Consider the following 135,820-nt stretch of genomic DNA (forward strand, 5'->3'; position numbering starts at 1 on the left):
AGCTAGTTAGGTGGATTTGAAATTAGCTTGGAGGTAGGAAGCAGAGGGAAGTGGTTGAAGTTTGTTTCTCAGAATGGATGCCGGTGACTAGTGGTGTGCCACAGGGGCTGGTGTTGGGACCCTTGTTATTCGTTATTTATAAAAATGATTTGGATGCGAATGCACAAGGCTTGATCAGTAAATTTGCAGAAGACACGATATTAGGAGGTGTTGTTGATAATGAAGAAGATTATCATAGATTACGGGGGATCTTGATCAATTAGGGAAGTGGGCCAAGGATTGGCAAGTGGATTTCAATATAGATAAATGTGAGGTGGTGCATTTTGGAAAGTCGAACCAGCGTAGGACTTATACTATGAATATTAGGGCACTAGGGAGTGTAATGGAACAGAGGAACCTTGGAGTACAAGAACATAGTTCATTGAAAGCGGCATCACAGGTAGACAGGGTGGTAAAAAGGGCATTTAGCATGCTGGCCTTCATCAGTTAGGGCACTGAGTATAGGAGTTGAGACATTATGCTGCAGTTGTATAAGTCGTTGGTGAGGCCGCACTTGGAGTACTGTGTACAGTTTTGGTCACCCTGTTATAGGAAAGACGTGGTTAAACTGGAAAGAGTGCAGAAAAGATTTACGAGGATGTTGTCAGTACTACAGCGCCTGAGTTGTAGGGAGAGGTTGGCCAGGCTAGGTCTTTATTCCTTGGAGCATAGGAGAATGAGGGGTGATCTTACAGAGGTTTATAAAATCGTAAGGGGCATAGATAAGGTGGATGGTAACAGTCTTTTCCCCAGGGTAGGGGAGTCTAAAACAAGGGGGCATAGATTTAGAGTGAGTGGGGAAAGATTTAAAAGGGACATGAGGGGTAACTTTTTCATGCAGAGGGTGGTATGTATATGGAATGATATGCCAGAGGAAGTGGTTGAGAAAGGTACAAGAGTATCATTTAAGAAGCACTTGGATAGATACATGCTGGGCGGGGCTTGGAGGGATTTGGGCCGAACACAGAAAATTGGGACTGGATGGGTGGGCACCGTGTTCGGCATAGACCTGTTGGGCCAAAAGGCCTGTATCCATGCTGTATTGCTCTATGACTCTAATTGCCTTTATTAAAAATTTAGGACACTAATTTCAGACCCAAATTCCTCATCCTCAAACCACATGTGAAATTACACCATGCTCTCTTTCCTAATGATGTCCTGGCTCATTATACAACACTAGATCTAACATAGCCTGCACCCTAGTTGGCTCCTCAAGATATTGCTTTAATAAACCATATCAAATGCACTATGAATTTCTCTCCAAGGCTATTCTTGCTAATTTGATTTGCTTAATCCATATGATAATTAATATTGACCATGATTATTGCAGTATCTTTCTTACAAGACCCCATTATTTATTGATTTACTCTCTGTCCTACAATACAGATATTGCTGGGAGGACATATGCTACTCCCACCAGCATCTGCTTATCCTTATTAGTTCTGATCTCCACCAAAGTGATTCTATATCCTGAGCTTCTGAGCCAATAACTTGAGAAACAAAGGGCTGCAGATGTTGGAATCTAGATGAATGGGACGGTCAAACTTTCAGGGTGAGACCCTGCATTAGGACTGAGTGTGTAGAGGAGAGATAGGACCTATAAAGAGGTGAGGGGGAGGGTTGAGGTAGGGGCTGGCAGGGGATGAGAAGCATTTCCATCAGCTGCAACAGAATCCCACAACCAGTCACATTTTCCCCTCCCCAACCCTTTCTACTTTCTACAGGGACACTCTCTGGTTTGCTCACCCCCACCTCCCCCCCCCCCCACCTACCCCTCCCCATCCCTGGCACTTTCTTCTGCAACCGCAGGAGATGTAACAGTTGTCCCTGCACCTCCTCCTCCCTCATCACCATCCAGGACATAAACAGCCCTTCCAGGTCGGGCAAAGATTCATGTGCACTATCTCCAGTTTTGTCTGCTGCATTTTGTGTTTTTAATGTGGCTTCCTCAATATCAGCAAGATCAAGTGTAGACCAGACGACTACTTTGTGGAATATCTGTGGTCTGTCCTGATTGGCTATCTTGAGCTCCTGGTTGCATGCCATTTCAACTCCCCTTCCCATTCCCACACTGACCTGTCTGCCCTTGGCCTTCTCCACTGTCAGGGTGAGGCCAAATGCAAAATAGAAGAACAACACCTTAAATTTCATCTGGGCAATCTACAACCCAATGGTATGAACACTGAATTTTCCAATTTCAGGTAACCACACCCCCTGTGTTCCTTTCTCCGTCCTTCTGATCCACCCAGGTTCTCTCACTCCTCCTTTTCCCAAACCCTTCTCCCTGCGCCACCCCGTTTCACCCATCCATCATCCTCCCTCACCTGGTTCCACCAGTCCCTGCCTCATTCCCCTCTCCTTCACCTCTTTATACTGGCTATCTCCCCTCTTTGCCCTCAAGTCCTGATGCAGGGTCTTGACCCAAAATGCCAACCATCCCTCCACCGCCACAGGAGCTGCCTGGCCTGCTGAGTTTGTTGTTTGCTCAAGATAACAGCATCTGCAGTCTTGTGTTTCTAGCAGGACAATCCCATCAATCCCATGTCCCTTCTCTCTCACATGCCCATTTGACTCATTAGCCATTTACCTATACTACAGAGTCGCCAATTAACTTAAAAGCACATCTTTATGTTAAATCAGAAAACAATATCTATATGTTTATATGTTGTGTATTTACATGTGATTTTAATACCTTGAATCAAATTCTGACAATATATAATAAAAAAATAAGGCGGAAAAGTACCTTGTTGTTATGCAACTTTGCCTGGGTCCAGACACGAAGCATTGTGTTGCATTGCCACCTTCTGGTAGACACTTGAAAGCCAGACAGAGTCATTGCAAAATGATGCGTTCCATCTTTCATCTTAAGTTATGTCATTTTATAAGGCAATAATTCCAGTCTGTTAACAGCAGTTTTTAGTTAAATTGCAAGAAACTTCAAACCAAATAGAGCTGTGTTTACACAATGATTTGAAACTAATATGCACATTTGATTTTTTTCTGTTAGATTTGCATATTGAAAATGTAGATCTTATATTTAACACATGCACCTTTTATTATAATTTATGATTGTTTGAGCAACTAATTAATTTACTGCAATCTCCCAAAACAATAAAAGTACAATATGAAAAGATCCCGAAGAAATGAGTCAGTTAGTTGAGACTTCAACCTGTTCCCACATTATCCAGAACATACCTGAATAGATTATAATCTTTTGAAATAATTATCATTGTCAACAAATCAGCCTCATAAGCATTAAGAAAAAGGTGGTAGGAGTTAAAGCAGAGAGCCCTCAAACAGATTACTCAAATTATGTGATGAACACTCACCCATAATTTCAATACAAACAGCACAAATAGGTGCTGGCATAAAAATAGAAAATGCTGGAGATATTCACCTGGTTAGGCAGCATCCATGGAGAGAGAAGCAGAGGTAATCTGACAAAAGGTCATTGACCCAAAATATTAACTCTGCTTCTCTTTCCACAGATGCTGTCTGACCTGCCAAGCATATCCTGCAATTCTTTTTATTTCAGATTTCCACATACCATAGCGTTTTGTCTTTCTAACTTCACGCCAGCCACCAATACAGATTCATTCATTACATGTGGCCAACACTGACCAGGTTTCTCACCGACTTATTGCTTCCGTGGAGAATCTGGTTCATGAATACATATAAATTAGGAGGAGAGCTCTATCCCTGTCTACATTCCAGATGCAGGTGTTGGCAGGCATTCTGGAACGTCCTGACATTGAAGAATGACAGAACAATGTTTTTGGATCTACACGGGTAGTAGAAATGGCGTAAAGTGATGTTAGGGGTTATCAGGAATGTAGGCCCAGAGTGCATTCACTGACTTTGACCACTCCTGTGAGTCTGTTTCACGGGATTTGAATACTGCAGGTATCTGCACCTACTCCTGCATAGTTTGTGTCTAGAAGGTCTCTGTGTTTAGTAGTATTGAATTCAGATGAATGATCCATGTAGAGCCTGGCCAAAAAGGAGCCATATAGGTTGTCTCCTGCTCTTTGCTTCTCCTCCTGCCCCTCTTCCTCTTGTTCTGTAGCTCTTCGCCAAGATGTTGGTGGCAACAGATGAGTGCTTCTGACAGAAAGTTGCTGTAGCGGACAGCAGGCCACAGTGATCCTTGGGACACAATATTGTAGGGCTCCTCCAGAGATGTCCATGCAGCAGAGTCATTGCATCATCATTGCCAATACTCTGGACTAACACATTTCATGAGGGATCATTCATTCTGTACACTTTGCTCACAAGTGAATGTGAGCAAGTCTGTCACCAGCAGACAGCCTTTGTAGCCCATTAGCCATCCTTTACTTTGCAATAGTGGCAATAGCAGCAGATAGCACAACAGAAAGCCAGAGAATTGAAGGCATAATGACTACTACCAGGAATTCGGACTTTGATGTAGGTGATGCGCTACCTATTGCCATACACTAATTAAAAGTTGAATGGACATAATCCATATTGGTTACTGTATATTTCAGAGATGGAACATTTAAGACAATGTGTGAGGTCAATTGCATTCTGCACCACAAAGAAACCTGCAATCTTTTCAAAACTGCAGACTCGCTCCACCTCCTGCTCGCTGGCAAAAAAAGGAATGAAACATAGCTCTCTTTATGGCACCTGAATTACCTTTTTTGTGCAACAGGAGAAATTTACAATTATCGTCAGCTTTATCCTGGAAGGATTGCAACATCTAAAATTCAATGACCACGATCATCATAATGATCTTACCAATGAAATCCTTGCCCTCCTCTGTGGTTGACATTATGAATATAGCGAGTAGCAATGTTCAATGAGGAAGTCTTTACTGAAGTGCAGGTGCCTCCTGGACACCACAGGTGGATCTGACCTCCTGTTGAGATTCTCTCTTTCCTCATCTTCTGTTTTCCTCACTCTCAGTTATACCAGTCACCAAGGATTATGCCACTAATGTAATCCTGTCTAGGAATAATTCTGCAGAAGATTCATCCAAGTGAAAGACCTTCAGCACCTGATACACCACTTCCTGTAGAATGTAAAGATTTTAAACGATACCAACTCATAGCAACATCCTGTAGAAATCAACCAGCAACTATTCTGAATGTAGGGGATGATAATGGGGGAAGACAGGGGTGGCGATTTGGACATGATGGCCCTTCACACCAATAAATATGCAAGGTTAAGAGTGGGCATTAACTGGAACACCGAACTTCACAATGCCAATCCTGTCATCAGCTCAAACCTTTACACAAATTTACCTCACGATCAGGCTACTTTGCATATTTCGGCATTCATTAATTGCAGATGCACTAATGCCTTGATCAATGTTGCAGCTGGTACCTGACATGCTGCAAATGTGCATGTACTTCAGATGCTGGCTGGGGAGGGCAATTCACCATCAGTAACACAGGGCCAAATATTGTTGCCTGCACATAGCTGCTTGTATGAATATAAAGGTGGATTAGTCAATACAGTGGGTCAGCAGGTGCTCTTTTATTTTGAGAAAATCTGTTTCATTTCTATATAATAGCTAAATTCAGCCAGCATTAAATCAGTAAATCATTAAGCATATCTTTGCAGTTTGATATAGATTAACAGATCAACATCTTGAACATATTTTGCTAAGTAGCAATCTTGCTCTTTTAATCTTTCAAACTGAAAGATATGTGGGCTCTCCAAAATCTCCTGGTAATTATGTTCTTCCCTTCACTGCCTAGGCAGTAAACTGATGGAGCAAATCATTGAAATGAAAGTCAGAAACATTCTATAATGGGTGCCAAATTGCTTCCAAAATTAATATGCTCTGTCAAATAGTGATGATGAAAATCTGCTCTGGAAAATGTATCCAGTAAATAGTTGAGCTAATATAAGTTCAAGAATCAGAAAGACTGCAGAAATAATGAAAAATTGTTTTAGAGACAAAGAAGTTAAAGAACTATACAAAGATAACTACCAAATGAAAAATGATATTACTTCCTTTTTAATTATCTCAACATGGGAAACTATTGTGTTGACCACCTCAAAATTGAAGCAGATTGTATTTGAATTCTGCTGCAGCAACAATCCATTTTATGTATTAAACTTAAGAAATAACTCACAGAAGCCTCATATTTTTAAATAGGCGTGGATTCAAATTACAGCATGGGCCACTTCTGTGACAAGAAATACATTCATGTGGATTTACAATAGAAGCAAGGAATACCTGGATATTAACTGCATTTGGTTCTGTAACAAGCTTCTCCTTCCTGGAATCAACCCAAATTCCACCTACGACATTTTTCCTTCCAATTACCATATACACCCATTCCATGTGAATAAACTAGGGTAAGTAATAGATGCAGCTGGAGAAGTCCTACTGCGAGTTAGTTGGGCAGTTTACAGGAGGTGGGCAGACTAAAGGGATACAGTAGAGTTCACCTGCTGCATTTCAAAAGAGCCCTCGGAAGAAAGTGTATATAAAAATACAGACAATAAGAAAAGCAGGAGACAATTTGGCCATCAGTCCACCATGCAACAAGATCATGGCTGATATTCCACCTTTCCCATCCCTTCCCCATATCTATCAATTCTGGTGGTATCCAAAAGTTTCTCAGTCTCAGTCTTGAACACACACAGCAACTGAGCATTCAAATTCTTCTGGGATAGAGAATTCCAAAGATTCACAACACTTTGCGTGAAGACACTTCCCCTCATCTCAGTCCTGAATGCTTGAACCTTGCTGTGAAACTGCAGCTCTTTGTTCTCAACTCTCCAGCTAGGGAGAACATCCTCCTGGCATCCAAGGTTATGGTCTCAGCAAGACTGTGTAATTGCAGTAGGAATTGTTTATTCATTCTCTAAAATCCTTTGGGGGAAAAAAAAGCAAACATATCATTTGCCTTTCTATTGTTTGTATCCTCCTCATAGCTTTCTCTCCAGGTTTAATGTTATCAGCAAATCTGGGTCTATTGTACTAATCCCCTTATTTACAATCTTCAAGGAAAATGATCTGTTCACTCTTTGCTTTTTATCCTTTAATTCTCAATCTAGACTAATATAGTACTTCCAATTCCATGAATGCTTTAGTTTATGTAACAAGCTCAATGGGAAATTTTAGTGGATACTTTCAGAAAATCCAATTACACTACATCCACCTACTTTCCATTGATCTACTCTGCTAGTTACAATCCCAACAAACAATATTACATTTGTCAAATGTGATTGCCCTTACAAAAATCTGTGCTAACTCTGTCCTATTGTATTTTTAGTTTTTAACTGCCTTTTAAGAAGACCTTAATAACACATTGTAGCATTTTCCCCACCACTGATGTTCAACTCACTGGTCTATAATTGCCTATCCCCTTTCTCCTCCTTTCTTAAACAGCAATGTTAATTCTGCTGCCATTCAATCTGCTGGAATTATTTTACCTTTCAAGTAATTCTGCAACATCAAAACTATACCAGTATTGGATGGCACAGCTAGTAGAGCCACTGGCTCATAGGTCCAGTGGCCCAGATTCAATCCCGACCTCCAATGCTATCTGTGTGGAGTTTGCGTGTTCTTCCTGTTACTGTGTGGGTTTCCTCCAGGTGCTCTAGTATCCTCCTATACTCTAAAAACATGAGGGTTCCCAGGTTAATTGGTGACCATAAATTACCCCTAGTGTGTAGGTCTGTAGTAGAATCTGTGGGGAGCTTAGGGAATGTGGCGAGAATAAAATGGAATTCATGTAGGATTAGTGTAAATAGGTGTTTGGTGGTTGGCACAGACTCAGTGGGTTGAATGTACTGTTTCCATGCTGTATGACTCGAGGATTCTTATCTCCACAATAAAATATTTTAAAAGCCTAGGATGTAGGTCATTGTGTCCAGAAGGTTTAGACCCATTAATTTCTCAAGTACTTGTTCTTTATCGATATTAATTACTTTAAATTCCTCACCCTCATCAGACCCACGATTCTTCATCAGTCCTGGTATTCATTTTAATGTCTTTTATTATGAAGCAGGTACAAAATATTTTCTTATTAAAATTTACCATGTCTATACCCATAAAGTGCCTGTTACTTTCATTAGTCCCTTCTTTTTAATATCTGGATAGAATATTTTACCATCTATTTTCAAGTGTTTTGCTAGTTTACTCTTAAGTTCTATTTTCAACCCTTGACTAAAAACAGAAAGCCTGATAATCTGTATCCCAGTGTGCCCAAGGATATGTCTCTGTAGAGAGTGGATGCATGGAAACCTTCCAAAATTTAGATTCTGGAGCAGTTCCTACAGATATTAGGGTGGCAAATATAACACAGCTGTTAAAAAAAAGAAAACAGGGAACTACAGATCATTAAGCTAACAATAGTGGGAAAATACTAAAATTGATTATAAAATATGCAATGACAGAATACTTGGAAAGTATTATCAAAATTGGACAAAATCAGCAGGGGTTTATGAAAGGAAAATCATGTGTAACAAATCTACTGGAGTCTTTTTGAAGATGTAGCTAGTGGAATAAATACAGGAGAACTTTAATATATTTGTACTTTCAGAAGGCTTTGGATAAGGTCCTATGTAAGAAGTTATTAAAACAAATGAGATTGGAGGTAAATGGACTGAGAATTGGTTGACAGACCCGAATAGAAAAAAATAGCATATTTTCTGGATGGCAGGCAGTGACTATGGGATACTTCAGGGACCAGTGCTTGGGCCTCCTATATTCGCAATATACATCAACGATTGAGGTGAGGAACTGAAGGCAAATCTCCATGTTGGCAGATGACACAAAACTGAGTAGGGGGGCTGGGGAGGTGAGCTGTGAGGACAATACAAAGAGGCTCCAAGTGATTCAGGTAAGTTTGTGAGTGTATTAAACTGAATGCAAATCTCCACGTTGGCAGATGACACAAAACGGGGTAGAGGCAAATGCAAGACAGATTCAGTTTAGTGTGGGGAAATATGAGGTTCTCCACCTCAGAACTAAAAACAGAAAGACATTATTATCTACATGGTTACAGATTAGGAAAAGGGAAGATGCAACGGGATCTGGGTGTTCCTTGTGCAGCAGGAACTGTAATTAAGCATTCAGGTACAGCAAGCAGTTAGGAAGCCAAATGAGATATTGGCCTTCATTGAAAGAAGATCTGAGTACAAAAACTTGGTGTGACCTCAAATGGAGTTTCGTGTGCAGTTTTGGTCTCCTTATCTGAGGAAGGATGTTCTTGGCATGGAAGGGGTACAACAAGGTTTACTGGACTGATTTTGAGGATGGACTTATGAGGATGGATTGGGCCAATTGGGGCTATATTTACTGGAGGTTAGAAGAATGAGAGGGGATCTCACAGAAGGGTATAAAATTCTAGCAGGACTAGACAAACAGGATACAATGAGGATCCTGATAGCTGGAGAGTCTAAAACCAGGGATCAGGGATATGAGCTATGATGTTTAGAACAAAGATCAAGAGAAATTTCTTCACCCAGAAGTCAGTGAACTTGTGGAATAAAAACAGAAAAAATACTGGTTCTTCCTAAACCGTGGCTTCCCCTCTACCTTTGACCACATCTCATCCATTTCCTGTGCCTCCAGTTCTGTGTTCATAATTTGGTTTCCTCTACATTGGAGAGACCAAACACAGACTGGGTGATCACTTTGCAGATCACCTGTGTTCAGTCCACAGGAGCAACACAGGGCTTCCAGTCACCTGCCACTTTCATTCTCTATCCCATTCCCACCTCTGACCTATCGGTCTGTGGCCTCCTGCACTGTTATAATGATGCCCAACACAAACTTAAAGAGAAGCAGCTCATCTCCAGTCTGGGCATGTTGCAGCCTTCTGGACTTAATATTGAAGTCTACAACTTCAGGTAACTTGATTTCTCTGTCTGTAGCAATTGTCCGTCTGTGATATTAGTTCAGCTTATTTGTTCCCCCCCACCCCACTCCCAGCCACCCCCCCATCCCCCGTCTCATTCTCTCTCTCCCTCTCTCTCACACACGTGCGCGCACACACACACACACACACACACACACACACACACACACACACACACACACACACACACACACACAGACAAACTCTTGGAAGGAGTACAACAAAGTTTACTAGACTGATTTTGAGAATGGACTTATGAGGAGGGATTGGGCCAATTGGGGCTTTATTTATTGGAGGTTAGAAGAATGAGAGGGGATCTCACAGAAGTCTATAAAATTCTAGCAGTACTAGACAAACAGGATACAATGAGGATCCCGATGGCTGGAGATTCTTTATTTTTCTTTCCTCTGGGAACGGAGGACATGCCCAGCCTGACCAGCTGGGCATGTTTTCCTGCTCTGCATTTTGAAACACTCTCATTCATTTGTCTCTGCTCTTGTGTCTATGTTCTTACTTTCTAACTGCTCTAACCAACTCATTGACCAGATGTCTGGCATTATCCTGTCAGGGACGTACCCACACCACCAGCCCCCCCCGCCACCCTCCCACCCTCCCTGTAGTTTAACAAGCTTCTTTTGATCCTTTCCAATTCCAATGAAGGCTCTTCGACCTGAAACATTGGTTCTGTATCTCTCCCAACAAATGCAGTCTGACCTGTTGAGTGTTTCCTGCATTTTGCATTTTTATTTCCGATTTCCAACATCTGCCGTGCTTTTGATGTTCACACACGGTGAACCTGTGGAATTCTCTACCACAGTAGGCAGTGACGGCCAAGTTATTAAGTACATTTAAGAAGGAGATGAATATACAGTATTTCTTAATGCTAAAGGGATCAAGGGATATAGGGAGAAGCTGGGAACTGGGCACTGAAGTGAAAGATCATGCTCCTATTTTCTTTGTCAATTTCTTGATCAATTTCTAACATTCTTCCAATCCTCAGCCTTTCTACGCTTTTGATATTATATCATCTTTAATTCCTCACATTAGCCATGATGACCACTTTTCTCACATGGCTTTTCACTCTTTAAGAACACAAGAAAATAGGAGCAGGGTAGGCCACCACCATTCAATATGATCACGGCTAATCTGCCCCAGCTCTCAACTCCTTCTCTGTGTCAGATCCCCACTGCCCTCAATACCCCAATCCTTCAAAAATGTATCTACCTCCACATAAAGTACTTCTAATGAGCAGAGATTCCCCACCTGCTGTGAGAAAACGGATTGTATATTTATGTAGCAACTTCATGAAGAGCAGCGTGGATGCTAGATGTCCACAATAAAGTACCACTGCATATATGTCTGCTAAACATGACACATGATGCCTAACACTTCTTTTGTCTGACTGTCTTTCTCTTCTCTCTCTATCACTGTCACTGTCCTGTTTCTGGATCTGTCTTTAACTGTGCCTCTGCCTATGTAAATGTTCAAAATCAAAATACATTATGAAGCAATGATTGTCATTTTTGCCGGTAATATTAAAAGCTGCTTTGGGGCTTATCCCATGTGTCACCTTCTGTAGCAGTCAGTGTTTTCTATGTCACTGAACATTTTGTTCTACCCTTTTCTCATCCCTCAGATACACTCAGTTTCAAGCAATAGCTTTTACGTGAGTGGCTGGATAAATGAGCTCTGAACAGCTGTGTGACTTCTAGCACTAGTGGATGAGCTACTGTTTAAACAGCTGATGGAAACAATATATTGGCAGGCCAGAGAAGCTACTGTATTAAAGTTTTCTGTTATTTAGTCATGGGATGTGAAAATAACTGACAATTTATTGTTCTTCCCTAATTATACCCTGAATTGTATGGCCTGCTAGATCACTTCAGATGAAGTTAAGAATCAACCACTTCAGTGGATTCAGAGTTAGATAAATATTGAGCCAGTTAAAAAGTGGTCTATTTCATTCCCTGAAGGACATCTGATGTTTTTTGATTGTTGTAATCCATAGTTTTATAGTTACCATTACTGATTTGTATTCCATATTTTACTCATGTTCCAAGTTCGTGCTTCTGGATCAATAATCCTCTAAATTCTGGTCTAGTAACTCATCATTACGCTACCATACTCCTTGAAAATCAGGCAGGGCAGGTTAGGCACCTCTCTGATATCCCACCTGCAGGTTCACTTGAAGAATTGGTATGTTGATGGTTAGCTCAATATTCAGCACACTGTCTTAGAACATGTCTTGGAAATATTCTGCTCCCACAGACCAAACAGCAGATCCAGTAGAGGCCATCCCTGCGCAATGAACAGGTTCTATTTTTACAGACGTCCATTAGTCGATTTTGTCTATAAGTCAGAAAAACATAAAAATCATTCAATATGATAACCATACCTGCATAGTATTGTAATGACTGGTATCGAAAGCACATAAGACTGATTAAAAAGAACAATTACTAAAAGTGGAGAGAGAGAGAGAAAACTAGTTCTGCTACTTGTAGGAACAAATGTATGTATGTACTTTGGACTTTTGTATTTAATAATATTATGGGAGGGGGGGTGTCCGTAAGTTGAGCATTCTTAACCCAGGGACAGCCTGCATGTCGTGAGAAATTACATCATGGAATACACAATATATATCAATGATTTGGATGGGGGATCCAACTATAACATTACCAGGTTTGCAGGTTACACAAAGCTGGGGGGAAAAGTGAGCTGGGAGGAAGATGCAAAAGAGGCTCCAATATGATTTAGATACATTGGGTGAGTGGGCATATGCACAGCAGACACAATATAGTATGGGTAAATGTGAGGCTGTACACTTTGGTTCAAAAAACAGAAAGACAAGTTACTATCTGAATGGTGATAGCTTGGGAAAAGGGAAGATGCAATCAGACCTGGGTATCATCATACATCTGTTGACGAAAGTGAGGAGTTAGAAATGTAATTGTATGTTGGCCTTCACTGCCGGAAGATTTGAACACAGGAGCAAGGATGGCTTGATGCAGCTGTACAGGGCCTTGGTGAGATCTCCATCTGGAGTTCTGTGCCCAGTTTGGGTCTCTTTATCTGAGGATGGATACTCTTACTATGGAGAGAGTGCAACAAAGATTCACTAGACTGATTCCTGGGATGGCAGGATTGGCCTATGGGGAGAGGCTGTGACAACTTGGTCTCTTTTCATTGGAGTTCAGTAAAATGAGAGGTGATCTCATAGCAACCTATCAAGCTCCAACAGGACTAGATAAAGAGAGGATGTTCCCTATGGCTGGAAAGTCCAGACCCAAGGGTCACACATTCAGAGCACAGGAATACATTTTCTATGTTCCTATGAATTATAACATTCTTCATTCAAATAATTCAGAAAATATTGAGTCCTACAAGTTGGTTAAATCCAGAACATGGAGGGATTCAAAAACGGGTGAGATTCAAAAATGGGGAAAAAGAAAACCTCATTTGTAGATAACTTGTCACATTATAACTGTAAATAATTATAATGTTAGAAAGTCCTTTGCAGGTTCTGATATTAAAAATAATGAATTTGGAGAAGGCACGTTACTACATATTATGTAATTTACTTAATATTTGTGCTAATGAATTCAGTAAACCAAATGACAATCATGAAACACTTGGAATAATAGAGCCTTTTTATGATTCCAGTATTGACTAAAAAAAAACAAATGTTACATTAATTTTAGCTTGATGGTGCTTCACTAAACTCACAACATGCTAAATCAATAAACTACTTAACTTTTTGATCCTTTAAATTTCAGTTAAGTTAAAAGAGTTAATGTTGATATGCAGGCAATTGGAATTACAAGAGGAGACAAGTAGGATGGGAGGCAGGGAAGGAGAGTATTCACGATAGGTTTGATTCAACATAGTAAAGGCTCAGCTGTTATCAGAGACCATGATACTGCTAAAAGAAGGGGGTTTAAAGTGGATGAAGATGGCTGGGTTGTCTTGACCTTTGTCTAAAGGAGAAATTGACCTTGGAGAGGGAATAAGAGAGGTAATTTGAAGTGGAAGGTAACAAAGCCACAGATGTTCAAATCACAATGTCATTCTGTGTACCCATCTTCTGATCTCTAGACTGCAAAATAAGTAGGCTTCTTAATATGGTTGGAGAATATGAAGATGCTGTCACCATAAGAAAAGCACGATAAAACAGCCAGTGAGAGGTCTGAGTTTAAATCAAAACTACTTAACTGGAAATAAACTGAATATTAAATAAAGTCTGAAAAATCCCTTGCAGTACTCCCATTTCATTAGTTTACTTGACATTGCTTTGCTGGATCCAGTTTACCACTGCTGGGAAAGTAACATCAGCAGAGTGTGTGCAGTCTTTAGAGATATATCACCAAAGTAGAAAGGTAACGTAAAAGAGACTAAAGTGTACACGATGAGTGAGAACTGGAAAAGAAATGATACAGAAGTGGTTTGTGAAAACAAACAACAGCTTGTATTTATACATCACTTTTAACAAAGCATAAATGATCCAAAACATTTAATTGTAGTGTTATCAAGCAATATTTAACACTAAGACACATAAAGAGTTTTTGGCTCAGCATTTCTTGGGACCAGAAATTCTCCAAACTCACCAATCACCTAACTGCTAATTCCCCCACCAAACACTTCTTTACAAAGCTGTCCTGATTCTCACTGGGCAAGACCCTGCACTCCAGCTGTAAGGCCCATCAAGGCACCAGCACAACATCGAGCCACAGAAATGCTGCAAAATACATTGACAGCCAGTAAACCATGTCATCCCTCCCCCCAAATGTTGCACTGACTTAGCTAACTGTCCAAAATGCCAGGCATTCATAAACATTCTAACTCAATTTACAAACTTCTTACAGAGCTTGCTGTGAAGTATTGAACTGAGGTCACAATTTCTGAATCGGCGGGAGACCACTTCGAACTGAAATAAAAGCATATTTTTTCATTCACAGGGTAATGAACCTTTGGAATTCTCCATTCCAAAGGACTGTGGATGTTCAATCATTGAGTTCATTCAAAATAGAGTTTGATATTAAAGGAATCAAGGGATTTGAAACTGAAGAAAATGGAGGTGATTTGGGAGCTCATCCATGATCTTGATGTGTGGCAGATCAGGCTTGAAGAGCATGATGGCTCAATTCTTGCTCATAATTCTTATTTTCTTGTGCAATGTTTGCAGGAATCAGTCTTGGATTCTCCGCTAGTGGAAGCATTTTCTCCATGTCTATCCTATCTAAACCAGCTGAAAACTTGGACCCCTATCAGGTGATGCGGAGGCAAAAACTTACAATGAATTTCAATAAGTTCTGAGTGAGCACTTGATGAACTGTAGCACATGGTTCAAATAGTTTGTCTGACTCTATTCAGTCTTTACAAATAACTTCACCTTAATTCTGATCTTAGTTCTGATATCATCCTTGTAAATCCTTTTTTTACACCACCTCCAGTTCTTTTTACCATATATGTCCCACACACTATATGTGAACTGACCAAGTTCCTCTCCATATTAACAATAACTTCATTATTGGAATAAAATGAATTGCAGAAGTTGGAAATGCAAAAGAGGTGTTGATCGAGTGAACAGTCAGAGACCTTTTCCCAGGGTGAAAATGACTAACACGAGGGGGCATAATTTTAAAGTGATTGGAGGAAGGTATAAGGGGGATGTAAAAGGCAAGTTTTTTACACAGAGTGGTGGGTGTGTGGAACGCACCGCCAGCAGAGTTTGTGGGGGCAGGTACATAGAGACATTTAAGACACTCTTAGGTAGACACATGAATGATAGAAAAATGGAAGGCTATGTGGGAGGGAAGGGTTAGATAGATATTAGAGTAGGATAAAATGTTGCCATAACGTCATGGGCTGAAGGGCCTGTACTGTTCTGTAATGTTCTATGTTCTATGTAAAAGCAGAAAATGCTGGAAATGCTTAGCAGATCAGGCAGCATCTGTAGAGAAAGAAAAAGTGTTAATATTTCAGGTAGATGACCTTTCATTAGAACTCATAACAGGACATCAAGCTCTTTATTTCCCTTTACAGATACTACTTGGCCTGTTGAATATTTCCAACGTGTTCTGTTTTGATTTTAGGAAGAGGAGATTCTGTGCTGTGTTGTTTTGTGTGCCAGAGGAAACTGATCTCTAAATGTGGAAAGAGTAACCTGTTTATTTTTAACCCGAGTGATTCTGAGCATTGTTGTTACAATGTGTTGACCTGAAGTAAAACAAAATTGTGGTAATTACATTGAGACCAGTCTGATTTATGACAAAGTAGCACTCCCTGAAGAGCTGATCATCTAATCAGTTTCTTCTCATATTCCACAGTTGAATCAATACATTTTTTTAATATATTAGTTTCCATTTTCAGCGCTACAGTCCATCATCCACTGTGGAAGTCAAGAAAATCTGCTTCAAGATTTCTCAGGTCTCTCCTCATGCTTCTTTGTAGACCAAGCAGGCAAACCGGATTATTCAGGATGGGTGAAGCCTCTGGCTCTCTGTACTGTTCCTCAATTCCCCTTCCCACTTTCCTACTGACATGGCAGTACGTGTACTGCGAAATGTATAAATATACTCTATTAGCTTTAATAGAATGAGTGTATGATTCACCTGGTAGTAAGCAATGCGAAGAATGATTAATACAATGGTCAGCTGCACAGAATCAAACATTTTAATTCCCTTAAGTGTAGCTAGTGTTATTATAGTGAACACCATAACAGCAATATCATTTAGCTTTTTTGACAGCTGAATCCCATAGCGATCTACCACTAACTGTTGATCAACCCTGAGAAAAGATGCTTCTTTTTAGAGTTATCTTTTTCCTCGTTGATCACAACAGGAATGCAGCCATTTTTAAATTCACCTCTTTCAGGATGGCCACAAAGAACTAATCTCTAGTGGCCACACTGCTCCCTATATCTGCCAACTAAGCTGCTGAGGCTATTCTGAGAGCCAGAGCAAGCAGTGACTTGGCTACAAGCAGCAGAAACCAAGACCCTGTTCAGAGACAGTCCTGATGAGCAGAGGCATTTAGAAATAGTTGAAAAATATTTAAAGCACACAAGAAGGCCAAAAGTTTAAAAAAATAATTAAAAAGTAAATTTACAAAACACATGACATTTAAGTAAATTTATTAAAACACTATTCTCAATGAATATGAAAGGAAAAAGAACACATTCTTCATTTACCTTTCCCATCCATTTGAATGAATGGAACTGCACCAGTTATGGTGAGCTTAAAGCTGAGTACATAAATACAAAGTGTATCTGGCCTCTCAGCTCAGTCTGTTAGAAGAGCAACCCGTGGAATATGTGCTGAGATCAGGGAAGGAGAGAGGGGTCAGATATCTGATCTCCAGCAAGATTCATTCCTTAACACCACAGTGTGGATGTCTTGAATGCACTGATATGCTCACTCACCTATTCCACATTTCTCCGTGGATCCACCTGCCCAATATCTACCTACATTAACTGTCACCTTCCAGGGGTTCAGGTTTGTTGCCTGACATCAGTAGCAGGGAAAATGCTAGAAACGTTTATTAAAGAAATAATTAAATAGCTGTTAACATAGAAACATAGAAAAACTACAGCACAATTCAGGCCCTTCGACCCACAAAGCTGTGCCGAATATGTCCCTACACTAGAAATTACTAGGCTTACCTATAGCCCTCTATTTTACTCAGCTCCATGTACCTACCTAACAGTCTCTTGAAAGACCCTATCATTATATGTTAAGTAATAATAGAATTGAGGAAAACCAACATGGACTTATGAAAGGAAAGTCATGTTCGAAAATCTATTAGAATTTTTTGAGTTTGTAGCTAACAGAGTAAATAAGCAGGAACCAGTGGATATACTGTATTTAGACTTTCACAAGGTCTTTGATAAGATACCACAAATGAGGTTATTAAATAAAATTTGAGCACATGGGATTGACAGTAATGCATTGGTGTGGATTCAGAATTGGTTAGTGGACAGAAAATAACTGCAGTTTTTTTGGGTCGGGAGACTGTGACAAGAGGGGTGCTGCAGGAATTGATGCTAGTGACCGAGTTGTTCATCATCTATAGCGATTATTTGGATGAGGAGATCAAATGCAATGTGTCAGGTTTGCTGCTGATACAAAGCTAGGTGGCAGTGTGACTTGTGAGAAGGAAACAGAGAAGTTTCAGGGGGATATAGATAGGCCAAGTAAATGGGCAAGTACTTGGTAGATGGAACGTAATGGAGAAAAATGTGAGGACATCCACTTTAGGAAAAAAAAGGTGATATATTTTTTAAGTACAGAAGGATTGAGAGACCTAGGTATACTTGTACACAAATAACTACAACTTGTTGCGCAAGTAGAGCAAGAAATTAGAAATATAAATAATATATTGGCCTTTATTGCAAGAAAAGTTGAATACCAGAGTAAAGATGTCTTCCTACTCTTAGTGCAATTGCATAGGGCCTTGAAATATTGTGAGATTATGTGGTCTCCTTAAGAAAGGACACACTTGTGATAGAGGGAGTACAATGAAAACTCACCCGCTTGATTCCTGGGATGGAAGATTTATCATTTGAGGAGAGGTTAAGCATTAACTATGACCACTCACATCTGGACCTTTGTTCTCTTAAATTTAAAAGATTGATAGATCTCATTGAAATATACAGAATTCTTACGGGGCTTGACAGGGTAGATGTAAAGCTACAGCTCTCCTGGAAATGAGGGTTTGAAAAGTCTGAAAATAAGAGGTCTACTATCCTGGTTTGAGATGAAATTTTTATTTCCTGATGGTACTGAATCCGCTACCCAAGAAGGCTATGGAGGCTGTTGCAGAATGTAATCAAGACAAAGGTCAATAGATTTTTAGATAATAAGGCTATCAAGGGATATTTAGACAGTGATGGGTGGTGGTGCTGGGTGAAAAGATCAAATGTGATCTTATTGAAGGGTGGACCAGATACAAGAGGCAGAGTGGCCTGCTCCTGCTTCTATTTCTTACTTTCTTATGCTCTTATGTTCATTGCCCCAGGACATCCACATCTTACTACAGCCTTTCTTTTCTCATGCAGATTCAAGCATCACCACTAATGCTTGTATAATCTTTAAGATTATTGTCATTCAGAACATTTAGATGATGAAAAGATAAAGTCCTCACAAATGATTGCAGGGGAATACCATTAGTAGTCAGACTCCATGGGAAACGATGTCCACTCACATTTCTTCTCTCAGTGATATTACAACCAAATCTAAACTTGGATGCAGTATATGCCATCTATAAAATGCACCTCTTAATTACTTTGGCTATTGCATGTTCTCCTTCAACTCCACACCATCCTGACTTAGAAAAATATTGCTGTTCCTTCATCATTGCTGGTTCTAAATCCAGGAACTTTCTACCCAACAGTACAGTGGGAGTACTTCCACTTCAAGGAATGGAGCAGCTCAAGATGGTTCAAAGCTATTCTCTCAAGGACAATTTGAGATGGACAATATGTCCTAGTCTTCCTAACAATTTGCAGGTTCAAAAATACTAGTTAAAAACACCCTCTAATCCCATAGGGAAATTAAAATATTCTTTTTAAAGTATAAAGGAAATAAATGCCACATGTATGAACATGCAGTTGCAATTATTCATTTTGTGATTCACTTCTCTAATGCCCAGCTAACTAAGTAACTTCTGGTTCAGCGTAATTTGAATTGCAAGGTAGGGATTGGTAAACTTGATTAAGAAGAATTAGGGTTTGTAACATCTCACGACCATTGGAAAAATATGAATAATTGATCCAGATAAAGCCCACATCAAATGAATCCCTTAACTGTTAATGAGTTTTTGCAACACCAAAGAAGTAGTATCAGAGTAAATATCTAAACAGGGGTATTTTAGATGCATAAGGTGTAAGAAGGAGGCAAGAATGGGCATTGGATGCTGGAAAATGACACTGGAGTAGTAGCAATGGGGAACAAAGAAGTGGGAGAGGAACTGAATAGGCATTTTGCATCAATCTTCACAGTAGAAGACACAAATAACATGCCAGAAATTCAAGAGAGTCAGGGGGCAGAGGTGAGTGTAGTGGCCATTATTAAGGAGAAGGTGCTGGGGAAGTTGAAGGTGGATAAGTCATCTGGACCAGATGGACTGCACTCCAGAGAATTTGAAAGAGGTAGCTGAAAAGATTGTGCAGGCATTTCCCAGAGGACTGGAAAATCGCAAATATAACACCCTTGTTTAAGAAATGAGGGAGGCAAAAGATGGGAAATTATAGACCGTTTAGCCTGACCTCAGTGGTTGGTAAGATTTTAGAGTCCATTATTAAGGACGAAATTACAGAGTACTTGGAAGTACATGATAAAAGAGGGTGAAGTCAGCATGGTTTCGTTAAGGGGAGATTTTGCCTGACAAATCTGTTGGAATTCTTTGAGGAGGTAATAAGCAGATTAGACAAAGGAGTGTCGGTGGACATTATTTACTTGGATTTTCAGAAGGCCTTTCACAAGGTGCCACGCATGAGGCTGCTAAACAAGATAAGTGCCCATGGTGTTAGAGGCAAGGTACTAGCATTGATAGAAGATAGGCTGACTGGCAGAAGGCAGCAATGGGGATAAAGGGGTCCTTTTCAGGATGGCTGCCTGTGACTAGTGGAGATCCACAGGCATCAGTGTTGGGACCACAACTTTTCACTTGATACGTTAATGATCTGGTTTGAGGAACCGATGGCATTGTGGCCAAGTTTGCAGACAATACCAAAATAGGAGGGAGGACAGGTAGTATTGTGGAGGCAGGGGGTATGCAGGAGTTAGACAGGTTAGGAGAGTGGGCAAAGAAGTGGCAGATGCAATGCAGTGTAGGGAAGTATGGGGTTATGCATTTTGGTAGGAAGAATAAAGGTGTAGACTATTTTCTAAATGGGGAGAGAATTCAGAAATCAAAGGTGCAGAGGGACTTGGGAGTCCTAGTTCAGGATTCTCTTAAGGTTAACTTGCAGGTTGAGTTGGAGTAAGGAAGGCAAATGCAATGCTAGCATTCATTTCAAGAGGACTAGAATATAAAAGCAATGATGTACTGCTGAGGCTTTATAAGGCATTGGTCAGACTACATTTGGAATATTTTGAGCAGATTTGGGCCCTGTACCTAAGGAAAGATGTGCTGGCCGTGGAGATGGTTCAGAGGACATTCACAAGAATGATCCTGGGAATGAAAGGCTTAACGTATGAGGAGCATTTGATGGCTCTAGGCCTGTACTCGATGGAGTTTAGAAAGATGAGGGGGATCTCACTGAAACCTACCAAATACTGAAAGCCCTGGATAGAGTGGACATGGAGATGATGTTTCCATTAGTAGGAGAGTCTAGGATCTGAGGGCACAGCCTTAGAATAAAGGGACATCCCTTTAGAACTGAGATGAGGAGGAATTTCTTCAGCCAGAGGAGGGGTAAATCTGTGGAATTCATTGCCACAGAGGGCTGTGGAGGCCAAGTCATTGGGTGTATTTAATGCAGAGATTGATAGGTTCTGGATTGGTAAAAGGGGTTAAAGGTTGGTATTGGTATTAGTATTGATATTGATGTTGGTTTATTATTGTCACTTGTACCGAGGTACAGTGAAAAACTTGTCTTGCATACCGAGAGTACAGGTCAATTCATTACACAGGTTATGAGGAGAAGATGGGAGAATGGGGTTGAGAATAAAAGAATCAGCCATGATTGAATGGCAGAGCAGACTTATGGCCTTTTTGCTCATTTTTAACTTTCAGATACCAACTGAACAGTATGAATGGCTTGATCATCCAGTGGCAATAGAAAAAAATGGTGAATAATTTTAATTGCTGCTTGCCTCCTTTCTGTCCAAAAAGGTATGGTTCATTTGGAGCTGGCTGACAGGCTGTTAAATTCAGATGGCAGTAAGTCATTGACAGAACCTAGAGGAATACTTCCTGGCACTATGCTCCTTTAGCAAATAGTAGCATAAAAAAATATATATCTTGATGAAAGATCTTCATCCCAAAAATTTAGTTCTCTCTTTCCATAGATGCTACCTAACTTGCTGAGTACTTCTAACATTTTTGGTTTTAGTTCAGATTTCCAGCATCTGCAGGATTTTTCCTTTGAGAAATTATGATGTCACTGGGCAGCTACAGTACACACACAGGCCAATAAATGGACACAGGTTAGGCACTATTTCATCCAACAGGGAAGGGAGGGATGAAAGAGTTAATATTGACCCTAAACTGTTGAGTCTGAGAAATTTACAGAACAACATAGAACAAAGCAATTTTAGTTTATTCTGAAGTTCTTTTCATAAATGGTGCTGCACATAAATCAGTCAAATGTTAAGAATGTATAATTTATTAAAAATTATAAATGCTTAATATTTGACTGCTTTATTTGACTGCATTTGACTGGGTATCGATTATTAATTGCATTATTCTGATAGCCCAGACATTACTTTTCAGTGTGGGAAATATCAGTTCATAAGTAGTCATTCATAATCCATGCCCTCAAAAGAGGAACATTGCCAGCAGCAATATTACTATATCTGGCTCAAACTGTAAATACAAATCTGTCTATGTAATAGGCCTCAGGCAACTACAATGGTTCTTTTTGCTGTGCAGTTCATTTCTTTTGTATGGAAAAAAAAACATGTCCAGAGGCAGTATTGACTCAAAATTTTGTTTTTTGAGAAAGAAATATAAGATGGTGTCCATGTTACTAGCTAGTCTCATTTGTTTCTTGATTGCTAGTTGAGTTTCAATTCCCCCCACTGTATCATAATTCTTAGCGGCAGATTTTGATTTCCATCAAATTGGTATCACTTATTGCATTCTTGAACACACATCAATGTAAACTAAGAATCTGATAGTGGAATGGTCTAACCCTACTTGCACTCTGGATGACAATCAGCTTGTGTCACCATCAGTGAGAATATTACAAAGAGGCAAAACAATCATCACACCTTTCAAATGTAAGGAGAAAGTATACAGTTAATGGCAGGACCCTTATGAGCATTGATGTACAGAGGGACCTTGGGGTTCAACTGCAGAGCTCCCGGAAAGTGGCAACACAAAGATAGGGTGGTGAAGAAGACTTATGGCATGTTTGCCTTCATTGGTCAGGGCATTGAGTATAAGATTCAGGAAGCCATGTTGCAGCTGTATAAAGCTTTGGTTAGGCCACATTTGGAGTATTGTGTGCAGTTCTGGTTGCCCCATTACAGGAAGGATGTGGATGCTTTGGAGAGGGTGCAGAAGAGGTTCACCAAGACGCTGCCTGGATTAGAGAGCACTTGCTATAAGAAGAAGTTGGACAAGCTTGAATTATTTTCTCTGCAGCATCAGAGGCTGAGGGGAGACCTGATAGGGGTTTAGAAAAGTTCAAGAGACATAGACATGGTAGATGGTCAGTCTTTTTCCCAGGGTAGATATGTCAAATACTTGAGGATATAGCTTTAAGGTGAAAGGGATACAGTTTAAAGGAGATGTGTGGAGTATTTTTTTTACACAGAGATTGGTAGGTGCCTGGAACACCCTGACAAGTGGCTTTTAAGAGACATTTGGACAGGCTTATGTACATGCAGAGAATAGAGGGATATGAATGTATATAAATGCCCTGGATGAAATGTACATGGATGGATTAGTAAATTTGCAGATGATACGAAGATTGGTGGTGTTGTGGATAGCATAGAAGACTGGCAAAGTATACAGTGAGGTATAGATCAGTTGCAGAAATGGCAGATGGAGTTCAACCCAGCAAAATGTGAAGTGTTGCACCTTGGAAGATCAAATGTAAAGAGACAGGACACTGTTAATGGCAAGACCCTTAACAGAGTTGATGAGCAGAGGGAGCTTGGGGTCCAAGTTCATAGCTCCCTGAAAGTGGCTACACAGGTTGATAGAGTGGTAAAGAAGGTACATGGCATGCTTGCCTTAATTAGTCGAGGCATTGGATTCAAGAGTCAGGAAGTTATGCTGCAGCTTTATAAAACTTTAGTGAGGCTGCATCTGGAGTGTTGCATTCAGTTCTGGTCGCCCCATTATAGGAAGGTCGAGGCTTTGGAGAGGGTGCAGAAGAGGTTTGCCAAGATGCTGCCTGGATTAGAGGGCATGTGCTATGAGGATAGGTTGGACAAACTTGGGTTGTTCTCTCTGGAGTGGCAGAAACTGAGGGGAGATCTGATAGAGGTTTATAAGATTATGAGAGGCACAGACAGAGTAGACAGCCAGTACCTTTTCCCCAGGGTTGAAACGTCTAATACCAGAGGACATGCATTTAAGGTGATAGGGGATAAGTTCAAAGGAGATGTGCAGGGCGATTTTTTTATACAGAGTTGTGGGTGCCTGGAATGCGCTGCCTGGGGTGGTGGTGGAGGCAAATATGATAGGGGCATTCAAGAAGCTCTTAGATTGGCACACGAATGTGAGGGAAATGGTAGGATATGGACATTGTGTAGGCAGAAGGGATTAGTTTCATTGGGCATTTTATTACCAATGTAATTGTTTTGGCACAACATTGTGGGCCGAAGGGCCTGTTCCTGTGTTGTACTGTTCTATGTTTTCTATGTTCTATGGATCACTTGCAGGCTGATAGGTTTAGTTTAATTTGTCATCATGGTGGGCACAGACATCATGAGGTGAAGGGTCTGTTCCTGTGTTGTACTGTTTTATGTTCTATGTTCTTTCCTGATTTCAGTATGCTCTCACTGGCAATTAAAGTAAGACACAGAGGATTATCCTCCAAATACCTGGCAAGTTGTCAGCCATTGAATTTCTTTTACAGCCAATGGTGAAGAATGGTTGGAAATCAAGGGTTGATTTAGTAGACACCTGGGTCAAAGAGGTAAACCAAAAATAAGTGGAAGTCAGGGGTTGGAGAGCACATGCTAATTGGAGCTTTCAGAGACTACAATGTCCGTCAAGGAATGGGGAGCATACTCTCCATTTCTAGTGGTGAAAGTAGGACTATACTTTGGAAGCAGTAAGCTCTATCATCCTAGAATTAGAAAAAGATTTAACACTTTGAGTGGGAGATTGTAAATAACAAGTTCCACTTCATCAACACTCATTAATGAACCACTTTATCACAAATCCAGAACCACAAAGAGTTGAGTTTCATCTTTGTATTTTGCATCTAACTGAAGAGGTCAGTTTTGACTTTTTTCTACATCTAATTGTCCAAATGTTGATTCTACTAATGCAAGCTTGTAGAACTTAATTGTCATCAGTAGCAATAGGGCAGAGAACAAACTGCTTTAAAAGGACAGAGAGCAGAAAAAACTGCAGATACTGGAAATGTGAAAATGGAACACAAAGTGTCAGGAATACCTAACAGGTCAGGCAGCATGTGTGTGGACAGAGAGAGAGAGAGAGAGAGCGAGAGAGAGAGAGAGAGAGAGAGAGAGAGAGAGCGAGAGAGAGAGAGAGAGAGAGAGAGAGAGAGAGAGAGAGAGAGAGAGAGAGAGAGAGAGAGAGAGAGAGAGAGTTAATATTTCAGATCAATGACTCTTTGTCAGAACTACTGCATTATGTAAGGTTATACAACGTGCCAATATGATGGAGACGCAAGAGATTCTGCAGATACTGGAATCTGTCATTGCTCCCCCTCTGTGATCGCTGATGCTTGTGTATATTGCCAATATGATGGGTCTTTTTAACACCACAATACCTAATTGATGTAAATAGATCCTGAAAACAAATTGTTTCTTTGTACAGCTAACAATCTGTGGCTCCTGTCGAAAATCAGGAAATCTAAGTTGGGAAACTTATGAGAGCTGCATATGCTCAATTTGTGTGGTTATTTTGATGTGTAAAAAAAAGTGTGTTAGACACTGTCACCTATGAATGAGTAGATGCAAAACACATCTCAACAAATAATTTTCATGGAAAGTAAAATTGCCTGGGGTGTGAAACGTGCTGCCAATTTATTATCACCAGTTTTATATCATCATCCCGAGACAAATTTCCTTCCTATATAGAAAACTACAAATCACATACCTGATGTTGGAAGTGCCTATCAGAAACCTGAATCAACAATTTTACACTTACTTAATTAAAGAAGGCAATAATAAGTGGTTTGCAATTGGCATATAGATGTTTTGTTCTGCAGCTATGTTAGAGCTAAGTGAAGTATTAAATTCATTAGTAAACATGATGGAACATGCAATGTTAAATGCATTGAATGAAGACTTTGTATTCTTTATAAATGATGATAATGGGAAAATTTTATCTCAGAAATCTGCAGCTATTACTTGAAGAAGTTTACAGAAAAATTAGAAACAATGTTAAACAACAAGTAAGACAAGTGTTTATTGCATGTTGTGCAGATTGAGACACAGTCTGCTTAGCAATATGTTTTGATTTATTCATTCTTGCGTTGTAGGCTTCTCTGGCAAAACCAGTATTTACTGCATTTCCCTAATCCCCTTGGGAAGATGACAGTGAATCACTTCTTGAATCATGACAGTCTGTGAGTTTAAAGAACATCCACAATCCTGTCAGGAAACGAGATAAAGAATTTTGATCTCCAAGCGATGAAGGAGGGGAAATTTGATTCTGAGCCAGGACAACATGATTTTTTTTGTGGGGAAGTTGCAGATGTTTCCACATGCCTGATGATTACGTCCTTCTAGGCAGTGGAGATTTCAGGTTTACTGGATGCAACAAGGAACAGTTGCTACAGTGCATTTTGTAAATAGTACACAATGCAGTCACAATTCACCACTGGCAGCAACTGAATGTTTAAGGTGGTGAAAGGGGACCCAATCAAGCAGTCTCCTTCACCCTGTACTTTGCTGTGACAGTTTAAAACAACTGGGCAGTTAATTGTCAACCATATTGCTGGTATCTAGATTCACACATTGATCATCTAGGTAGAGAAAGAACATTTCTTTCCTCAAAAGGCATCAATGAATTAACTTAATTTTCCAACAATCTTGTACTTTCATGATTACCATTAGTTACAGAAGCTTTTTTTTCCCCAAATCTATTTAATCAACTAAATTAAACACCCCAGTTGCAGAGGGGAAATTTGAGATCTTGCTCAGGTATTTTGATTATGTCCATTAGTGTATCTATTGTAGTGTTGTTCACAATATCTTCCCATAATCGTCTCACACTAAAATATTTTCTGTCAGTGATTCACTCAACTAAACAAAGTTCAATGCAGAAAATGAAGTTACTACAGATGAAGATAAAGATAAAGATGAAGTTAATAAGGACAATCACTACATTTTCAGAAAGAGGGTTACTTTTGCTAATTTACTGCTGTAATATTTCTGAACAATTCTGCTTAGAATAGAAACATGTAACTTGTTTAAATATCACTGTAATTTTACCAAGGTGTTTGATACAATGGCGTTTGACAGGGTCCCACATAGGAGACTGGTCCAAAAGGTTAGAGGCCATGGGATTCAAGGCAGGTTGGCAAATTGGTTCCAAAATTGGCTTGGTAATAGGATGCAAAAGATGAAATTAGATTTTTTTTAATGATTGAAAACCTGTGAGCATTGGGCTTGGTGTTGGGACCCTTCCTGTTTGTTTATAGATATTATATATAAAAGATCTGGATATAAATGTGGGAGTTATGATTAGTATTTGTAAGAAGGGCAGATCAATGACAGTTTGAATTTAATCCTGAAAGGAGTTAGGTGAAGCATTTTGGTAGGACATACATGACGAATGGTAGGGCCTTAGGGAGTATTAAGGAACAGAGGATCCCTGAAGGTGGAAGTACAGGTAGACAAGGTGGTAAAGAATGCAGATAGGATACTTGCCTTCATTCGTCAGGGCATGGAACATAAGAGCAGGGAGGTTATGATACAACTATATAAAACATTGGTTAGGCCCCAGCTGGAGAAATGTGTACATTTTTGGTCACCGCTCTATAGGAGAGATGTGATTGCACTGGAGAGAGTGCAAAGAATATTGCCTGGGATAGAGCACTTCAGTTATGAGGAGAGACGGCATAGACTCGATTTGTTTTCTTTGGAGCAGAGGCCACTGAGGCACTAGTTAACAGGGTTATTATGAGGAGCATAGATAGGGCTGATGGTATGAAACATTTCTCCACAGTAGATTTGTCTAAAACTAGAGAGCATAGGTTTAGGGTAATGAGTAAGAGGTAAGGGCTTTAGAAGGGATCTAAGGAAGAAAATTTTCACCCAGATAGTGGCTGCAATCTGAATGCACTGCCCGAGCAGCTGGTGGAGGAAGATACCCTCACATCATTTAAAAATATTTAGATGAGCTCTTGAATTGCCAAGGTTTGGAAGGCTGCAGACCAAGTCTTGGTAAATGGGATTAGTGTAAATAGGTACTTGATGGTCACTGTGGACATGGTGGGCCAAAGGGTCTGCTTCCAGATTGTGTGACTCTATGAGATTATGATTCCATAATATTTTTGATAAATTCTATTTAGAATAGAAAGATGTAGCTTTTTTAAGTTTCATTCTTACTTTAACAAGGTGTATGATATAATGGAATTGATTAAGGCCTACTGGCACAACTTCTGAAATATTTGAATACAGATGAGATGCACCATAATCTTTTCATAGGTTTAGATATGCACTCCCAGGAACTACATCCTTCTGGTGCTTGTCATCATCTTGTTACTGGGATCCCAGTACATTGCTTGGGACCCCCAAACATTATTTCCATTGATTGATTCCATCCCAGAAAAATGTTCTCTTTGAGTGACAGAGTGTCTGCTGTTCCTCATAATTATTAAATCAAGAAGTAACCATGGGAATAAATGGTTTTGAAACTTGTGATTTCTGAGATATAATTTTCTTTTAAGTGCTCTAATTATTATGAAGAGAAATAGGTGTTTTTTTGTTAAAGTTGAAGTTTCACATCAATGAAGTAATAATCAATTATCTTTCAGTGCAATGTCAGAAACTGGAATGACTCACCATGTAATCACTAGTTCTTGTCAGTGGATAGACTCTTCATGAAATTATTAAGAGCCATGATAAAGTTCAATTAAAAACATAATATGATGGGATACACTGCTCCACAGTAAAATCCATCTACAAAATCTTGCTTTGCTTGTAGGAAAGGTTTTATTTTCCTTCACCCCACTCAGATATTTGCAAACCAGAAGTGAAAATTGGAAATTTCGTGACAAAGATCCTCAGAGATTTTATACATTTTAATATTAATTGATTAATAATCCAGTAGAGCTCTGTGACCATTGGGTTCAATTTCTTGATATCTGATCATGATTTTCAAAGACCAAACAACACAAGCCTTGAAATTCTACTACTTAGTATGCAATCGAATTTTATGAAAAACCCACCTGCAAGGGCACTTCTAAATATTTATTGCAGGTCCTTCATGTGCATGTCTCACATACACACAAAGGTAATTATCAAGCGCAATGATGTCAAATGGATGTTTTGACACAAAATACTTCCACACATGAGGTTAATGAGCAGTGCAGCCCCTACACATTGAATCAAGCTTTGAGAGAAAACCTAGGAGCTCCTTAAGAATTACTTAAAGGGACCCAATCGTACCTGGTCTTCTGCTAGATAGTGCAGGGCATTCATTATCTTCCAGGTAGGTCCTCTTTTAAGTGATCTTCTTTGTGTTTGTTTCTTCTGCACCTCTTTGCCAGTGATCTCAGAGACCCCCAGTAGCCCAACTCTTGGCCTGATCACCTTTGTACTCTAGAACAGCAATAGTTGTAAGAATTCAACCTCTGGAGTATTTGAGTTCTGATGAAGGGTCTTCAAGTTACAGTGTTAACTCTGTTTCTCTTTCACGGATGCTGCTTGACATTGAATATATCCTATATTTTCCTTTTTTATTTCACCTTTTTACGTGACTCCCAATCATCTCTCTCCCTGACTCTTGATAGTCTCTTCATTTGACTTCAACCCAATGGCTGATTCTCTGGCCATATCTGGCTTGAATATCTGTCAGACTGAGCATGCAACCACCCACTCCTGACTTCAGCCCAAATGGTCCTCTATCCCTTGTCATCTCGTGGCAGAGATAGTGGATAAAAAGCCTATTCCATCACAATACATTAGGACTCATGCAACCAGTAAGGTGCTCGCACAAAAGTAGTACCATTTTAACCTGACTTTTTGAGTACTTTTCAAATGCCAACCCTTGAACCTTCCATTTCAGGTAAGTTCCAACCTATAAGATCATGCACACTTGCAGGCCAAGGTTTTTGAGGCAGCATTAAGCAGCTGCCTGCTTTCATGAGTTCTGACTGCTAAAGAACATTGCCAGGTTACGTCTTTGTAATAAATGAGGCAAACACTTGAGCTTTATTAGGCACATGTCTTGTCTAGAAATTTAAAAGCAAGGCAGCAGTTACATTCTTAGGTTTTTTTCTGGCCACAACATGGTAGGTTTTTTTTCTATCAGTGCTTAAGCTCTAATACCTGGACCAAAATTTTAAGTCCCATCTCCCTGTAACAGTTTCTTCATGAGGCTTAATACCTTTCTTCAAACAGTGAGGATGGTAATGTTAATACTGGTTGAAACCCTCTAGTCCAGCACATTTGGAACCTAACCAGTGCCAGACCACAGAAAATGGTGGACCACAGAAATTGCCCCCAATCCTCTTCCTCTAAGCAGGAGAACTGTTCTTTTTAAGTGTCAACACTCCCCAGATCGAGTAAGGGTTCCAACAACAATCCATAACTCGGAGTTTCCACAAATTGGCAGAGATTGCAAAAGTTGCACTGGTAGGTTAATTAGCTACAGATTAGTGCAGATCTTAGTTGATTTTAGATCTTAGTTAGATCTTATTTAGAATTAGTTAATTAGTACAGATCTGTACTACAGATTCAAAACAACCACAGGAGTTGCTGGTCCACATAAATCTGGACCAGAGAGATTCAATCTATTTTGTTAATAGCAGCTAAATGCTGTCAACATAAACATTGGTAAAACAGTGTTCAACATTAACATATCCATTAAGGTAGGGAATCTTCGCTGCTAATTATCAGGAAGTTTTCTTGGTCTTGCTTGAGCTGAAGACATAAGATTTTTTACAATTTGGAATCAATGTTAATAACAGCCAGCACTACACCTGCACCTGCAAACATTATTGTAGTTCCATCGTCCTATTGGGACTGAACATAAATAGGGCTAATGATAGAGAAGTCAAAATGTTTTTGCAATTAAATGGTTTACTTGGCTATTTCAAAAAATGATAAGCCATACCCAGAGACTTAAATGGGGCAGAATCCATCTACTTACAAAAAAGTTGGGGGAGGTGAGGTGGTCAACCAATCATCAGACAGCTCTGATAATAATTTTTCATAATATTGGCCAATGAGTTATAAGACATACTGAATTTCATTTGACAATTCAACATGGTAGGATTTGACTGTAATGGTCATACTTAAAAGAGCAGATATAGGTAATTCAAGTAATTATAGGGCCAGATGGCTTAATTTCTGTAACTTACCACAAATTCAAATAAAGAGATCGTATTGTGGCCAGTATGGATTTCAAAAGAAGCAATCATGATTGACAAATCCAATAGAATTCTTTGAAGAGATTACAGGTATGATAGACGAAGGAAATTATGCCAATGAAGTGTACATGGATTTAGGGAAAACACATGAGAGATTACTTCAGAGGGCTATTAGGTGGTAAAATTAGAGGAACAATTGTGATGTGGATTAAAAGTAAAGGGAGAATAGGAAGGATTTGTATCTAGAGTAGACGTAAGTGCATAGCATGGTCTCAGGTGGTCACCTCATTGCACAGAGCTTATCAATGATCTTGAGATTGACTTGGAGGGAACGATAGATTCATCTTCAGTCATGCCAAATAAGACAGAATGTAGTTGTCAATAGATAATGATACTGTGGGGTGGCAAAAGTTGCCAGGGAATTATGGTGGTATAATTTGGTACAAAAAGATATCAGTGATAGATAAACATTTAAAAGGAAGTAAACTTGACATTGTAAAAGGACTGAGGAAATTGTGGGTTCAGGTTCACAGGACTTTGGGTTAAAATAACTTGGATAAAACTAATGAAAGTCTAGGTTTTATCTCAAAAGATATAACAGAGAAAAAAAACACAAGAGTTATGGTGAGCTTATATCAAACTTTAATAAGAACCCAATTTGAGAATTGTGTGCTGTTTTCAGGTCCACACTTGGAAGAATACTGAAGCTTTCAAGAGAATACAATGTTATAATGGTACCTGAAAAAAATGAAATACAGATTTAATGAATTGAACAATGTATTTTTTATTAAACAGGCAACAGAAATTGCATGGTTTTATAATAGAAAAATTTAAAATTATGAAAGATGGGATACTGTAGACAGAAGCAAACTTTACAGTTGTTGAGGCATCAAGAACAAGGGGCCATTGATACAATTCTAATGTGTAGGATCTTTAGAAACGAGGGAGAAAGAATCATTTTATACAGTTTTTAGTTTATTAAATTCACTTCAAGGGTTTGTAATGGAACCAAACACTAATGCTGTAAGTTTCCAAGAACGCTGACACTCTAATGTTGGAACTTTGCATGTAGTGTGAAATCTCCACCAGTTATGCACAAATTCCATATGCAATTCTGACAACAATATGGGAGAAACTTGAAGGATATTCCCAAATTTTGTCAACATTCAAGATTAGATTGGATAGGTAGATATAGGAAAAGGGGAAATTTTGGCATTCCATTTGACCTTAACTGGAGCTTCTGACCACACACCTACTGCATCACCAAGTCCCGGCTATTTCCATCTCTGTTACATCTGTTAGATGCCCCTCCTCACCCAACTTCAGCTGCTATTCAACCTCTTATCCATGTGTTCGCTCCTTGTGCTTCAGGCACTGGCCATCTCTCAGTAGACCACTTCTGTACTTCCCATTCTTTAAGGGATTATATAAAAATTATATAAAAATACATAGTTGATCAATTTTTTTGATCACCATTCCTAATTTTGAGCACTAAATTTGTATGAGGAAACTGTAATCCTAATGCTTCCTCTCATGAATTGTGGTGAATAACTAAACAATTAATAGCCAAAGGACACACCATCAGCAGTTCCACCAGCCCACTCTCAATAATAGTTGAGCCCAGCACATGGTGGGTGGGCTGGTGGCACAATTAGTAGGGCTGCTGCCTAAGCACTCCTGCAATCCAGGTTCAATTCTGACCTCCGGTGCTGTCTGTGTAGAATTTGCATATTTTCCCTGTGACCACTTGGGTTTCCTCCGGATGCTTTGATGTCCTCACATGTCCCAATGACTTTTGGTTTGGTAGGTTAATTATCCCTGATGTGTAGGTAAGTGGTAGAATTTGGGGGGAAGCTGATGGGAATGTGGGGGGAATAAGTTACAGGGAAAATTAGCGTTGGAATAGGACTTCTCTGTGAACCAGCATGGACTCAACGGCCTAAATGGCCTCCTTCTATGTCATAAGGAAATATGGAAATATCTGAAGGATTAGCAGCTATCTTCAGCCAGATATGAAGAGTGGCTGATCCACCTTGGCCTCATGTTGTGAATATGAATGGACCACATGGAAACTGGAGCTGTAGATATAAAAGGTCTTCATTCAGCATTACAAGCAGGCACGCTGGAGGATCCATCTCTCTTGGAGACACCCTGAAGAAAATCTCTTAACTTAAAAGTACATTAAGGTTTTCTACTCTTTAAGCACAAAGGTGAGTAAATACAGTTTCAATAGTTATAATTACAGTTTACTTCAATATTCTGGATGGAAACTTATGGCTCCATAGAATTACATATTTATAATGGGAACACATCTCGACTGACAAGAAAACGTCTGCATTTTCAAGCACCTTTGTTGGGAATCCAGACTCCCAAAACAGCTTTTACCACTCCATTGAGAGATAGCTCTGAAGACAATGATGTGTATTCGTGCAGCTATCCTTGTCTTAGATTGAAGACTGGTTCTCGTTTGTATTAACTGGCTGCTACCACCCCATCCATAACTCTTCAAAAATGTCCCATGTCTAACAATCCCTAACATCCACTATCGTAGATGCCAGTCCTCAGTCAAATCAATTACTTCTTCACATTATTAATATTCAGTTGAGTTCAGTAAATGTAAGCAAATGCAATGAGATAGGATCCAAATGGAATGTTGAAGACTTGTTTTCCAGAAATAGCCCTCAGCCTTTAATCTCAAGCCAAGATGTTTCACTGCAACTGCAGCACTGACATTTATCTGAATAGATGGAAAATTGCCCAGTTATATCCAGTTCATATAAGGTTGAACATACCCAACCCAGACAGTTATTGGTTCATTTCAGTCATCAATAAAGTAATGCATGGTGTCACAAACAATGCTATCAAGCAATACCTACTTGTTCATAACTTGCTCTCTGATGTTCCATTTGAGTTTTGTCTTGGTCATTGGACTCCATTCCTCAGTACTGGTTGAAACATGAACAAAGTCTAGAGGTGAGGTGTGAGTGACTGCCCTTGACAACAAAGCACCATTTGATTGAGCAGGGCAACAAGGAGCCCTTGTAAGGCTGGGCTCAATGAAAGTCAATGGAAAACTCACCAGATGGAATCATACCAAGCACAAAGGAAAGTGATTGGAGATAATCATCACAGCCCCTAGCTCATTGCTGCAGGATTGCATCAGGACAATGGCCAAGGACCAACCATCTTCAAGTACTTTATTCACAAATTCTCTTTAACATCAGCTCGGATGGGAATCTTGGTCGGCATGGACCAGCTGGGCCAAAAGGCCTGTTTCCGCACTATGACTCCATGACTCTATTAGATCAGAAGTGGAAAATTCCCTGATGATTGGACAGTGTTCACTTCCATTTCCATCACCTTCAATGTGATTCCGCCACCAGACATATCTTCCCCTCTTCCCACATATCAGCATTCTGAAGGGACCATTGCTTTTGTTACTCTGCAGTCTCAGGCTGTTAGAAAGTTTGTTTGAAAGGTCTCATTTGGGCCCTTTCTTTCTCAGTTACTTCTCTAAAGGTGTAAATGAAGTAATTACCAGCTTTGAGGGACACCCAGTGCTGTAAAGAAGTTGTATATGATAACTTCCCAGCTACATTGTGCCACTAAATTTCACATGATGGATCAGGAGATTGCTTAGATTCCCCTGCACTTAAGCTGGAGACTCTCTTTGATTCTGAACCATTCGTTTGAAAGTTGATTATACAGCTGTGGGGAAGAGAGGTAGAGATAACCTAAGTTACTTTTAATTAATTATTTGTTTTAATAATTTTAATTATTTGAAGGTATAATTAATTGCTGTAGTTGAATTAGTTGATAATTTTAAACTTTTAATAACCTTTACAATTGTTTAACTCTTCATTGCATTTTCAACAGTTATTAAGCATTTATAGGTGGCAGGAACATTCAGAAATATTGAAATATCTTGACAGCTTTGACAGTCGGGTTTTCCCAGCTGTCAAAGGTCACCAAATTTCCATGGACAGGACAGTTTCTGGCCTGCCCAATTCACTGCTGCCACTCAGGGTTTATCACTCAGCTCTAAGTCAGTAAAGCTATGCAAGGCTCACCTTATGGATCCAAAACAAATATGTCCAGAACAGGGGGGAGTGCAAACAGTGAGTGCGGGCAGCAACCTCGCTCAGGACAATCTGAGCCATTAAGTTCCAGGGGATGAACACTATCTAGTATAATCTTCCTTACTGCAAGATACAGTACAATTCTTCATATTCTTTATGTGGATAATCATATATTCTAGCAAACCAAGTCTCCAGCTATAAACTTATTAAACAAATTATTGAATAGCAAAGCAGGTAAATAGAGAGTAGTGTTGCATGTGCACTGGTGACAATCTTTACTATTTTCTTTAAAATTATATGATAGTCATAATTCCCCAGTTCTACCATACAGTAAATGGCAGGACCCTTAGGGTCATTAATATACAGAGGATCTTGGGGTGTTCCCTGGAAGTGGCAACACTAGGGGATAGAGCAGTAAAGAGGACGTACAGCATGCTTGCCTCCATCAGTCAGGGTATTGAGTATAAAAGTTGGAAAGTCATGTTACAGCTGTATAAAACTTTAGTTAGGCCACATTTGGAATATTGTGTGTAATTCTGGTCACCACATTACAGGAAGGATGTGAAGACTTTGGAGATGGTGCAGAAGAGCTTCAGCAGGATGTTGTATAGATTGGAGTGTATTACCTATGAGGAGATATTGGACAAACTTGGATTGTTTTCTCTGAGCAATAGATGGTGAGGGGATGACCTGATACAAATATATAAAATTATGAGAGGCATAGATAGGGTTGGTTGTCAGAGTCTTTTTCCCAGGGTAGGAAGGTCAAATACTAGAGGGCATAGATCGAAGGTGAGAGGGGGGAAATTTAAAGGAGATGTACGAGGCAGAATTTTTACACAGAGGGTGGTATGTGCTTGGAACATGCTTCCAGGGGAGGTGGTAGAAACAGGACAATAGCAATGTTTAAGTAGCTTTTTGAAAAATACATGAACAGACAGGGAATAGAGGGATACAGACCATGTGCAGACAGATGGGATTAGTTTATATTGGCATCATGGTTAGAGCAGACATGGTGGGCTGAAGGACCTGTTCCTGCACTGTGCTATTCCATGGTATATGTACCTTGCAACATAAAAGGTATGTTTTACACTGTTGCTTGGTTTTTCCCTGTCTTGTTCAGGATCTCCTGTATGACTGTCTTGTTCAGGATCTCCAATAGCTTCAGATCAACTCCTGATTGGGAGCTATAAATATATAGTCCAAAATTATTTGAAAGTAAGCTGAAATGAAGTTACTTTTTCATCTGCTTCGAAGGTAAAAGTTATAATTATTTAGAATGTTTAATCAACTGGAAAAGCTTGTTCCATTGATTTGTGTAATTAGCTCAACTGACCTGGGTCCCTATCTACTTTTCTCTCTTTTAGGATATGGGTACTACGGGCAAGATTACCATTTTAATGTTCATTATTAATTGTCCTTTTACAATCCATTGGTGAACGATTGCAATTCTTGTGATGAATATACTTCCACAATGGTGATGAATAAGAAATTATGATGTTTGGTTAAAATGAGTGGCTTGTGACACCACTTTGTAAGGCAGATAGAAGTAAACCTCACTGCTTTGTGTGGACAACATTGGTGGTACTTCTCCAGGGTTTTCAAGTATCTACTGTAGGTTGTCCATTTCTCTCAAGCATATAGAAGGGCGGGAATCACTACTGGTCAGTAGACCATAAGCTTAGTAATGGGTTTGAGGTCTTGGCCTTCAAACACTCTTTTACTCAGTCAGTCAAACACAAATTCCTCCAAGTGCAATGGCAGGAACCAAGGTTACTGTCCCTTCTCAGGCTAACTTGCCCATTGCACAACCAGGTTTGGTGATGGGTCATTTCATTCATACCCCTGACATCAGACTCCTAACACTTCCACACTACTTCTATCCTGGCAAGAGATTGCTATAAAGACAGAGAAGATAAGATATCTTTATTAGTCAAATGTACATTGAAACACACAGTGAAATGCATCTTTTGCATAGAGTGTTCTGGGGGCAGAATGCAAGTGTCGCCACACTTCCGGCACCAACATAGCTTCGCAGATGTTTTCAACATCTCATTGAAAAATGGAATATCTTCACTGGCTCATGGGAATCCCTGGTCTGTGGCTGCACAAAATGGAGAAAGAGCATGCAAGAAGATGTTGAGCACATCTAGTTTCCACAATGAGGGGAGACAAAGAATATGAAGGTGTTCATATCCTCCCAAACAATCCATCCACCTGCCCCGATTGTCCTGATGCAGCTTCTCGACCCAAAACATTGGCCACCCGTTTGCCTCTACAGATGCTCCTTGACCCACCAAGATCTTCCAGCAATTCATTTTTTGCTCCAGATTCCAGCATCTACAGTCATTTGTGTCACCACTTGCATCTCACTCTGGCAGCCTGTGAATCCCGCAGAGGACTTTCCAGCTCACAGAATTAGAGCAAAAATAAAGTCGTCCTGGACCCTACGGAACTACCTAAGAAGAAGGAGAAGACATTGCATTTGGTTTCACATATAAAGGCAGATTAGGCAAGAATGACAGATTTCCTTCCCTGAAGATTATCAATGAAAAAGATGAGTTACTACCACAATCTGGTATTTTAACATTCAGCGTTACTAATATTAGCTTTAAAAGAAAATCCACGTCATTAATTGAGGTTTATTCCTCGACTATCAGGTCATAATGGATTTGAATTCAGGTATCTGGATCTGTAATCCAGGTCTGTGGATTAATAGTCCAGTAACAGTAAATACATTAATAGCAACAAACCAAGCAAACGGTGACCTTTCCAAACCATTCACGTTTCCATCTTGCAAAAATCACCCTGATTTTTTTTGTGTGTTCTCCCTAGCCCACCTGTCTAAAACTTCCACCTTTTCAGTCATCTTGGAGAATGACAGCCATTATTTAAAAGATGCAGTTTGCAAAAATCTCAACAAAGCAGAAATGCTTATCTAAAAGGACACGTTTCAAAGTGAAATTGCTTGTGGGACCTTTTAGCCATTACTCAGGATAAACTTCAGGTATTGCAAAAACAAAATCTGCTGCTCTGCTCAAGGAATTTCCTATATTCTGCATTATCTCTCGAAGGACATTCTCTTTGAAGGTAATCCACTCAATGGATTTCCCAATTGTGACCATACTGAGGAAGATGAATATCAAAGATCAGTAAATGAATCCAGACTCGTCAGGATTGTTCCGATCAGGCCAGATCATTCCAATGCTGTCCAAAAAGCTGAATAGATCCTGATGAACATTAGAGCTTTCCCATGAGATGTGCATTGAACTACACCTCAGGAGGCAGTGCTTCAGTGCAGTGTCTGCCGTGCCTCAGTGATACCCTATTCCCATCTGAGTCTAGGAGTTGGGTTCAAGTCCAACTACAATGTCTTAAGCAAAGCAATCTCAGATGAACACTTGCGTGCAGTATTGAGGGAGCACTGTGGTGTTGGAGATACTATCCTTTAGATGAGATCTTAAAACAAAACCCATGTAAATATAATAAGTTCCACGCATTGTTTCGAAGAAGTGCCCATCTGATGTTGTGGCTAATACTTATTGCTGTTTTCTGTGCTTTCCTCTGTAAGGCAAAGTATAAATGGCCCTCTTTTCAACCCAATTTATTTTATTTGACAGCAACTTCACAGAGGTGACTGAGAGGTCTATCAAACTTTCAGATTTTCCACATTTCTTGGGTTGTTGAGAGTATTGACTGTAGCACTGTGATATTGTCAGCCCTAAATATACACAGCCATATTTATATGAAACACAAAGACTCATGTTCCTTGCAGCCAAAATTAGATTTTCTTAAGTTCCTTGTTACCCAATATGAGACAGCACTACCACATCTACATCCTCTGGTTGTTTTGTATTCTGTGACTCACTGCATAGTAATGCCTCATCCACTCACTCTGTACCTCCTCAAGTGGGAATCACTTGGCTATTAAGCACAAGGAAAAGTGTAACTGGGTGGTCAGCATTATTTCCAGAGGTAACAAGATACTGTATTTCAGTAATCATGTCCATATTATCCTTGCTAATAGTCACTGGAGGGATAACAATGCTCCTCCATTTGATCTATTGAAAAATATTCTAGTTCCATCCACTTCTTAATGGATTTCTTAAGAGACAAGTGGCATCAGAAAGAAGTAATTAAAGTTACATGGAAATGCCAAATAAGAAAAGCTAAACATACTCATGAAGGCAAATTTGAATATCTCAACACACAACTACAAGGCCAGAGTTAAAGTCATTTATTGAAAATGTAACCTTTTTATATGCTGTTAAATGACAAATCTGAACACATAATCCTCCAATGGCCTGAATTTAACTAATTTGTCTTCACTCACAGTAAAAATGCACAGCTTTAACTCACTGGGGTAGTCTCCAGAGTCTGCAGTCCTGGTCAATTAAACATTATGGAATGGATAGAAGTTGTAAATGTGAGGGGGCAAGGACCCAGATTGTAAGACACTAATGTCCCTGTATAAATAGAAGATGTAAAGTATTTGACTTATCTACTACCAGGTAAATTTGCTCCTGAACCAGGGAACACGACATTATGTGATATCCTAGAGTGCAATATGAGACAATTATTTTAATTGTCTTATTTGGCTGTTGTTGTCTTTATATCGTGCATTTACAGTCAGTCAGGATTGAAGAATAGAAGGCTCGGTATGGTGAGATAAAGTCCTAACAAAGCTTAGTTCAAGGGAAAATTTCCCCAGCAGCTCGAGTCATATTCAAAACAATGGAAGATTACAATGGTTGTTAGGGGTCCTTTCATTTCAACCGTAGGACATCAGTGCAGAGATTCCTTGGAGAGTGCACTCTGTCCAATCATTTTGATCTGCACTGATTATTTTCCCTCTATCATAAAAAGGAGTAGAACTGTTTGCTTACAGATCCACAACGGTCAGTTACATTCACAACCCCTTTCATAAAGAAGCAAACTATGTCAGCCTACAGCAGAATTGGGACAATATCCAAGTTTAGGCTGACAAGTGGTGGGTAACATTTGAGCCATAAGTTCCAATAGCAGCTATTTCCATCAAAAATATCCTGCAGCTTTCCATCGATCTTCCATGGCACAATAATTGGTGTTCCACATCATCAACGTCTTGCAGATTACTATTAACCAGAAGCTGACTTGGACTAGTCAAATTAACAACATGAATAAGAACGGTTTAGAGGCGATATCCTCCATGGCAAGTGATTAAACTTCTTGACCTCTCAATGCTTCTCCATCTACAAGACTATGTTCAAAACTTATTGGCATACTCACCACCTGCTTATATGGATATTGCCACGAGAAAACTTAAGAACTGCAGTGCCATCCAAAACAGAACTGTCCATTTGACTGGTAATCTTGCTACTGGACATAGTTTCTAATCCCCCATTGACAGCACACTACAGCTTCAGAACATAGTAATGGAGTGCAACAACATGGAGACTTGTCAAGTTTATTTAAGCAACAGCTCCCAAACTCATGACTCTCACTGCCAAGGACTACAAAAACAAGATTGTCAAGAAGACATTGCCTTGAAATTCCTCTATTAATCACATAGCATTTTCTCTCGACATATGATAATTTCTCAATTGGCTAAAATCCTGGAATTTGATTTGGAATAGGGTTTGGAAGTGCAATCAACATAAGAGTTAAATGGTTCGAGGAGAATGCTCATCACCTCTTTTTCAGAGGACAATTGAAATATAACTTTATCAGTGTTGCCTCATGCCGAGAACATGGTGTTTAACTTGCTCATTGGCGCTTTAAACAATTTCCCTAAAACATTCCTTTGATTACAGAGACCACCAGATCTCACATCTATGCAATATCTCTTCATCTTATGGTTGACTCTAAACAGGCCCTATTGTCAAATGACTTGATCTTAAAAATCATAGAGAATTACCCAAAGATAGTTCTGATTTATCTTTGTGTTCACGTATGTTTCCTTTTGAGAAGAAATTTCTTTAGCCAGAGGGTAGTGAATTTATAGAGTTTGTTGCCACATACAGCTGTGGAGGCCCGATCATTGGGGGTGTTTAAGGAGGAGATTGATAGGTATCTAATTAGTCAAGGTATCAAGGGATATGAGGAAAAGGCTGGGAATTGGGGCTAAATGGAAATAGTTTAGCTCATGGTGAGGTAGCGGAGTAGACTCGATGGGCCGAATGGCCTACTTCTGCTCCTTTGTCTTGTGATCTTGTGACCTTTTGTTCTTTATTCCCTCCCCACTTTATAAGTATGTCAGAGCCTATTTAATCCATTTTTATTTCAGTTCTGCTGAAGGTCGTTGGCTTGAAAATATGGGCTAAATTCTGTTTAGCTGCAGTTGATGATTCCATGGTGAACTGCTGGCATTCAGCCATTTCCATGCCCAGTATGTGTCAGACTTCCAAGTGTGGTGTTGAAGTGCAATGCCCTATATGTCTAGTGCACCTAGGCTACCTCTGTGCATTAGAGACCCAGTTCAATGCTGACTGCGGGAGGTCTCTGTGTGGAGTTTGCTCGTTCTCCCTCTTACCATGTGGGTTTCCTCCAGGTGCCTTGGCTTCCTCCTGCATCCTGACTGGTAGGTTAATTGGCCACTGTAAGTTTTCCCTAATTTGTAGGTAAGTGGCAGAATCTGAAGGGAGTTGATGAGATTGTAGGGAAAATAAAACAAATGAGATTAATGCAGGATTAGTATAACATGGATGATTTATGGTCGGTGCAGATTCAATGGGCTGAAAGGCCTGTTTCTGTGCTGTGTCTCTCTATGGCCTCATGGCTCCATGACACCTGAACTTCTGCTCTGCTGTTGGACTCACTATTGAGCCCAACTGGGGAACAGTGATATGCTGAAGAACGCAGTTGGCTGCGTTTCCAATCCCACCTTCAGCTTTACACTAGGTTGGGCTACTAGTCAAATCATACCTCCCTTCATTTGAAGGGGGGCCGTCAATCCTGTAGGAAAGGGTGAGAGCAGGTGAGTGCAAAGCAGGTAACTGAAGATGATGTAAAACTGAAATAAAAGGAGAAAATGTAGTGACACTCAATAGGTCAGGTCACATCTGTGGAAGAGCAACAGAACTAATGTTTCCGGCTGCTGATCTTTCATCAGAAAACTTTCATCAGCTCTTTGAGTTCTTTGAAGATGTGATTGGTAGAATAGATAAGAGGGGACTGGTGGATACGGTGTATTTGGATTTTCAGAAGGCCTTCAATAAGGTCCCATGCAGAAGGATAGAGAACAAGGTTAGAGCACACAGAATTGGGGAAAATATACTGAGATGACTGGGAGTTGTTTATCAGACAGAAAGCAAAGAGTGGGAATAAATAGATCATTCCCAGGTTGGCAGGCTGTGACCAGTGGAATACCGCTGAGATCAGCTACTCGTGACCATATTTACAACTTTGCTGATGATACAAAAGTTGCTGGGATTGTGAGCAGTGAAAAGGAGGTAAAGAGGGATGTGGACAGGGTGAGTGAGTGGTGAAGAACTTGGCAGATGCAATATGACACGAAAAAATGTGAAGTTATACACATTGATGCACGAAACAGAATGGTGGAGTTTTTTTTAATGGTAGAGATTGGGTGGTATTGTTCTAAGGGTTCTAGGTGTCCTTGAACATATGCCACTGAAAGCCAACATGCAGGTACAAATGACAAGGAAGGCAAATAGCATGTGAGCCTTTATTTGGATATAGAATTAGGAAGCCTTACTGCAATTGCATGGTGAGATGGTGCCTGGAGTATCAAGTACAGTTTTGGACTTCTTATTTTAAAAAGGATGGAATTGCCATAAAGGGAATACTGTGAAGATAGGCTAGTTCCAGGGATGGCAAGTTTCTGTGTGAGGAGAGGTTGCATAGACTATGCCTGGATTGTTTAGAATTTAGAAGAATAAAAGGAGAGCTGCAGCTCTCAGTGTAACTTACAAAATACTTACTGGGCTCAACAGGTTGATACATAGAAGATGATTCCCCTGGTCGAAAGGTCCCAGAATAAAGGATAAGCCATTTAGGACTGAGATGAGGAGAAATTTATTCACTTAGAAGGTGATGAATCTTTGGAATTGTGTACCCCAGAGAGCTGCGGAAGCTCAGTCATCGAGTTCATCCAAAGTAGAGATCGATAGGTTTCTGGATATTAAAAGAATAAAGGGATAATGGGGATAGTGCAGGAAAATGGCACAGAGTTCAGGCATGATATTGATGAATAGCAGACAAGCACCTATTTCTTATGTCATCGAGTGTTTCTCTCATCACTGATGCTGCTTGGCTGACCAATATTGCCAGCATTTTCTGCTTTAACTTAAGAACGGATGTTTTTGTGTTTTTAATTATTTGAGGTTTTAATGAGTTTTTTTTATTAAATGTCATTTTTTTCATAATCTATTCTTTTAATTATTTAAATCTATTTGAACTTTAAAAAAAAATCTCCATTAGAGTAGTTAAGAGATCGTTCAAAGGCTTTTGACAGGGGTGGGGCCTCAGAAATTGCTGCCAGGAGTCATACACCACTGGGAGGATGCCTCTTGTGTGTGGAAGGCCATGTCTCCCACAAATGATCATTTCAAGAGCACGGAGACGGCACTGCCTGAGAACTCAATGTTTTTCTCTACACAGATGCTGTCTGACCTGCAGAGTAAAAACTGGTCCCTGACCCATACCCCATGAGTTGGACTAGGGTAAACACTGCAACATTCAGATTTGGGTCTGGTCACCTCCCCATGCCCCAATACCTCTCCGATCCCTTCAGCCCAGATGGCTCCCTATCTGTGTCAGGAGGACACATTCAGCATCATTGGACATGTGGAACACACTTGGGAGTGCTACCTTTGTGGCAATAGTCAGGACAGGACAGGTATTCATCCAACAGAGGAGAGGGAGGAATTCTTGTCCTCCAATGGAATCCAATGGCCTTCAGTACCTTGAAAGAGAAATGGTCACTCAAAATGATCTGTGCAACTGAAGACACACCTGCCAGCAGCTTGGGAACATAAGGGAACTCTGCTGTAATGATGCTGGAACCAATCTCTTGACTTGCTGAGTATAAGCAAATAATGATGGATAATTTCATAATGAGTGCATTGTGACTGTTGTAGAGGAATCTAGTATTTACCTGCAGTTTCCAGAGTGTGAGGTTAACACACAAGATGAAGGCAGAGGGAATAAAAGTATTTGTTCTTGTACAGAGCATTCTTATCACAAGGCCAATAGGATGGCATGAACATTAGTGTTGCAGTCACAGAATTGTTTCGGCATGCAAGGAGGCCATTTGGCTCATTGTGTCTGTACCAGCTCTACATGAGACTAAGCCAGCTGCTCCCTTTCCTCTGCCCTTTCCCATAGACCTGAATATTCTTTCCTTTCAGTCCCCCTTTAAAATGCTCCCATTGAATCTGCTTTCACCACCACCCTAGCCATGCATTCCACATACCAACACCTCACAGATTTTCCTCTTGTCACTTTTGGTCCTCTGGCCAGCCACTTTCATTCCGTGCCCTGTGCATCTTGATCCTTTTGCCATTGGGAATAACGTCTATTTGTCTATACCTATCCCGACTTTAAATAGCTCTGTCAGACCCTCTCACAACCTTTCCATTCCAAGGAAAGCAGTCCCAGCCTCTCCAATCTATTTACATGACTAGAATAATTCAGTGAATCTCTTCTGCACCGTCTCCATGATCTTCACATCTTTCCTAAAGATTGGCGTCCAGAAATGGAAGCAGTATTCCAGTTGTAACTAAACCATTAGTTTTACAGAGGTTCATCAAGGTTTTGCTGCTTTTGTACTCTGTGCCATTATGTATAAGGTCCAGCATCCTTTTTGTTGCTTTCACAAGCTGCCCTGCCAATGTCAACAAACTATGTACATATATCCACAGATCTTTCTTTCTTGCATCCCTTTTAGAATTGTGCTCTTCAGTTTATGTTAGACTGAACTTCAGGTAATAAATAATTTTCCAGAAAAAGTCATTTTATGCTTTGCCTGATATTCCACAAGTTTAGAATGCAAAATGTGCCACAGTGCTTGCATCTAGCATGGTATTTTAAACTGAACAGAGCTGATCTGCTGATTCTCTTTGCCGATTGCAGGGCAGGGTAAAAGTACAGATTCTTCCAATTGAACCCAAAGATCTGGTTAGAGAGGGAATGTTTGGGTTATCAATCTTTGCTTTGAATTCCTCATTCCACTACTGTAAACCTCTGCAGCTCTGCATATCTTGGGTATGGAGAGTTGCATTCTCACAATTCCCATGACCTGGGTTCCATCCTGATCTCCAGTGCTGTCCATGTGGAGTTTGACCCTGTGGGTTTCCCACAGGTGTTCAGTTTTCTTCCACTTCCCAAAGGATTCTGGGTTAATGGGTTTATTGGCCACTGTAAATTGCCCTTAGTGTAAGTAGGTGAGTGATTGAATCTGGGGGAATTGATGGCAATTTAGAGAGAATAAAGTAGGATTAATACTTGATGGTCAGTGTAGACTCTGCTGGCTGAGAGGCCTGTCTCTTTGCTGTAAAACCCCATGATCTTATGTGTGACCATGGCCTAAAGTATACCAACACCAAGGAGCAGACTGCTTCTGATGGAGAGCCTCGCCCTCCTAGAAGGCAGATAAAAAATCATTAGGGTGCATTCCCCAGAATTTTGGTGAATTAATTTCCCTGCGTGCTCTTCAGCGACTCTAGCTTTCTATTACGCGTTGATTTCACAACTTTTTTACCGTTCCAAGACGTACAGTTAGAAGAATAGCGAGAAGAAGGAAGGTATGTATACTCCAGTTTAGAGTCAGTAAGAAAATAGGACAAAACAGAAACAAGATAGGCAGAAAGAGAGAACGTATAGTAAAGATAATCTTAATTGTAGATAAGATCCTAAAATTATCCAAGAAATTAATGACTGGATAAGCTTTGCTTATTGATGCATTAAGACGAGGAAGAATTGGTGCCAGTAATATGTAGTGATTCTGCAATGCACTATGATTGGTAGATGTTGATTTGCATCTGATTTGTACAGGATGAGAAATGAATTGTGAAGTCCATCTGTGGAGAAAGAATCGGTTCATTGTAACGCTGTTTCTCATTCCACGGATGCTACCCGATCTACTGAGTACAGAATGTGGCGTTTTCTTTCAGATTTCCAGTTTCTGTACTTTTGTTTTGGATAAGAAAAAGGTTACCTGGCGATGGTGAAAGAGGAAAAAGGAAAGGCGTACATACACCTGTTGGGCTTTATTGCACGTTTGTGTACATTTCAAATTTTGACGCCTGGTAGAAAAGCCCTATGTACAGCGCACGTTCTAATCAAATAATAAACCCTGAAAATCTACAGTAATAGTTTGATGATTTGAATGGTTGCGGTGTTTTGCAGAGAACAGCCCGTGATGTCGGTGAGACAGCTATTTTTTCTACCCAATACTACAGGTTCCATTCAGCATTAATAACGACCAAGGATCAAATGGCGCTGCCAGGCAACCGGTCGTCAGCACCTAGTCCCCCTATTTTTTGATGTGAGATTTGAGTCCAAACAAATAGCGATTCCTCTGCTGGAGGCGCTGGCCATTGGTCACTGAGAACTTCAATCCGATCAGCCCCCCAGTTTAACTGATTTAAAATAAAAATAAACTACACCTTCCCCGTCTTCCTGTACAATGCAGCGTTCGTTTGCACGCTGCGGTTTTACACTAGAATGTGTTTAGAAATATAATGTTGATAAATTATTATTGATTGATCGTCCAGCTGTTGCATTGTTGACATATAGCTGGGGCTCGAATTGGTAATGTGTTCACTGGGCAGATACGGAAAGGCTCCTTGGGTATGTACTTTACTGTGATGCTGGTCGATTCTGCTGAAGACTAAGGGGAGGTGGGAGGAACAGCTTTCTCTGGATATGGCGAGCTCGCAGGCAATAACGCTCTCTCTTGTCCGATTTCTCCAACGACGCATTATTGCCGGATGATCTGGCTTTTCTGTGGTGCCATCCCCGCTCTAAAAATATTTTCTTTAAAAAAGGAAAGATACCTTCTGGGAGTGGTACCCCGTGTTCATTGACACCGACGAGTGAACATAAAGAAAAACCCGTAAGCTTAAAGCGAATTCATGTGCTGAGCGCTTTCGCCGAGTGATATATATTAAACCAGAGGTGAGTGCAGAATTAAACATCTCTTCATTTCTGGACTATTTTCGTCATCATTTCCTTTATGAACTTCCATTAATTTTGATGTCTAAAGAACTGCTACCAACAGTATAGGATCAGCCAGTGATTTTGCATCTCATGGTTTATACAATGATTAGATTTGACCCGTTATTTGATTTGATATTTGTTTGGTATTCTGTTTCGGATTGTAACTCTCAGGACCGTAACTTTATGCCAGGTATTGTGCATATATTTTTCTTGCTTTTTTATTGAAGAAATCTGCATACATAGACTGACACAATAGACAGCAGGTTAGTGTATTAGGTATCAGAGTCCCAGGCTGGGCTTTGCGGTATCTTGTAACGGTGGGGGGGGGGGGGGGGGGGGGGGTGGATTCTAACTTGGCCAACTCAAGAAAGAGAAGTGTGTTATTTTATGCTTGAGGTCAATTTTTTGTCCGATCATTTTAGGTATATTATTTTGTCATGGCAATCGCCCTCGGAATCTCCCTCACCGTCCCATTTTATGGTTGCTAAGTGCTCACCTTCTCTCTGCTGCCATGGACCACTTGCCTGTAATTTCGCTACATTATAAGTCCTCTGCTTTCTGGTAGTGCTGTCGTGATTTCTCAGTTTCGATTTGACAAAGAAGTGAAAGGATGTCATCAAATTAAGAATCCTGCAGTAAAAGGCAGATACCAGGCGCCTGCTCTGTTTTGTGTAATGCTGCGGAGCTATCCGTAGAAAATGGCAGGGAGGCTCCAGTGAAGCAGATATTTTGATTTTGGAGAGGCAGCAACATCAACAAAACGTGACAATAGAATGGGATCTCGCCACACAAATGGTGCGATAGGTTTTGGCTGTTAGCAATTTTTAAATATAAATAATCACAACTAATTCGATTCTGTCCGTAGTTAAAATCTCCCCTTAGACAGCTGTTTAAATATGGACATATCGTTTAATAATAAACAAGGCTCTTCATTTCCAAATACAGTTGGTCTTTGAGATTCAACGCATGTTTGTTTATGCTTGTGTGAGAGTTGATTCACCTGGCAATAGATCGGGATGAACTTGATGAAAATTGCTGCTTCAAGTTTCCACATAGCCCTTGGGTTCTAAATATCTGCACTGACATCTCAAAGATGCAATGTACACAGTTGGGAAATCTAAGGAGAATTTGGCATAACTTAAGAGAGATGCAGTGTGCAGTTTCCAGGGGCATGCTACAGGGAGCTCGCTGTTGCGAGGATCTCCCAGTGCAGTTGGAGCAGTTTTTATCGGGCTCTATGGCATTCACGGTTCATTTGCCATTTTATTCCCCGACTCGATAGCTGGGTTTAAAGAGAGCCGGTCAGGTTTGCGGAAACATTCCGCGTTTTAGTTTACAAGCTGCAGCTTGCATTGCCACAACAAGCAAAATGTAACATTTTTCTTTTAAAAATCGCGTGCTTTATTTTGGAAACAATATGGAGAAGGAAAAATAAAACCTCGAAATCGGATCTGGGCCATAAGGGGATTTTTACTATAAAATCCCAGCGTTTTTATTTGTAACCAGCCGCACGCATGCGCAGGCGCTGCCAGCGAGCGGCCCCTGGGCGAGGATCCCACTGGAATCGGCTGGAATCGGTGGCAGAGGATCGGCTGCAGTTCGCGGGATTGATGCTCGGACCGTGAGTACCTCTTCCTCCACCCCCACCGGCCCCCCCCCCCCACTCACTTCCCCCCACCCCCCCCCCCCCCCCCCACACACAGGAATCACTTAAAGCCGCGCCGTGTATATATTGAGAGAGGGAGAGCGTGTGGACGAGGAGAGGGTGGGGACCGCGCGGAATCCCTCTCACTCCGGGCTCCCCCTGCACTCTGCTCAACCCAGGAGGAGACGACGGGGGCAGCGTCCCTGCCTCCTACAGTGCTTGCACCGGGAGGCACAGAGATTGTGTATGTGTGTGTGTTGCCGTTCCCTTGTCCTTGTGTTGGTTCCCCCCATGGCTACCCAGACCTCAGGCATCAGTGGGGTGCAGACTGCAGCATGGGGCTCCCACACTGCATGTGGCTCATCGGTGAACTCAGTGAGAGATGATCCCCAGTTTTATCGAGGCTGGTCGTGATGCTTGTTAACGAATGTGTGCTCAGCCGGGAATTTTGCAGTCACTCAGGCGGATTTTTCTTGTTGCATTGGAGCGAAAGCCCCGCCAGAATGAACAAGGGGTATCAGTGGCCTCTCCAGTCTTGGATGGCGAGAAGCAATTTCCCCCTTTTTTAAAAAAATATGAAGCGCAGTTTCCTCGGCTTTGCTAATTCACGTGGTTACATCATCTCGATCCTATCCCCCCTCCTCTCTTGCTGCAATATTACAAATATTCCAGCGCTCCATTGGGTTGCCCACTTTGCACTTGCGGGAAGCGAACCGTGGGAAACGGGGAAACACTGGCGTCCCGAGCCCTTCGATTAGCGCAAGCCTGTCAAATACCTGGTAGGATGGTGCAAATATGTCATTCCAGAAGGAGCGTAACTTGTTTATCTGAATAGTTGTTGCGGCCAATTCTTAAGGGGAAATCTGCACCCACCGAAAGTGTAACTTAAGTTGTGGTAAGGATCCCAGAAATTTATTCCGGGGGAGGAGTGCTTTGCGGTTGCTCATTGCCAGCTCTCAGATACCCCACTATAACATCGTTATGTGTCCAGTGTGCGCAGCTGAAACAGTTGATTCGAGTGGTGAAATGGCATGCTGATGTAACGCAGAACAGAGCGTTATATGTGGTAGTGGCTTCTGTTTTCAGTACATCGAAGTAAGCGGGGATTGTATACAGTGCCAAAGTCACACTCCGTGAAAGAAGCAACCGGGTCTGAGATATCTGACGGCCAACTTTCCGTGGATCGGGAGGCTGTTGTCAGGTATAACTATAACTGACATAAGTCTGTGGTTTATAGAGGTTAAGGTATCTCTTTGACATGAAAACTGCGACTCTAGATCTCTAGAATATTGGAAAAGACGGAACAATCCCATTGTCATTTCTTATCTGGCAGCATTAAACACAGAACATTAGTAAAATAGTATAGCAGACAAAATTAAATTGGGACTGACTCCGTGTACCTCTGCATAAATGTGCGTATCTTCAAAAATCGAAGCTTTTTGGCTGTACCAACACCTGTATATTAATCGGTTTTCAAATATAATATATTGTCACTATAATCAGTGAATCAAAATACTAGGTTAAATCGGTGAAAAGTAGGATTGCTTTGGCCGTCAGAATGAATAACGGACATCGGGGAAGAGATTATTGCACATTTCCGTAAGATAATGATGTGCAGTCTATAATTCACTCATTCAAGAGGTGGAAAAATATTTTCTTTTAATTAACTCCAGCCAAGGATAAATAAAATTCATATGAATTGTAATTTTAAAATTATAATTGAATAACAATTTCGGTAATGAACGCACATTTAAACTGGCCCATTTACCTATTTCATTGCTAAAGCAGTCAACCATAGCTAAAATATCAGGGGAAATGGGGGTTATGTAATTAATATACTGTGAATTTTACAATATATTCCTGCCCTGTGGGCTACAACAGCATCCATACAATCAAAACCTAATAAATAATGAATTACACTTCACCCATTTGAGGTTATATTTATAAATGTAGGTGAAATATATTATTAATTTTAAAGGTGTGACTGATGGAGATGAACAGCCACCTTCACACCAATAGGCAATTCACCATTTTTCTTTTGCCTAGCCATCTCATTTTCAGAGGTTTCCAGCCCATTGGTCTTTGTTAGCAGAAAACTAAGAGAGTGCATTTTTGGATAACCAGTTTAATGTGTTGGGCCTTGGATAGATGAAAAGATGAAGAGAAACAAATGTAAGGCTAGACAAATAGGCTGTTATAGATGGATCTGACAGAAAGGGAGGAACTGCTGGAAAGGCTCAGCAGGTCAGCCAGCACCTGTGGAAATGGAAACAGTTAATGTTTCAGATTGATGAAGTGTCTTTGACCTGAAATGTTAACTCCTTTTCTTTTTCCACAGGTGTTGCCTGACTTGCGAAGTCTTTCCATCATTTTCTGTTTTTATTTCTGATTTCCAGCATTTGCAGTTATTTGATTTTCTAGAAAGGCAATTAGTTTGGTGGGTGAAAAAATACACATATTAATGGCTACATTATTATTATGTTTTCAGCCACGGTAGGCTAAATACTACTTTGTCACATATTTAATATGAAGTTGGCATTTTCTGGATTAATCCACCTGCTGCACACACACTGAAACAGAGAAATTACAGTGCAATTGGAACTGAAAAGTTTATAAGATAAATTATTGACATACTGCAATATTGATTATAGACCATGACAACCTTTAGCTTATTTATTTGATAGGTGCATATTCAGCTATGCACATCTTACACTGCGAGTAAAATTAGGTGATCACTTTCAGTGGTGGTTGAGAATAAGAGGACTGACTTTGCCCCTGCAGGGTGGAAAATCTGTCAGCTTTATTGAATGAGACAGTAGAAAACAAATAAAATGTACTGACAGGATATTTAAAGTATGTAGCAAGTGGGAGGGAAATTGGGGAAAATATGAGGGAAACTGCAGCAAAAACATGAAGGGACTACTCAAAAGTGAATGGAGGGTTCTGAGTTCTATGGAAGTGAGATTTTTGAGATACAAGGACGATGGGAGAATTCAAACAAGATGGATGGAGGATAGTTATTGTCGTGAAGTCGAGAGTTTGAAATCAGAACTTCTGCCAATAGAAGTATTGTGGGGTAGAAGTGTCATCCATCTGGTTGATCAAACTTCTGACTTTACAGTTTTTTGAAGGCTTTTAGTTACATTACTATCTCCACTTGGGGAAATTACCTCAATGCAGAAAGGTGGAAAATGACTGAGGATTCAGGCCCTTACATAACAGTTTAAACCACCTCCAGGAAAATGTTTTATTTATTTTCTTTGCATCATACTTAATGGTAAAGCTGTGTGGATAGCATATCAGTGGTGCTACTATTGGTTTGATTTTTGAATTGTCATTATTTAATGGCTTATGGAAATAATGATGCTTAGTTAAGCTGAAAAGCTTCTGGACATGGACCCCTGTAAGATCCAGAATTATTTTGCATCATCTTGTTGTTACAAGATAATTGAATATTGCACCTTATTTGAATGGATGCCTCTGGCAGTCTAAATTAGACCTACCAGCAAATTCAAGAATCCAATAATTTCCACACAAACAACTATAAAACTAGCAAGTCATGAAGGAAAGGGTCCTCATAGGTATAAAGGGTTTTATCTACTTGGAGGAATAGAGAAAGCCTGAAATGGTGATGGTGAAACTCTGACACATGGACGTGATCAGTGGATCTGAGAGAATAGCTGCATTTTCAGAGATGTTTAGAGGATAGGCATTGATAATGGAAGGAGTGCAGAAGAATTTTAACACACAAATTAGTTAGGAATTTTTGAAAATACTCATGCAGACATCAAAATGCAAATCTTGAAGACTGAAAATAGCAGGCTCGTCAGAAATCTTGAAGGCATGCAAAAAGGCAGAATAAATTTTCAAAACATGGATCAGGTTAGAGGGAGTTCAGAAGATTGGAAGTAAAATTATTTTTCAAGACAATTATGATTGAGTTTTCTACTCCAATCCTGTGGATATTGAAATATATTTAATTGTCTGAAAAAAATGTTCTAATTTCTAGGTAGATCACTATTCAGTTTGTTTTCCAGTCATGTGCTATTCAGGTTTTGAGTGAATCTGGATCATTATTTTTCCAGTATCTTGCTACTAAATTTAGACAGAAAATTACATTGCAGTTTCCTTTTATCTCAGTAAAGTAAATGCTTGGTGCAGAAATGGATTCTTATGTCGTAGTTCTTGCTAATGGATCATGTTAAATCCATTTCTTTCATTGAGCTACCTTCAAATGAAATTCAACAAACAGCAGAAAAAATGACTGGTGGAAAGAAAATGGGCTGTTTGGTCTTTCAAGATGTTTTTCTGTTACTCAGTAGGGGCAATCTTTATATAAGAATTTTATGAAGCTTCTTACTCAAATGTAAATCATTATCTTAACAGTCATATATCCTTGATTGGTTGACCTTCCGTGACTTAAATTCATGTGCCCACAGCACTAACAAAAGCATCATATTCCATGTAGCATTTTTAAAACCTGGAACATGTCTTATTCATTCTTCCAACAGATTGTTTCTATGCATTTGCTTTTTTTCCCACCATTTCAACTATTATAAAAAGAAAACACACAGCCATAGTTCTATTACTGGATGTTGTAACTCTGTAACTTGGGCTCTTCATTCCTCTTACATATCACATTTCCAGCATTCAGTCATTTTTCTTTCTCTTCTCTGCTACTTCAGATTTTGTTTGTCTCATTCAGTCTACCACCTCCTCCAGACAGATTTTTTCCATTCACCAGCCTTTACCACCTTCTTTAAGCCACCACTTTTATCCCGATCTCTCCTGTCTTTCTACCCTATCACAAACCTTTACTTAGTTCTCTGTGCCTACCCCCACCCCACTTCTCCACTTTAAATTTGTTTCATTTCTAATTTTTCCCCATTGTTCATGAAAAATCATCAATGTGAACCCATTAACTCTATTTCTCTCTCCTCAGAGACCTGTTGAATATTTCCAGCATTTTCTGTTTTTAGTTAAGTGTTCAGTCATGTCCAACATCAAACAACATGTTGCCAGATCAGAAGTTGTAAGTAAGCTCAACAGACTGACAGAAAAGAAGATTTGTAAAACATTGTCCATTATTTGAGAAATATTGTGAGACTGTACATAGAAAAATCTTGTTGTACGAGGAGGGCTTGTCTAGTACAAGCATGCCTAGACCTCAATCATAAGATTAAAGGAATCAATAATCTGGAGCAACATAGAAAATAGATATAGGAAAATACACTAATTGACAGTCATAAATAAAGACTGAAATACTCAGCTTTGAAAGCATCTGTGGAGAGAGAAACAGAGGTAATGTTTCACATTAATGACCAGAAAACTAGGCAGTTAACTTGGCCTTTGAAGAAGAAAGTTTTGTTTGACTAATTTAACAGCCATTTTTGAAGAAAGAGCATTTAAATTGATCTCTGGAAGGCATGTGATATAATATTCTTAGGAAATCCAAATGGTCTTGATTGAAATCCATACAAACAACTCTATTACCAATTGCTAGTGGCCAACAAAAATGAGCCGTGACTGAGTAACTGGTAAAGGGAAATTAGTCAGAAAACAGTTGCTAATGGATTCAGAATGAACTGGATTGAGTGAGTGAATGATGTAGTTCCTCATCCTTTTATTCTTAGTCCACTTATTTATTTGGGATTTGCTTGATATATTTGCAAATGGCATAAATCTATAATGAACTGTAATCTCAGAGGTATCTCGGTAATAAATCAAATTCTTCATACCTCATCCTTGTAACACTAAGAATGCATGGATTCTGAGATTTCCCATGCAAATGTACACCAGTTATGAGGAAATTACTAGTAAGTATAATTATGAATCAAGTTTTCATGTGATCATAGCGACTTGATAAGGATTTGTAAATAGCGGATCAGACCCAATGAACCTGATTAAGTTATTTGAAAAGGTGAACAAATGAATGTATATGGCTGACACAGGAGATTCTGCAGATGCTGGAAACTGGAGCAAATACACAAAATGCTGGAGGAACTCAGCAGGTCAGGCTGCATCGATGGAGGGAAATAAACAGTCGATGTTTCAGGTCGAGACCCTTCATCAGGCAGGATGTATGTGGCTGCCAAGCATGTGGATTTCTGAAAGGCATTCACTATTATCTCCAAAGTAGACTTTTAACAATGAAGTTAAAGCTAAAGAAACTGAAGGTAAATTATTTGACTCTCTGAAAATTTGTATGAGCTGCAGGACACAGAGAATACAGATATTAATTGTGAGTACTCTAAAATGCAGGAGGTGCTGCATTAAGGCATCCCACAGAGATCTGTTTAGGGGCTTCAACCATTCACTGTACTTACCAATAACTTAGATAACAGAATAAGAGCTACATACTTAAATTTATTGATGACACGAGACAGGTGTCATTGTTAGCATGTAGATGGAAATATAAAATTACAAAGAGATATAATAGTTTAAGTAAATTGATTTCAATGAGGCCATCTGCCAAAAAGATCAGAGTATTTTCTAAATGGTGTAAAGTGTGAAGCAGTAGAGGTTAAGAGAGTCTTGGGAGTCCAATTATGCTGTTAAAGTGTCACGGGTAAGCATAGAAAATAATCAGAAAGACTAATAGAATACATATCCTTATATCTCGAGGACTAGAATAAAAGAGGAGGTTAAGTTTTAGACAAAGTTCTTGTTAGACCTCATCTAGAGATGTGAGCAGCTCTGGATGCACACCTCAGGAAAGATATTTTGGCCTTGACCGGAAAAATACTTTGACTTTAAGGGTTAAGTTACGAAGAGAGGTGACAACTCTCCAGAATTGTACTTCCTGGAGGTTGGATTAAGGTGTGATTGGATCAATGTTTTCAAGATTTTAAGGGGAACTGAAAAAATACACTTTTTGTTGGTTGGCAAATCTAGGATGGGAGGTTGTAGTCTATAACTAGAACCAAGCTTCTCAAGAATGAAGTTGAGAAATACTTTCTACATGCAAAGATGGCAATTGGGTCAATTATTCATTTTTAATTTTGTGATTGGTAGATTTCTGTTTATGAAAAATATTAAGGCAAAGGCAGGTGTACAGATCAGTCATAATCTCATTAAATGCAGGACAAAGACGAGGAGCACTGTCTCCAAACTCCTATTGGAGACTCCTGGTTCCTAACTCCTAACTCCTGGTTAGAAGTAACTAAGAGAAAAATGGGAAAGTAGCTTGTCAGAATTTACTTACATGTCCAAATAACATGAGACTGTAATAAGTAAAGCAAACACAATGGATTATATTCCCAGTTGATGAAATCCCACTTCTTACAGTGCTCTGGTCAGATGTCAAACCCCAACTATGGTGTCAGTTCCCGATGCAGCAGCATGGGGAAGAGAACAATGAGATCTTCATGTTGTTGCAGGAGAGAGTAATAAGTCTGATCCCTGGTGTTAGAAGGATGAGTTGTGAAAATGTAAATAGGCTCTCCGGTGTCAAAAGTAGATGCTTTGGGAAGAATTTAATGGGATATGTATTACAGAGCTATGGAAGTTTTGTACAGGACTTGCTTTCTTAAATTACCTTTGGTCTGCCTAATTGTTGACTACTTTAAACCAGAACATCAGTCTACTTAAAATATGTATAATAAATAATTTTGGTTGATAATGTGATTTTATGCTTTTTTAATTAATTCTTTTTTGGCATGAGGACATTCGTGGTGGAGCCAGTTTTTATTCTGCATCTCTAATTATCCTTGAGAAGGTAGTGGTGAGCTAACTCTTGGAATTCATGCAGTCCTTCTGGTGGAAGTACTCCACACTACCATTGGACAAGGAGTTCCAAAATTTAGATCAGTGATGATGAAGGAACAGCAATATATATTGCCACGTTGGGATGGTGTGTGACTTGGAGAAATCTGGTGGTGGTCCAAAGTATGTTGCCCTTATCCTGATGAATTTGGGAGGTGCTGTTGGAGCAGCCTTGGTAAGTAAATGCTACACATTTTGTAGCTAGCACACATTGCAGCCATGTATGCTACAGATGGAGGGAATCAATGTTTAGGGGTATAAACGAGGTATAAATCAAGCGAGCTGCTTTGTCCTGGCTGGTGTCGAGTGTCTTGAGTGTTATTGGAGCAGTTCTCATCCAGGCAAGTGGAGAGAATTCTATCAGACTCATGACATTAGATGGATACAGAAGCCTTTTTACTTATCCTTTGAAAAATAATTTAATATAATAATATTATAATTTCCTAAACAGAAACAGGAATGCACTTTTTATGGTTATATTCAATAGTTGCAGGAAGCAGGAAACTTTCAGTCAGTAATCAGCAGCTTATTGAGTAAATTTATAATCTGATCCTGAATGAATTATATCAAGGAATGTTATATTTATTTTTGATTAATTCTAATTGGATAACTGTATTCATAGTAAATTCCATACTAAAATGAAAGGTTTCTCACTGGGCCACCTCTTTCTGTGAATAGGTTTTAGGATTCTGGGCTCTTTCATGTGAATATCCTGAGAGAGGTGAATTATTGCAACCAAAACATCTCAGAGTAAATTCTCACAAAATGCTGGAGGAACCTAGCAGGTCAGGCAGCATCTATGGAAGGAAATAAGCAGTCAATGTTTAGGGTCAAGACCCTTCATTAGGACTGGAAAGGAAGAGGGCAGAAGCCAGAATAAGGAGGTCAGTGGAGTGGGAGGAGCACCGGCTGGCAGGTGATAGGTGAGTCCAGGTGGGAAGGAGGGGGTTAGTGGGTGGGGAGGGGGGGGAGATGTAAGAAGCTGAGAGGTGATAGGTAGAAAAGGCAAAGGGCTGAAGAAGAAGGAATTATGGTAGGAGAGGGCAGTGGACCATGGAATAAAGGGAAGGAGATGTGGAATAGATGACAAGAGATTCTGCAGATGCATAAATCTGGAGCAACACACACAAAATACTGAATGAACTCAGCAGGTCAGGCAGCATTTATGGAGAGAAATAAACAGTTGACATTTCGGACAAGAGATTCTGCAGATACTGGAATCACAAGAGGTTTCCCCCTCTCACCTGGACTCACCTATCATCTGCCAACCTGGGCTCCTCCCCCTCCCCCCACCTTCTTATTCTGGTTTCTGCCCTCTTCCTTTCCGGTCCTGATGAAGGGTCTCGACCTGAAACGTCGACTGTTTATTTACCTCCATAAATGCTGCCTGACCTGCTGAGTTCCTCCAGCATTTTGTGTGTGTTGCTCCAGATTTATGCATCTGCAGAATCTCTTGTGTCTCAGAACGAATTCTCGGCCTCTTCCCATTTCTCACCATGAACAGGTGTTTTTAATAGGTGATGATCCATTCTGATCGCCCATAACTATGTCATGCTGAATATTTGCCAATCCTGTTGAGAATAAGCTATTCATTATAGAGTTCAGTAAAATTAACTTCCTTTTTATAAGAATTTGCTCCAGTGTCCAATTTCACATGACACTAACGTTTTCTTTCAATTTTTTTTTTTTGCCTTTTAGCAGATTATATCATCTGTTAATATTCAATTGTGTTAGGCTAACCTGTGACTTAAAATTCTGAATGATCATTGTTATCTATCATAAATAGCTAAAGCTACAGTCTTACAGGACAAGTTCATAGTGTATGTGGCAGGCATGTGAGCTAGAAGTCATTACAGGCATTTGCTGATGAGTGGAAGAAAAAGTCTCCATTCTTCATTGGTTACTGACATCAGTACATAATCCCTCTGAAGAGTTCCCATAATCTCAAAGAATGTGCATCAGTAGATTGAGGGAGATGTATATTTGGGACACTTTGCCTTGCTGCTGGGGAGTGATAGCTTCTTTGTATTCTGTGCACAGGATTACACAGTTTTGGAATTATTTTTACTCTGTTGTCCTTCCCTTGTTGCCCTGGAGGAGATGGTGTTCCTGTTTCCAGCCTTGGAGAGAAATAATTATTATATTTCAATCATTATCATATCTTAATCAGATCCCACAGTGCACTTGGGAGCCTGAATTTAATTTAACAAATGCCATCTAGATATCCCTGAGTTTGAGAAACAGAGTTAGGAGCAACTGACTGCAGAAGTTCTTTTTTTGAGGGCCAAGAGGAAATAGGAATACTTCTGCCAGTCCCTTGATCATTCTGCTGATCAGAACTGACTCTTAGCTGTCCCCATCCTCATCCCCATTCCAATCCCAGTTTCCAAACCGCCTGTCCTGTAATCTGTTGGTGCTCTTGACCTTCAGGCCTGATGGTCTGCTGATCCCACCCTTTTGCAGTCTCCAAACCTGTGCTTCCTGGTAGCCCTCTCCGCTACAACTCCCAATGTTCCCCTCTATCCCTAATTCCCTCCTGATTTCAGTGTCAATGCCTTTCCCCCACCCTGAATCCCGAATCTTTTTCAACTGTTCTCACTGTGGCCTCCTTCCATTCATCTTCGATCATCTCCTGTTGCCAGGTAGGATACAGAATAACATACCAATAATGAAGTCCTGCTGTGAAATTCATTAGGAGCTCCTCATCCTCAAGATTTCCAGGTCCCCTTCTCTTCCAACTGCCACCTATCACACCGTCCCATTCTCTCTCCCCTGAATCACGTTAAGTAACAGGACCATAAAGTTCTGAATAATAAACAGTATTAATTGAACTTGGGCTGACTTTCAACAGGGTCATTTTCTTTTACACAGAGGATCTTCTAAAGAAATGTATTGTGTATAATTATTTCAATGAGAATTACAATCTTTATTGTAATTGGTATTATTCTTTTGTCACACATTAACAATTACACAATCAATTGCTGATCACAGAATAAGTCCAATGTAATTCAGTTTCAGAAAGCAATTTTCTGTGAAAGCTGATGCTTTGGTGAAAGTGAATATAAAATACAAACTTAGTGGAAAACAAGCAACAAATTATATTGTTGTCTAATAAAGTGGTACAAATACGGAGTGCATCAATCTCTCAGCACACTAGAGACTCTTTTATACTCATTGGTGTATCATATTTAGACTTGTTGTTCTGCCAAACTTCTTGGCCAAGGCTTTTCATTCAGTATTACTTAATTATCCTGTGGGAATACTATAGCCACTATTATTTTATAGGGAAAAATTCAATAATAATTTACCTGACTGAAGTAACATTTAGCAGGATGTAAAGCTTTCCTTAACATAAAATTACTCTTGGGAGTAAAATCATAACATTGTAGTGAGACGATCGTTCTACATGAAATCAATTTATAAAGGAGTACAGTTCTCCTGAACCTCAAAATCAGCGGTGTTCCTCAGAAATCAATTTATTGAAATATAAAACAGAATTCCACACGTCTGCCTGCCTGCCTATCTATCTATCTATCTATCTATCTATCTATCTATCTATCTATCTATCTATCTATCTATCTATCTATCTATCTATCTATCTATCTATCTATCTATCTATATTATATAGTGGAATTCAACAGAATAGCTGATTTAAAAGTAAAAGTATTCAACTTAAGCTAACATAGTTAAATCATTATCAAGTATTATTCACTGATAATAAATAATTTTCAGACAGAATAAAACACCTAAGTTTAAATAATATTCTATTTAATTTATTAAACTTTTGAACTGAAGTTAAAAACAGAAACTGCTGGAAACACTCAGCAGGTCTGCTAAACTGAAAAAGGGGATATTTGTGAGCTGAAAAATCATAATTTTGGGGCTATTAAATAGTTGAAAGTAGTTTGAAAAAATAGTTAATTTGGGAATTAAATCTGAGGATAATTCCATGAGTGAATGTTATGTCTAGGAAAAGCTGTATTAAAGACTTAATTGGAGACAAATGATCATTGAACAACAATCTTTCAATAGCTGTTGATTTCAATTACAAATAATAGAAAAGATTTATTTCCAAATAAGAAGTTTGGAATCAAAAACTCACTGGAAATCTCTGGTTACAAAACCCCCCTCTGTTGTGCCCCCATTGGAGAACAAGGAAATCAACACGGTGATGAATTTGGCACATGTCAATGCTGATTGATCTCTGTATAATTGTGGTCCCATTGGATTTCCTGTCAAACTTGGGGATGATAACTGTAGATACCACCTAAAGAAGAGGTTTCTCCGGTACAAAAAAGGTGGTGAGGACATATTGCCCATCTTTTTTTTTTAGATAGTAGTATGCAAGCCATCAAGTGCAAGCCCTGTCAAGGATAGCTAGTAGCCAACATCCCTTTGGATGGACAAGTTCAGGTGGAAGTTGCTGCAAAGTTAATTGAATGGGAAAATTGGTGTTCTTGGGTCATTTCTTCAGTTCTGGAAGAAGAAGAGTCCAGTAGAGAAATGCCAAGCAGGTGAGATTCTCTAATAGCTGCTCTGTATCTTCCCAATAGGATCCACAAATCCACATTTGTAAACTGAAATAATATAATCTTGGTTGAAAAATTAGTGGAGGTTTGAATATCAAAAAAAACCTGCAGATGCTTGAAATCTAAAATAAAAACAGAAAATGCTGGAAACTCAAGTAGTCTGCATATGTTGGAAGAGAAACAGAGTTAATGTTTCAGGTTGAAGACCTTTTCATCAATGGAGGCTTTTCTCTCCAAAGGTAGCTATGGCAAAAGATCCCAATAGTATTTTAGATTTAGTGAAAATCTAATTATCATATTTAGTGGCATTTCAGAAGCACCATAGTCGTATTATATCGTGGGCTAGGTAGTGCAGCATGAAAAAGACATGTTTAGGGGTCAAGTGCAAGCTTAGTCAGATTAACCACATACAGCAGGATTTCACTTGTCATTACTCCAGGCAACGGCATAACCATTTGTCTTCTTGAGATTTGGATGAACAGAGAAGCAGATGATCAGCTGTGCCATCTGCCGAAAGCTCATCTGCAACTTCATGCAATAAAAGTCAGCTATAGCCTGAAATTTGGCAGCTCTTTCTTTATAAGATTCCTCAGTGCTGAATCATGGGGCTGGTACCATGGAATGATACAGAGGACAATTTCCAGTACTTCACATTCTTCTTCCTTAATGTCAGTGCTATAATACCCCCTCTTTGGAAGACAGATGTAATGCATTTATTTAGTACTTGACACATCTGCCTCTGTACTTAGGCTGCCTTTTGAATGCTAAGGTCATGAGCTCTTTTCTAATTCCTCTTCTCTTCAGATGTTTGTAGGACAGTTTAGGGATTTTGTGTTTTTACCTGCCAATATTTCTTCATGCTCTCTCTTTGCCTTCCTGATTTCTTTTTTAATTTCACCCCGGCACTTCCTATACACCTTTAGGTCTTTTGTGGTGTTGAACTCTCAGTATTAGTCATAAGTTTCTCATTATTTTTGCTTCATTCTGCTTGTATGTCCCTGAATATTTATAGGGATCTAGAATTGGGAACTTCCTTTTATTAATAAGAACATATTATTTCAAATCTTCGTTATCTCTCAAATGCATCCCACTGCACTCACCTTCAAGTAGCTATCTCTTATCCACTTTTATGAATTCAAATCTCAATCTATTAAAAACAAACTGCTGGAGGTACACAGGGGGTCAAGCACCAGTTTCAGGTCAACACCCTGCATCAGTTCCTTTCCCCCCACAGATGCCATTTCACCCAATGAGTTCCTCCAGCAGTTTGCTTTTGCTCCAGATTCCAGCATCTACAGTCTCTTGTGTCTCCAAGTCTATCAAAATTAGCTTTGTCCCAATTTAGAACAATTACACCTTGTCTATCTTGCTGTTTTCTATAGCCAAGTTAAATCTAACTAAATTATGATTGCTGCTTCCAGTATGCTCTCTCACTGCCAGCTTTTCCACTTCCTCAGTTGCATTCCCTAAAACAAAGTCTGGAATCTAAGAGGCACCAAGTTGAAAACAGCCCATTTATCTTGTCTTTTGTTTTCTGTTAACCAATCCTCTGTCTACAATAATATATTAACATCAACCCCATGAACTCACATCTTGTACAGTAATCTTTTATGTGGCATTTCATGACATTTTTTTGGAAGTATTAATAAACTACATCCACTGGGTCTCCTTTATTTATCCTGCTACTCAAAAGTCTCTGATGTGTCTTTTAAACACAATTTCACTTTCATAAAACCACATTGATTCTGTTTAATTGTCTTTGTTTTTGCTTTTCAAAGTGCCTTGTTATCACTTTATAATGGATTCCAACATTTTTGTGACATTCCAACATTTTTTTCATTTTTGGGGATTTTGGTGTCAATAACAAGGTCAGTGTTGATTGCCCTTCCCAAATAGTTCATGAGCAGATGGTGATGAGTGTTTACTTTGAACTTTTCCAATTCTTTTGGAGAAGGTTCTCCAACAATACCATTGGGTAGGGAATGGCATGATATTGCACTCTATTAGAATAGAGGAATGGAGATATATTAACAAATTGGGATGGTGTGTGATTGAGAGGGGAGCCTGCAGATGGCAGCATTTCCATGCTCCTGTTATCCTTGTCCTAGTCGGTGGTAGAGGTCACTGCTTTATGGGGTAGTAACCTAGGTGAGTAACTGCAGTACATTTTATAGATAGTGCACACTAAGCCACAAGTACGATGCTGGTGAGCTTAAGGGATGTGGATGGGTTACCAAGCAAACAGGCTGCTTTGTCCTGGATAGTCTAGAGCTTCTCGATTGTTGTTAGGTTGCACTCATCCAGGGGAGTGGAGAGTATTCCATACACTCCTGATGTACGTTGTGAGTAATGGAAAGGCTACAAGTTCTCTAAGGGTGATTCTCCTTTACCTGAACTGCCGTAACGCAGGGGTCACCTGGATTTTGCAGATGTAGATCAGCAATATCTGAATTCAACCTGCATCTCAATCTTTAAAACAAGAAAGATTGCAAATTCATGGGAGCTATTGGTTCCTGTCAAGTGATGAGAATGGGCAAATGGATGAATGGATTCACGGATGAGTTTCCATAAATGGGATCTGGAATATGAGATAACTATTGCATAGTTTCCAAAGAGTGCAACACATAGCATTTAACCAAATGCCAATTATAGGCGCTCCTTGTGTTATGGGGGGGGAGGGGTTGTGTTCTAGAAAACGGGTCTATATTGTGATTTTCCTTACCATGAAGCCGCGTCATCTGCGTATGCGTAAAGAAATGTCAGTTAAAAAAAATAATGTTTTTTTTTATTTACTTTTTTCACAAATTTCAAGTGAGAGGGAATGTTATTCTAGATCTCAAGTTTTTGTGTATTGATTTGTGAATTCTGTAGGGGCAAATTTCCATTTCCTGAACAACTGTAATGTGGGAGTCGTCTGTATTTTGTAGATATTAAGTTGGTCTCCATTGGTTAACGAAAGAAGGAACTGTTCAGAGAACAAAGGGAAGTAATGGGACTCTATTTATTTCCTTTGTTAATTAAATGTGAAAACAATCATTCCAGATAAAAATATATGGAAATGTTGCACCTTGGGTATATAATCTTCTGCATTCTTTTTACCTTATTATTCATGTGGTTTATCCTTCTATTTGGAACTTCTGTTGAAATGTGGGAGAGATGGAAAGTGAGTTCCTGCTAAGTTTTATAATATTTGGATCTAAAGAAACAGAAATTGAATGTCACAATGATAGGAGCATGGAAACTTCTAATAGAGCTTGAGAATGTCTCAACTGGAATTGAGTTTTGTTACTGAAAATAATAGATTGATTAGATAAGGAAAAACTGAATTCAGTGCAAAAACCAAAAATCCCTTCAGGAGATGAGGGAAACCATACTTTCCACATCTAACTTCCTCCAATATTCACAATTGCAGTGGACAGAATGGAGTAGTGCTCTGGGCATCCTTGCCTAAAAACTGGAGCATGTGGTGCCACTTTTCCATGTGCAAATTGCACATAAAAACTATTTTGTACATGTTTTAATTTGATAATGACTAACTTTGGTGAAGGTCCCAATCTATCAGGAAGTTTTACTGGGCACTTCTGAGCACAATTTACCTTAGCGAGACTGATACTATTCAGCCATCATTCACATTAGTGATAACAATAACAACATACTTGATGCTCATCCCTGCCTTACCAACAGGAATTGTAGCGATAGTGTGTGACCTACAGCCTCCGTTTACAACTCCCAGCAAATTATGGAACAAACTCTGCAGCACGAGCTGAATGGAAGGGTTCTGTTGGGACATGGATGTATCATCTACATAGACATGCCAGATTTTCAATATTGCACATATTTGTTACATCATTGCTTGGTCTCACAGTGCTTATCGGAGACTTAGAAAATGATTCACAGTCTCTTTCTGAATATTGAGACCATGCCTTGGAGTGGCACGTGACCACTCGCAGCATGCGACTCGATCTGTGAGGAGGACTATGAGATTGGAAAAGGGGTGAGGCCACACTTAATGAAGACAAGTGTTCCTTCTTCCACACTGTTTTCCCTTACCTCCATGGCAGCCTTTTATGCCATTGTAGTGAGGTGGCAATGGAAAGAGTTCTTTAAGCCTACTTCCTTATGACTCCTAGTGGCAAGAATCTCTGTAGGCAGCTGATGTTGGGAACTGCACTGTTTGCAGTAAGGAAAGAACCACTGTAATGAATCTTAAAGGTAAATTTTCCTGGTTTTTCAATATCTTGGGTGTTTCACATCAGCACTAAATGCAACATTGGTTTATCACAGCAAATAAAGCTATAATCCAAGTCCCAGGCACAAATCTAGAAATGATTGGCTGAGTGACAAGGGGAAGACTGTGGCTCAGAAAATACACAGTCCCCTTTGTTTGGCATTAAATCAGTGCTGTGGCTCACCTTAATAAAGGTTCCCTGTCCAATGGCAGCTGAAAATGACATTGTTGGTTTCAGTACAATGTTTCCTAATGATCTGTTGCAGGTTAAGATAAGATCTTTATTGGTCACATGTACATCGAAACACACAGTGAAGTGCACCTTTTGCATAGAGTGTTCTGGGGGCTGCAGAATTCATGATATAATGTGGCATATGTGATCTTTGCATGCAGCTCTTAAAGGGAAATACCACTGTACAAGCAATGCTGTCCAGCTATTGAAGACTGTTACCAGTGATGAATTGACTCTGCCAATAATTGGGGGTTGGTATTTGAGAGATTGTGTTCCAGTGGGTCAGGAGGACATCAGTTTAAGGTGAGAGGAGGAAAGTTCAGGGGAGATGTCAGCGGCAGGTTTTTTTACACAGAGAGTGGTGGGTGTTTGGAATGCACTGCTGGGGGTGGCGATAGAGGCTGATGCAATAGGGGCATTTAAAAGACTCTTAAATAGGCACATGGATGTAAGAAAAATGGAGGGTTATGGGGTGTGTAGGAGGGAAGGGTTAGATTGATCATAGAGCAGGTTTATGTAGGTTGGCACATCATGGGCCAAAGGGCCCATATTGTGCTGTATTGTTCTATGTTCTAAGAGACATCTTTGCTTAAGGAGTCAGTAAGATACAGATACACAAAGTTAGTTCTGCCAGGAATTTTCAGTGAAGTTCTCTGTATGGATGTGAGTGCATCTCAGGGAAGCCCCTAATGCAGGCAAATCTCCTGCCTTCTCTCCTTCAGTATGGAGTTTGGGTGACCTCCCTAATGCAGCAGACTGAGATGTGGCAGAGATCAGCAACAGCAGCCGAGAATGATCCTGAGACTAAGAAGCTGAGAACCAAGGCACACTTGAGGTTATGCTTGAGTTTAAAGGCAACCCCATATCTCAGTGAGAACAAAAAATGCTGTTGGATCATTGGCCCTTTAAATTGCAAATAGGGTCAGTAACAGTTCTACTGTGATTAAATGAGAACAATTATTTTTTTCTGACCAGTGAGGTTGAAAATTTCACTTCAGATGTATTTTTCATCTTGCATTTATGTTGCCTTCACTTGTGACTGTTTTAAGCCTGAAAAAAAGGTGGAAGGGAGACTGATAATCCTGTTGAAAAACGAGGAAGATTTCCATTTAGGTGTTGAGGTAGCCAAAAATGTGCTCAAACATATTCAACTCTGGGTTAACCCAATTTTCAACACCAAAACATCGTTTAGTTTTTGGAGTTGTTTGAATAAATTTCCAGTCCCATTTGTCAGAAATAATCTATTTATTGTTCTTGAATTTAAAAGTAATTAATTATCCAGAAATTTATCGCTACTCTTGGGAAGATAAAGACAAAATTCAATGGAAGTATTGGGTAAATATTGTGAACATAGAGTCATGTAAAACATATGCATGCCAAATAACTTCTAATTATGTGATATGAAGAGAATAATTTAGAGATGGTAATTGTAGGAAAGAGAGTGGGGGTTGCTGGGTTTGCTTTGGGAGTTTCAACAGGTCAAAATGTGCATAGTAGTGTACAAACAAATCCAAGCTCTTAAGAGGAGAGATCTTAAGCCTTCCCATCATGAAATCTAGAGTGTCTGGCAGTTTGCAGTACCCTGGTCCATTGATAATAATGTTTGGGACTGCTGGAACATTTGTCTACAAGAATTGATAAATTAAAAGATAGATCTCTGCAAGATTGAGAAGCATTAAAAAATTGTCAATAGTTGCCTGATCATTCAGAAAAAACTTTGAGGTTTTTGATAGTCAGAAGTAAGAGAATTAAATCAAATCACCTTGTTGACTGCATTTAGTGATTATTTTCAGGCTCAATATATAGTTTTGGTAAATGCAATCTCTATATATCCCATGCTGTATTTATCATAGAATTATGGTAATCTTGGGTAAAACTGTGACAAATGTTTTCCCCCAGAGAAGGAAATAATCTTTTCCACATTGCAGCTACTCCTTTTTAAAAATAATCTCAAAATCTGAACAATCATCTTTTGTACTGACTTTTATTCCAATCAAAGAAAGGTGTCACTTGTGCATTTTGCATTCCTGAAATAAAAATCAGAATTGTGCTTCCAAGTATATTTTATTTTCTATCATGCTGGTTTCAGTAAGAAGCTTTCAACAGCTAAGACTGCAGTTCTCCTGAGTAATCTGCCTGTCACATTTATGAATAAACAGTGAGTCACCACCACAGGTGAAGCATCTTTTTGGATGTTGTACAATATAGAGTTTATTGGGGAAAATAGTGAACCGATGAGTAAAACTGGGTTTGCAATAAACTACACATATAGTACTTGACTACATACTTATTAATTGTTTTGTTGTAAGAGTATTATTGTAAGGTATTAGATTACAAGGAGATTTATGTTGTTATATATTATATTGATTATTATATTGACCTGTTTACCAAGCATGCATAACTTAATAAAAGCTGATGTATTTCTGCATTTATTCAAATTGACTACAATGAAGAATCTATAAGAATAACAACAATCTTCATTTTCAGTAATTTGAAAATTTTTATTGTACATTTAGGTTCCTAACTTCTTGATGTATTATTAAAACTATGAGGGACAGATGTTTCAGGAGGGAGGTTCCTTTTATGAATGAAAAAACAACTGGAGCTAATGATGAACTGGGTTCTATGAAGTGCAAAAGATTTGAAACTGTTCATTTTCTCAAACTCCACATTGTTGTTTTTTTTTGTTCAGTAATTTTCCACTTAGATAATTTCACAAGGTATAAAACTACAGCGTTTTATGATAGATTTTATGAATTTTTCTCCCCACTGCATAGCTTAACCCAGTAAGAGTGCAAACCAGTAACTTGGTGTGCATTTGTCAACAGTGTGTTCCTGTGGAAATATGGGCAGCCTGTTGGGAATTTGCATATAGGTCATCCCCAGATTACAACAGGGCTCCATTCCTGTGAATTGTTCATAACCCGGATAGTTTGTAAGTCGCAAATGCGGCCGCAAACTGAGTAACCAGGTGGCAGAGCAACCCCACAGCAGCCAGCAAATACATACCGCTGGTCTCCCAAATGCTTGTTCGTATGTACGGGCTGTACATAAGTCGGGCATTTGTAAGCTGGGGAGGACCTGTTTGGGAAATCTGAGTACTTGATAGATAGAAGTTTGCTATGTTTCACTGCCGGCAGCTGAAGTCAGTAAATGCTCACTGTAATACTTAAACAAATTTAGTATTTTTTTAAAATCTCACTTAGAAGTAATGCATAATTCATCTGGAGACACCTGTAAGAGGAAGTATTCCATTAAAGTTACACTACACTGCTCTTGTTTTTTTTGAGAGATGTTTTAATCATTTTACATTTTCAGCAATGAGGTACAAGTAACTTCAAAGTACACATTTAATGAACCACAACCATAAATCCAGTCTAGTAAATGTTCCTTTGTCGTCTTCCTGATCTCCTTACAGGTTTGCTTCTTTGCCAGAGCTACTTAGATTTGGTACTTAATGTCCTAAAGTCTGCACTGGAACCAGCTAGGACACAACTACATAATTGAGTGGTTCGTCAACTGGACTTCATTCATCTTATGATGCACTTCAGATTTTGTCACCTATTTCAATAAAATATCTCTTGGTTCCACAAAACTTCAACATTGTTCCTACTTCCTACTTATGTGAACTCCTACCTCCTACTAAGTGAGCTAAGAAGACAAACACTAATTTCAATTGAAAGTGCGTTCATTGTGATTAGTATCATAGTGATATTTTTGACTCAGCTGCTTTTGCTCAATTCCAGAAGCCAAATTTGAATTAGCTACGTACAAGAATATTCTCAATCTGTTGCTTTATACTTCAGCAAGAAGTTGGCCAAATGATGCCTCATGTCAAACATTGAGTCCCTGTAATGCTTGTTTCTTGAGAACTTCTTTAACAATTTTGGCTGACTTCTCAACTGCTACATTTGAAGGATGTGAAGGAATAGAGTATGTTTGATACCATTCCATTTTGCAAAATTGGCAGAGTAGATCAAAACCGAAAGCCATTGTCAGAAACAAATCCTTCAGGTAGCTCATGACAGACACAAAAAGACCTCAACTCATCCATAGTATGTTCAGATGCAGTACATGAACCCATGTGTTTCCCTTCAATCCACTTTCAGTGACTATTGATCAGTAACAGGAAGTTATAATTTTCTTTATCACAAAAGTCTATATGTACTCTCTAGTAGGCCATAACCATGACTGTAAAGGAGTTGTTGATAGCTTGTTCCTGTAATGTTAGCAAATACTACATTGGTTACTGATGATTCAAGGTCACTGAACAGACAGGACCAGTAATCAAAGCTTCTTATAATTGGTTTCAGGGTCATGTGTTTTTATAGCAAGGATTAGTGGTAACTACTTTGACCCCACTTGATGCACTCTTGCTCACATGACAGCTCATTCTGATATCTGTACACTGGTCAAATTCTATCTGTCCTTTCAGCATCTGTAAATAGGCCCTTTTCAGCACCGAGTCTTTCCGTGTCTCTGACTTCAGACACAATCATTGGACTGTTATCAACCTGCACTTAATGTGGAGCCCATTATACCTTGCAACATCAGAGTTCTTTTGCAGAAGCCATGACAGAATGTCCTCAGTGAAATTCTGCTTGGAATCCCTGTACTCAATTTTGTAAGTAAAAGGATTGGCCAAATTTGCAACCTTGATGTTGCCAGAGTAGGTATCACTGATTTGAGACCACTCGTAGTTGTTTATGTTATTACAGTAAAATATTTATCAAGTAAAAACTGACTCAAAACAATATTTTAAGTGTTTTCTTCTCAATTTGTGCAAAGCTGCATTCATACCAAGGTGAGAGTGCAAGAAGCAAATGGGTTTCTCTTCCTCATTGTCCATCATGTGGCCTAATACTGCACCAACACCATAACTTAGCACATTACATGCTGACTTCCACTCATGTGTGGCATTGCAATGATGAAGGAGAGCTTCACTTACGAATCCTTTCTGGCATTTATCATATGCACTTTGTTAATTCTTGCTCCATGTCCATATCGCACCCTTTTCAAGTGATGGTTTTATTAGCCTCAGCCTTGGGCCTGCAGTACATTGAAATATAACCTTCCTTTAGGCAACTGACACATTTGACTGTTCTAAACTGAATGGATTGTGGAATGTGATGGCCTTTACAACAAAAGCAACTGATTGAACCGTTCTCAGCAATATGATCAGCATTGGTTTTGCAGCGTGGTTCTTTGCTATGGCTCTCTGACTATGGACCCCAGTTGTACTGGTAGTTTATCATGAAAGAAATTCTCTAGCTTTCTTGAATTCCATTTTGTTCAATGCATCAATCAAGCAATTTTACTTGAAAGTTCAAGTGTCATAAATACACAGAGAACAGAAGGTCCGTGCTTAAAGATATACTACAGCTTCCATGTTTTGTGTGTGTGTGTGTGTGTGTGTGTGTGTGTGTGTGTGTGTGTGTGTGTGTGTGTGTGTGTGTGTGTGTGTGTGTGTGTGTGTGTGTGTGTGTGTGTGTATATATTGATGTCTGACAGTTCTGAAGGTTGCAATTGAAGGCATTGTGTATGACGTGCAGTTCCAGGAGTTAGAATACACACCTCGATATATCTTGTCAGGTCGTGAATTTATTCCAGCATTACTTTCAGCTTTAGGGGGATTCATTCCAGAAGGGGATTCCAGCTGCCAGCCCTAACCACCTTCTCTTAACATCTGATCTGCCTGGTATCCTGACACTCCTGATGTGAAGATCATAATGCTTCCACAAGGATGTTGAAGTCATGATCTTTGAAACTGGGGTACATTCAGTGTCTTTCTTGCAGCCAGTCGTATTCAGAAAAAAACAGGAGCACCTAACGTCTTCAGCAGTGCTTGTCTTAGTGGTGTGTGCTGCAGTACTTATATCAATTAGTGAAGGAATAATCTGACTAGTGCATTAAACTGCATTAGGTATTGGCAGGACCTGCACTGATTGCCATTCTAGATGGTGCTGGATACTCCAAATGAACCTGTTTATTTTCATAGGTGTTACATTCCAAACTACACCAATATAAATAGACTCGCAATAACTGTGCTGTCCGGGATTAGTACTAAAAATTAGGAACGATCTGGTGTCTTGGCAAAATTAGACTGAAATTGCACTTAAAGTTACATTAGTTAGGTTACAGATCAAGTTTCTGTAAAATATAATTTGATAATCACAGATGTGACATCATTCATATTCAAGCATGTGTAAGAGACAGATTTTTTTTCCATTAAAGAATATTCCATTTCATATCTGAGAATGACAACCTGGTGTAGCTTTATTAGTGCATCCGGAAATGAGTCTCATAAAGTAACCACCCTAATGAATATTTTTTTCCTCCACTTCTCTGTGACCTAATTTTAAATCACTGAAAATTCTTTTTAAAATATCTATTCTGAACCTATTTCTGCAGACTAGTAAGCATTTAGTAAATGACATATACATTAATAAGTAAAAATGTTTAGAACCAGTATACCTAAGAAAACAAAATTCATTTGAAGACTCCGCTTAAAAGAATGCAAATGAGCAAAATCAGTGGAAACTCACCATCCTTGTTAGTTCAATCTGGAGCTGACTTCAGGCGCAATGATTTTTAATTCAGCATCAAGGATTGCAGGTACATTTATAGTTGATGTAATTTATGCTTGAGTATCTGTGATCTCTTAGCACTAGTTTTATCAGTTGTGCCTGAATAGTGTTAATATAGCTTAAGTATTAGCAAGTGTTTTGAAATGTATGCAAATATGTTGTATTGAACTAATTAATAATATTTGCTGAAGAAATAGCTGATGCAACCGATAAAGTAAAATAATACCATTGGTGTATGTGAATATTCAGAAGTGAATTGAGAAGAATATTTTTGGGAAAAAAGTGATATGATACAAGGGGAAATGTATCAGGATTAGACAGAAACTTTGTTGTCAGGAACCAAAAGTTGAGGGTAAAAGTAGGCATTGCTTGGATTGGGGAAAAATTGGAAGAGGTGTACCTTGATGTCAGTGCCAGCTCACATTTCAATTGATTTGCTATAGAAACACAATCTTGAGATTTGTTAAGGACACAAAATTGAGAAAGCACAAAAGATAGTAAAAGATATAAGGAAGGTTCAAACAAATAGCATACACATTTAAAGTGGATAGGTGTGAGTGAATATATTTGGAAGAAAGCAATAAATAGAAATATACAGCTAATGTACAGATATTGAAGAGTGTCATAGGGTAATACAGCACGGAAATAGGCCCTTCGGCCCAACTGGTCCATGCCGACCACAACATCTTCCCTGCTAGTCCCAGTTGCCAGTGTTTGCAGTTGCAGGCACGGTAGCATAGTGGTTAGCATAATGCTTTACAGCGCCAGCAACCCGGGTTCAAATCCGGCCACTGTCTGTAAGGAGTTTGTACGTTCTCCCCATGTCTGCATGGGTTTCCTCCGGGTGCTCCGGTTTCCTCCCACATTCCAAAAGACGTACAGGTTAGGAAAGTTGTGGGCATGTTATGTTGGCGCTGGAAGCGTGGCGACACTTACAGGCTGCCCCCCCAAATCACTACGCAAAAAGATGTATTTCACTGTGTGTTTCGATGTACATGTGACTAATAAAGAAATCTTATCTTGACCCATAACCCTCCAAGCCCCTCCCCTCCGTGTACCTACCCAAATGCCTCCTAGATGTTGCAATTGTACCCGCCTCGACCACTTCAATGTGAATAATAAAGAGATTTAGGGATCCAAGTATATAATTCTTTGACAGAACCAGAAGAAGATTAGAAACATTTTATATCTTATGGGAGCATAGACTGCAAAGCAAAATGGTACAACAGAAGTATGTTGCATTTAAATAACAATTTTAGCATAAAAAATATCTGAAGGTAAATGAAACAAAGAAGACAAAAATAAAGGGGTAACCAAAAGCTAAGTCAAGGTGGATTTTAAGCAAGGCCTTGAAATAGGTGGGGGAAATGGTGTGACTTTGATGTCTGTGGGAGATGAGGGTGTGCATCAATGGACCTTAGAGATGCTATATTCAGACTACCTTCAAGGAAGGAGATATATCCTATTGTGGTAATAATGGAGAGGTATTCCTGCTGTCTGGCACAGGGAAGAAATTTCCAGAGTCCCCTGCAACTTCCTCCCAGTGGGTCCCAAATCACAGTGTGGATTCTGTCCAAATAGGGGCAGAGCGGACATGATATTCATCGGATATCAACTCCAAAATGAGCACGCGAAGCAGAATCGATCATTATACATAACCCTGTTTGACCACACAAAAGTCTTTAATTCTATCAATCAGGATTGTCTATGGAGCATCCTTCTCAAATTTTGCCTGCTCTAAGAACTTGTCTACATTTTACATCTGCTACATCTTGGCATCCGAGCCATGATCTTAACCAATGAATCCACAACAGACTCAATCTCAGTACAGATTAGTGTCAAGGAAAAGAGTGTCATCACGCCTACACTTTTTCTCATTTTTCCTTCCCCAAGTGCTATATATCACCTCCAAAAAATGCCCTGTTGGAGTCGAGGAAACCTGCAGGAAAAACAAAGGGAAATTGTTCGACCTGCATCACCTCCTCTTCATTGCCTGCATTTAAATCATAGAAGAGACCTCAATTACATGTTGCTACAATTCTCTCCAAAGAAAGATTTTTTTCAGTTCAACATGTGCCAAAACGTCGGTGGTCACTGTTTCTCTCCAACAGAATCCAGTTAATTTTGCACACCTACTAAATCTCTCCATACCCTGTTTACTAAATTCCAGCTTCCACTTCTCCACACTCTCCCTGTAGCTGGAGCCTGTCATCACTTGTTCTATTGTAATAACTCCCTTCAGCAGCCTCTCCGAGACCATGGCATTTTTCCCAAAAGCATGGTACCTAGAACTGAACACTTTACTCCACCTGAAATGGAACCAGTGATTTATAAAGGTTTACCATGCTTCCTTTGGACTCTGTGTTTCTATTAATAAATCTAAGGCTATTGCATGCATTTTAGTTAGTCTATCAACTTATCCTACTGCCTTTAAAGATTTGCATGCATGAACTCCAGGTCTTCTTGGTCGTGTACCCTATTTGAAATGATAACTCCTTATTCTTCTTTTCAAAAATTCATCATGTCACACTTCTCTGTATTAAATTACTTTGGGTATTTAGCTGATTCGCCAGTCTAAGTCTGTGATAGCCTACAACATTGCTTATTTTATTCCCATATTTTGCATCAGCTGTAAATCTTGAACGTGCCCTTTGACTTACTTTCAGGTTATGAGTATATAATCAAATGAACAATGGTCCTAACACTGACCCTTAGAGAGCACAGCAATATACCTCTGTCCAGTCTGAGAAGCCACCGTTCACCATACTCTTCTACTTCTTTCTCAGTCAATTCCATACCCTCATTGTAACTGTCCCTTTAATCCTGTGAGGCTCAGTTCTGTCAATTTGTCTTTCATGCAGCACTTTATGAAATGTCTTTTGAAAGTCTACGTAGCTCATGGAAGATTTCCAACCAGCAATGTCCAAGCTGGTCTCCTACAATACTGTCAAGCACTTGCAGTGCCTGTGTTATTCTTCTGTTTTGTTGCTCCCCTTATTAGGTACCATTTTACCTCCAGGCAGATAAGTAGTCTTGAATTGTGGTGCCTTTAGCAGTCATAGACAACACAAATGCAGCCTAATCCAGTGTGGTAGTATAGAGACATGCAGCAGGTGACTAAGCTGCTTTGCAAAAAAAATTATGTCACCAGTAGGTTAAAAGTTTCTGCTTGTATTTATCTCATGGCACTTTATGATTGGTGCAGAAAGCAATCTGCTTATCTTATGGATGGGCTCCACAGGATAATATTCTGATAATGCTTAAGATAGCAGCAAAAATAGTAATTTTTCAAATTTTGTGTATGCATAGGTACTTCATATTGAAAGCTGCACTTCAACCGTGTCTTAGCAGCTTTCATATTGTAAACTACTTTTTTTTGGCTTGTTTCCACGAGATTCTGTCGATGAAACCTATTTTCTCAGTAACCTTCTCTGAGATGCTTGAATGAGGCTTCTTCAAGGAGGATGTCTCAAACTGGATTGTTCTAGCTTCCCACACTATTTATGAAAACAATCCTTGGAAGCTCTTAGCATGTTACTTTGTTTCTATTCAACAGCACATTGAAGTGACACACTTGGCTCCTTTTTACCTTTGCAGATTTAAATGCCTGTTGAAGCACTTGAATATGTACAATGTTAGATAATCCTAACATTGAATTAGCCAGCCCCAGCAATAGGTTACAAAGTTCCACGTAGTAGTCCAGATTTTACTGTTGCCAGTGATTACATGGTACTCACTGTTTCTTAGAATTTCCCTTACCTTTGCCCTTTTAATTTCTGTGTACTTTTATCCTGCAGATTGTTGTGATTTAAATATTCAAATAGCAGGACTCATGTGCAGGGATTTGTGTGAACAAGTGACTGGGCATCTCCTTAACCAATCAGACTGGAGTGTGTTAATGAACAAAACAGTATTTGAAACAAGCAGCACAAGTTAGAATAGTGAATTAATGTCAAAGTAGATCCAGAAAGTGAAATATAGGGAGGCAAAGAAAAAAAGTGATTAAGCAATTTAGAGAAAATAAATAGAGCTGAAAGAAATTGCATTTTGAAAACCAACCATTAAACTCTGATGCAATTAGATCCCATATTTGTATAAATTACTTTTCAGTGAGAGAGATCTTGTTTGACAGGAGTTACAGCTTACCATATCATTAAACAGTCTAATTGAACAGAAATAGAAAAGCAAGTTAACAACACTCGGGATATTTGAATGGGGAGCCAGATGCCAAATTGTTATTTTTGTGCAATTAACAGAGGAACATTGGATCTCAGACAGAAACTTAGGGATTTTTATGTTGAGTTGCACTCATATGAACTTGCTACCTAGTTTGTGCATACTGATGGTGAAAACTATCAGCATTAGTGTTATCTCTTCTATAAATTAAGGTTTTATAAGAAAGATCATTTAGGAGGCAAAAATGGTTCCTGGATAAACTTAAGTATTCCACATTTAATTTTTGAATAGTGACAATTCAAAAGCAAAAAAAGTGAAATTCAAAAGCAATGTTTTCCAAAAAAGCTGAGATATATCCACAGCCAATATTGTCTAATATATGTATTAATGGCATGTCCTCAAAATACTAATTACTGAAAAAGAAAAAAATAATTATGGCAAGAAGATATAAAAGCACAGAAAAAAGTACTTCTCTTAATCCTGTCCTTTCCTGCAGACCATGCAGAAGTTGTAATATATTGACTCTACAGAATGTTTCCAGAAAACCTGCAGGTAATCTTTTAATAATAGCATACCAATCTAACATTGCAACCTGCAATATTCTGCTTTGACAATTCCCTGGTTTCAGCAGCAGTAGAAATTCTTCTGCCTTGCAGATTATTTTATTAACAATATATCAAAACTAATCCTTCTAACCTTCAATGCCCACTAATCACATTCTCAAATAGTTCAATATTTAGTAATATTTTAACAATCCATTTTACTGGCAAGCTATGCTTCCTGCTGATTACTGTATTCTGTAATGTAATGCATCAGAATAAAATTGCATTAACTGAACATGCCCTAATGTATTAGCGCCCCAGGAAAAGATATCTTTCATCAAGAGCTATGGTCTGTAATTATTATTTGCAGAAAATACTTGATCCAAACACATCTGTGAAACAACCTTCGGATGCTTTGTTTTGAATCTCTTACCTTTCATCTCTTACCTTTCATAATTGGAATAATGAATAATAATTAGACCTGATCAGGAGAGGTCTTCAAAGAGTGAACTGAGTGCACTTCTCTTCTGCATGTACATTAGGGATAATAAATAGGTACATGGTCCCTAATCAACTGTCATTCTCTTTGTGGCTCATGGTGTACATAAGGAACTACTAATGTTTTAATCTTTGTTGTTTTATATCAAATACAAATACTGACAAAGTTTGACATTAAAATTATCCTTGCCCTCCAAAAAATTAAAGAAGAAGATCTCCTGTTGAACCAATGTCAGGTTGTGTGTCTGGTGATATTTTATGCTAACTTTGTCCATTTGTCATTGACCATTTTACAATGGGATTTTTTATGTGTCTACTATAGTATTGGTTTAGTAACATATTGTATAGATTTATGTGCATCATGTGTGGCATTTAGCCTTAAGAAAAACAAAATAATGCTTTTTTTCCCCTAAGGGTTATAATTAGTGAAGAATTCACCTTCTAAACTTATTGATAAATGTGTGCAGTTTTGCCATTGCAATTTAGAAAAAAAAAGGGGATATTTTATCTGTGAGAGAAAACCAAGAACATTAACATTTGAATCCTTGCAAAAAGAATTAAAATTTGATATTACTAAGACAATTCAGTCAAATTATGAGACATATAATAAACTCAAAGCAAATGGAATAATAGATACAAATCAAAATATGGATGTAGTCAGAGGTTGGTCCTGTAGCTTGGTGCCAATGGGTGGACACCATCTAAATGTGAAAAGCATGCTTTGTTTCCTGGTCTTTCATAACAGGCTGAATACTCAACTGGATACATCCAAACTAAGCAAAATCTCATTTTCAATATAATCTAATGTAGCATGAATTCAGGCAGCGAGCTTTAACTTAAGCTGCAGTCTTTTATTGTTATATCCAAGACACCTTGATATCTACCAAAATTAAACTTTAATATTTAATAATGGTCTTTTTTTTCTCACCTATTATAGCTTGTTTCCCAATGAGAAATTTTACCTTTAAAAGTCGTTTGACTTTATTTATTTGTTTGATTTTCTCAGAGTGAATTTGGGTTAGGTGTATACACTAAGTTCACGTGACCTTATTTTGTCTCAAGGCTTTGTTTATGAAAGTTAAACTATGAACTACAGGACAGGAAAATAGAGAACATCACAGTATAGAATTAAAAGTTGGAGTGGAACATAATGCCTGTCCAAGCCTGTTCTGCTGTTCTGTAAGATCATTGCTGAAACCTGACCACCACACTTTCCCAAATGAGCCCCAATTCCCTTACCATCCAAAAATATATTGAGCTCATTCTTAGACACACCTAATGGCTGCAAGGCCACGGCCCTTTGGAGTAGAGAAGTGCAGTTTCATAACCTCTACTGAAAAAATTTCCAGCTGTACCTTGTTAACTTTCTTGCCTAGAACTTGGGTTTCCCCATTTCTGGTGCACTAAGGTGATGTTGCATTTGGTGTACTTGCCCACTTGTTCGGAAAGACCCTGTAATGAGGAAGTTGAGAAACAATGTAAGTGTGACTTCCGTGGAGAGAACAGCCCAGGGCAAAGGTCTTTCCAGAACATTTCCCATGTCACTATGGCTTTCCAACATTTCACATTTGAAAGCTTGAGACCATTAAACCATTATTCATCAAATGTAAAATATGGTGTGTCTGAAAAGATTGCTCGGTTAATTTACCACTGTAAGTAGCCCCCATTGTGTAGGTGAGAGGTAAAATCTGGGGGAAGCCGATGAGAACGTGGAGATAATAAAATTAGTATAGGATTAGTGCAAATGAGTGCTTGATCAGTTGACATAGACTCAGTGGGCTGTAGGGCCTGTTTCTATGCTGTATGACTCTATGACTTTCTGGGACTAGACTAGTTATAGATGAGCATCCCTTTGCCTCCTACTGCATGGTCCCCAATCTACCATGCATGGTCATAGGTTGCACTCAATGATGGAATGCTGTCATTGAATGAAGGTCCTGATGCCTAAATGCTGAAGAAAACATTCATTATTAGTTGTGCCTTAGTATATGGCCTTTGGAAGATCCTTGAACAGCCTGCAGTCAGTTCTGAAGCTGCCAAGTGAAAGTACATGGTGTCAGCAAGTGTCCCTTTAATTATCAATAAATGTAACAAACTAGTTTGGGGTACAGTTGTACCATGATTGGTCACAGAGGTCTTAAGTTGCGACTGTTCAGCTTCAAGTTATGGCTGATTCCACCTGCTGCATTGTTCAGGTGATTCGCCACTGTAAACTCCCCATCACCCCCAATTCATCACTCTCCACATGTTTTCCAGCCTCCTCTGTTCCCCCCTCCCTGTGTGACTGCCATGGAGAGACCTCTTTACTGCTCTAACTCCATCTACAAGTTTGCAGATGATACCACCGTAGTAGGCCATATCTCAACAGCGATGTCGGAGTACAGGAAGGAGCTTAGTGACATGGTGTCATGACAACAACCTTTCTCTCAATGTCAGCAAAACAAAAGAGCTGGTCATTGACTTCAGGAAAGGGGGCGATGTACATGCACCTGTCTACATCAATGGTGCTGAGGTCGAGAGGGTTGAGAGCTTCAAGTTTCTAGGAGTGAACATCACCAATAGCCTGTCCTGGTCCAACCATGTAGACACCATGGCCAAGAAAGCTCACCAGCACCTCTACTTCTTCAGGAGGCTAAAGAAATTTGGCATGTCCCCTTTGGCTCTCACCAATTTTTATCGATGCACCGTAGAAAGCACCCTATCTGGATGCATCATGGCTTGGTATGGCAACTGCTCTGCCCTAGACCGCCAGAAACTGCAGAGAGTTGTGGACGCAGCCTAGCGCATCACGGAAACCAGCCTCCCCTCCATGGACTCTGTCTATACCTCTCGCTGCCTTGGTGAAGCAGCCAGCATAATCAAAGACTCCACCCACCCGGGTCATTCTCTCTCCTCTCCTCTCCCATCAGGGCACATACCACCAGGCTCAAGGACAGCTTCTATCCCATGGTGATAAGACTATTGAATGGCTCCCTTATACGATGAGATGGACTCTTGACCTCACAATCTACCTTGTTTGACCTTGCACCTTATTGTCTACCTGCAATACACTTCCCCGTAGCTGTGACACTTTGCTCTGTATTCTGTTATTGTTTTTACCCTGTACTACGTCAGTGCACTCTGTACTACCTCAATGCACTGTGTAATGAATTGATCTGTACGAACGGTATGCAAGACAGGTTTTTCGCTGTACCTCAGTACTAGTGACAATAATAAACCAATACCAAAAATGGCATTGGCCTGCTTCTCTTCAGTCAGCTGTTGCTACTGTGAACCCAGTAAGCAGAGGTCTGTGTAAAACATACAAGTCAGCTATTAACTTCTCATAAAGTGTGTAAGACACATTAAAACTTCCATAAAGAAAGGCTGCCCTATTTTTGGGTGACTTCAGATTTGGACTGATTATTAATTTTAACATACATTTAGTGTAATAAAAGTCTGTACAGTCCCATCTCAAGGAACACCTGAGTACTTCAGGGACTTCTGCTACTGCCACTATTTCCTTTTGAGGGAAATTTCTTTCCTCCCACAGTTGCTGCTCAACCCGCTGAGATCCTCCAGCAGACTGTTTGTTGCTTCGGGTGACAAGGAGCACGAGTACTGACCATTTAAAAGAATTGAGGTGAGAAAGGGACATAAAGCATGACAATGGGAAACAACGAGAGAGCAGTTTAATGGAGATACAAAAAACTGCAGATGCTGGATTTTGAAGCAAATTACAAGTCGCTGGAAGAACTCAGCAGGCCAGTCAGCATCGATGGAGGGAAATAGTCTGTCGACATCTTAGACCAAGACTCTTCATCTGGGGATGGAGAGAGCAATTTACCTGAAGTTGGAAAATTCAATGTTCAGTCCAGAGGGTTGCAAAGTGCCCATACAGAAGATAGGATATTGTTCTTCCAGTTTACATTGGGCCTCACAGTGACAGTGGAAAAGTCTGCAGACAGACAGGTCAGAATGGGGTGGGATTGAGAATCATAGTGGCAGGGAACAGGAAGCTCAGGATTACCCTGGGGACTGAGTGCATCTGTTCCCCAAAGTGATCACCCAACCTGTGTTAGGTTTCTCCAAAGTAATGGAGACCAGATTGTGAACACCAGATAAAGTGGACTAGATTGGACAAAGTGCAAGTGAACTGCTGCTTCACCTGGAATGATCCTCATCAGCATTTCTTGTCACCTCCTCAAAAAGCTCAATGACTAGTGAGACACAAACTTCCCTTAACAAATCTATGCCGAATTTCCTTTATTAACCAATAATTGCAGATAATGTCCCTCAGAACTTCCTCAACAGTTTTCCACAATTTTACTAGATATCCAAAACAGCATTATGTTTGCCCATTGACTGCAACTAGAATGCCATTTAAACACTGTGCCCTCCACAAAGGATCTAGGACATATGAACAGGACTAGGAACAGGGCAATGAAAGTCAAAACAAAATACAGGCACTGGAAATCTAAAACAAACACAAGAGATTCTGTAGATGCTGGAATCTGGAGCAACACACACAAAGTGCTAGAGGAACTCAGCAAGTCAGCCGGCATCCATGGAGGGTAATAAACAGTCGTCGTTTCGGGTCGAGACCCTTCATCAAGACTGGAAAGGAAGAGGGCAGAAGGCAGAATAAGGTGGTCAGGGGAGTAGGAGGAGCATCGGCTGGCAGATGATAAGTGATCCAGGTGAGCGGGGGAAGGTAGGTGGGTGGGGGAGGTGTAAGAAGCTGAGAGGTGACAGGTAGAAGAGGCAAAGGGCTGAAGAAGAAGGAATCTGGTAGGAGAGGGCAGTGGACCATGGAATAAAGGGGTGGGGAATAGATGAGCAGGTCATAAGGGTGGGGAAAGGGAAAGGAGAAGGGGTGAGGGGGCCACAGGAAAGAGGGGAGAGAGGGGAGGAGGTTAAAAGAAAAGTTGGGGGGAGAAGAGGAGAGGGGTTACCAGAAGTTAGAGAAATCAATGAATCAATATTGAGGCTATCAGGTTGGAGGCTACTAAAGCAGAATACGAGGTGTTATTCCTCCGACCTGTGCCTGGCCTCAACATGGCAGTAGAGGAGGCCATGGATAGACATGTCAGTAAGAGACTGGGATATGGAGTTGAAAGAGTTGGCCATTGGGAGATTCTTGCTTCTGCAGCAGATGGAGCGAAGGTGCTCAACAAAGCGGTCACCCAATCTGCGTCAGGTCTCACTGATGTAGAGGAGGCCGCACCGGATGCAATAAATGACACCCTCAGATTCACAGGTGAAGTGCTGCCTCACCTGGAAGGACTGTCTAGGTCTGTCTGTGAATGGTGGTGAAGGAGGAGGTATAGGGGCAGGTGTAGCACTTTGCATGGTTGCAGGGATAAGTGCCGGGAGGGTCATCAGTGGGGAGGGACGAGTGGACAAGGGAGTCGCGGAGAGAGCGATCCCTGTGGAAAGCAGAGGGGGGCTGGTGGAGGTGAAGATGTACCTGATGATGGGATCCCATCAGAGGTGGCGGAAGTTGCAGAGTATGATGTGTTGGATGCGGAGGCTTGTGGGGTGGTAGGTGAGGACAAGGGGAACCCTGTCACTGTTATGTCGGGGGGAGGGATGGGTGAGGACAGACGTGCGGGAAATGGAGGAGATGCGGATGAGGGCAGCATTGATGGTGGTGGAAGGGAAACCCCACACTGAAAAAGGAGGACATCTCAGATGCCCAGGAATGGAAAGCCTCATCATAGGAACAGATGTGGAGGCAGAGGAACTGGGAGAAGGGAATAGCATCCTTGCAAGTGACAGAGTGGGAAGAGGTGTAGTCAAGGTAACTGTGGGAGTCGGTGGGTTTGTAAAAGATATCAGTGCTTAATCTGTCTCCGTAGATGGAGACAGAGAGATCCAGACAGGGGAGAGAGATTTTGGAGACGGACCAAGTGAATCTGAGGGCAGGGTGGAAGTTGGCGGCAAAGTTGATGAAATTGACGAGCTCGGCATGGGTGCAGGAAGCAGCCCCAATGCAGTCGTCAATAGAGCGGAGAAAGAGTTGGGGAGTGCTACCAGTGTAGGCTTGGAACATGGACTGTTCCACGTAGCTGACAAAAAGGCAGGCATAGCTGGGGCCCATGCAAGTGCCCATGGCTACATCTTTGGTTTGCAGAGAGTGGGACGAGGCAAAAGAGAAGTTGTTGAGGGTGAGTACCAGTTCTGCTAGACGGAGGAAGGTGGTGGTGGAGGGGGACTGGTTGGGTCTGTTGTCGAGAAAGAAGCAGAGAGCCTTAAGTCCTTCCTGATGGGGGACGGAAGTGTATAAGGACTCGACATCCATGCTGAAAATGAGGCGGTCAGGGTCGGGGAACTGAAAGTGGTTGAAGCGATGGAGAGAGCATGTGAAGTGTCACGGACGTAGGTGGGAAGAGACTGGTAAAAACAAAACAAAAACTGGAAATTCTCAGCACTTCAAGTGGCATCTGTGGGAAGAAAAATAGAGTCAATGTTACAGGCCAGAGACCCTTTGTCATAAATGAAAAGGAGACAAAAGAATCTAGTAAAGCTGCAGGGAGGGTGAGGGAAAGGGATGCCTCTGAATGGGTAAAATTGGGGTGACCGTGGGGATAAGCTGTAAACAAGGTTATTTGGTCAATGAGTTAATGGGAGCAGTTAGAGGGTGAGAACATAAAAGAATAAAGGAGTTGCAAAATGCAGAGCTGGAGGGCAAGTCCTGCAGGTCAAGCTGGGCATGTCCTCCATTCCCAAAGAGAGAGGGAAAAAAGTAGGAAAAAACAAGTTGAGCTAATATTACAGATGGATGACTGATACAGACCAAGAGATCAAGTTGGAGACACAAAAGAATGCAAGAGATCAAGTTACTTGACGTTGTAGAATTCACTATTTAGCCCAGAAGGCAGCAAAGTGCTGAGATGGTAAATGAGATGCTGTTCTTCAAGCTTGTGTTGGGCATCACCGTTACAGCATAGGAGGCCACGATAGAAAAAGCCATAACTTCGAAATAATGCTGTAGTACTCACGTGTAAACGCATATACCTGAAATTTCACCCTCTTCTGTTTTACTAAAAGTACGAAGTAAATAAATAATTTGAATAAACCAGCAGGGATATGAGCTTTATATCAGTTCTCCAGTAATTCACAGCAACATTACATGGCACACATATTTAAATAGCTTTGTAACCAATGTCATTCATTTTTCACATTGATTCTCACTAGTGACCCCTCCACCTAGATTGAGAGTTATAAAAAGAAGTAAATTTCTCTGCATATACATATTGCTAGATTAGTTTTCAATAAAATGTTAAATTGAATGGTCCTTTTAAGCTGCAGACAAACATGTATAATTATATATTAAATGTGTGTTTACTATAATTGGCTGCAGAATACTGGGTGCTGTTACAAGATGCATGTAGTAAATCCTTTTCATTCTGAAGTACTCTTGTCCCTCAGAAAAAAACCTTGAAAAATAGCAAAGCAATGATCTTTAGCTTTCAACTGTATGAAACAGTTTTAAATACTCAAAGAAAGGAAAAGGCCACGTTGTTAACAATTATGTATACTAACAATTATACCTATTCTCCTTCTTTCATCTTTTTCATTTGACATTGCAGTTAAAAAAAAGCATGGAATGCTGTGCAAATTAATCGTGGGACAGAAGATCAGAAAAAATTTAAAAACCTGTAAAAGTATGACTAAAAAAAAGAGGGAGAAATAGATTATGAGAGTAAGCTGGCAAGAAATATAAAAACAGAAATAAAAGCTTCTACAGGTATATGAAAAAAAGATTAGCTAAAGTAAATGTTAGTCTTCAAGAAGTTAAGACTGGGGAATTAATAATGAGAAAATGGCAGAGACTTAAAATAAATATTTTGTTTATATGGCTTCATAGTGAAAAAGACTAAAGCATCCCAATAATAGAAAATCAGGAATAACAGGGATGGAGAAACTTAGGCATTACCATCACCAGAGAAAAGGCACTAGGCAAACTAGTGTGACCAAAGGCTGAAAAATCCTCTGAACCTGATGCCTGCTTCCTCAAGTTTTAAAAGAAGTGGCAGCAGAGCAGAAATTGGTCAGCATCTTCCAACGTTCTCTAAGTTTTGGACTCATGAATTGGAAAACCACAAATGTAATACCCCTAGTCAAGGAAAGAGAGAGAAAGGAAGCAGGAATCTATGATAATTAGGCTAACCTATCATTGGAAAAATGCTGGAATCTTTTATTAAGGAAGTAATAGCAAGACATTTAGAAAAAGAAATATGAGTTAAGTGAGTGGTCAAAAATTTGGCAGGTATAGTATAATGTGTGGAAATGTGAGATTTTGCACTTCGGTGAGAAGAGCAGAAAAGCAGAATATTGGTTCAGCAGAGAGAGACTACGGATACTGCCTCAGAGGCATCTGGATGTCATTGTACGTGAAACTTGGAAAGTTATTGTGCAGGTACAGCAAGTAATTGGGACGTCAAATGGAATACCAACTATTGGAAAGGGGATGGAGTATAAAAGTAGGGAAGCTGTATTACAACTTTACAGGGCATTGATCAGCCCACTCCTGGACTACTGCACACAATCCTGGTCTTATTTAAGGAAAGATACATTTGTGGTTGAAGCAGTTCATGAGAAGGTTCCCTCAAATGAATCCTGATATGAAGGGGTTGGCTAATGAATAATGATTAAGCAAGCTCATTGGAGTTAAGAAGAACATGAAGTGACCCTTTTGAAATGTAAGGTTCTGAGGCAGCTGGACAAGATAGATGATGAGAGCATGTTTCCCCTTCTCGGGGAACATAAATTTAGGAATAAGGAGTAATCTCATGAAGATGAAGAAATGAGAAAGAATTTCTTCTGTCAGAAGACAATAAACTTTAGAAATCCTCTGCCCCAGAGGGCTGAAATTATTCAATATATTCAAGGCCAATGTAGGCAGATTTTTGATCTATAGAGTAATGGAGAAAAGGCAAGAAGGTAGAGCTGAGGACAAGATCAGATTGGCCATGTTCTTACTGAATGGTAGAGAAGACGAGGAGCCAAATAGTTCCTATTTCCTACGTAGGTCAGAATCATAATGCAAATAAAATATTTGCCAAAACTATTATTTGAAACATATTTTAATTTGAAATATTGATGTTTTATTGCATAGTGCTAGACTTGTGGTTTTAATTTTCACAGATGAAACTTAAATGGTGAAGATTCATCTGCCATGTTTGTCAATGTACTCAAAGGCATCAGTTTTAATCTGAACAAAATAACTCCAACTCAGTTTGACCTCTCTCCAGTACTCCGAATAAGTTCAATATTCCTTATCCTTATTGGACATTGATAAATAACAATACAAATAAAATTCGCAGAACAGAAAATGCTGAAAACACTTAGTAATCCTCCATGGAGAGAACAGATTGCGTTAACATTGTAGTAGAAACACTGCCGGTCAGAACTGGATAAGACTACAAATGGATTGTATTTAACGGGAATTACACAAAAGGAAGGTGGGCAGGTGGAGAACGTTTTACTTTTAAGAGATGAAATGATTGTAAAGTGCTTAGTGGGAAACTAATAGGTGGGTAAATGACAAGGAATATTAACATGTGTTTTGGAAGAAATTAGAACAGTACAGCACTTCGGCCCATGATAAAATGCACCGAGTAACTGCGAATAATAAGAGAGGGCATAAGCAGGTCAGAATTGCACTAAGGGGGACACACTGGCACAGCAGATAATGCATCAGCAGCACAGCTCCAGCATCCCAGGTTTGATCATTTACTCCTTGTATGATTCCACTGGCCACACTATCCATTTGTGGTCATATGGGGCACATCAAATTCCAGACTTCACTACAGCTCGTGCTGTCAAAAGCCTTTTCAAATGTTTCTAAAAGTCCTTGAGAATCAGAGACATTTAAAGATGGCTGAGGTAGATGTAAATAAAATAAAACATTATTTTAAATCATTTAAAAACACATTTAATGGATAAACTGATTAAATACATTAATTAATAAAAAGGGTTAAAACAACACTTACCTTTTTCCATCTAGGTTGGTGAATCCATTCAAATGAGCGGTGTCATGTTAAGTTGTCACCCGCAATAAACTTGAGGGGTCAGTATATGGTCTGTCTGTTCAGCACGACTGAGCTCTGCCCTTGGACTTCGTGGTGAGTTTCGCAACAGACTATAAGATGAAATGTGCTGGCATTTGGCCTGCAGCGCAATCCTGAATTTTGAGTTGTAATGTACAGGCCTAGAAGTCAGGAACACACTGATCATTATGTCCACCTTGCTATTGACTTCCTAAGATTCCTGAATTTGATGCACCATTCTGGTGCTTTCCCTGTCAAAAAACACCACAAATCCCCTTTAGATGGTACCATGTTCAAACTAATGGCAGGGAAAAGGTTTTCTGTACCAAAAGCCTGCTAAATCTTTATGTTCAGTTTTTCCTGAGATGAGGGGTAAGTGTCATTTCTTCATCACTGACCACAAAATCTGGGCTGATACAAATGTTTGCTCAACTTAGCAGGTTGTCAACATGGAAGCATTACTCAAAGATTTCTGGCCATAAAGTCTCAAATATTTCAAACTCATTTAAACAAGAGAAACATATTTATAGGTATGATTTGCATCAAGGCAGTTTGCTGTTTTAAGTCTGAAACTAGTGCTAGTTACTTTAGCACTAATTATTAAGAGCCTACTTATTAAGGCAGTCATGGTAGTGTAGCAGTTAGCGTAACGCTTTACAGCGCCAGCAACCCGGGTTCAATTCCGGCCACTGTCTGTAAGGAGTTTGTACGCTTTCCCCGTGTCTGTGCGGGTTTCCTCCGGGTGCCCCGGTTTCCTCCCACATTCCAAAGACGTATGGGTTAAGAAGTTGTGGGCATGCTATGTTGGCGTCTGAAACATGGCGACACTTGTGGGCTGCCCCCAGAACACTCTACACAAAAGATGCATTTCACTGTGTGTTTCGATGTACGTGACTAATAAAGATATCTTAAAAAGACCCAAGGAGGAACTAATTTTGACATGCTGTAGATAACTTTGATATGCTGTTTCTCTAAACCCTGCTCTGTTCACGTTTTGCTTTCTTCACAGCCCATGGGATCGGAGCGGATGGAGATGCGTAAGCGGCAGACATCGGTGCAGCAGGAGATGCCGGGCTCTGCGCAGCCACAGCAGGGTGCTGGGAACCGGGGCTCCAATGCCTGCTGTTTCTGCTGGTGCTGCTGCTGCAGCTGCTCATGGTACGTCTTTCTGTCTATTTTCCCCCAGTTCTGGAGAGTGACTGGAAGGTAAATAACACTGCACTGATCTACATTCCCATGACTATAGGCAGCAACTGACAGGCTCCCAAGAAACCAGTGCTTAAACAAAATAGGCATAATCAATCCTTTAATCAAAATGCATTTTGCATTTCTTTAGTCTAATTGGCAAGAAAAGCAGATAGAATTCAGCACAGTCCTGTGGGAACCACCACTGACTGCATTAGAATTGTTCAGGACATGAAGTTCAATATGTGTTATATTTATTTGTTTCCAAAAGCCAGGACTATAAATTTTCTGAATTAATTTTTTCCCATTTCCCCCCTAAGATTAGATATGCCACTGTCTGTTCTTTTCATTGTGCTGGCCATAGAATTCCATGTGACCAATTTAACCCAAGTATGAGGAGGACAGAAGGAGGGGTAGGATGCAAAATGCCACATCATTACATACCCAACCCAAACACTTCAAACCCAGCATCAATTAAATCACCAAAGAGGTAAGGTAAGTCTCCAGTTACAAACTGAAAAATTATTAAACCAATGGTGTGTCCCTCATGCAAACATCTGCACTCAGGTAGACTACTACTTCATAGGGTGGGTTTGGTTATAGTTAACTTGATGTGCATGTTACACTGAAACTTGCACCCTGTACAAAAGAAACTTTGACTACCCTACTAATCATTTTATAGAAATGTCAAACTGGATGGAAAAAAAAATCGCTGTTCACTGTAAGGTACAATAAAAATAACATGAACATCTTTGCAACCACATTTAACAATTAATGATGCCATTTGCAAACATACTATGCTCCATAATATCACAAATGTACAGATCTTCTCCAAATGCTGTAGGCTGGAGATTGCCAATCAGCCCATGCCCTCTTTTCTAAAACAAGAGTGATTTGGCTCACCCCAAGGACTGACTCTATTTCTGGGCTGCCCCAACGAGAGTGATCTTGGTGTAGTCTCAGGACCACAGCAAAATCAATGGGTGCCCTCCCCCACTAAATCTACTATTCATTTCTCAGAAAAGATTAATAGAGGGCCAATACATCACATTATAACTGTAATCCTCTCAGCCTGGAGAAAGCTATAAACTGTTTAATGTTACGATTCGAGTAGATTCTAGGCTTTTATCCAAACTGGTGTGATGAGTTATTCTTAAGAAGCCCTACCTTAGTCAAGTCTCTTTATTCCTCATTTATCCCTGCTCCCTCCTTTGGGGAGCAGTCCCAGCTTCCCTGCAATAAGTGCACTAGAGCATATGTTGGATATATTTCATTCAGAATGAGAAAGGCTTAGCCTTTAAATGAACACAAAAGATCTTAGACACCTCATTCATAACAAACCCTCCACACTTTCTTGTCACCCTCACCCACCAAATACACCAGCCTATGTATTGACCAGTAAGTACAACAATCATAATCCATATAAGAGCAGGACATAAGAAATAGCCAAAGGGGGTGGACCAAGGACCGACATGCCCTTAAACCTGCTCCACTATTTATTAAGATTATGGCTGATCTGATCGACTCTAGTTTCTTGTCTGATCCCCATAACCATTGATTTCCCCATCAGCCAAAAATCCATATGAGTCTTGAATATTCTTAATAACTCTTATGTCCAAGCTCTCTGGACGAAGAATTTCAGAGATTTATGATTTTCAGAGCTGATGTTCCTCCTCACCTCGGTCTTAAATTTCTTATCCCAAACCTGAAACCATACTTCCTATACTAATGCAAAAAACAAACTGCTGGAGGAACTCAGTGGGTCAGGCTTGGTCTTGACCCGAAATGTCAACTGTCCATTCATCTGAGGGTGCAGCAACTGCACCAGCAGAAGCAGTAGTCCAGATGAAGGGTCTCTGCATCAACTGCCCATTTGCTGTTTTGTAATACGCTGGGACTATGCATGCATACATTGTATGTTATCCTCCTTCTCCGCTGCCACACATTAAAAACTGAAGCTAGGCCGTTAATGCCATTAATAAAAGCTATCTAGAAGGGAACATTAGGATTAAGAATGGGACTGTGTGGATTAGCTTCAGTTTTAACAGTTGTTCTAGATTCAACCAATGGAGACAACATTTTTCCTGTGTTAAGTTCCCTGAATCATTTTAAAAACCCTGATTAGTTCACCATGAAGAAAATATTCTGATTTGTTAGTCTCAGGTCAAAAAGGGTTAGCCTCACAATTCCCCACATTGATCTCCATATGCCTTACTATTTCTCTCCCATTTAGTGGGACTCTGTCCTCTTGCAACTCCGTGCTCCCATCTACTTGTCATGTCTCCAGATTTAATCTCTTATGATTTAGGAGCAGGAGTAGGCTACTTGGCCCCTCAAGCCTATTCTGCCATTTAGTAAGATCATGGGTGATCTGATTTTAACCTTAACTCTGCATTCCCATTTATATGTGGTCTCCTTTCTTCCATTTGCTTGTCAAGCATCTATGTACCTCTGCTTCAAAAACATTCAAAAATTCCTTTGAGGAAGAGAGTTCTAAAGACATATGACCCTCTGAGCCAAAGCATTTAGTTTCATATCTGCATTAAATGGGTGACCTCCTATTTTTAAACAGCAATTCTCTAGGAAACATCCTTACAGCATCCATTCTCAGGATCTTGCATGATTCAATCAAGTCTCCTCTCATTCTTGTAAACTTCACCTGGTACAACCCTTACCTATCCAACATTTCCCGATAAGATAATGTACCCATTCAAGATATTAGTCTTGTAAACATTCTCTGAACTACATCAAACACATTAATACCCTTCCTTAAATAAAAACACCTATACTATACACACTAGTCCAGATGTGGTCTCATCTGGGTCATTAAAGTATAGATGGTGAAAAGGTTAGGCTGCAGTTCAGCTGCTTATGGGACACCAATTTCCATTTCCTCCCCATCAAAGACGTCTTTTTCCCTATTATGCATCTTCAACTCGTCAAACAATTATTGACCCTTTCACAAGGTTACTTGCTCTGTACTGTCATTTCTTTTACTAACCCCTTGTGAGGAGACAACATTCATAGGCACACACCTGTATGCAATCCTTGTGATCTATTGCAAAGTTAAATTAGTCGGCTTTTGCAAGCTTTTCAAAGATCCATGCAGTTTCTTTGATCAATTGTTTTAGTCCAATTCAGTTGGTGCTACCCCCACGATTGATGTGAAACCAACCTGCCAGTATATACTTGATTCTCTTCTCACATCCTTCTTAAATAATAATGATAGTTGTAACATCTAGACCAAGGTAAAAATACCTGAATCTTGATGGCTTTGGAAAATTAGGAAAATTAATGTACTTGCAATTTTCTCACCATCCTGGGACCATAAGTTTCAGGTCCTGAAGGCTTGTCTTAAGTCTCATTATTTTCATCATTTTTCTTACTGGTGTCATTGCATTTTCCCACGAGCACTGTGTAATTAAAATGTATGTCAGCTTTGTAACTTAATTTTCTGAAAATTTCAATAAAAATCACTCCTGGCAAATGAAAATAAATTGGCATTTCATGTGCATAATTAAAATATGTTTCATATTGGTCAGAAGTAGTAATAGATATATTATTTGTATCACTATACAGAGAGCACATCATTCTAAACCTAGAATAACTTGATTTGTTAGCAATGTAGCTGCTTAAAAGGCTGCTTATATAAACTAAAGTAGAAAACTATAATAGATCTACCTCACAAAATTATCTCTTTAATTGTAAAATTGCTTAATTGAGGTATGTGAAATGGATACTCATGTAATAAGATATGTGAGTCAAATTAGACAATAACATTTGAATGTATTTGGCTTCAAAATCCCAAAGCAAATCAACTTTAACTATTTCACCAGGGTGATATCTACCCATGATCTCCATTGGTCATCATTTGAGGTTTATCTCAACTACCTATCAGCCTACCTAAGCTGAAAAGTCCAACACATGCTGTGTGGTCTGCTCTGGTGACTGGTTTCTTCCTTTCAGAAAGAATATTTTTGGCCCCTTTGGTTCCATTTGTAATAAACTGATAATTTCAGTTTAGATAAGTGATCCTGGGTGACCTTCTTTCAGCAGAGGATACAATCTCAGTGCATTTACACCTCCACCAGATTAAGGGATATACCTAATGTACTAGCCAACATTGTTCTTCCCGGCTTCTGAGTGGCCCATGTTGTAGGAAGTCCTGACGTGGAGCTTTTGCCCCTATCACAATTTCCTTGTCAATCACTTGTGGGCAAAGCCTCTGCCCAAGGCAAAGCCTTTTGGAAACTCCTTGTGAGGGTCTCAGCTTAGTTTGCAACAATATAAAGGAACTGATTCAGGATGACACTGGAATTTCAGGCCCAGTAGATACACTATTATTATTTTTATAAGTTTGGCTGAAGGATGCATAAATAGAGGAAAGTAGGAAAAGAGCATTCATGTGCTTAGGTCCACAGCTCGCGTGGAAGGTAAATAATATGGACTAGTTGTGCCATGTTCATATTGTAAGTTCTATGTAATGCTATGCAATTAAAGGTTACAAAACAACATCCATCTGCTGTTCATTTGATTCAGCCTAACTCATCTTTCTTGCAAACTAGGAAGACACACTAATGTTTCATAACACCACCACAACTACCAGCTGCTTTCTACTCATCGCTGTGGTGTGTGGAAAGCTCTCTGCTTTTTTAATCACAGTGTTCTGTCAGCTTTCACAAGCCATTAACAGGAAATCCTGCTGTTCACAAGCTCCATTTCATATTTCTACCTTGGGGTTTACCTTTCATTGTGCTTTGCATACATTTATTTTTATTATATAAAACTTGTTAGAAATTTTTGCACCTGCATAAAATTACTTTTCTCCACATTGTTTGCACTGAAAGATTCTTATGCTGAATTAAGAAACTGAATGATATTAATTATGTCCTCCATTCCTGGGTCAATGTGTGTAAGGAGAGTATTAATGAGAAGTATAGACAGGGTAGACTGCAGGAAACTTTTCTCCATATCAGAGGTAGACAGAACAGGATGACGACATAGATTTAGGATATGGGGAAAGAAATTCAGTGGGAATATGAGGGGCACCTTTTTCACCCAAAGGGTGGTAAGTACCTGGAATGCACTGCCCAAGAGAGTGGTTAAAGCAGGGTTACTGAGACCATTTAAGAAATTTCTAGATGAGCACTTGAATTGCTTAGGCATATGGTCCAAGTGCTGGGAGATGGGATTAGTGCTGGTTGGCATGGATGTGGTGGGCCAAATGGTCCATTTCCATGCTATATGTCTCTAATCTCCTGATCCTCCAAACTCAGATTTTTGCAGATCTTTTTATGACCATGATCCTTTCCAGTGTAAAAGCCTAGAAGAGGCTTGGAACATTAGAACGCTTCCTAAAGAAACCCTGCTCCCCATTCTACTTGTCTTATGTGGCATGAATGAAAAATCCTACACCTTGTTTTGCAAATTTGTAATATTAAATAGAGTGAAAACTCAAACTTGCTTATTGTGCTCGAGGAATGAGGACAAAGTCACACAGTTGTAAATGTACAATCTATGCTAACTCATTTATAAATACATGCTAACTATAGTAATAGAAAATATGTCTTTATGTTTACTTATTTTTCATGGCTACAGTCTAAATAAGTAAAAACAAACTAAGAAATTGCTTTACACCTATTAGTGTGAAAAATCAAGGCTTACAGTTTTGGAATGCAAGCACATGGAAAAGATAATTGCAGTTCCATCACAGTAGTTAGAGGGTCTTACTTATTTCTTGTTTTCTAATACTGTTCCATAATATTTATTTGTAATTTGTTGGACATTGTTTTCAGTTAAATACTGCATATTATATTTTGTTACTAATATCTGACAACTGATTGCAAGAGAGATTGCTGCGAATAAAGCAAATAGGGCATATCTGACCGGGAATAAACTGGATAAGGTCTGGTGTAAAAGAAGCAAAATTGAGAGTAAAAGGAATGAAGGTACTACACAAAATTGTAACAAAAAAAACTGAAACTTTGTAATTATTATCTCAAAAGAAATTGGCAGGATTGATAGCTCAGTCCCATGTGGGTGTTAAATAGCAAGAATCATTAATGCTTGTGGCTTCTATTTTCTAAAAGATAGCTAATAATCACCAAGGAAAAAATAAATACTTAAACAAATTCTGATAAGTTCTATGCATGGCACTGTACTCCAATGACTGGATGCCATTTACAGTTTTACTTTCCAAACATCACATCTTAACAACATTTCAACCAACAAACCGATCTGTGGTAGTAAATTTAGAAAGAATTTTCTGCTTTTCTCTCCAGTTTTTCCTGTTCAGCTTGATCCCTATATATTGGAATCAAACCACCATAGTATCTCAAAGGTTAGTATTACTCGAGGAGAAATGTATCTAAGTATAATACCCATAAATTTCATTACTAAATGCTACACCAAAGAAAGTAATTGTAATTAAAAACTGAACATATTTTTGTATACCTTGTACCTTTAAAGTAGTACACATAAATAATATGAAGTTGTAAGTACATCATTATTAATATTTCTGCTATTCACAGCATTATTTATTCTAAATATATATTTATTTATTAATATAAATGCTAAAGCAACATCAAGATATGGTAATTTTGCTATATATGCTGATGGGTAGCTTGTAAGGTTACAGGAAAAGTCAACATAACATAAATAAGACATCTATATAAACAGGAGTAAACGTCAGACAATCCAAATATATCTCCATTCATCTTGGTACCTTCCTCCCCCATTTGCCATGGTACAAGTCAAGCACTGTGCTTTCTGCAAATATCCTACTTGACTTCCATCGAACTCTGTTGTTTATCTGGATTCAGCTAATCCAAATTGCCTGGATGAGTGCTAGTTAAGATTGCCACTTTAGATTTAGGATTTGCTGTAAATAGAGAATAAGAAGACGGTGTTCCATGGAAAAGATGTATACTATTGAAATGCTATTTGCCTGAAGCAACATTTGTGTTCAATGCACCAGCAAAATATCTCTACCTGCACAATGGAATCTTCCGCCTCCAAAGATTTTGAAAGATGAAGATCATCACACTCTAAAGTGCAGCCTAGCTCTGCCTAACGCTTGGTGTCTATTAGCATTCTTCAAGGAAACAGAGACCCGCCCTTATTGCCTTCAACAACATTGGAAAGAGTGGGGTATGGACAAAACTATTCACAAAATTTTGGATCCCTCCCTCTCCCTTTTGTCTGTTACTTGAGCCAATTATGGATCTTTCGCAATAACACCACACACCCCTTTACACTTCAATGCTCTAAAGTGTTAATTCACTGTCATCTAGTTGTACAATTGCATAGCTCATCACTTAGTTATGAATGTTTGTCCTAATCGTCATGGCAGAAGGTGAACCTTCTCTGGAACTATGTCACTATTCTCAGTTCAGTAAGTCTCCTTTCTTGCTGCTACAATAAGGTTTAGCTTCACCTTCACAAGTAAGCACTTATTACACCTTTTTCCTTATTGACCAGATATTCCTTTGAAATGCTGCAACCCCAAATCACCACACATTTCTGCTGGAGATATTAACAGTAACCATTTAACTTCAAATGTTTTTAAACATATTAACTGGATGCAAGCACTCTATATTAATTTAACATATAAAAATGTGATTTTAAGCAGCATGCAAGGAAGAAAAGGGCTGCAGAAAACTTACCTCTGAAAGATGTTAAATCACCTACACACATAATACTTCAAGCTGGGACCTATTATATGAATATCCTGCAAGATTTTCTTCAGAACAATAAAACAAATACTTTGTTAACCATACAATTGAACAACTACATAAAAATGCTTTAATACATTAAGGCTTAACATTACCTTTTTAGTCAGAAATTGTTATCTATGAAGACCTAAAGTTGGCTGAAATATCAAATGAGTCAGAGAAGGCAATTTTCCTTCAAGTACAGTGTGTGTTAGTTCCCAGAGGCACAAGAGACATATTTAAGAGTGTTAATGCATACCCAACATTTTATATAACACTTCCCAAATTCTGTTGGATACCTCAGCCGGGCTTATGGTTTTGAACAATAGGAAAGGTAAACAGCATGCTTAAGGAAAAAGGCAAAAATATAGAGAATCGAATAGTGGCCTGAAGGTGCAGTTGGAAAGGAACATTTTAAGAAGGGTCAGACTGCTGGAAAGAGGGTGGCAGGGACTAGATAGAGTTCCAGAGAAAACAATGAGTTGCAAAATGTGAACAGTAAAATGATGGAATATAAAAGCAGTGAGTGAGAAAATGTCCAGTGTCAAAAGAATGGAGCAAGCAAATGGATGTACAAGCCAAGCGAATTCTTGTGCAAGCTTGAGCTGAGAAGAGCAGGAAGGAGGTATGAGAGTTGTCATCCCAGTGGTTTACAATTAACCTGGGTTGGGTATTTACCCAGACATCTCCATGTGTGTTAGTGTGTCTGATATTTTCCCCTTATCAGTTGCACATCTAAAGACATCACTAGTTGTGCACTCCACAATTCCTCCTTTGTCAGCATAAATTGAACTTTTGGGTGCAACCGATTTGTTAAACACTCACAATGCAACCAGAGTACAATGCACTACTTTATTGCATTTAAAAGGAAACACATCTGACCTCAGATACTGGGCATCAGCAGAACTGACTGCAGCTACTCAGGCCTTTCCGAAGTCCATAGAGTATGTTCAAGCTTAAAAGCTGTGTCTCATTTTCAGCATTTACCTGCTAATGTACTTGTTCAATGGATGTCTCAGTGGTTACACTGCTGGCAGCAGTTTATTACAGGAGATGCCACTAATCCAATGACTGGGCATGCCTGGTCGTTCGGAGACCTCGGGGCAAGATGCCAACACAAGGATCTTCAGAGACACCACAGGACTGTGGCTTTAAGGGCCAATGCCCTTCTCAGACAAGTGTGCAGCTACAATAAATTGAGCCTGATCCCATTGGAAGCCATACGGGTTCTGTTCTAGCTCTTGATTCTAAGTGTAAACCACCACACTGCTGTATCTACCAACATTATGATTATTTCAAAACTTTTGTGGGGATTCAAATTGGGAATTCATGTTATCTATGATACTTCTAGCACGCCAAAACAAAAGGTGAGATCCTATGTCTAGGAATCAGGTCTTGAAATGATGAAAACATGATCACAGTTAAAAGAAAACACGAGAAAATTGGGTTGACAGCAGTCAATTCTGTGGAGGTGGAAGAAGTCATTTGATATAGGAGTGGATAGTGTGGAAGAAGCCAAGGGCAGGGTGAAGCACAGTTAATGCACTTCTTAGATGTTGATCAAATCAAGGCCATAAGCACAATGGAGCTGACAGGAGCTAATGAAGATAGCTTCAGCTTTGTGAATATTTTGTTTCTCACTGGTTTTGTGCTATTGACAATTACAAATTTCATTCCAAAAGAGTTTAAATAGAATCAAAATAATTAAAAATCAGGCCCTAGAGGTGCATTGGGTGCCTTCTTTAGTTATTGAGGTAGATAAATAACAAAAAGAATTTGGGAAACCATCATTGCTAAAGATAAACAGTAAAAACAAGTCAAACTGAAATGGGTATGTAAGGCATACACACAAGCTATTGCACTGTGGGCTTTAATCATGTTCTCAGATAATCCCCTGAACTTGAAGATCTAAGTAAATTAGAACCAGTGTATTTTCATTATCCACTGTCAGTTACCTCTTTCTGGAATTCCAGAGATTCGCCCAGGTACAGCCCATCAAAAATATAAAAGTATGAAAACTGTAGCAACAACTCCTGTCATAGCACATTCCAAGATCCAAAGAATAGGGTTATTACATAAATAGTAGTGTCTGTACAATGAGAAAACTGGAAACTCATATAAACTCCATAGGGGGAGCCAAAGAATGGATCAACCATTCCATATCATATGTCACTTTAATACAATGTTTAATTAATATATTAAGGTTAGTCCAAATGGGTTTGTTTTAGGTTCTGCCATTGATAGTTAACGTAGCATTGTGGTGACATCTCTCCATGGTGTAACACAGACAAATATGAATGAAAAATACATGATCTATCTCAATAACCACTTAATAACGGCAACATACTGAGTATGTAACCATAATGAATAGTTAGAAATTTAGTGTACTATAAAACTACACTTGATGATCCTCCAGACAAATTATAAATTAAATGCAGGATAAAAATTCACATGGATGTAATAATTTTCCAATACATTTGAAATGCATTTTCCATTATAATTGATTGATTATTTATTTTCTGGATGAAGTTAATACTTTGCAAAGAGAATGTAACTAAACAGCCACAGAATAATGTAAAGAAAGAAAGAACAAATTTATAGAGTAACTTCTCAAGTTCTCAGATGTTTTAATGCGTGTTGATAATCAGTGTGATTTTGTTTTACTGAATTTTAGTTATTGGACAAGCAAATAAGGTAGCTAATTTATACACAACAAGTTTCCACAAATTGTACTTTAAATTTGTGACCAGATTATCTGTTTATAGAGATCCAGTTGGAATGTTGGCCACAACACTGGGCAAATTCCCTGCTCTTCCTGAAATACTGCTGTGGAATCTTCCAAATTGGCCATCTGAGGTTTCGGTCTTACGTTTCATCTAAAAATCAATGTGATAAGAAGTTCATTGTACATTGAAACATGTGCAAAAAATGGCATTGCAAAGGAAGCCAATGCTAGTTTCTAACTGTGCCATTTGCATAGGATTTTCATGTAAGGTTGTGTCTGATTTAGTGATGTCAATCATAGTCATTTCCACATTATTGCACTGTGCAGTATACCAGCTGATACTGACTTGTGCCAATTGACCCAGGGGAGGTAATCACCTACTGCAACCTCTGCTCAAAGTCATTGTGTAGTTTGGGGTGAAACATTTGGAAGAATGGCAAGACCAACATGACAGTGAATATCCTGGTCCAGCCACTCAGCCCTGAAGATCTTGCTGGAAGATGTGGACTCCCATATAGGGGTCCTGCAAGCTCAGGGGCACAGGGAGACTTCAGGTTGGAGGATATGCCACATGGCCAGCATAATGGCCCCAGATAGTAGTCCCAGTATCAGAGGGAATTGAATGATCTCACATCTCAATTTAAGCAGCAATAAAGCCCTCACCAACAATGCAAAACTACACTTACACAACACTCCTTGCACTACATCCACTGCATACATCTAACAATCAACACTTCACTAAGTATTCATATGCCCCACTACATACTTCTCCAACATTCATGTACCTATCTCACACTTTACATATCTTTTCAACTATTCAACTGACAGATACATCACAAGAACACATTGCAACACGCTCATAGACTCTTCCCTTTTCCCTGCAGAAGGTGACATGCAACCTGCTTGAGGAACAAACTGAAGAGGGTCCTTACTGGTTAAGTTGCATTGAAGAGAAGGTGTTCACCATCATGGGTTAGTGGTCACAGAGCTTGTGGCTAAGGTCATTGAGGATGTTGGCGTGTTCATTTCTAATCCTCTTTTTTACATTCCGCTTCCTTCTCATCCTACACACTCTTTGGCATAAGGTTCAGATGGTTTATCAATGCCCTCTTACCTGCCACTGAATTACACCATGATCATGGCCTTGTGTCATTCTCATTTTAAAGAGCCAAGAAATACAACTTAGACCACCCTCATCCGACAAGTTGCCAGAGACTCAAGAAGATGATGCCATGCTCATCATGCTCTGCATCTGACGCTCCCATCCATCTGCTCAGAACTTGGCACTTTGTACAGAGGGTAATTTAGAGGCAGGACACGGAAGTGTTGAGTCACCAGACATGAGTGGCCAGCAACCAAACTGGAAGGTAGGGATAGCTTATGCACCAGTTAGCTGGAAGGCCAAGTCACACACCACTTCTGCTCCAGAGGACTTGGATGATGATGACATCTATTTGGTAGTTTGTTCACAGGGACTAATGCTTGTCCAGGTAGAGATTCTTGGGGTATTATCTATCTTCCTGGAAAGCCTACATGAAATGGTTAGGACATAGGAGTGTCCAGCTTCAGATATACATATGGATTTCCATGGAACCTGAAACCCATTCTTTCCAACATGAAAGTGGTGTCCAGCTCCATGTCAAATGTTACAAAGGCAACGCTAGTAAAGTCTGATGAAGGAAATCTCAGTTTCCATTGCAGAGGTAATTCAAAATATAATACTGCACTGGAATTTCTGACCACCACCTAAGATCAGTCTGCTGTGACTATGCCGCTGGATTCCATTGATGGAAGAGGCTTTTGAGGGTGTTCTGGCACTCCAGGAATCTGCCCCCCAGCAGATTATCTTCATTGTTGATGTGCTCTGTCGAGGAGGTACAGTGCTTCCATGCTAGCCTTTCTCAAGATGAGAGCAATCTTGCTGCTACCAGTACCACTCTGGCCATACCCTTGCCATCACCCATCAACTTGGAAGCCCAGACTGCTGCCGCCAATCGTGAGATAATGCAGTCTGCAGACTGGCCACTAGGCTTCGAAATTGCTGATGGTTAAGTTTTCATTGACGTCTTGCAACCACTTACACTTAAAGTGAGCAACCATCCACCAGTTTGTCTGTACCTCCTGAGGGAACAACTCTTATAAATAATAGAAAAGGCAATAGTGTGCAGAAGACACACACAAAGGGAAGATTCAAGATGGATTAGTCAATGATTAGATGGTTTTAGGACCGATAGTGTGTATAAAGTTGTTCCATCTTGATTTGCTTGATTCTGACTCATGAAATTATTGAATCTTTGTGGCTGAGAGACCACTTAGCTTCACAGGTGCATGCCGTGCTCTGCAGGGCCATCCAGTCAGTCCCATTCCCCTTCTGTTTCCCAATAGTCCTGCAAAATAATTTTTTACTCAGGTCTTACAAATTAGTTCCCCTCACATCTGTTGCTTCTAGACCACTGCTCTGCTTTCAGTGCAGGCTGGTACTGTGGATTCCAAATGTACGGATGACCCCCTGTCTGCAACCTGGTTTAATGTGGGTCAAGCTCTTTCTGCATCGATACCTGCAAGTAGAAAAGAAACTTGAGCTTGGCTACATTTTTTAAAAATATCCCATTGTAGAGAAATGTTATTTGCCTCAGAGTTTTCTTTTGTATTGAATCCTACCTACAAGCCACCTGGTAACTGATATTAGTTAATAGCTGCCTCAGTGCACAAAGCCAATTTTGTTTTATTTGTGCACAAAGCGGCAAGATATTCAGCTTGGTAAATTTTTAATGTTTCTACACATTTCTAAGAAACATGACATCCATGTGGAGAGTGATAGAGCGCCATAGTAGGTAGTACTACTGCCTTGCCACTCCAGTGACCCAGGTTCGATCCTGACTTCCAGTACTGTCTGTGTGGAGTTTGCATGTTGTCCCAGTGACTGTGTGGGTTATCCTGGGTGCTCCATTTCCTCCCAGCATCTCAATGTTCTGGCTGGTAGGTTAATTGGCTACCGTAGATTACCCCTAGTGTAGTTTGGGTGGTAGGAGAATCGGGTGGGAGTTAATAAACATCTGAGGGAAATGTCAGAGAAAAGAAATCACTCCGAGAGCTGGCATAGACTTGATAGACCAAATGGCTCTTTCTATGTAATAAGGAAATATGAAAATAATTACATCCACTTAAGTTCATTGTATAACACTTTGCTATGGTGATTATTGAAACCTGGAAATTGGAACAGATATTTAAAAATGTGTATTTTGTATAAATAGCAATTTTGAGCATGTTCTGAAGTGTTTACGCCCATTTCCTGTTGAAGTGCCAGCTATTTGGAAATTAGATTGGGGGCTTCCTCCCATAATTCACTGTATCATCGCTGTCATTTCCTCTTTGCACTTCCTGTACATGATAAAACCACCAACAAGTAAATGCTCATTAATTACTTAATGACAGAAATTGGATCATAAGGAAGTGACTTTTACCCTTCATAATTCATTTCAATATCTCTTAGTTGCGGTGCAGGGTTTCAACCCAAAACATCAACTATCTCTCTGCCTCCACAGATGCCGCCTGACCAACTGAGTTTCTCCAGCGGTTTGTTTCTTGCTCCAGATTACAGCATCTGCAGTCTCTTGAGACTCATTGTCTTTTGTAGTGATCCACAATTTTGTATTAGAGTAAAACGTAACTCCCAATTAACAACACTAAAAACTGGGTGTGGACCAATGTCTCGGCATGAATTGAAAAGCCCGTGGTCAGTGAAGAGTTGTAGTGCAAGGTTATATTGGATTTGAAGGAGAGTATGTAGAAGGAATTTATTTTATGAATTTTACCTTCATAAGGTTCCATGATCTTTTTACCCCACTGGATCTCTGAGACACTCTCTATTCCTTAATTTGCACTCTTTCTGCAATGACTACACCTCTGTCCTCTGAAATGCCACATTACCTCTCTCCCTGCTATTCTGCACCTCTTAAGAGCTTGTCCATGATCTTTTGCTCTTCTTTCTTTTCCTTCTCTTAATCAGTCTTCGTTTATTGTTCATTAGGCCGTGAAGTACTCTGCCCTGCATTTCTTTACATAAGCATCTCCGAGGGTATGCTGTATATCACTATACAATGCTGGTGAAGTAACAAATGTGAAAGCAGTGATTTCACTGGGTAAACAGGTACTGAACAAAGTGATAGAAAATAGGCCACTGTGGTTTTTTTGCTTATGGACTTCTTCAATCTCTAGTGATAATGGCATTGGAAAAGTCCTGGGAGCAGATTGGCAGATCTCTTTCTTGGTAATTGATTAGGAAGTTGGAAAATTTAAAGAATGCAGAAAATAATAGAAGAAATCATTTAAATTAGGAGTTAAAATATTGTGGGACTTCAGAATGGAGCAGAAAATATCAATTCACCAAAATTAAACCAATTCAGCTATAAGTACTTGATGAAACAAAAACTTGATGAAGTAACTTTGTTAAACTGCCACAAATATATATATATCCAATATAAATATCCATTATGCAGAACCATGCATAGCCAGGGATCAGCAGGGATAACATCCACCCTTGCCCCAGCTCCCTCCCAGTAATCAGCAAGCACATTAAGGATACATGCACATGTGTACCATATGCATCTATTTAAAGTTCCTCTCAAAAAGCAATCAAATTTAATTTCCTGTGCACACCCTGGTCTTGTGAATAGTCCAGTTTGTTTCTGTGAAGGAACTGCAGAGTGAAATCAGCAGCTTTAGAAAAGGTTTCTTGAAAACATAGCAGAAGTAAAAAAAAAAGGAAACTAAAAAGTGAAACGTTTACTGGTGTCAAATTCCAATTAACCATACTAACTATTTTTCATGTCATTGTTTCACCAAAGCAAACTAATACAGGCACATAGTTGTTGAACTGGACAATTAGCAAGGTACTAAAAATGCTGTTGTCCTGTCACCTTGAAAAAAATCCCAGGGCAAATCAACCAGTTTTCTGTTTATGCAAATCATCAATCTTCCATGAAAATTTGAAGGTTTATTACTCTGCATTGCCATATATACAAGTTTATATAACTTGTATGATCACATAACTACCACTTATAGTAATCAATGGTTGAACTGCAGTTAGAATATTATGTATGTTTTTGCATATATCCACATTCCCACTCCTGGCTTCATAGGAAAAATAATTACATACTTGTTTTTGAAAAGAAATTTTTGATGGAAGTCCCACAACTTAAGAATGCTGTACATACCAGGTCTGGCTTCCAATAAGATGGCTGATGAGTCAGTAACTGAGGGGCACAAATTTAAACCTATCAACAACAACAAAAAAAAAGAATTTAACTTGCAAGAGAGTTGCCGGGAAATGGAATATTTTACAATTCTATATATTTTAAATAGACAGATAAAGAACCTGCATAAAAAGAAAGACAGGAATTACAAGAGTTGGATATACAATAAATACATGGCATAGCATTATACGGAGGAGTGAGTGAATGGGTCACAAAGAATTAAAAAGATGGAAGACAAGGAGGGCTATTACTTGACAGGCAAGTAGGAGAGATATATTAATCTATTTCTAATTGTCTTTGCCATGAGAAATGAGTATACATTACAAATAACAAAAATATTTTTAATTGTCTAGCTTGGTATTATTACAGAAGGTGATAACGAATTGTAATTTAAGTCTTTTTGTATTATTATCAAAGCCAGATAATATTGCCAATATCTGTTAATGATTTTGACAACCACTGTTCAAGCCTGGAGAAAACATGTTGGAGATTCTTCCCTATCTTTAATTTCAGTAATCAAAGAGATTACTGCTGATCAGTCTAAATTTCTTTTGTGAATAACACACCATTGCCATCTGCTTCTGTACCTAGATAAAATGATTTTATTTACTACCTTGCAGTCTTACTGTTAGGAATGAAGATGACGAACGAGCAAGAAGAATGTCTCAGGAAGCTAGAGGAGAAAGCCTGCCAAACTGTGAAGAAAGGTACATTATTCCTTAACCAATGTCTACTTGCATTGAAACTCTTGCTATTATTCTCTGCTCAGGATTTCTGAATGAGTGTAAATACCAGACAGAAAATTCTTTATGATTGTTACCACTTTAACTGAGATTTTGTTGCTGAAGCGGGAGTTGTAATTGAAAGCAGTGAGTAGGGTTTAACTTTGGTCCTGGCAGAAAACAGGCGGTAGAGGATTGATCAGTTTGTGCATATCTCATCTGATATTCCTCTCCATTGGCTTTGAGAAAAAGGTAAAGAGAAAAGCTATTCCAGTCCTTCTGTAATGTGAACTTAATATGTAGAATAATACAGCATCATGAAAAGATAAAGAGGTTAATAGTTTGTGTAGGTCTTTTTTATCAAAACTTCATTTTCAGACTTTTTCCTGGCTCTCTGTTATGGCACAACCCTTCTCCCTTAGTAACACCAAAGTTAACTGAATGTTCTACTGCAATACTTCTGTCAAACAACAAAGCTCAGAGCAACAAAGATGTCTACTCAGTTTGTTTTAGTACTAGCAACATCCTGCTGATCATACATTATATTATTTTGTTAAGCTTTCCAACTAGCTACAATCAGCAGCAGTCAGGCTTTTTATTGCAGAACTCAGAGATGAGGTCATTATTGTTATATCTTAAACCAGGTGAGGCAGTGGTGTGAACTATGGTCAATTTTAACTTACAATGTTGCGGGATAAAGAAGCACTCCCAAAACACCTGGCTTGACTATATTGGCCATTTTCTGTCATCACCAAATGTTAACATTGATCTCAAAGGAAAGGAAAGTTGTACAAAATGTGGGGTGGGAGTGGGTGGATGGTGGGGAAGGGGAAGGTTAGGTAGGAGAGAAGGGTTTAATAATAGGCAATTGTTATAGAACCTTTCATTGTCCACATTTGCTATACCTCCTAAATCTGGCTGAACTGTGGTTAGTCATAATAATGATCATTATTATAAGCCGCAAAAAGTAACAAGCAATTCATATTACCTTTCCATGTATGTATTTGAGTACTGAGGCAAAAATTCACCTTGCCTAGTTTCCCTTACCATTGTGAAAGACCAACCAAAATGCTTACTGAGCAGGAAATCAGTTACCAGCTATTGCCAGACACAAATAGAAGTTAATATTCAGTCTGAAATTTTGTTGGTTTGAAAAATCTCTGATTTTTAATTAGTGAAAGTTTTCAATAAAAGGAGGGAATAAAATCTTATCTCAAATCATTGGTAAAATATTATCTCAGTAAAATCTCATATAAACATCTTTTGTTAAAAAATTTTAGCTCAGTCAAACCTACTGATTTATTTACTATGGACTAACTTATTTACTTTGATAAAATGTATTTACTTTTCACCAACTTCCTCAATAAAACTTGTATTCATATACACAAGTTTATTTTATTGATGCTCTGGGGAAACTGCTGTTTCCAGGACATCACTAAATAACCAATACAAATAAAGCACTAGATAAATGGGTTACTGTATTCAGGATATTGAAATTTTGAAATATTTTGATGAGGTAAGTAATCTACATTCCTTGTATTGAGCAGAAGAAGAGAGAATGATTCAATTATCATTTTACATTGTGTGTTTCAAGTATTTTGAAGATTTAAATAGCATTCTGATCATAATGGTCCAGGATAATTAGTTTTACTTTAACCCAAGTTTATTAGCTACCTCCTGAACAAAGGTTGATGAAGAGGCTTGTGTGGAAAGTCAACATAAAATAAGACTGTAGTGTGGAATGATAAATAGAGAGCTAATTTTCTTTTACTTTCTCACTTCGCTCTCAAATGTATTCTGTGGAATTTGGAAAGAATTCTGTGGAATCCAAATCTTGGCATGAATATATACTGGCCAGATGGTTTTAATGATGAACAAGTGCCTAGAAATTCAGTCACATGGCACTGTTTCTTTTTCAGCACTTTGTGTATGAAAATAAATCTGTTTTAAAGTGGCACATGGTTGTGATGGTTTCCGAGTCGATTTGCGCCTCTCCAGGAACTTACCCAGGCATTTTCTGTCATGAATCATGCTTACACTGATGATATGTTTAATGATATTCATGCTCATTTAGAGTCTTGCTGGGAGAAATTAGTCTGTATGGTTCCAAAACATGCTCGTAGAAGGACACTCTCAGCTGAATAAAGCTAGCACTGCAGCAGCATGATTTAGTGGGGACTTTCCTGAGCAAATTCCAGCCTGTGACTGGGAAACTGACTCAGGTAAGTTTCCTTTAAATTACTTAAGTACCTGCCTCCTCCACAGTACTAACCCCCATACCCACAAGCTCACGAACCTGCTGATCTTTCTCGCCCACCAATTTCCTATTCCTCAAGCCCTGATCATTAAGACTTCCAGAATGGAGTTTCATGACCCAACCCGCATATGTCAATTGTAAACCCCTACAAAGGCCAAAACACAGTCCATAACCCCATATCCAGTAAAATGAACTTTTTGCTCTTCTCCACTCTGGTGCTCTGATTAATTTGAATGAGAGCATCCCCATTGCAGTTATATCCATGCCTGAATGTACTTCCAGACTCTTCATACTGCCATTTAGTAGCACCCCAGCTGTGCAGTCTTGGTGTTGGTGCAAACTTCTTCCTTCTTCTACCAGGGAAGGTAATGTCCTTGTACACCCTTGCTGCACCCAACCTGACACCCAATAGTCATTAATGAATCTGGGATTACCCTTGGCATATCTACTCTCCACTTCCTTTATGTCTGCAGTGTAGGCACTGCCAAAGAGCATAAAGTTTTATGCTTTCAAAGTCAATTTACACAAATGCTCTGAAATTAATATCTGCAGTGCCTTTGCATTACTCTGCTTAATTGACTGGAAAATACAGAACAAATGAATTGAATTTGCTGCAAGAAAACTGGGTCTCCCACCCAGTCATGCAACCACTACCGCCTGTCCCAGCTCCAACTCGCAACCAATCTCTTCTGTACCTACAAGCCCTCTATCTACTCCTAATACCACTGGTTTCCTATTCTCACCCAGGTTCCCATTCTTCACCAAGTTTCCTTGCATTTCTAGATGTTCCCATAAATCAATAATCTTTGGAAATCTGGTTAGAATTTTTTTTTACTGGAGATATAAGGTTAGGTTGTTTAAATGTAGCTATGAACCAGTTTGTTAGCATACAGATAAGACTTCAGTTGTCTTTCATAACCAATCTGTCAATATACTAATTTGGATCTGTTTTTTTCACTCTTTTTAAAAATGGTTTTTATGCTGTTTCATATGTTCATGTTTTATGTGGTGAGCACTGAAATGAAAATCTCAGCCTACAAAATCTATTCAGTGTTTTGTAGGAATACCTTAGGATAATGACTGGGAACTTACTTTTTAAAATCCTTGTTAATCTATCTAGGAGCTTTATTTCACTAATATTGAGGGCATTAACTATATTTGGATTTTTAATACTTGATGTGAACACATTGCTTTTATGTTTCCCACTGAATACTTGGAGAAAATGAGCATCTAAGGGATCATTTTCATACCTCTGTTTTAATTTCTCAGGGAACGCAAACAGAAAATCCTCAAAGCATTTGGGTATCTTAATTTAGGATTCGTTGGTTGATCGGGTATCTCTAAAAGCTCACAGCTGTACAAAGCGCTCACATGTTGTGGTGTGCATTGAGATGTTTTCCTCCATTAAAAGGACTGTATAAGCAAAGGTGATACTCTCAGATGATGTTCTCCTGTACATCACATCTGAATATTGTCTTGTAGGGAATGATATCTGGATTTCAGGCAGGACCATGCATAGAGATTGGGTCAACAAGGGCATTTGCCTCCCAATTATCATTAAATATGTTAAGAATATGCACAATATATTTGCTTAACAACACAAACAAAATGGTGGAGGAACTCAGCAGGTTAGGCAGCATCTATGGAGGGAAATAAACAGTCTTGAAGGGATGAAGGGTCTCAAATTGAAACATCAACTGTTTATTTCCCTCCATAAATGCTGCATGACCTGCTGAGTACCTCCACCATTTTTTGTGTGTTGCCCCAGATTCCAGCATTTGCAGGATCTCCTGTGTCTCAATATATTTGCTTAATCTGCCTCTCCATTAGTGGTAAAATTTGAATTCCTGTATAAACACTTTAACTCAAGAGTTAAACTAAAATGAACAACTAAACTAACTGGAGTTATGTCCCTTATAAATTGAATGTTTAAGAGGATTTGACATAAGTTTTCAAAATTTTAAGGGAATTAGATAGATAGAAACTAATTTCACTAGCGGAGAGTCTACGTTTAGAGAACAATCTAAAAGTTGGACGCAATCCTTGCAGGGATGAAATTAGGAAAAACTTCTACCTGCAAAGGACTGTAGAAATTTAGAACTTACTTCCCAAATGGGAATAAATACCAGGTAAGCTGTTAATATGATTGATGGATTTTTGTTAACCAGAGGTATTAAGGGATTTGGAGCAAAGACAGATATATGAAGTTAGATCACAGATCATCCACAAATTTATTAAATAGTAAAACAAAAACAGAACTTTGCAGCAGAAAGGCTCACTCCTATACCTAAGTAGGATTTATCCCTACCTCAGCTTAATTACTGCTGAATTCTTCTTTCACTATGTCCATTCTAGACTGGACTGTACCAATACGTTCCTGCCTGAATCCCCTTGTACTACTGCCTATAAACATGAGATCATCCAAAACTCTGCTGTTTAGGCCCTGACTCACACAGAGCCTTATCAACATTGTGATTGTGGCCCTATATTGATTTGTGATTTGGTAATGCCTAGATTTTAAAATTGTCGGTTTTCAAAAATCCCTCTGTGACATCATTCTCACCTCTGTAATCTTCTCCAGCTCTACAGTGCCCCAATATACTGTATCTGTACTCTTCCATTTCTGCTCATCCCTGAATTTAATTGCTCTGCTATCAGCAGTCAGATCTTCAGTTGCCCTGATGTCTGGAATTCCCTCCTTAAATTTCTCCACCACACTTTTCTCATCTAACTCTCCTTAAAATCCATCTCTTTGAACAATTTTTCTGGTCTCTGGCAGATCTCCAGTTTTAATACTTTCCTCATTAGTAGTTGTGCCTTCAGTACCCAAAGTCCTAAGCTCTGGAATTAAGCCCAGCCTTAATATCTCCTTATGTAATTCAGTGAGAAATTTTGTTTAATAATGCAGCAAGAGCAATTTTGGCCCTTTTACTATAGTAGAAGTATTGAATAAATATAAATTGATATTCTTGGATGATAATATTCATTAAGTTATGTAATTACACATCATTCTTGTAATGACATGAGTATTAGGACTGGTTCATCAGCAATAGGTGTATCCAATCCAGGTTGGGATTCAATACTGCGAGAATAAGATGTGTATTTATATATGAACATTTGAATTAGAGGCTGAAATAGGGCACTTAGCTCTCGAGCTTGCTCTGCCATTTAATAAAGTAATGGCTGGTGTGACACAACCTTAATTCTGCATTCCCCGTTAATCATTTACCCTCCTGCTTACCGAGAGTTTACCTACCTTTACAACTTAAATATTCTTTAATGAGGTAGACATATATTTAAAAATTAGGGTGGCCTAGTAATGTAAATGTGCCATTAAAAACATACTAAGAGGTTGTTGCATTGCACATGGATGGCCATTTTGATCATGGGCATACTGTTACTGCAGCAAAATTCAGGTCGAAGGACTGGGTCTGGGTAGGGGATATTGAGAATGGGGAGGGGCGAAAAGGAGGGCCTGCAGTCCAGGGCCCTGGAAGGGGGAATGGGGTGATCAGTGGTCTATGCTGGGATTTGTGCAGTGAGGGTGTGAGATATTGATTAGAAATTAGTGCCTTTGGGTGGATGGAATTCATAGGCTATAAGAGATGCTGAAAGATTGGGCTGGGAAGTTGGCTGGAGATAATATTCTTTGGTGGAATGGGTGAGCTGTGAGGCTGGAAATCGTGGTCCTGCGGTACTTGCACAATCAGGACTAGAGTTTTGTGTCTTGGGCAATGGCAAGCAAGTTGTCATTGGGATGTTGATGAGTAGAAGCCCAGCAAAGGCAGTAGGTATGGTGGGCCGAAGGGCCTGTTTTGTGCTGTATGGTTCTATGGTTATGAAAATAGTAAAGGGGTCAGTTATGCAGTGCTAAAGTGGGACCTGCTCCAGGAGGCCACGTTTATATGATACTGTTTCATTGGCAACAGCGCCCGGAGAGCATAGTTATTCCAGGACTGCCCAATGACAGGCAGTCCTGGGAACAACGTTATGTCATTTCAGAAGTGCCTTGTATGGTGAATGATGTCATCCCATGCCCAGCTGATCTCAAAATTGCATTGTGTGCAAGTGTGAATCATCAATGGGATTGCCAGATACAATTTCAGAATGGTTGAAGTCATGTTTTGCACTGGAAGTCAGCGATCTTCAGATGCATTGTACTGAGGAAAACATCATCAAATGTCTGAATTTCTGGGCCTACTTTTTCCCATTATCACAGCTGTTCCAAAACACTTGTTAGACTGACATGCCTAGGCTTATAAATATTTGCTTACTGTTGTGATACATAGTCGTGGCAAACTTTACAACTAGTTATAAAGATAACCAAAGCACTGTAAACAGGGTGCCAATGTAACACTTTGTGGACAAAAGCATTGATTTGATGAAATGAGCAAAGGCATTGTTAAGAAATTTTAAACAGTTAATCCTCTAATATTGGATGAAAACTATGATGAGGAGTAAACACGTACTTTGTTAAACAGTAAAGGGTTGAGTCTTTATGAAGACCCAATTCCTTCCTGGTGCAATCATCATTCTGCAAACATATCAGTTATCTAGTTTTGTACATTATATGTCTTAGAGTACTTATTCTCTTTGTTCACTAAAGATATTTCTGTTGAATGCATTTTCTTTAAGTTCAATACATTACATTGATTAAAAATAATTTGGTATTTATATGGTATCCTTAACACAGTAAAAACTCCCAAGGTGCTTCACAGACCATTATCAACCAAAACCTGACACCGAGCCACATTGTTAGTTATTAGAGCAGATTGTTGGGATCTTCTTACAGGATGAAGGAGAGGCAGACAGAGTTTTAGGAAGAGAATTCCAGAGTTTAGGACTTCGGGTACTGAAAGCACAACCACTAATGAGAAAAGAATTAAAGCTGGAGATCTGCCCGAGACCAGAATAGGAAGAGCTCAGTTGCTTCAGAGGGTTCTGAGATTGGAGGAAATTAGTGAAATTGACCAAATTCACAACCTTCCTTGATTTGACATGGTGTTAAAATAGTTCTGTGTGAATTTAATAAAACTGCATCCAGCAAATTTTGTCAAGCTGCTTATGAAATCAACTGTGTAGATCTAAAATGTGTTTTTTCCATGATTTTATTAAAAATGTCTTTGAGTTTCAAGTTGTTTCCTGGAATGTTCATGCAAAGATTTCCCTGAATTAACAATTGCTTCCTTCACTTATGATTTTGCTCATACAGTCCAAAGCCAACACTTGAAGAAGTGCAATCCTGGGGACAGTCTTTTGACAAGTTAATGAAAAGTCCTGCAGGAAGAAATGCATTCCGAGAATTTTTACGAACAGAGTATAGTGAGGAGAATATGTTGTTCTGGCTGGCCTGTGAGGACCTTAAGAAAGAAGTCAACAAAAACCTTGTTGAGGAGAAAGCAAGATTAATATATGAGGATTATATATCCATCCTTTCACCGAAAGAGGTGAGTTTATGTTATGTTAATCATTTTGGGAGTTATTAAATAAAATATACTGACAATGGAAACCAAGTTCTCTTCAGAATACTTATACATGCACTTAATAATCCCAAAATGTGATTTTGTGATTAGGCAGCTTAGTGACACAATCTAATTAAACAAAAGAGGTGTACAAATAATGATGGGTTTAGACGGGGTAAATAAAATGTTCTCCTATTAGTGAATGGCCCCTGGACCATAGAACATTGATTCAAAGTGATGAGCAAATGCACAGGGGATATGAGGAAATGTTTTAAGCAGAAAATTTTAATTATCTGGAACTCACTGCATGCAAGGCTTTTAGAAGTAGTGTCAATAAGACTTTCAAAAGGAATTAGGTAGGCACTTGGAGGGAAAATAATCTGAAGAGCATCGGGAAAAAAATAGAGAGGGATGCGACTAAACAAAAGATGCTCTATGCAAACGATGGGCTGCATGGCCTCTTCTTGCGTCACAACAATTTAATAGGAAGAAAAGTAACTGCCTAGCAATTAGATCCATTTGTACTCATTTTTATGTGCAAATCTACGTAAAAGACTGTGCACACATTTGTTTGCGCTGATGATCATTTCTGGGTCAATCAGACACCATCAGAAAACTGGCCCACACATTTTGGGCACAATCCATGAGAGGGCCTCTTGCATTTTCCTGGTGTCAGATGGGAATCCAATGCACAACATCCATTTCCATGTGTACTGACAGACATTGGATGGTAATGGCACAACCTAGAGCCTTTGTTTAGAACTCCCAAAAAAACAAGAAGCAAATGCCACAGCAGATTGACGAAGAAACATGACAAAGGGTGTCCATAAATCCAATGATGTGTTGCTATCTGCATCTGTCATCCTCAGGGTTTATATCATCAGCATACACCTACAATATTGCTGGATGCCCCATAACTTAGAGTAGCACTTCCATGTAACTTATTGCATAGTCACATGATGGCATCTCTGCCAACATAATGAGCCCATGCATCGCCGTAACATGGGGCCAGGACTCTATCTGTGTTGACGATAGTAAGCAATGGTGGTAGCCAGACACACTGAGAATGTTTGTTTGCCAACCTCTATCACCTCCTTCCTTCCGGTCCCCTTCACCCCCTCACTGCCACCACCAGCTTTCTTAGAGTTTCCCTCTCCCTCTTCTCAGCCTTTTTGGATTTGTTTGTTGCTGCTCTGGAGAGAGATTCTGACCGTCTTCCTCCACATCATGGCAGTTGTGAAATCTCTACAGGAAGTCGTCGTCACAGACTGTGCAAGTTTGTATTTGTGTATCAGGGTGAAAACCATCCTGGTTTTCAACATCAAAAAAAATCAGTGTTTTTTTGGGGGGGATTCTCTTTCTTTTAACCAATTCCCTAATTTTTTTAAATCACAGCACTTGTTCAGTGCACCAAAAAGGATGACCTCTGGTTTTTAGTCAGGTATTCCCTCTTGGGGAAAAAGGTGCATCATAGTTGCAAATGGCTGAAAAAAAAAGTTGGGGACAGTGCAGGTCTCAGTAAAATAAGTTTTAACCATAGAAGAGAAAATAACTAGACCAAAGTCAAATTGGTCTGGCTGGTCCTGGGCTGAAAAAATATCAAAAAACAACAGCTACAAATGAGTGGTATACATTCAAAAAGTCAATTTTAAAAAGTGTATTAACTTTGGCGGTAAGGTGCATTAAATGTTCTTGGTTCTCAAAGTGCAAACTTTAAGTATGAAACAAGAAAAGGTTGTTTTGCCTATTGAACCCATTCTTTCCACAATTAAAATGATTATCATAGATTCAAATGGAATTATCCCAATGGTGCAAGTAGCCAGAACATTTCCCAGAAAATAAAGCATTTAAAGTTTCTGTCTTAGCCAGTCAGCTACTTTAAACAAAACACAGAAAAATGGGAATATTCACTAGGTTAAGCAACATCAGTGTAGAGAGAAACAGTGTTAATGTTGATGACCTTTCATCAGAATGCAAAGCTAAATGACTGAAGAATCATGATATCAACTAACCTGCAGCCAATGTTCAATCCTAACTCAGCTGAGCAGTAGAATCAGCAGTTAAGAAGAATCACCGTGAGATATTGTAGGACCACTTCTAATCTACTGCTGCTCGGTATTATTTTCTGAGGCTTGGGACGTTTGCAAGGGCTGCATATCTGATGTCTGAGATAATACGGAGAGCGGAGAGCAGGACAGATGAATAAAGTGGGGCCACCATTACACACATTCTGGAATGTATTGATCATATGTGTGCATGTATTCTTATAACCATTAATTTAGTTCCTAAATTGATATTCATCAGACTCTATTTTTGTTAAAGGAATTAACATAATATTAAATGTGTGGGTGTGAGGGAGTAAAGATGGGATTCTTGTAATCGCTACCTACTAATCCCTTGAAAGCTCTGTCTACTGATGTAAAATGTTGCCACAGATTATCCAAGCAATAATAGTCTGCCAATGTTTAAAATAGATTGCTCCAGAAACTAAGTCTATCTGAAAAATATTCTTTTTAATTCACACGGTTCTAATCTAAAAGACAAAACATCTTTAGTTCAAAAAACACCACAGTTGCAACAATTAAACTCATTAAATGATCAGAAGGTCTTAATGTGCAATTGTGAGTGAATTAATTGCAAGTATTGTTAATGGTCTATCAAAGCATTCACCAGTTGCTTTTAATTGAGAAATGTCTTTCTCTTCTGTCAGTCTGAATAGAAGTAGGCAAATTCCAGTTTTTTCGATAGAATTTGTATAATACTGATACACCAGTTATAGTTAAAATAGATTGGTTACTATTCTTGACCTAGTAACAAGATGTGAAGAAGCGGCACAAGCTGACTTCACTCTGCATTTGCACAACTATTAAGAAAATATTGAGAATGTAACCAATTGGTCTTTTAAAAAATATTACCAGAAGTAATGACACTACACAAAATGATGCTAAACCATAAAATTAAAATGCTTGTTTTTAATGTACAGATCACTTGGAAGGGCTAAATAATAAATCCTGGCACATATGGCTAGCATATTCACAGTTGTACTTGCTTAATTAGGAGACATTATTCCTATTTCCTAGTGTAAGCAATGTGAGAGCATAGTAGAACTAGGATTTCCTAGTTTATATTCAGATGACTCCCAGATCTCCTCTAGAGGGCTCTAGAGGAGATCTGATGCATAAAGACTCTCAGCAACCTTAAACTTGGACACATGAACATTCTGTGGGCATCTGTAAGTGTTTGTTCATTACTGACTGCAAAATCTGGACCATAACATTTAAAGTGTAGTAGTGTTATTTATTATATGCTAAATGGTTTCAATTTCAAAAACTTAAGGCTTCAGGTTGTTTAACCTTAGCATATGGGTGTGAATATGTCACAGGATGAGTCATGCTCACACTGTTACCTAGAGACTAACTAATCTTTTACACTAAAGTGAAAATTATTACAACATTCTACAAAAACATCAAAATTATCTACTAGTAGGGGCTGGATTTAAAGATGGTCTTATTGTAAATCCACTCTTCCTTATCGTCTCAAAATTCAGTAAAATTATGATATATATCCTATACTATGGCTGGATCTGGTCAAAAGGAAATTATGGGGACAAATCATGAAGCTTTCATGAAGCCATTAATAGAAGCTCATCAAGAGTTATAACAAAAAAGCTAATGTAATTGGGGAAAGGGTTTTATATATCGAAGTTGACTTGCCTAATGAGGAACAGATTAGGATACATACCCAAACCACTCTCAGGAGAATGATAAACCATCAAGGCAAAGAGAAGAAAAGAATCATGATATGTTAGAAATGAATCTTCTTTCCTTATATTTGTCATTATATGTAGGAAGAAATATTTTTTGAAGTGAAAGTGTTCCAGTGAAAGTATAGTCCAGGTTTTACATTAAACAAATCAGTAATTAAGGGCAACATGGTATCCCTCCTGTAATCCCAACCCATTAAATGCTGACAGTAGTCAAAACTCATTAATATAAGTAGCTAGCCTCATGCTTTTTCTGACAAGAATAGCCCTTACGGTTTGTTCAGAGTTTCTAAATTTTATAGTTTGCTGCAAGAAAAGTATGCAATTTATAGCCAAACTCAGGGATGTGATGCTACTGAGGATGGACTAAACTTCATTACTGTTGGAATTTGTGTATACTTGTAGTTGGATTTCATGACATCTGGTGATTAAAAATTTAATTCACTCGCAACCTAGCCTTTTCATCCATCAATTACATTTCCTAACTTACCTGATCTAAGCAAGTAGATTCTTTCTCAGGGTTCAGAACACCTGGGAAAAAAATCCAGAAATTGTTTTTCTAAGTTTGACTGTACTTATACAAATAATTTTGAGGGCAGTTCAAAGGGAAACTCTCCAGGCTTCTCAATGGCATCAAGAACTGAAAATCTGTATTGGTAAGTACAAAATGTTTGAAGGATCATCTTTTCCCAGAAAATCTTCTGTGAATTGCATACAATGAATAAAATTCAACATTCTGATGTTTATTTTGTTTGTAAGAGTTCCCCAATGAACTTGTGTGATGGATGTGGTAGAGAACAGTTCTGTTTCATATGAAGATTGTCTGAATGCTACTCACGTAGGTCTCAATAATTAAGAACTATTCACTGACAATGCTTTAGTGATAAGCCTTGTAAATTAAGGGTTTCAAATACCCATAGTTTTCAGGGTTAATTTCATGTTAGCTATTAGGTATGGTCCTGAGCTTAAAGAGATACAAACTCATATGTAGATTCAATAATTGGGAATGAATGCAAGAACAGTATCGATATAACCAACCCACCTCTAATATTGTGTGGAAGCTTTAATCACAATGCATTTAATTCTTCTTCAGTTATTGCCGCAAAAAGCAGTGGTAATATGGTAGAAATGATTAGCCTTCATAATCTAATATTCAAGCTTTAACTATTATCAAAATACAATGTATCTTCCACAACGTTTGCATCAGTGATCTATACTGAAGTCCTGTCCCAAGTTCAAAGTCCCTGTCCCTACCTACAAATCCTTCCATCTTCCTATCCTTGCAGTCTCCTCTACACCTATTTCCAACCCACAATCAATGTTATTATTATATTAGTTTCTGTGCATCACCACTGCCCATCAGGATCCTCCCTTTGACCTATCATTAGTGTGGTAGAATTTTCAACAACATCAGGTCTTCATTAAATGCGTTCATTCACATACTGACTCCTGCTTCTCTAATTTTATTTGCATCACAATCCTACTCTCCTTCCTGGTTCATTGTCCAATTGAAACATCTATCTATTTGTATGTTAGTAATATGTAAGTACTAATTTATCTTTTTACTGAGATCATTCATTTGATTTTTTAATTACCTGAAAGAATGCCTCCAAGGTCTAATAGATTTACCTACGGTAATATAAGAACATAACAAATAGAAGCAGGATTAGGCCATTCAGCCCATCGAGTCTGCTCCGCAATTTGATCATGGCTGATTTATTTTTCCCTCTCAACCCCATTTTCCTGCTTTCTCCCTGTAACCTTAAATGCCTTTACTAATCAAGAACCTATCAACCTCTACTTTAAATATACCCAATGATTTGGCCTCCATAGCTGTCTGTGGGCAATGAATTCCACAGATTCACCACCCTCTGTCTAAAGAAATTCCTCCTCATCTCTGTTCTTAAGGGATGTCTTCTATTCTGAGGCTGTGCCCTCTGGTCCTAAACTCTCCCACTACTGGAAACATCCTCTCCATGTTCACTCTATCCAGGCCTTTCAATATTCGGTAGGTTTCAATGAGATTCCCCCCTCATCCTTCTAAACTCCAGTAAGTACAGCCCCAGAGCCATCAAACACTCCTCATTAACCTTTTCATCCCTGGGATCATTCTCATAAACCTCCTCTGGACCCTCTCCAAAGCCAGCATATCCTTCCTTAGATATGGGGCCCAAAACTCCTCACAATACTCCAAACGTGATCTGACCAATGCCTTATAAAGCCTCAGCATTACAACCTTGCTTTTATATATTCTAGTCCTCTCAAAATGAATGCTAACATGAATGAATGAATGAATGTCTGTTTTGATAATCAGTAAGATCGTGGCTGATCCTTTACCTTAGTGTTAGTTTTGTACCCAAACCCATGTCCCTTAATTCCCTTAATATGAAAAAATTAACAATTTCTGTCTTGAACATATTCAGCAGCAAAGTCTTCACCACCCTCCTGGTAGAGAATTCCAAAAATTCATATACTTGGGATGAATAAATGTCTTCCCATCTCAGTCGCAAATAGGCAACCCCTCGTTTTGAGACTGTGAACCTTGGTCCAAGACACCCCAGCAAGAGGAAACAAAATTCCTACATAATCAACCATTTGAAGTACTTCACTTTTTCTTAACATGTTACTCAAAAGTTACCAAAAGCAATTTTAAGAATAAGGGATAGGAAGCTAAAACAAATGCATGTCTTCTCAGAGGACTTAAAACCTAGCAAAGTACATGTGTGCATCTGTCCCAAAACAAACTTTTAAATAGTTCTATCAGGTAGTAAATTCTTCTTATATTGAACCAGCAAAAGCAGAATTATACATTTTCTGTTCTGTTATTCACCTTTCTACCAGTAAGTTTTCAGTAAAATGGTTTTACAGAAATGTGGTATTCTGAAAATTAATATTTCAATAGCTAATATAAAAAACACATTATACTTGAAAAAGTTGGTCCTTATTTTGTATTATTCTAAATTTAGGTCAGCCTTGATTCCAGAGTCCGCGAGGTCATCAACAGAAACATGCTTGAACCTACCCCTCATACATTTGATGATGCACAGCTTCAGATTTACACACTAATGCACAGAGACTCTTATCCAAGATTTATGAACTCTGCTGTCTACAAAACCCTGCTTCAATCTTTAACTGATACATCATCAGAACCTTAAGCCTTCCCAACTTTGTTTCTGAAAATAAAAGTTTGAAATGTCTGTGGGCTATTATTACTCACAGGGACACTGGAGCTATTTGATCTTCACCAGAAAGTAATACTCAGGCAAATTTTACTAAGGATTTTAATGTCTATCTGCAGAGGGCTCTGAACACAGGCCAAAACACAGCTTCAGATCAACACAGCAAGATTCTCCAAAGGATGACTGATGAAATGTTAGTCGTTTTAAAAGCCTGTAGTTGTATTTTTTACATGAAATACTAATAAGATGTACTCGAAGACAAGAGTTTGTTAGCGGAAGTGCCTTGATGTTCCTCTAATGACATCCTCACCTGAGCTACATATACCACAATACGGTTCAAAAGTCTCCTACCATTGCACATTATGATAATGATGCCACAGCCACACTGGGCGGTACTTCCACTTGTCTTGGAGTATATATACTTGATAAATGTAAACATAATGCTGATGGAAACAAAATGGATCAACTTCAAGTATCTAAGCCAATGGTTTGGAAAAATACTGAAATACTGCCTATAAAACATGGTTTGTTGTAAGACGTCTGTTATTTTACTATCAGAGTTTTGCTTAAAATGCAATTTTTTTTAGTTATGATTTGTGAATATTTATAAAACTTAATTTCAAAGAATTTATCACTTGTTTTATTTTGCAAATGGAAAACGGACAAAGTGTGGGCATTTCAATTCTTTACAAAAAAAATAAAGCACAATAATTTTAATTTACAGTTGTTCAGTGATCTGTCAAAACTAAATTAGTGTACACAATGTGATTAAAATCTTTTAAAAGGTAATATTCTGGATATGTATTTACATGGCATAATACATTTGTACAATTGTACATCATAACCCACCTCTTTTTGGGAGAAAAATCATATTCCTCTCATTTTGAAAGACACACTCCTCCATTTGGATGATCTGAATGCAGTATCGATAGAAGTACTGGAGAAATGTCTAACCAGGAGTACCTTTCCTTCCCAGTTTCAGTAAGCTAAATAGAATTAAATGACCACATTAGGGCACAATGGAGCAAAATGTACGATTTACTCATTTTAAATCATTTGTTCTACTCCTTCAAATTATGGTCTACTGGTGATTTTAAGTTTCTATTAAGTGTTATTAAACCACATGAATATAATTTTAGCACATTAGTCATACTGACAAGACAAATGCCAAAAGTTAAATCTATTTCTCCCAGTAGTTAAGTAATTGAAAATAGTGTGCAGGAAAATAAGATAAATACAGAGTTGACAGATTTGTATGCTGACAATATGAACAACAAATAAAAAAGATAAATGCACAATTAAATGGGTGATAAAGTATGACATTAACTGATGCTTAGAGAATAAAACCTCCACTAAACAGATCACAAGGCCAAAGGTTAATGAATAAGTTGTTCATCACAAGAATGTTTTGCCATACGAGGTACTGTTAATGCTTAGCAACCATTTGCTGTACCTTATTAACACTAATGCGATTTCAAGCAGCTGCCTAATTAATTACACTAGATCTAAGCAAAATGTCCAATTTTCTTTTGTCCATTCATGAGGTTTCCTGTAGCAGATTCCTGGTAAAAGTCACCAAATATATTTTCAAACTTGTAGCTTGATCGACAAATGTTATAAACATAAAAAACTCATTAGCTATTAAAAGTTCACGTTTGTTTTGTGGTTTATACAATAAGTTTACATTCATGTGGGGGGGGGGAATTATCATTGGTAAGCTTATAATGCTGACTATTTTGGAATGCCATCTGACTTTATATTTCTAATTCTCTAAGATGACTGCTGCTGGAGTGGTCAGAGCATTATCTCAAATTGTTATTATCTTTCATCTCAGATGAAGATAAATCTATCAGAGCAGAAATGGCTCTCCAAGTTGCACCACACTGCAGTATATTCATTTGGATTAGGATTTCCAGTATTAAACCACAATCATAAAACAAAGTGTATCAAAAATAAATATGAGATTTGGATCAATGATGTGACACAAAACAAAAAATACATATTATCTTTAAATATTTAAATTATAATTAAATTATTTTCTTAATCTATAATTATTTTGGCATGTTATTTTATAATATTGATGCAAAACCCACAAAATATGATTGAAGAATTTTAAAATGCTAGTTGTATGCTACAATTGAAAAATTAGATTACCTCAAATGTTTTTCTTTACGTTCAAATGTTTTGTTTTCCTTCATAGGCTTACTAATAATTTCATTTATCCATTTGGAGGGGGCATGTTACAAGGATTGCGTTCCAATTAAGAAGTTAAATTTCAGGCTAGCAATCCACTTCTCATGCCATTTATGTCTGCACCACTTGGTAATTGCTCAGTTATTTTCACATGAAGAGGCTCAGTCAACCACTCAATAACTTACATTTAAGCCATTTTCCTCGTTTGTATTTCTAAAGAATAAACATTTAAAGAGAAAAGCTCCTTCAAAAATGATTAATTATTTTCTATATATTGAGAAATATTAATATAGTAATACACTACTCTAAGAGAAAAAATATGTATTCTTCAGTTGAAATAAAAACTTGAAACCATTATATCTGCTACCAAAATGAATTATTATCAGTGGATAAATGCAAACAATACGCTCGGCTGGAAAGTAACCAAGTACCAGAAGCATTATTAACCCATGAAGTCGCCACATGTCATTTAGAGCATCTGATATTCCCTCCTACTGTCTGGTATTAATGAAGACATTAATCTTGTAATTTGTTCATCAGATAGTATACCATAAAAAGTCAAATTCAGCCATATTTGCCCTATTGAACGGCTGCTGAATATGGCAACAGCAAATAATTTGCGGGACTCCGCCAAAAAAAAATCAGAAAACTTACTTTTAAAATAATTCAGTGTTATTTTACCTGATTGCTATGTTAGAAAGTGATGTGCATGGTTCCGTATGGGGATTATACCTGCTGTACCCATGCCTCTGTGAGGCAAGGTCTCATTATTCAAGCAGATATCTCAGGAACCCTCTGCAGTTATGATATTTAAGGTTTGCAATAAGCACTGCAAGGCCCAACAATTGTTAGAAATATGCACACCTTGCACATACAGATAGCAAGTCATTTATGTCTCAGAAACAACCCTTTAATTCACATCTCCTAGCCAACTTGCTGAAGGGTAACCTCCTTGGTTTATTAGAAGTTAAGAACAAAGATCGTAGGCTGCATGTTATTGCTCCATTTCTGTCAGTGAAGCAGAGATGAGTGGTACAAACTTTGATGGTATTATCATATGCACAAGTGGCACTGAGGAAACAACCACTGTATGTGAATCACACCTGGATATGTCTGGCCCTGGGGGCAGTACTTCCACTGGATATGGGAATCACTGTATTAAAATATGTGCAAAAATGATCTCGCATGCAAACTTCCTGCAAAAAAATGCAGGAGATACACGCTCCATTTTCTAGGCTTATATATCCCTACAAGAGATAAAAGAATGCCTCAGTTTTTTTCCAAGATGTTCCTAGCAGAGATGTTCCTTTTACTTCAGAGACATAATTAAGTCAAGCATAATGTGCAACATATTTGTGTCACTCTAGTAGATCATATCTTGACAAGGAAATCAGAATGGTGGGTATTTTGCAAACCACAAGTTTTATTTCTCATAACTTTGGTTAAAATTGAGCACTAAATTATGATCCAACTCAGAATTACATGATCCATAAATAAAGCTTTTTTTGTAAAGCCTGTGCTATCTTGGGCCCAATACCTTGACGCACTCACGAAGAAAGCACATCAGTGGCTCTACTTCGTTAGGAGTTTGAGGAGATTTGGTATGTCACCAAAGACGCTTGCGAATTTCTATATATGTACGGTGGAGAGCATACTGAGAGCATCATTATGGACCCACACCATCCAGGATATGCCCTCTTCTCATTACTACCATTGGGGAGGAGGTGCAGGAGCCTGAAGGCCCACACTCTATGTTTCAGGAACAGCTTCTTCCCCTCCGCCATCAGATTTCTGAACAGTCCATGAACCCATGAACATTACCTGGTTATTCCTCTTTTGCACTATTTATTTATTTATTCTTTTTTGTAACTTAGTAATTATTATGTCTTGCACTGTGCTGCTGCTGCAAAACAACAAATTTCATGATGTTTATCAGTGATAATAAACCTGATTCTGATTCTGAGTGGTTGCTTCATAGCCTGGTATGGAGGCTCCAATGCACAAGATAGCAAGAGGCTGCAGAGGGTTGTAGACTCAGCCAGCTCCATCACAAGCACAACCCTCCCCATCATCGAGGACATCTTCAAAAGGCAGTACCTCAAGAAGGTGACATCCATCACTAAGGACCCACACCATCTGGTACATGCCCTCTTCTCATTACAACATTGGGGAGGAGGTACAGGAGCCTGAAGACCCACACTCAATGATTTAGGCACAGCTTCTTCCCTTCTGCCGTCAGATTTCTGAACAGTCCATGAACATTACTTCATAATTCTGTTTTTTTTTTGCACTATTTATTTATTTCGTAGTTAATAGTAATTTTATGTCTTTGCACTGTTCAGCTGCCACAAAACAACAAATTTCACATAAGTCAGTGATAATAAATCTGATTCTGATTTTCTTAATGGACCAATAGAACATAGAAATAACCACTAAAGTAAAACTAAATGCCAGATTTTCATCTATTGGATGCTGTGGTATCCCCCATTAAAATACCACAAACAGTAGGATATATCCTAAGCTGTGTTCAACAGCATAAGCTTTCACATTACTTCATATTCTCTACTTTGCAGCAGATTGTGAAGCCAATGTTATTTCCTCATCATAATTGGTCTTGCAACATTACCTGTTTTGATGGTTGGATAAATGACAGGAGAATTTAAGTAGAACATTTCCTAACCTCCAGATATTAAAACACTTTAGCTAATGTAGTGTAGTTGAAATGTAGGCACTGTAGGGAAACACAGCAACCGGTCACAAGATCCCAGAAACAAAAATGGGAAAATGACCAGATAGTTTACATTTCAATAATGGTAAAATAGGAAATGAGTTGAGACTCCAGAAGACTTCTGAAATAGTGCAAGGAACTTTTTACATTCGAAGAAAACAAAGAGTTTTTGTGGCATTTCTAACAATGAGGCATGCCTTTGTTCTTCTTTGGCAATTCCTAGGGATCAAGGAATACTTGTGTCCTCTCTGGTTTTGTAGATTCTGAGGTGGTTGTTGGGGTGGGTTGTGGGTAGTTTGTGAGGTTGTGCAATCCTTCTGCTGCTTACGTGGGGTTTCTGTATGCTTCTGACGCAGGGCCTCAAAGTTCTCAATACCATCACAAATTTTCCTCCTTCACTTTGTGCACCCAGAGAGTCCCAAGAGTCAGTGGGGATGTTGCATTTCTTCAAGAAAACTTTAAGCACATTTTTGACTCCTCTTCTTTATCTGCCTGGCAATCTCTCATAACTCTCAATAGATTGCATCTGGGATCTTGGTATCAAGCATGTGAAAGATGTTACCAGCCAAGTGAGAGTAACTTGGGTCTCAATGCATATCATGTTAGCCTGAGAGAGGACACTGAGCCTAGTTCCGCTATCCTTTCAGTGAATTTGAAGGATGTTACGCAGACAGCATTGTTGATATTTTTCCAATGCATTGAGATGCCTACTGTAGGTAGTCCAGGTCTCAAAAGTATATAAGAGACAGGGATCATTGCTGCCCAGTAGACCATGGGTTTTGTGCCACATCTAAGCTCATGATCTTGAAATACCCCCTTCCTCAACTGACTAAAGGCTGTGCTGGTGCATTGAATGCTGTGGTGAATTTCATCATCAATGTCTGCCTTTGCTGTGAGATCGTAGCCAAGAAATGGAAAGTGGTGGTGTAGCAGGGACAGGTTGGTAGAGGACCTTAGTCTTGTGGATGTTGAGTGTAAAGTCCAACCTTTTGTATGCTTTGATGAATAAGTTGATAATGTCTTCTAGCCGGGTCTCCAAGTGTGTGCAATTCCAGGAATCATCAGAGACCGCAATCACGGAGCAACTAAGATGATGACGACAAATTTCTGCGGGCAGCTGAATTTGGGGAGGGTGTTCCGGAGTCTCTCATGGTTGATGAAGTCAAAGCCTTTGGTAAGGTTGAAGAAGAGCATGTGCAGTGGTTGGTGCTGCTCTCTTTGTTTCTCCTGGAGTTGTGCTCAGGATGGACAGAATCCACACTGTGACTTGCGATGAAAAACACGACGATGCTGGAGGAACTCAGCAGGCCGGGCAGCATCCGTGGAGAAAAGCAGGCGGTCAACGATTTAGGTCAGGACCCTTCTTCAGGACTGAAGATAGGAAAAGGGGAAGCCCGATATATAGGAGGAAAAAGCAGAGCAGTGATAGGTGGACAAAAGAGGGGAGGTGGGGTGGGCACAAGGTGGTGATAGATAGATGCAGGTAAGAGGGAGTGGGGGAAGAGCAGCTCCACCGGAGGATGGGTCAAAGGTAAGGAGAGAAAAAAAAAGGGTCAGAAAAAAGAGATAGGATAGGAAAAAGAAGAGGCATGGTTGTGGGGGGGGGGGGGTGGGGGTGGGGGGATGGTGAGGAAGGGGTGTGGGGATTACTTAAAGGGGGAGAATTCAATGTTCGTGCTGTTAGGCTGCAAGGTTCCAAGATGGAAAATGAGGTGCTGTTCCTCCAGCTTGCGCTTGGAATTCTCCTGGCAGTGGAGGAAGCCGAGGACTGACATATCAGTGATAGTGTGGGAGGGGGAGTTGAAGTGACCGGCAACGGGGAGATGCAGATTGCGGTTACGGACAGAGCACAGGTGTTCTGCGGAATGATCACCTAGTCTGCATTTGGCCTCACCAATGTAGAGGAGGCCACACTTGGAGCACCGAATGCAGTAAATGACATTAAGGGAGGTGCGGGTGAATCTCTCTCTCACCTGAAAGGACTATTTGGGTGCCTGGATAGAGATGGTGTAGCGGTAGGTGTCACACCTATGGTGGGGGCAGTGGAAAGTTCCCGGTGTGGGAGCAGAATGGGTGGGTGGGAAGAGTGAACTAGGGAGTCACGGAGAGAACGGTCTTTGCAAAAGGCAGAAAGGGGGTGGGGAGAGGAAGATATGCTTGGTAGTGGGGTCCCATTAGCGATGGCGGAAGTGGCGGAGAATGATGTAGGCTGGTGGGATGAAATGTGAGGACAGGGGGGACCCTGTCCCTGTTGGGTCTGGGAGGGGTGGGGGTGAGAGCAGAGGTGTGGCAAATGGCAGAGATACGGGTGTGAGCTCTCTCGACCACAGTTGGGGAGAAGCCACAGTTAGAAAAGAAGCTGGACACCTTGGATGTCTAGGAGTGGAAAGTCCCATCATGGGAGCAGATGCGGCTGAGGCAGAGAAATTGAGAAGCATTACCAAGCATATCTTCTATCATATCACTGGCACTACCACTACCAAGCACTACTGCATACCACTACCAAACATATCTTCCCCTCCCCACCCCTTTCAGCCTAACGGCATGAACATCGAATTCTCCCACTTTAAGTAATCCCCACATCCGTTTCCCCCCCCCCCCCAACCATGCCTCTTCTTTTCTTCCCTTTCCTAGCCTCTCTCTTTTTTCTAACCCTTTTTTTTCTCTCCTTACCTTTGACTCATCCTCTGGTGGATCTGCTCTCCCCCCCTCCCCCACACCTGCCTATCACTATCTCTCACCTGCATCTACCTCTCACCACCGTGCCCACCCCACCTCCCCTTTTTTGTCTACCTATCACTGTTCTGCTTTTCCCTCCTTTGAAGTGTTACCTCTAGTAAGCATTGACTGCCTCTCTTTCCCTGATGTTCACCACCCCCCATTCTTCGCTCTCAATGGGATTGGACCTTGGATGTTTGGATTGTGGATTGTTTCACAGTGCTGAAGAAGCCACACATTTCAATGGCTGTGGGTGAGTTGCTGAGTCTCCTGTGCTCTCTCCATCCACTATCAGTTCTTCAGATCACTGACCACACAGGGAGTGAGTGCAACAGCTGGAAACTCAGGGAATATCTCCATTGTTTCAGAACATGTGGCTGCAGGTAAAACTGAAACGCAGGATCCTAAGGGCCCCCCCAGTCTTCCTCCTGGCTAATGTATTTTCCTCTCTGGAAAATAAAATTGAAGACCTCAGACCAAGACTGCAACCCCAGAGGGAGACCAGGAACTGTTATGTACTCTGCTTCACAGAGGCATGGCTCAGCCCCAGCACTCCAGACACAGCGCTCCAGCCCGAGGGCTTCACCATCCACTGCATGGACTGGACAGCGGCATCAGGTAAAGGCAGAGGCGGCGACGTTTGCTTCATGATTAACTCTTCATGGTGCACAGACGTGGTGGTTCTAAAACAGTCCTGTTCCCCCGACCTGGAACATTTGGCAATGTATTAAAACAGAACTCAGGTTCTTCTGGGTTCCTTTCAAACAAAAGTCGTTAATGAAAGACATGACAATTTCCCAGAAAGTTCAAGTAACTTTATTTAACACAACTAAAAACAAAGGAAACTGCAGCTCGAATTCAACATCTAAAACACAGCTACAAATCTAATGTAATCTAAACTAAAAGAACAAGACCAAAAACCCAAACTCTTTCACTTAACACTTCCCTGGTAAAAATCAAGCTCAAATTGCATACAATTCTCAGTAATACTTAGCAACGTTGTGTTGTCCGCCACTCAGTCTATCGCCGAAGGGGAGCCCTGGCATACTTCAGCAAGACGAGAAGGGGCTTGAAAGTCACCAGGTGCTGGCTGTGGACCAACCCGTGGGGACGCTCCGAAGGGCTCTCCTGCGGGGCACATCTATATAGTCGAGGAGGGCTTTGCTCCTCGCTTGGTCCTGGCATAACAAAGGATTTCACACCTTTTGCTAAACCTTCCTGTTGTTTTTGAGAATCTCATCGGTCATCAGCGCAGAAAAAATCCATTGGTAATGCACACTGAAACAGATTAAAATTCTGATCTTCTGGAGAACAAATAGCTTCATGCACCTACAACCGAGACGGTTTCGTGACAAACTTAAACAAGGCCCCGGGATCTTGTCTAATGGGGCAAATTAACCCTCCCCATTGTCTCGCTTGGCTGAAGTACACCATGATCGTTTTGCAAAGCTGCCCGTTTAACTGCTCCCAATTAACGCTTGGGAGCTGCATACCACATTAAGGTCTGCTGTTTCACATGGTTCCAGTAACTCCTAGGAAAAACAAATATTCCTAACAAAGAAAGATGTTTCTTCTGACTCTTTAGTTACACCCAGCTATCTCTTAGCTGCTGCAATAGGGAAATCATTAATTGTGTTTCATTTTACCACAAGCAGTCAACTTTCGTCTGTTTTATCTGCTGAGGGAGTTCTCCGCTGTCATCCTGGTAGCGGTGTATATTCCACCCTTGGCAAATGCAAGCTGGCACTGGAGGAGCTGAGCAAACTACCACCAGCACGTCACCTGCGGAACCAGAGGAGTCAACACACTCGATCACTGCTACACCACCATCAAGAACGCTTACCGTGCCATCCCGTGCCCAACTTTGGCAAGTACGATCACCTAGCTGTACTTCTACTCCCTACATATAGGCAGACCAGAGCACCAGTGGTGAGGATGGTGAAGATATGGTCAAGAGAGGCAGAGGAGCGTTTACAGGACTGCTTTGAATCAGTGAACTGGACCATATTCAGGGACTCATCTTCGGATCTGAATGAATATGCCACGGCCATCATTGACTTCATCAAGACCTGTGTGGATGAGTGTGTCAATAACATACCGAGTTTTCCCAAACTGGAGGCCTGGATGAACCAGGAGATTTGCAGTCTGCTGAGGGCCAGATCTGTGGCATTCAAGACCGGTGATCCAGAACCCTACAAGAAGTCCAGGTACGACCTACAGAAGGCCATCATGAGAGTGAAAAAGCATTTCCTTGTGAAGTTAGAGACACAATTGGATGCACGACAGCCGTGGCAGGGTTTGCATGGCATTACTTCCTATAAGGCGAAACCTAACAGCATAAATGCACTGATGCTTCACTCCCTGATGAGCTCAACGCCTTTTATGCACATTTTGAAAGGGAGAATAACACTACACCTGTGCGAATTCCCACAGCATCTGGAGACCCTGTGATCTCTGTCTTGGAGGCGACGTCAGAATATCCTTCAAAAGGGTGAACCCTCGCAAGATGTCAGGCCCTGACGGTGTACCTGGCAGGGTACTGAAAATCTCTGCCAACCAACTGTCTGGAGTGTTCAAGGACATCTTCAACCTCTCACTGCTGCAGTCGGAGATTCCCACCTGCTTCAAAAAGGGCATCAATCATACCAGTGCACAAGAAGGCCAAGGTGAGTTGCCTCAATGACTATCGCCCAGTAGCACTCACGACTACTATGATGAAGTGCTTTGAGAGGTTGGTCATGGCTAGATTTAACTCCTGCCTAGATTTAACTCCTGCCTGAGCAAGGACCTGGACCCGCTGCAGTTTGCCTACAGCCACAACAGGTTTACGGCAGACACAATCTCACTGGCTCTCCACTCAGCTTTAGAGCACCTCAACAACAGCAAAACACACATCAGGCTACTGTTTATCGATTACAGCTCAACGTTCAACATCATCATCCCTTCAGCACTAATCAATAAGCTTCAAAACTTGGGCCTCTGTACCTCCCTCTGCAACTGGATCCTTGACTTCCTTATCGGGAGACCACAATCACTGTGGATACTTTGCACTTCGTGCGATCTGCATCTCCCCGTTGCCAGTTACTTCAACAACTCCTCCCACCCAATCACTGATATGTCCAGTCCTTGGCCTCCTCCACAGGCAGAAGTCCAAATGCAAACTGGAAGAACAGCACCTCATTTTGTGTCTTGGGACCTTACAACCTATAGGCATGAATATCAAATTCTCCCATTTTAAGTAATCCCCAATCCCTCCTACCCCCCCCCCCCCCCACCTCTTCTTTTCTTCCCTATTTCTTCTTTTTCCTCTCCTCCTCTCCCCTCATGGGGTGCCTGCTTCCATACCTATGACCCATCCGCTGGTGGATCTGCTCTCCCCTCCTCCCCCTATCACTATCTCTTACCTGCATTTACCTATCACCACCTTGTGCCCACCCCTCCTTCCCTTTTTGTCCACCTATCCCTTTTTCCCATCTTCAGTCCTGAAGAAGGGTCTTGACCTGAAACATTGACCATCTGTTTTTCTCCACAGATGCTGCCTGGCCTGCTGAGTTTCTCCAGCATCTTATTGCTTTTTTTCATCTAGATTTCAACATTTGCAGTCCTTTGTTTCTGTTGTGGTGTGAGAGTCGGCAAGTTGTCTGTGAGGTGCTGTCTGAGAGCAGCTGCCTTTATGGGATCCATGAGATGGTGACCTTCTTCCAGTCATACTTCAGTAGAGGCTGATGCTTTGGGGCCAGGTTGATGAAGAAAATGAGGCCATCAGTTCAGCAGTACCATAGAAAAGCCAAGAATCTTTTCACAGATGCCTAACGTGGCATAGCAGCTCTCCCATGAACAGAATGCTAAGCTTTTAAGAGAAAGCCTTAAGAAAATCCATACACACAACCGGACAGCAATAGAAAAAGAGCCAGTGGCAGCTGCAGGCGACTATGCTACGCTTGCCTATCTGAAGGTTTGGGAAAGCCAGCTTCAAAGGCCATGGTAGCATAATCTTAGATATTTATTTTTCCTTCTTGGTAAAAGATATGCAACTGAAGAAGATGAAGAAAGAGACAGGCAGGGTTTCACCTCCACCCGGCAAGCTTCCAAAACAGGGACTATATTCTGAGCTCTGTTGGACAAGAGATTACTAAGTGGACAGAGAAAACTATTCACGCATGTTCTTAGTTGCTGTGAAAAAATACAACATTCCTATTGATTCGTGGGAATCCCTGGCCGGTGACTGCTTATAAAGGAGCAGGAGTATTTGGGATGACATTGAGAACATCAAATCCATTTTTTGGAGTGCAAGTGATGGAAGCTTGCCATCTCCTAAACTATTCACTCAGCTGCCCAGTTAAGCACCTCCTGGTCCACTTGAGGGAGAACCTGTGGGTCCAATGTTGGTCTCATCAGCTGCCTCAGAACCTACACTTCTCAATCCAGAAGGAACTGCCTGAGTAAAAGAAAGCAGTGAACCTTTGCTTTCTCTCAGTCAATAGTCCAGAGAGTTCCACTAAGGGCATTTTGTTTTTGCTGGGTGAGGCACAACAGTCATTGATGCCAGAATCAGGGGTGAAAGTGGGTACCTGACATTAAGAAGCACAGACCCCATTGAACTTACCTCCTGGCTCAGAAGTCTGAATTTTCTCTAAAAAAAAATGGGTATTACATGCATGGAGATACTAAAAACCATCTCACAAGAAAGGGGCATATTCTGGTGGTCAGAGTATTGTTCAATGGAATCCATTGTACAAATGCCCAACAGGGGCATGTGGTCTCCAAGTAGACACAGAGAATGTCTGTATGGAGAAGACCTCCAGATCAATCAGTGCAACCAAAGCAGATGCTTTGACCAATGATCTTCAAACCCAAAGGAACAGCTGTAACTAGGTTCAGCATGATTTGGGCCACCATTTCTCAAGGTTTGCAGGATTTAACTGACACTCAGATTTGGCAAACACGTCTTTCTAATCAGGCCCCTCCCACACCTGCTGCAAGTATCCCCTAAGACTCAGAAACCCCTCCAAGGACTAAGCCACTTCAGTCCTAAGGGACTTGTTAATACCAAAGCACAACAAAATCTGCTCACATCGTTAGGCCTCAGGCAATAATTTGGCACAGCATCTGAACACATTTTACAATAACAAAGAGAAGCACCAGAGGCAAGAATGGTTGTAAGAAGCATTTACTGCACATGATTAAACACAGCAAAACTACTTATTAGGTTTGGATTTCAGAAATGGATATTCAAGGATATTTGTGCATATGATAATCTTGATGGTCAATTCCCAACAGAAAACGCAGTTCCACTATGCCTTCTAAATTAACCTAGTTACTTCCAAAATCAAGCAACTTCTAAGGCAGTTGAGGGAGCAGCAGAGATCAGTGGGTATGGTTGCAAGTTAGGCCCTGGATAAGCTACTTCTATGATATAACCTCATTATATATGCATTTATTATTTCCTCTTACCCTCTTCAATCTCCAGATTAAAGCTGTATAACTGGACAAAAGGAAATATTAAATGTATACATGATAAGATTATGTCAAGGTAGCCATTATGAAGCCCACTAGGCTAGGTTGGGAAGAAATATTCTGTTCCCAACACCATGAGACTTTGCAGAATACTTACTTTATTGTGTAGCTGAGAAAAAATTGTTCCAAGCACTGCAGTCAATGTTGATGCTTCAAACATTCAGCAATGTGAACTTAACCACTTGTTGATTTCATAAGCCAAGCAGGTAACTTCCCTCCTCATTTCTACAGTGTCAATTTTACAGGGATCCAATTTTAATGCAAAATTTTTGGGACAACTTTTCTTATCACTATACTGTCAATTTCAAATATAGTGGAGACATTTGTAGGGAGGTGTGGGGGAAGACATCAGAAGTTAAAATTAATTTTAGTAGGGATGAAACTGACATACTTGATCTTTATGCCAAATTATTGCCCCAGGAGCAAATCACCATTTTTGCTCCAAGAATACAGTGTTTATTGATATGTTCTCATTTGCAAATATTTGAAAATTGTAAAATTAGATTCTTCTTCAATGCTTGCTGTCACCAATTGATACATTATTTTAACAAGCCACCAGCAAAGGGATGTAAAATGAATATGAATATAAAAGGGAGTGCATCTCCATTGTACTAGTATTCCTTGTAACTCTGGCAAAAGATAAATGGAAAATCTCCAGTTATACTGATCTTCTGTTAAAATTGCAGCAATTTCAAGAACTTTGGGAATTCAACCTAAAAGATTTTGCTCCAGAGCTTCATTACTTTGCTCCAGGAACTAAATGAACTACACTTTAATGATATGTCACCATCTCCTCTGTTCAGCTATTACTGTCTTCATCTGATACTTCTCATAATGTATCATTAAGTTTTACAATCTTGGCTTGTCTTTTATTATTTCTAGGTGCAGTACTTTATAAACTTGGTAGCCTTGGCATTGACACTTTCCTCAATATTTCTAATGTCCAATCTCTTCTTTCAGCTTTTGCCCCATTAATCCCATATGGCACTAGGAATAATAATTGGATCCACTGTTATTCCTGGACCACAGCTCTTCTGTGATCTTCTTCATCTCCAAAAGATCCTTTGTTGGAGATTTCAGTGTCCACACTTCACGCCAGGTTCATCTTTATCATCCCCCCCACTTCCTTGGATACCTCAACTTTACAATCCACATTGTGCAACTCCTTGCACTGTATATTGGAATATTATTCTCTGGTACTAAGGTATAATGAAAAACTTGTCTTGCATACCGTTCATACAGATTAATGAATTACACACTAAAAAAGAGCTAGTACAAGGTAAAACAATACAGAATGCAGAATGAGGTGTAACAGCTACAGAGAAAGTGCAGTGCAGGTAGACAATAAAGGTGCAAGGTCGTACTGAGGTAGATTGTAAGGTCAAGAGTTCATCTTATCGTACTAGGGGACCATTCAATAGTCTTATAACAGTGGGATAGAAGCTGGACTTCAGCCCGGTGGTAAATGCTTTCAGGCTTTTGTACTTTCTGCCCAATGGGAGAGGGGAGAAGAGAGAATGACCGGGGTGAGTGGAGTCTTTGATTATGCTGGCTGCTTTACCGAGACCAAGTAGAGATAGACAGAGTCCACAGAGGGGAGGCTGGTTTCTGTGATGTGCTGAGCTGTGTCCACAACTTGATCGCTATTGGTCCCACTTATCAGCATATCCAGTGTTCATTAGCACCCAATTCACTTAGACATGCCTAGTTTCCTAAATTTGTGTGCTATACTCAAGGGAAGATACCTGGGCTCCTAAGCTCTCAGCTAATCACCTGTCGGTCAGCCCCAAAATACTCCCCCTTCTTCAGAAAGTTGTAGCATCAGATATATTTACTATTTGCTTCTAAACAGCCATAGCTAAACCCTGTATTGAACAGAGATATTGTAAATCCCTTCAAATGGTCTCTACTTCATCATCAGGTTCAATTTCAATCTTGTTTCAAGACAACAAATAATAGAAATTAGTACCACTTATCAGGGATGCAGACTAGTAATTCAACTGTTGTAAAATATAATTTTATTCTAGTGTAAATCCTGTCTTGTTGTGCCAGACTGCTATGAGACCCACTAGACTAGTTTAAAAAAATGTTTCTTATGTGGCGACTCACCGTCTAGTCGGGCGAACCGGCTCAGCAGTCGGATCGCGCGGCGTCAGAGCGACGAGGCCCAAGATGGCAGCGGGCCTCGTCTTTCCGAGCGACGGGGAGAACCCGCGCGCGGGAAAGTCCTGATGACGTAGGACTTACGTCATTGCCGGTTGTTTTGGGCGGGAACATTCTCCCTTAAAGGGCCCGCGCAAGGCGGGAAAATAAACCAGTTGTGTTTGGCAATCCTCCGAGTAGAGTCTTGTTTTATTCCGCGGTAGCAACTGCTACACTTAAAACAAAACAAAAACATTAAATCCAGGGAATTACACAATTAAACATTTTGCTGTTCTTTTGTTTTAAATCATGCTGTAAACTTAAAAAGGGGTCAAAGGAACACATGTATGTAAACAAATGCAAGTTTCCCAGTAGGTCACATAATAAAGAGACTTGGAAATAATTCTGTGTTCTTTCATTAACACAGAGGCCAAATCATGCAACTTCCTGGCATAAGGAATCCATCACTTCCTCAAAAGGTATTAAGTAC

At 39.6% G+C, this 135,820-nt stretch overlaps 1 protein-coding gene across 7 annotated transcripts; it reads left to right on the plus strand.

Annotated features, from left to right (window-relative positions):
- Positions 1-47,240: 47,240 nt before the first annotated feature.
- Positions 47,241-120,698, plus strand: LOC127574371 (regulator of G-protein signaling 20-like). Of its 7 annotated transcripts, none has more exons than XM_052023332.1 (6): positions 47,241-47,492; positions 81,268-81,357; positions 88,782-88,930; positions 105,270-105,356; positions 112,841-113,075; positions 119,820-120,698. In XM_052023332.1, the coding sequence occupies exons 3-6, from the start codon at positions 88,785-88,787 to the stop codon at positions 120,006-120,008; spliced, it is 657 nt and encodes a 218-aa protein (XP_051879292.1). In that variant the 5' UTR covers positions 47,241-47,492; positions 81,268-81,357; positions 88,782-88,784; the 3' UTR covers positions 120,009-120,698. The 7 variants fall into 7 exon arrangements, with proteins under 7 accessions (XP_051879292.1, XP_051879290.1, XP_051879293.1 ...); XM_052023333.1 differs by lacking the exon at positions 47,241-47,492 and adding an exon at positions 49,075-49,155; XM_052023331.1 differs by lacking the exons at positions 47,241-47,492; positions 81,268-81,357 and adding exons at positions 50,326-50,380; positions 87,730-87,847.
- Positions 120,699-135,820: the final 15,122 nt, after the last annotated feature.

Source organism: Pristis pectinata, chromosome 9, assembly GCF_009764475.1.
Source record: "Pristis pectinata isolate sPriPec2 chromosome 9, sPriPec2.1.pri, whole genome shotgun sequence".
Lineage (NCBI taxonomy): Eukaryota > Metazoa > Chordata > Chondrichthyes > Rhinopristiformes > Pristidae > Pristis > Pristis pectinata.

Bases quoted from the DNA above. Each gene is read 5' to 3' on its own strand.
- LOC127574371 (XM_052023332.1), top strand. From the start codon at position 88,785: ATGGGATCGGAGCGGATGGAGATGCGTAAGCGGCAGACATCGGTGCAG. The intron at 88,931-105,269 runs GTACGTCTTTCT...ACTACCTTGCAG, and splicing joins TGCTGCTGCAGCTGCTCATG to TCTTACTGTTAGGAATGAAG. The intron at 105,357-112,840 runs GTACATTATTCC...TTGCTCATACAG, and splicing joins CTGCCAAACTGTGAAGAAAG to TCCAAAGCCAACACTTGAAG.